Source organism: Prunus mume, unplaced genomic scaffold (assembly GCF_029339155.1).
Source record: "Prunus mume cultivar Tortuosa unplaced genomic scaffold, ASM2933915v1 scaffold17, whole genome shotgun sequence".
NCBI lineage: Eukaryota > Viridiplantae > Streptophyta > Magnoliopsida > Rosales > Rosaceae > Prunus > Prunus mume.
In genome coordinates this window covers 1-125,000 of record NW_028296563.1, presented here as the reverse complement: position 1 = coordinate 125,000, position 125,000 = coordinate 1, and the positions used below count along the sequence as shown (strand labels likewise).

General features: G+C 37.7%; 9 protein-coding genes, 1 long non-coding RNA gene, 2 other non-coding genes and 2 pseudogenes across 16 annotated transcripts; 10 read left to right on the top strand and 4 right to left on the bottom strand.

The window, feature by feature from the left end:
- The first annotated feature begins 3,638 nt into the window (after window positions 1-3,638).
- On the top strand, window positions 3,639-4,356 carry LOC148914378 (uncharacterized; annotated as a pseudogene).
- A 10,175-nt stretch (window positions 4,357-14,531) lies between these two features.
- On the bottom strand, window positions 14,532-26,314 carry LOC103322511 (lipase class 3 family protein). Of its 4 annotated transcripts, none has more exons than XM_008224437.3 (14): window positions 25,890-26,314; window positions 24,235-24,373; window positions 22,821-23,040; window positions 22,600-22,700; window positions 20,208-20,329; window positions 20,021-20,112; window positions 19,717-19,822; window positions 19,030-19,184; window positions 18,531-18,658; window positions 16,799-16,920; window positions 16,082-16,179; window positions 15,691-15,959; window positions 15,177-15,549; window positions 14,532-15,081 (listed from the first exon to the last, which is right to left on the bottom strand). In XM_008224437.3, the coding sequence occupies exons 1-14, from the start codon at window positions 26,172-26,174 to the stop codon at window positions 14,976-14,978; spliced, it is 2,316 nt and encodes a 771-aa protein (XP_008222659.2). In that variant the 5' UTR covers window positions 26,175-26,314; the 3' UTR covers window positions 14,532-14,975. The 4 variants fall into 4 exon arrangements, with proteins under 4 accessions (XP_008222659.2, XP_088899814.1, XP_016647281.2 ...); XM_089043688.1 differs by having other exon boundaries at window positions 15,703-15,959; XM_016791795.2 differs by having other exon boundaries at window positions 18,531-18,655.
- Window positions 26,315-51,877: 25,563 nt separating this feature from the next.
- On the top strand, window positions 51,878-52,745 carry LOC103322540 (uncharacterized). Its single transcript, XM_008224466.2, has 2 exons — window positions 51,878-52,035; window positions 52,133-52,745. Exons 1-2 carry the CDS (start codon window positions 51,878-51,880, stop codon window positions 52,743-52,745), a joined length of 771 nt encoding a protein of 256 aa, XP_008222688.2.
- A 644-nt stretch (window positions 52,746-53,389) lies between these two features.
- LOC148914377 (uncharacterized) lies at window positions 53,390-54,181 on the top strand. The gene has a single exon (XM_089043693.1). It carries the CDS (start codon window positions 53,390-53,392, stop codon window positions 54,179-54,181), a length of 792 nt encoding a protein of 263 aa, XP_088899819.1.
- Window positions 54,182-59,277: 5,096 nt separating this feature from the next.
- LOC148914376 (uncharacterized) lies at window positions 59,278-59,731 on the top strand. The gene is made up of 2 exons (XM_089043692.1): window positions 59,278-59,424; window positions 59,609-59,731. The coding sequence occupies exons 1-2, from the start codon at window positions 59,278-59,280 to the stop codon at window positions 59,729-59,731; spliced, it is 270 nt and encodes an 89-aa protein (XP_088899818.1).
- A 5,772-nt stretch (window positions 59,732-65,503) lies between these two features.
- LOC148914375 (uncharacterized) lies at window positions 65,504-66,148 on the top strand. The gene has a single exon (XM_089043691.1). The coding sequence runs from the start codon at window positions 65,504-65,506 to the stop codon at window positions 66,146-66,148; it is 645 nt and encodes a 214-aa protein (XP_088899817.1).
- Window positions 66,149-71,682: 5,534 nt separating this feature from the next.
- On the bottom strand, window positions 71,683-72,779 carry LOC103322510 (uncharacterized). The gene is made up of 2 exons (XM_008224436.2): window positions 72,350-72,779; window positions 71,683-72,140 (listed from the first exon to the last, which is right to left on the bottom strand). Exons 1-2 carry the CDS (start codon window positions 72,578-72,580, stop codon window positions 71,832-71,834), a joined length of 540 nt encoding a protein of 179 aa, XP_008222658.1. The 5' UTR covers window positions 72,581-72,779; the 3' UTR covers window positions 71,683-71,831.
- A 2,066-nt stretch (window positions 72,780-74,845) lies between these two features.
- On the bottom strand, window positions 74,846-80,762 carry LOC103322509 (Got1/Sft2-like vescicle transport protein family). 2 transcript variants are annotated; one of them, XM_008224434.3, is made up of 7 exons: window positions 80,623-80,762; window positions 80,442-80,516; window positions 80,259-80,350; window positions 80,089-80,169; window positions 78,489-78,586; window positions 76,846-76,920; window positions 74,846-75,219 (listed from the first exon to the last, which is right to left on the bottom strand). In XM_008224434.3, coding segments are annotated over exons 2-7 (375 nt in total). In that variant the 5' UTR covers window positions 80,470-80,516; window positions 80,623-80,762; the 3' UTR covers window positions 74,846-75,218. The 2 variants fall into 2 exon arrangements, 1 of the variants encoding a protein (XP_008222656.1); XR_016123077.1 differs by having other exon boundaries at window positions 75,155-75,219; window positions 78,529-78,586.
- Window positions 80,763-92,581: 11,819 nt separating this feature from the next.
- LOC148914374 (protein FAR1-RELATED SEQUENCE 1-like) lies at window positions 92,582-93,909 on the bottom strand. The gene is made up of 3 exons (XM_089043690.1): window positions 93,587-93,909; window positions 92,723-93,121; window positions 92,582-92,639 (listed from the first exon to the last, which is right to left on the bottom strand). Exons 1-3 carry the CDS (start codon window positions 93,907-93,909, stop codon window positions 92,582-92,584), a joined length of 780 nt encoding a protein of 259 aa, XP_088899816.1.
- A 4,049-nt stretch (window positions 93,910-97,958) lies between these two features.
- LOC148914373 (18S ribosomal RNA) lies at window positions 97,959-99,227 on the top strand (annotated as a pseudogene).
- Window positions 99,228-99,467: 240 nt separating this feature from the next.
- LOC148914372 (5.8S ribosomal RNA) lies at window positions 99,468-99,623 on the top strand. The gene has a single exon (XR_016123078.1). It is a non-coding gene; the product is annotated as a 5.8S ribosomal RNA (ribosomal RNA).
- Window positions 99,624-101,223: 1,600 nt separating this feature from the next.
- Window positions 101,224-101,379, top strand: LOC148914371 (5.8S ribosomal RNA). Its single transcript, XR_016123079.1, has one exon. It is a non-coding gene; the product is annotated as a 5.8S ribosomal RNA (ribosomal RNA).
- A 10,213-nt stretch (window positions 101,380-111,592) lies between these two features.
- LOC148914370 (uncharacterized) lies at window positions 111,593-115,657 on the top strand (the record flags this gene model as incomplete). The annotated part of the gene is given in 6 exon segments (XM_089043689.1): window positions 111,593-111,885; window positions 111,957-112,270; window positions 112,358-112,756; window positions 113,316-114,571; window positions 114,573-115,056; window positions 115,059-115,657. Coding segments are annotated over 6 exon segments (3,345 nt in total), but the record flags the coding sequence as incomplete, so codon positions are not given.
- Window positions 115,658-115,809: 152 nt separating this feature from the next.
- LOC148914369 (uncharacterized) lies at window positions 115,810-116,538 on the top strand. The gene is made up of 2 exons (XR_016123076.1): window positions 115,810-115,976; window positions 116,076-116,538. It is a non-coding gene; the product is annotated as an uncharacterized LOC148914369 (long non-coding RNA).
- The last annotated feature ends 8,462 nt before the right edge of the window (window positions 116,539-125,000 follow it).

The window sequence follows — 125,000 nt, the reverse complement described above, 5'->3', positions numbered from 1 at the left end:
GCTTTTCTGAAAGAAAGATCAACTCTTCTTTGTTCTCTGTTTGTTCTTGGTAAAGGGAAAGAACACAATCTGACGTGATGGTTAGCTTGCTTTTGAACAACTCCCTTGCTTTCCACTTATCTTTTGAGATTATAGCTTGCTTATCTCTTGGAAAGATCACCTACTCTGGTGCTGAATTATATAGAAATGGATTATGATCTTTTAGCTACAGAGTTTCAGAGAAGTCTTTCTGTAATAACATGCCTTCATTAATTCCCAATCAACTTCTCATGTGACTAGTTGAAATTGTTGACTTATCAAAGTCAGATAGTCACGTGGGTTTCTTTGTGATCCAAGGCTGAGTGCGTTAATTTTGCCCAAAGTGGTATTTTGACCATTTTTATGTCTTGGGCGGTAGAGAGCTGGCAGTTTTGATAAAACTGTTTTTGGGTTTCTTCATTTTTGGGTTGTTCTCTATCTTCATTTAATGATGCCAAGTCCAATTTTGAGTTTTGGGACTGTGGTCTGAGCAATTCGCATGTACTGGGCTTCCTTCCAATTTTTTGAGTCTTTTTGGTAAAAAATATGACTTGAGCTTGGGCTTTCTTGACTTTGGGCCCTCAATTCCAATTTTATTCCAAACTGCTTGGGTCCTGATTTGTCCTCGTCTTTTTGGGCCTCTAGCGCTGGCCTGGGCGAGCAAATTTTTGGCCCTAATTGTGAGGAGAATGTTGGTGGCTGTCAAAAATTTGACATGGGCTTTTTGATTTTGGACTGGGTGTGCCAAATTAGGCCCAAACAATGCCCCTTAAGTCTGAATCGTTTTGGAATGGTTTCGGACTTAAGGACTTAATTTGTGCCATTTTCTTCCGCTTAAACCACGTCTGCTTCGTGAACTAGAATTCGTGGGAATTTGGTCAGTTACTAGCTAGTTACTAGTTAGTCATTATCAGGACGTGGTTTGTCTTCTTCTTCCCACGATCTCGAGCCTTTTTAAGAAATTTAAATCCTCAGATTCTGTTCACTCAAAAATCTAACTCCTTCTGACCTTGATTTTTCTCAGATTTTCTCAGAGCTTTTACCCTTTCTTCGACCAAACCCTACATTCTTTTAGTTTGATTCCTTGTATTCTATCTCAAAACTTTGAAAATGTGTTCTCCAAAAAATCGTACTCAGACTTCCTCCTCTGTCCCTCCGGCCTATATTACAGGGGCAGGAGTGGACAATCATGCTATTAAGGTTTGGAGCAAGGAAAATGTCCTTCACCTTGTTTGAAAATACCCCAGTTCTAGGCCCTCATTGGTTTGGCCCTGTTCCTGCTGACCTCTATGTTTTGAGAGCTTTTGCCCTAGCTTCTCACACCAGGTCAACAAGAATCTAAGCCGCTTATTTCCCTCCAGTGAAGTGAGAAATAATGCAGTGAAATAGGCAGATTGGATTGACAGACTTCTTCCAAGATATGGAGCTCACTGGAATAGGGCTGGAATCTATAATGCCATTCTCCTGTCCAAGCAATCCATCAATAGGGATGAGAATATGCTCGCTGCTGCTTTGTGCTTTTGGAATTCTGCCAGCAATACGTTTGATTTTCTTGTAGGCCCTATGACTCCAACTCTGCTGGACATGGCGATTTTTGGGTTCAGACCCCATGGAAGACCTATGGATGCAGTTGGTGACTATCACTGAGGAAGAACCAAGAAAGACTGGCCAAGCCTTTCACTATTTCTCCAGCCACAATTAACTAGAACTACTCATTCTCTAATTACTTGAGGAAGTTTAGCGCTGAGAAGGACAAGGATCAGTAGCATATGTTATTCCTTCTATACTGGCTAAACCGATTTGTTTTCCCAAATCCTTCATCAGCGGCACTGCACAACCATATTGACGTCGGGCTTGGGCCTACAGTTTTGGCCTATTTATTCAAGAATCTACATACGCCACCGAGAATCCCTTGAACTGCGCTTTAGGTGCATTCGGATGTTCGGATCTGCTGCAAGTTTATTTTTAAGAGTTGAGATTTTTGGATATAGTTCTGCATGAAGACCATGTTCGCTCTTCCTCTGATGTCAACGAAGTGCCTGAATGTTCTTGGGCATTGCACCAACAGATCTGAAGCTCAATGGCAGGTGGTGATCAGAAGAACATATCCTTGGTTCTAGTCTGGATTCAGACTTTTTGAGAAAGAACCAAAGGAAGAAGTGGCCAAAATTGACTTCAGGAAGAAGTTCCTGAGTGTGACATTGCCAAGGGACCTGCCTTTTGGAGGTGGGAAGCATCCTAACTATCACTTAGGGGTAGATGTGTATCATCCGAACTTCTGCGCAAGACAACTTGGTTGCCCTTAGCTTATTCCACTTAAATCCTACAGAAGTTGCAATCGGGCCACTTTTTAGAGGGATTCGGATGATCTGGAAGTGGATAAGGATGCTAGATGTGCGGTGAACAAGATAAAAAATAGCGCAAATACTTTGTATCCATCCTGGGAACTAAATTCCTGCAGTTCTGCCGAGTTCAATGCTTGGTGGAAAGCCAGATTCCAAGGTTTTCTTGCCTCAAGTACTGCCCTAAAAGTGCTTTTTGATGGTTGGGATTCTGGGCTGTTCATGTAGGAGAGGAAACCCACAGATTCGTGGTGCAGACCATCAAAGATATCAATGCTCAAGTCATAGAAGGTAGATTCTTGATTCTGTCAGTGCTTTGCTCATTCTGCCTTTGTGATGATTTCTAATATTTTGTTATGTCTGCAAAAGATCCCTCTATGACAAAGAACATAGGTAGGCAATCTATCCAGGTTGGAGAAGTGATTGGTAAGCTTTCCATTATTTTGTTCCTTCTATTATTTTCTTGCTGGATTGACTCTGACTTGTTGTCTCGGTGCGATTACTGTCATTGTTGCGGAGACTTGGAGCTCCCATTTGGGGACGAAGAAGATCAGCGTGAAACATTGGCAGAACAACCAATGAGGCAACTCATTACGCTGCTATCGGTCGATACTTGGTAAATTTTGAGAGCTTGAGCTTTTTTGATTCTGTCTTATTCAATTTAGCTCATGCTGAAAGTCCTCTTTCCCTACAAAGTCTGCTTTGAAGAGCTAAGGGAAGCCCGGTGAAGGAGCAAGAAGAAGGATGTCCTTTAAAGAGAAGAATAAAGAGTTTGAAGAAGAGGTGAGCCTTTATTATTAGTGCATGAACTTTTGTTTCTGTTCTACTTCTAAATTTTGACTTGTTTGTTTGTAGGAGGAGATTCTGCTGAAGTGATTGCAGAGAGCATCGCTCAGCACGAAACAATAGGAGACCCTAATGGCGAATGACTATCTTAGAGTTGGCCCTTTCGAAGATGCAGAGGCGAACACTCCATTGCAGTTCTAGTATCGAGGAGCAGTGAGCAATGCATAAGAGTCTGTGGAATAGGCGAGAACTTCCTGTTGTAGTCCTAGAATCTACATTGGAGGTAGCTGCTATTCCTGGACTTGTGGTAATTTCATGTCCTTATTTTAACTCTGTCTTTCTAGGCGAAGTGCCCATAACTGCTCGAATTTTGGCAGTGGTGACCAGCCTTCTCAAGCCTCATATTGTGGCAGTGAATATTTTTGTGCCTTAGTCTTTCCTTTCTTTTCCTATTCTGACTTTGTCTAGAACTGACTTGAGTTTGTTTTGCAGATGCCCATTCATTCTCTCCCAGGTTCATCTACCACGACCTCCTTTGCTGATCCAGAGTTGGCAGAGTTTGAAACCATGGATTTGGATGCTTAGCTGGACAAGCATGAGAAGCTCAGCTCCACTCATGGTAAAGCTAAATCCAAGGCGGTGGATGAGGCGGTGGATAGTGTGAAAATCTGGCAATCTGCCAAGCTGGACCTGGATGATAGTGGTGAGACCTTTGACCAGCTGATGAAATATTTGGACATGCTGCATAGGGAGAACATGGCTCCCAGGCCTATCTTTGAGCTCAACTTGGGCCTAGCTAGGGATGTGCTCAATCTCTACAACCGCTATGACTATCTCAAGCCCTCCTTCAAAGCCTTTGAGTTCTGCAAGGCTACTCATAAAGCCAACTTGGTTGATTATGCAAAGCAGAAGGCAGTGGACCAGATGGTTGCGAGGCTACAAGGAAGCCAAGACTACTGGCGACAAGCTGGAGAAAGCAGATTGAAGAACTTCAAAAAATTTGGCTATGCTGAGGGAGAGGCAGAACAAACTTGGGGCTGGACTAGGTACCAAGACCAAGGCCACTTTCCTTGTGCAGAACATGGTTGTGGCTTCTAGGTCAGCATTGAAAATTGCATTGGCCTCTATTCATCAAGGGATGCTTGTCCAGCAAGAAATTTCTACCAAAAAGACCGGATTGCAAGAGACCCTTAGGAAACTAGGGCTTTAATTTTAATTTTCTGAATGCAATAAAACCTTAGTCATAATCAATGACTATATTTAATAAAAGTTATTTATTTTTGTGGAACTTTTTGCATTTTTGATTTTCTTTGCCTAAATAAAACAAAAGGAGGCAAATATATTAAAGCAAATTTAAATCGCAACTCTGAACAAGAATTTAAACAACTGTTCTATCTCTTTCTTCAATCCCAGGATTTGTTTGCACTGCCTGTGAATCCCACATAGTTGGATAGAACTTTTTCAACTATTTGCCATTGATTGGTGCTGCATGGATGTCTCCATCTCGATCCTGTGACCTGTATGCCCCGAGTCCAAGGATTTGCTTAATTATGAAAGGACCTTCCCATGTAGGTGACCACTTTCCATAACCAGCTATGTGTGTTCCAAGGAGCAGATCTGCTTTCAGACTATTTCTCCCTCTTCAATACTCTTGCTTTTAACTCTTTTGTTGTAGGCCCTTGATACAATATTTTCCTACTAAGAGTTTGTTGAGAGTGTCAATTTTGTTGGTATCCAAACCTTCTAGTTCTAGCAGCATTGCCTGAGAATAGTATTCTCCGATCAGATTGTGTTGTTGAGCAATCTCTATGATGGATTTTGCCTTATTTTTATCAATCTCTATGCCCCTTTGGTGGACCAAGAAACCTAAGAAATATCCTGCTTGAACTCCAAAAACACATTTCTTGGGATTCATTTTCAACTTATGTCATCTCGTTCTTAGGAATGCCCTTTTAAGATTTGATACATGATCTCATTCTTCTAGGGACTTAATCACCACATCATTTATATAAACTTCTAGAGAATGACCTATCATGTCATGGAAAACAGAATTCATTGCTCTTTGATAAGTGGCTCTTGCATTTCTCAAGCCAAAAGGCGTTACAGTGTATTCAAAAGCACCTATATGCCCTAGACACGTGAAGGTTGTCTTATGGACATCATATTCTGCCACCATAATCTGATTATATCCTGCATGGCCATCCATAAAAGATAGCATTTGATTATGAGGAGCTCCATCTACTAGCATATCTGCTATTGGCATAGGATATTCATCTTTGGGAGATGCCTCATTTAGATTTCTATAATCCACACAAATCCTAACTGCCCCTGTTTTTCTTTTCAGAACTGGCACAATATTGGCTAGCCAATTAGCATAACTGGTTGGTCTGATGAATCCTACCTTGACCAGTCTTTCTATTTCTTCCTTGACTTTTAGTTATGTTTCCATGAACATCCTTCTTCTGGCCTGTTTGACTGGAATGTAGCCCTTTTTGATTGGCAACTTGTGTTCTATCAATTTTCTGTCCAATCCAGGCATCTCATGATAATGCCAAGCAAAACAGTCCCTAAAATCAAGCAAAAGTGCAATGATTTCACTCTTGAGTGGTTCTTTCAACAATGCACTAACGAAAGTGGGTCTTGGATCTCTTATGTTCCTAAGTTTATCTCCTGTAATGGATCTTCTACTACTGGTAAAGAGTCATCTAGTGCTGTTGGTGCAAAATCTAGTACTTCCTCCTGTAAACTCTCTTCTTCCTCTTCAAGTGCTCTTATGGGTGAATTCTGCCATATTGATGACTGGATTCTACATAAAGAGCTTCATTTCTTCCCAATATATCAACAATCTTTTTGTAATGGATCGGATTGTTGTAGCTCAATTCTTTTCTTGTCGATTGAGACTAAACAGCAAAGTTCTGGAGGTTCAGAACAAAAGGTCTATTCCAGTCCTCTAGAGAACGGCTAGACATTTGTGCCTTTGCAATATTGTGTGCCCTTGAGTTCTTCTGGCTTGGGCAAACTTGTGGGGTGTCTCTATTGCCTTTTGTAGCAGCATCTCATCAAACAAAGCATTAGCCTTGGTTAGATCGAAAGAATAGACCTTGTTCTGTGTTGGTTTATTTGGAAAAAATCCTCATGTGAAATGTGGTGGCTTCTGATCCTTTGGCTGCTTTGTCAGAGCCTTGCAGCTGATGGGATGTTTCAACTTTGCCATTTCTGCCACTGCAACTTTCTTTCTTTTGAGCCTTTTGTGCCTTTTTCTGATTCTAGTTCAACTAGATGTACTGAAGAAGATGGGGTCTTGTAATATGTGTCTTTGGAAGAGTTTCTCTTTTGTTGTTCTTCCCTGAGCAGCTCCTCATATTTAGATGCTTTGTTTGCTAGTTCTGCCAGATCTCCAAATAGCATCCCATCAAATCTCTTCCTCAGAGAGATTTTAAGGGCGGTTTGAGCCATTTGAATGAAGTGTCTTTCTTCCATAGGGATTCGACATTTTATTTTGAGCTTTTTGAACCTGTTTATGAAGTCTTGAGCAGACTCATCTTCACTCTATTTGAGGGCAGCAAGATCACTGATGGTGAATTCTGGCTGGATTCTAAAATAGTAGTCATGGAAGACATTTTCCATCTGTTCCCAGGTTTGAATAGAATTGGCGAGTAAGCTAGTATACCAGGTGAAGGCTTGTCCAGAGAGAGAATTTCCAAAAAGCCTTAGTTTTAACAGAGGGTTATTTTCTATGGCTATGCACTAGACAAAGAATATGCCTATATGCTCAACTGAAGAAGCATGTGTGTCCTCTCTGTTGAACAAGGTGAAGTTTGGTACCTTAAAGCCCCGGGGTTAGGGGTATCGATCAATATAAGCCGGATATGGCCTTCTGTAGGTGGGCCTTTCTGCTCTTCTGGCCTTAGGTTCCATCATTTTTCTGATCATTCTCTGAAGTGCCCCCATGTCATTTAGAGCATTAACAGGATGGGGATTTTGTCCCTGTTCTGGTTGGTTTTGCTCAATCCTATGTTCCATTCTGTATAGTCTGGGCATAACTTCCTCCCTATGTTCTTCCTCTTCTTCGAAATCTGGATGATTCCTCCAGTTTCCCCCCAGTCTGTTCCTGTCATTGTTAGCAAAAGGGTTAATTCACCCTCTACCTCTCATACCTCTCATGCCTCTTGCTAGTAGGGGAAATGGATTGGGGTCCATCGTTCAGTCAGTAGGGCAACACGGTTGGTTGCTCGGCAGGAGTGTCAAAGGTGATCACTTGGGGCTATTGGTTGTGGAATAAGTAGAGGTTACAGCTGATTTTGAGGGACGTGAACTGGTGTAGAGCATTCTGGCTGAACTGGAGCCTCATGTTCTTGGATGGGAAGGGCTCCTCCCCTCATCGACATGGATTTCTCCACGTCCTGGTATTCTAGATATCTGTGCAATGAGAGGGTTCTCTTGGTATAGCCATGCCAGATCTGGTGGAGGTTTATAAAGGAGGTCTATTTGCTAGACCACAACATCTGGTGAATTCGGCAATAGCAGCATCACGGTCCTTCTTAAACTGCCTATTGACTTGCCATTGCATCATGGCTATCATGTTGTTTAGAGTATCCTGGCTCCTTTGTACTGTAGCCTCCTACTAGAACACAACCTTCATATCGGTTTAACCTTCTAGAACCAGGGCGTCTACTTATAGTGCGCCATGGGCTGATTACCTAGCATCACTTTCTTCTGACTCCATAGTGCAGTGTGGATTCCGGCTAGAACTTCCAATATTCATATACTTAGAAGACTCTTCTATGTATACTAAGAGGTCCCACTGGGCGTGCCAAATTGTTCACCTGTTTTATATTTGTTCTTGTGATGGTAGGGTAAAGTTCCTATTGCCTTGAAAACCGTTGACTAGTCAACAAGTCAATTTTATTTTGTGTGCAAGCGTGCCACTGCTAACAATGAAAATCCTAACAAACTTCTTAAAAATAGATAACTTGTGCCCCAAGTTACTGATTTTCAAACAAGCGATTGTGAATTTGAATGAAGAATATCTCTCAAGTAAGTTTTTTTCTTGCCTCAGATTGGTGAGGACTTCATAATTTTTCACATTATAAACTGGTAGTTCGGCCAAAATAAGTAATAAGAAAGTGGTATTTTAGTGAATCGCATTTCTGATTGCTCAAAAGGAAGACCAACTCTAAAAAGACAAAAAGAAGGTTGGACTTCTATTTTTGCCCGGATAGATGCTTCTTATCCGGGCTGGATAGGGTATGCTGTAATGGACTGGGCTATCAACACCTTCAATTATCAAGTTTCATCTGTAAATCGATGCCAACATTCGAGTTTGGCGAGCTTTAATCTATTTCAATCCTGGAAGGCTTTTTGAGCAGCGAGTGGGACCTCTTCAATCTGGAAGGCGAAGTGACCGTATTTGATTGTTATTGGTGGAACTGCATTGTAGTACTTGTTACCTTGATCAGGGCTCTCCCTAAATTTGTTGAGGTTTTCATATTTGTGAAACCCGAACTCTGCTTGACTTGGCTTACGTTGAACCAAATTTGTAAAGAAAGAAATATTGCTCTGTATGACTATTTCTTGAAACTGAACTGGAGTTAGAGATTTTGATTTGTAGCTGACTTGTTTCTTGTGGATCAATGAGCTAATGGTTGCTTCAATGTTTTGAAGGTTTTTGAGATCAAGTGATCATTTTGAGTTTATATTTTTGATTGATTTTTTGGTTGTCTTTAAATTTGTTCACATTCTCTCATATTTATAGGAAATGCTAGAGTGGGCTTTCTAATCTTTAAATAATGGGTACAGATTTTCTAAAAAGCAAGATCTTTCATTTTTAAATGTCAAAGAAAAACGAGAAGTTATTTGTTTATGGTAGAGAAGAACCATCAATAATCAGTTTTCATGGGGGTCTTTTCCTTGCTTTTCTGAAAGAAAGATCAACTCTTCTTTGTTCTCTGTTTGTTCTTGGTAAAGGGAAAGAATACAATCTGACGTGATGGTCAACTTGCTTTTGAACAACTCCCTTGCTTCCTACTTATGTTTTGAGATTATAGCTTGCTTATCTCTTGGAAATATCACATACTTTGGTGCACATTTATATAGAAAGAGATTATGATCTTTTAGCTGCAGAGTTTCAGTGAAGTCTTTCTGTAATAACCTGCCTTCATTAATTCCCAATCAACTTCTCTTGTGACTAGTTAAAATTTTTGACTTCTCAAAGTCAGATAGTCATGTGGGTTTCTTTGTGATCCAAGGCTGAGTGCGTTAATTTTGCCCAAAGTGGTATTTTGACCCCTTTTATGTCTTGGGTAGAGGGCTGGCATTTTGATAAAACTATTTTTGGGTTGTTCTCTATCTTCATTTAATCATGCCAAGTCCAATTTTGAGTTTTGGGACTATGGGCTGAGCAATTCGCATGTACTGCACTTCCTTCAAATTTTTTTGAGTCTTTTTGGTAAAAAATCTGACTTGGGCTTGGGCTTTCTTGACTTTGGGCCCTCGATTCCAATTTTAGTCCAAACTGATTGGGTCCTGATTTAGCCTCGTCTTTCTTGGCCTCTAGTGCTGGGCTGGGCGTTCAGATTTTTGGCCCTAATTATAAGGAGAATGCAGGTGGCTGTCAAAAATTTGACATGGGGTTTCTGGTTTTGGACTGGGTGTGCCAAATTAGGCCCATACAGCAACTATTCCATTTTCTTGTAGTTACCTAATAAAAATATCTAGCACGTCTTCCTCCTTCATCAAACATCCATAATATTCACCCCATGTCTAGCCTCACAATTTTGATCTTTTTCTCAATGTTATCTTTCTACTTCAATTTCAAATTTTGAACATTTCAAAAGCTTGAGAATTTTTTGCTATGAGATATAGATAACCAAAATGAGAATGGTCATCTATAAAAGTGATGAAATAGTGATTTCCATCAATTGTTTGATGAGGGAATGTCCACAAATGTTTGTATGGATGATTTCTAAAAGATCACAGTTGCACCTTTCTTTTTAGTCAAATGTTTAGTGATGGATGATTTCCTTTAACACATTCAATACAAATTTCATCATCACCGAAAGTCAGTAATGGCAAGATTTGTTCCTTAACAAGAATTTTCATTCATTCTTTTGAAATGTGCCCTAAACATCCATGCCATAACCTGGTGGATGTTCCTTCCCTTCTAATCCTTTTTCTCACTCGATTCAGCTATTAAAACTTCACCATCTATATTGTAATTAAGACAGTATAATCCACATCTATTGTCTTTGAATTATAAGATACAAAAACATCTTTATTGAATCCAAAATAAAACCAAGTCTTAATAATCTTGAAACATAAATTAAATTTCTCTTCATTTAGGGTATTGAAACAACATCATCCAACTCTAAAATAAATCCCGAATCCAACTTAAAATCAACTACTCCAATAATATTTAATGAAAACAACAAGTAGCTATCTAATCCTCCTTGTCACAACATGCTGCCATGAAAGTGTTATTCTCCTTAGCGGGGAACGGGTCAAGTACCACTATCTCCCTATTAGTGGTGGTATCAAAAATCTCAATAGGTGATTCAGGTTGGGGTGTAGGTTTCACAGACTGCACTAGGAGATTCTTGTATCGAAGTAGCTTCTTGATGTTTCGTCCTCTCCCATAAGTGCATACATCGAGCTTTACAATGATCTTGAGACTTTTGAGATTGTCCTTTGTAGCCATGTATATCCTTATGGGTCCTCTATAAGGTCGACGACGTCGCTGCGCCTTAACCATTTTTCTTTCCAGCTCATCTTCGTTCCTTTTCTTAATTAACTCCACTATATTTTTACTAGAATTCCATTCGTGATTAGTTAACATGAGTGGCTCCTATTAACTGCCAGATACTTTTCCTTTTCCCTAAGCTCTAGGAGTTGAACTACAAGATACATAAGCAAAATGACTAGCTTGAATTAAATATAATCATGGGTGAGATCATAAATGATCTCATTCATTCCGAAGAATAACTTCAAAATCAAACGTCCATGTTTTGAAGTTTGATGCAGTGAATATTTCAATTTGTGAGAAATTGATTAAGGGAGTGTTCAAAGCTGTAAGAATTTGCAAAAGAAAGCATAATTACTTTCCAAGGAACCGATTCTCAATTTGTTAAGAGAAAACAGTTTTTTCTTTTAACTTTATTCACAAAACAAACAAATAACATATGCAAGCTCCCTTAATTAAGTATCACATCTTTGTGGCAAGAAATTACTTATAGCTTACACAAATTACATGTTATCTTGTGCCATCATAAACAAACTATAGGATAGATTCTATTTGTTGAAGAAACTTATCAAGTAATTTAGGTATGATGCAATTTTGGTTATTTCTTCAGGGTTTGAGTATTTAGGTTTGGTTTTGTTATGAAAAATTTGTTGTTTCTTAGAACAAAGACAAACACCTATCGAGCTCAGAAAATAACCAAACAAACACAGTTCAAGAGAGAAAACCCTAAATTGCAATGACTAGTAATTTTTCCGTGAACAGTGTCTTAGGGGTTTTTGTAGTCCCGTTTTTTGAGGCAAAATACATTTTCAGTAGTGAATGACCCAATTAACACAATTCATCACTTTGCTGTGACATATGGGCATTTTTAGGGTTTCAAGGTCATTTGGTAGGTCAAAAACATATTTAATGTTTTGAAGATATGAAAAATCAAATTAAAACATGCTTTTCTAGATTCTTTAATATTCTTGATATTTAGAAGAAGAAAAAAACATGTTTAATCCGTCTTCAAATTTTAAATATAACCAAAAAGTCATCATGGCATAAACAGATAAGAAATCGTAATAGGCATGCTTGAGAAACGATTTCAGTGTGTGTGAATAACCATGTGCTCTAATATGAAATGTTAGATTTCTTTATATGCATGTTCATGATCTTTCACACAATCTGAAATACGTAAAGACATACCTGCACCATCTTTCTTGAGTACACGACCTCTGAACTCATTCAACCTCACTAGCAACAATCCAAGCAAGAACAGGAATGACTCAAGACTTCTACTCTCTCTCAGAATCTGTTTAAGCTCTTTCTTTATGATGAGATTAGGATTAGAGAATGTGTTTGATGAGAGCAGGGCTTTAAGCTTATATAGGCTAGGTCAAGTCGTCTCTACTCATCACTAAATACCGACTTGACTAATCTTTCAACCCCACCAAGCAATGGTTCACGCAAAAGGAAACAAAAAGGACCCCTTAATAGGCTTCAAAACTTTTCCTTATTCCACAAGGTTTTGGGCCACAAGGTATAACCTAATTTAAACTCTTATCAAAACTTGATATAACTTAGTATCTAGTGCACCGATCTAACTAGGAAACATAACATACAGTCGTTTGGATTCATGAAATTTTACTAAGCCATTTGGAGTAGGCGCAAACTGAAAAGATGGCGAGTGAGGAAGAGAGCGTCGTGAAGGAGCCATTGGACATGGCCACCAACAATTTCATACGAAGACAAGAGTTGAAAAAGAAACATGAGAATAAGAACATATGATGGCAATTGGCATATATAATCCTATCCCCCTCCCTAACACCCCCTTCTTCCTCGTCCCTTGCATTTCTCTAAAGCATGTATAGAAGTGAGAAAATTTTCATAATAAATCAATATTAGAGGTTTTGTTGTTGTTGTTGTTGTTGTTGTTGTTGTGTGGGAATGTTTGCCTTTGATCTAATTCGTTTTCTCGAGTGCTACTAAATTTTGTTACTGCACACATTATTTGTCCTAGAGAATTGCATGCTGAGTTTGAGTGTTCTTGGTAGCTTCACTTTTCAAAATAACATACCCATAAATCTTTGTTTAAAATTGTTGTTCTAGTTGGCAAAGAGATTGCAAAATCACCATTTTGCATTTTTGTTACAATAATTAATTAGTAATCATAGCCTTTCACATTCTTTTATGGTTAGTAAAATACGGAATGGGAAAAATACAAATAAAATAGGTGCTTGTTTAATTCTCCAAAATTTTGACAAATTACAACTGAAATGTTCGGCCACTATATAATATTTTAATATAATATATATAATATTTTAAATATATATTATTTTTAGAGTGCTGCTATTTCCACCCACTTGTCTTATTTTTCCACCCACCTTATCTTCCCACTCACCATATAAATTTGAAAAAAACATAATCCTATTTTTTCACCCACCATTATTCATAAAATATCCTTTATGGTGCATCCCACCATTGTTTTTGTAAATCATCCATAATCAATGTATGAATTTAAATACTGAACACGAGTTTGGGAGTTGTCTGTGTAGATAGAAACTGAGGAATTGAAACTAACTTCAAATTTGGGAAGAGTTAAAAACCATAAACATTGCATCACAAATCCAATGGCGGGTAACAAATTTGTTTTCTTGTATTTCAGTTTCTTTGTACTTTAGTTTTACATTTTTTTTTTTGGGTGTTAGTGCTCGCATGGTTTTCCTTTCTCGAAACCTAACTTTGTACTATCTATCTGTCCTCTTCGTTAATGAAAGCCTACTTTGATCAAAACAGAAAATCCAATAGGGATGAGTGGTTTCATTCGAAGAGAGGGATGGGAGAGAGAGAGAGAGGGAGATGGATTAGGGAAGAAGGTGAAGTCTGGGGATGATTTTTTATTTTTATGAAAAGCTGGAGATGAATTTTCAATTTTAAAGCTTTTCCCCTTGTTAAAGTTATTTTAAAAAATATTTACATTTTACATTTTACATTTAAGTTCATTATTTTTAACTTCATATTAAATATTTTTTTCCTAAGTCCTTAGAAGTCATTTTATAAAGGGGTAAATCTGTATTTAAAATTTTGAAGATAAGGTGGGTAAGGAAATAAGACAAGGGCGTGGAAATAACAGCACTCTATTTTTATTCAATAATATGTTATGTGTATAATACGTGAATTGTGTGTTATTGAAAATTTTGTATAAAACATGTGTATTAAACATGAAAAATACATACGTACGTGTACAATACGAGTATTGTACATTTACTTTTTTAAAAGCGTGTATTTACAGAAAACAAATGTATTATTGAAAAATACACACATATATATATATAATACGAGTAGCAAACGTGAAAATACTAAATTCATATATAATACGAGGACTACAGGCGATGTTACAAATTACAAATGACAAATGACAAAGTATGTGAGAGATATCTAACAAATGACAAAGCACACCCCTGCCTGCTTCAATCCCGTCCTGTTTTACGTACACTTTTAAAGACATGCTCCTGGCTTACACTGCAATTAAAATCACTCAAACAAGCCCATAATTGATGTTAGAGATTCTTTTTGGCACATTAAATAATGACAATGTAATAAAGTGCACTTGTTAGAAGATTGTAGACATATTCTATCATCACAAAAAGTAGCAAAACATATGCTGAGATGAAACAGTGCATTATCATTAATGTAACAAAACTGAAAATTCTGGGATCACATTTTATAAGCAGTACACCTCATGTGCCATTAAGCTGTTAAACTAGCAGCTTAATGACAAAGACCCAGGAAAGAACGAGTTTGTGCAGCCAAAGTCTAAATCAAGCTGCTTCGAACTGCAAAATATTTATCTGAAATCATATACCACCACAAGATTTTGAAGATGAAGCTAGAATTACACACATAAGAAATCTTAATGGATAACATGCTATTTTCCGAGTGCCATTGAGATGGGTCATGAACAGCCCAGTTCACATAGATAATTCTGATGACACGCAGCTTTGTGACAGTGGTCAAGCTATAGCCACGTTAGTTCCACCACAGAAAAAAGGGAGCATATATCGAAGTGTTCACACAGGAATCCATATGTGAATCTCAGCGCACATATATCACACACTCTCAGGTTGATTAGGAACAAGCTGGGAGCTTCGAACTTGCAAACTTTGGACCTGGGATCTTTGAGCTTGCAATAACTGTTTCATTGCATCGTGACATCTAAAAAAAAGAGTCAAACAAGAACATAAGACAACTTCTTGGCCAATTAGAAGTCAAAGAGGAAGAATAATAGAAGGGCAACTGTATTTTGATACCTCCAAGGAAGATGGTCGAGAAACATTGATGGTGACACAATAATATCTTTGAAGCTTTCTCTGTTTGCAATATAAGCCTTATGACATTGCGTCTTCTCTTGGACTGCGCTGCCTCTACACTGAAGCATATTGAAGCTTCTTGGTTGCGGTACTATATGAATCACAAGCCCTGGCAGATACATCTCTGGGGGATCCCTAGATGTCAAACTTTCCGATCTTGGGACACTTTCCATAAATTGAGACACAGGGTCATGATTTGAAATGACATCATTGGAAAAGGGGTTGGTGAATTCACCATGATCACTTTGAATAACTCTGTCCTCCATGTCAGCATCATCCCACGAGATTAAATCTTGATCCTCATCATTACACACTGCAATAGAAAAGGAATATCTGTGAAGATCCTTTGGCCACTGTGTCGCAACCCTCACACACCCATGATGATATGATAGTAGAAGTCATGATGGGCGTTTTCAGCAAACATTTAACTTCAGGAAACTAAAAAAGTGGCTACCTTTAATATTACCCTGATACTGGCTCTCATAGATGTGGTGGTTCAGTTTTTCATCTGTGATTGCCCTGGAAGTGATATCTGAAGCTGAATCCTTTACCTTGGTCCCATTTTGCTGGTACTTGCTTACATGGAGAAAATGGCGTGCAAGCCTTAGTATCATAGCCGTATCAGTTTCTGAATCTTGTGACATTGCTGTAATTGCAGCTGCTCGTAGCCGCATGATTGATCCAACTGATAGGCGTGAGGAGAATTCATTGTTGTATACAATGCTGAGGAGAGGTCAAGCACTTCAGATGTACATAGTAAAAAAGATAAAAATATGAAAACAAGTTACAGTTTTTGTTTTTCTTCTTTCTAAACTATCAGTAGCGTGAGTGACAAGCACAATTACCTTGTAACAAATTCAGAACATGCATTTGCTACAACCGAGTCCACACATGGAAGGGCCCCATATGTATAGACATGCAAATTTGGGTATCGGTAGTATAGCTACACACAAATATATAGAGAATAAAAATGAAGAAAGTACCTTCATCAAAATCAAAATGGATAAAATTGAAAATTAACAAGCAAAAAAAAATGATTGGTATAGATACTCTAATTCCATCAGCTTGTGTCTTTTTCTCAGTTTATGTGAGCTTCCATCAATCTTGAGGGAAAGGGGTCCTTGATCAAAATTAGGTGTAAATTTCCACATAACTTCAAGTGAGCAGGAGATTCCATTAAAAGAAGAATTTTCAGAAGGAATACAAGAATGGTAGATAATCTACAATCTACTCATAAGTTTTTATTAATTTTATACCCATTACATACTGATGCTCATATAGCAATCATGAACCAAGGCAAAAAATCCCAAGTTAATACAACTCAATAAAACCAAATTTCCTAGATGAGAGCTAGAAGTGCATAAAATATATTGATTACTAATTGCAAATTCTGTCTGCAAGTGAAATTCACAAGACAAACATGATTACATGCCAGCACTTGTACTTACAGCTTACGTACATGTATTTTCAAATCCTTCAACCACGAACTAGAAAGTATACCAAACAAAAAAAAAAAAAAAAAAAAAAACAATCACATTACTTTCAAGTAAGAAATTCCATACTCTGAGTCCAATCAATGCGGCAATCGCACCTCCTAGGGAATGCCCCACTATGCGAATGCTATACCCCTCACACTCGCATCCAACTCCCAGCAAAGAAGAAAGAAGGCCATTTGAACCAGATCCTGCAACTCCAACATTTTGGTGGTAAGTGAGTGTATCTTTTGCCCTAATTCAATTTACAGAAACTCCTGAACAATGAAGCACATATTCTTTGAACACTTAAGATATGGATATGTATTCGATTGTTCAAATAAGTATCAGTCCACTTTTAGGAAACTAACTTTCAGAGACGGCAAGGACATGTGACTGAGACTGTGGAAATGGGTTATTTTGTAAATGCTTTAAGAATACCGGAACTGTTTGTGATTTTTAGAATATAAAGGTCAATATGAAAAGAAAAGAAAAACACAAATAGAAGAAGAAGAGTTGGAAAGTAAAAGCTCTTCTTTACTTGCTGCAACAAATAGTAACTGAGGAGCTCGGATTTTTGTGGTTGCATCCCAGAGAAGAAGAGAAGGGCAGCAAAAAAAAAAAATGTATGTAAATATACACCAAGGATCAACTGTGGACATCTGCAAACTATGAAAACTGCAGCTGTCCAACATCCTATCTGCAGTCCAATGATCGGAATCATCTATGTTCTAGGTCATCTTTTATGGATCATTTCTGCAAAAGATCAGTCAAATAAAAAATCATGTAGCCATTTGATTGCCACCATCATCAATAATATTTTATCCCACAAAGCTGTATTTGTCTGCATACTATTGATGATCAAACAGTTTTTGACTAATTCTTTTGCATGGATAATCCTTTAGGACGGACCTAGATGGATGGTTTCAGTCATTGAACTGCAGTGGGACGTACCAGGATAGTGGAAATCCGCACTTGTCAAAGTCTAAGAATGTCCACTCTTGCACCTTCTTGAAATAAAAAATTTATAACATTTTACTTCATATCCAAGTTTGTGGAGAGTTATTGTATCATTGTATGCTACAGTGTCTTTATCATGTATCCTATATCCTGTATTGGGATTGGTGGAACATAGTTCCTAAAAAGTTCAAGGAGAAAGATTAAAATAAAACGTTAAATAGGTTTTATATAGGGTAAGTTCTCTTGTCAGACTTATCTTGCCAGACAAATGCTTATGTTTACAGACTGAATGTGGACCACAGATTCAAGAAAGAGTCTATCTAACCAATGGTCTAGAAAATTTATCTGTTTATATACATATGTGATAAATATATCTTTAAACTTTAGTTTTTTTTTGGCACACAAAAGATCCAATCTACATAACTAGTAACAATAAAAAATTCTAGTATGTCATAAGTGGGCCTAGATTTGAAACGCATTGTACTGCCAAATTTTGAAATGTCTGTAGTTTATGATAAAAGCTGATTAGAGATGAAATTGTTTAGAGGTTATTGTGGTCAAGTCTATCAGGAAACTTCTTATCCCACTGCTCCAGTTGATACTAATATCATTACTTTTTTTATTTTATCAAACATACAAGTAATTAATTTAAGACACAAATACATTATGCTGTAAGACAAAAGAATAAAGAACTCCAAGACAACATTCTTAAAGGGGTAAATTGATGTCAAATCAATAAAGGATAATAGAAGTTGGATGTGAGTATACCGAAACAGATTCCAAAGGAATCTGTTAGGATGGATCAGCATCACAGAGACCAACGAGTTTGAAGGAGAGAGACAACAAAAAGTCATCTATTTACCATCATCTCTAGGACTAACTTCAATTTGCATGAAGAGATCCCTTGCAGCCTCAACAATACCAGAGTGCCCATGGTGTGGGAAAGATGAAATCACGGATTGTCTCACTTCAGGATGAATATTAGGGCTACTGCAAACAAAACAAAAAATAAATGAAAATCTGAGTGCCAAATACAAATACAGTGCCTGTGGTGTGGGAAAAATGCAGTAAACACAAGTTAGTGGTATAAACGGACAAAACCAGAGGTCCACAAGCAGGGAAACGTTATTGCTTCATCAGTTTCATATACATCTTTTATTTTTCTCCTTTCTTTATTTATTCTTTTATTTATTTATTTTTCATCTACAGACATTTCACCACTGTAGTTTACAGTTTAAAGTCAATCATAAAGTTTTGAGACTCTAGTAAGGAGCAAATTATCAGACCACAAACATAAACATAACCACACAGATACAGATACAGATACAGAGAGAGAGAGAGAGAGAGAGAGGAAGACATACTTTATCAATCCATCCAAGTCTTCTACAGAAAGAGCACATTCCCTACATAAACTGTCTGTTATTAAATCTTCTGGGGTCTCAGTTCCCCGAACAGCAATCACCACAGATCTTAGATGATGCAGAACAAGAACAAAGTATGCAGCTTTACACTTTGCCTGAGACAGAAAATATATATAAAAGATTCTTAGATTATAAGCATGCTCTATCTCCCACAATCCTTCATTTGAAGTTCATAATGATGGAACATCCTTTGCATAGAACTCATAATTAATATTTTCTTTAGAAAAGACTAGGCATTTTATAATTTTGAACTATGTTTCCTTAGCATGTGATATTTTGTCTGTCAAGAGGCACATGGGGCCACATTGGTATGAAATGGTTGTTACTGCATAGGATTGGTTGGAACTTAAAAGAACCATAAAACTCACTGCATATGATGCATTTTAAAGGATTTGAAATAACTAGACATAATAAAAAAATATGTAGGTTTAAAACAATTCAATGTATAAGTGTATCAATCAAATAAAAACACAGACACACACACACAGACACACATAACACTAAAACAGATCCAATGGTTGAGCGCCCCATCCCTCAAATAACACTATTTGAGAGAACCCACAACTGAAGAGGACTGTTGGAGTGTTGTGAGGCATTAGAGTAAGCAATGCTATCAGGATAACTCACCTGGTTAACACGCCCTTTCCTAAGCACCTCGGGGGATAGTTTAACATATTTTAGAAAAGCTGCTGCATGACCTCGCAACCAATTATCACCATCAAGCACGGGTCGCCTACGAAGGAAGAGGAAAAATAATTACCAAATATGGCAGTAAATGTCTACAACATTGCAAAAACAAATATTTTTTTTTTTAAAAAAGAAAAGAAATTGTGATTAACTCAAGTTTAACAATGTCTATAATTATATCAGCCAAAAAATGCAGTATACATTATTACATGTGCATGAGTAAGATACCCGATGGATTAATGACCTGTTACGAGCCCATGGGGTCAAAATCCCTTGCCTATAGAGCCACACACACGGAAATAAGAAAGGATTTCTTCCAAAATCAAGCAATGGACCCTGTAGGATGCAGTGCTTATAAATATAAAAAGTGAATAATAAAGTAAAAAAAAGAAAAAGAAATGCGTACTTAAGAAAATACTTTGCCATAATACCGTGTAGGCAGCTTCTGCAAACTTATGAAAATCTGCAGCCTCCCTGATCTTTTCTTCAGGTGTCTCCATACACTCTTCAAAGGATTTTGGTGACTGCCCCTGGTTCCGCAAAAGGGCTAGACCTGGACAATATATAGTACACACAGTGTCATGCATGCAAAACAAGAGACATGAAGGATGAAACTGGGAACGAGTAACTTCGGGTATAAATCAACTATGGATGCATTAACAAGTGAAACTATGATGTAAATAAAGGTAATACTGATGATAACAACAGCCTGATGATAGAGTTATTGCAAGTCCTGGACAACCAAGTCTAACTACTTTATCTTCTACTAGGCTGATGAGATACCTACAAAAGCCACTAATGGTTCAACAAACATCTTACTGCTCTCCCAACTGTACTGTGTTAAAGCTGCAATTAAGCTGCAGAACACCAATGAAGCCAGAGACCTTAATTATACTATCAGATTAAAGAGCTGAGCAACTCCAAATATTATCTTTGGCTCCCTAAACACTACAAAAGAGAAATGCCAAAACTGAAAGTCCAATGGCTTGCTCTAAACTCTACTCTAATGGCTTGCTAGCTACTTTAACAGTTGTTGTGCAATGTAACTTTTTGCTGGATTATGGGTGTTGCACTATACATTGCACAACTTGATGCCAGTAGATAAACTCAATAGTATCAATGACTGGCTTGTCTTGTAGTCTAGATAGGGCCATACGCTCTTTTTTCATATATTGGTATCTTGACCTGCACAATGTTGTTGCTTGCACGGACATTAATAGTATAACTACAGAGGATTGCACCAATGTTTAACTTATAACATTTGCCTTAACCATTAAGTCTTCGACCATGAATACAGTCATTTGCCTCTTAACATGAATTAGATGTAATACAAATACAAGATATAGATAATACTCCAACATCGTTGCCAAATATGTCAAAAATTCTACATTTATTTACATAATTTATTTTCCACTGTCTTAAATAAAGGTCATATTTTTCATTATCTCCTCATTGGTGTGTACTGTGCAAATCCACAGGTGAAACAAATAGAAGAAATTTTGTGATGGAGAGGAAAGGTGGACTCATTGTGGGACATGATTAAATTCTTTGCTTCTCTCTGGGCTTCTTCATCTAAACGGTTTAAGGATGTTCCTTTTAGTTTAATTATTTTGGATTGATTTTATTTTTCTGGTCTAACAGTGTGAGTTTGATCTGTCCTTAGGCTGGTCTAGTGGTTCTTTGTTGTCCTTGTTTTCAGTTCCTGATGGACTTCTCTTCCACATTGCTTTGTAGTTTGTACTATATCTGTTTTTAATAAAGTTTATTGGCTCCAATTAAAAATCAGAACATGCATCATGCTTATGTTATCAACTGATCCCAGCTTAAGATCTGAACAAAGACCTGTCTTGTTTAACAATCCGCATAATGTATAATCTTTTACATCAAACTAAAAATTATGACCTATACACGTTTGGCTGTGTTGTTTGAGGCCTCTAGTAATGTAATACTTGTATGTAAAAACAAAACCCACAAGACTTTTAGTTCCAGGTCATTATCAAATTGCATTGGCTTAAAATGACAGAAACCAATTACTCTCTCCCTCCAGAGATCTGTCTTGTTTTTAACCCACAGGAAAAAATCCGAGGATAATGTATTTATGAGACAGGAAAATTATCATAATGTGAAAAGAAAACGCTTTACATTCTGGTAAGGTATCTTGATGTGAAAAAGTAAATTGTGTTGCATTAGGATAATGTATATGCTTCCCAAATACATTAATTATTTTTCTTCTGCACAATATTATATTCATCATTGGTCTTGTTTAATAGATATTTGGCAAATGTTCTCCAAAACTAGAAAACTTCATGTAAAACAGACAAGTAGCATGAAAATCACGGTACTTTTAACTTTGAGAAAATGTTAGTAGTTATTATACTTTATAGAAACAGGTAAACAAATATTTTTGTTAAATGTTTCTATAAAGTATAATAACTACTAAATGCATGAGGGACCCAATTCGAAGGTGAAAAATAATTGTGCTTAGTCTAATCTTATGGTTTCAGGACTTGGATTAAAGATTTCTAAAATTTCTCACGTTATAGTTCTGAAAATTCTCTTTTAATCTGTTCCACTGTTTGATTCTGTGCATTGAGTGGCATGTATATGGTAGCACATGGAAGCCACCAAAAATCAAGAAAACTCTAACTCAAAATTTAGCTAAATTAATATGAAATAAGCATTAGAATAATCCCTAGATTATACTCTCGCAGTGTGAACACTGGAGACACAAAATCACAAAATGTATGCATGCATAACTAGAAAATGTCAGGTACAAACAACTTAGTCATTCACAATATGAAACTTCACAAGTTCAGACAAAACCTGCCACGAGTTCCAGATGTCCTGTGCCGGCTGCACGATAGGCAACAAGATCACCTAGTAATCGAGCTACTGAGAAAACCTCATCTTCTTCCAATACACTCCTGGATAAATAAGATGAGACCAGAAAAATTAAAAAGTATAAATAGATATATATATAACGATATGCATGTCACTGTCCGTGTGTTCTGTATCCTGTACGTAAACCAAAATGCAGGACCTACAAGTATTTGACTCGCCCCATACAGCACAAGGCCTCACGAATGCCATGATCAAATACCTCCCGGTAATGAGCCTTCCATGCATCATCTTGGGTTGCATAAAATGATCTCCATTTTAAAATATCAGTTCCTGTAAAACACTGTAGCAATGCCGCAAAACACACCGTGATTACAAAAAATCCCATTAAATGTTTCTTCCACGGAATATTGCTCGAAGCCGTCCCTGCATTACAAGCATTGCCACACTTGTGATATTCCACATGAAATCAGATTCCTATCACTTTAACATTGCCCATATGGTAAAAGGTAAGAAGACTTTTATGACTTTGTGTATTTTCTAAGTTCATGCATTGTATACATCTTTCATCATACCATGCAAAGTAAAACACGAAAAGTTTAAAAATTAAGAACCCCATCTCTCATTTAACTTCTTTCGTCATCACTCCCATTGCTCGCATTGTCATAGCATTTAAAAAGATACAACTTCTAGTGCTGGTCAAGTGAAAGATTAGCAATTTTCTACATGGTTTCTTCATATATCTTGACTGTAACAATGGCATGTTGATGAAGTATCCTAAATTCAAAGATGCCACAACCAATACGCATTTAGAGTTTCAGATACCCATCGAGGAATATCTGTGTAGTGGGAGTATCAGCATCCAATACTCTGTACAAAAAACTTGTGAAGGTTTTTGAGGAACAGTGCTTTGATGTAACAGTGCTTTGAGGGGTAAGATTCATTATGTTCTCCCTAACTAGGTGTATTCTTATAAATTTATTTTATTTAATAAAATATCCTCATACTGTTGATGCTGACCAATAATATATGTGTTTTTCTCTACACCACAGCCAGCCACCCTTGTCATTACAGTTGCAACATACAGAAACTAATTCTATAGCCCTATATATTTTTACCCAAATCCATGATGCAAACAACCAATACATTTCTGTTTTATTTTCACTTTAAACTAATTTTTTTCCTCTCTTAAGCGTATAAACTCTGCAACAATGTATTAGGTCTGATTTAAAAAAACTAATGGTTTATGTCCAGATCAACACAACCAACCATTAGGAAAACAAGGTGATGTTTGCAAAAAATAAAAAAAGAGCTGAGGTCAAAGACAAATTACTGATTAGGGAGAAATCTGCTCAACACAGAAAAAGTGACCGCCTAGGAGCACATAGTTAAGGTGTATTCTCATTCTGTCAATAATAACTGTATACGAAATAAACTGCAGTATAATGTATGATTTTGTTTGGGCAAAAGGCACCACATCTTCCCAAGGCTTATGTTATACCAATTTATTATTCTTAATTTTTTGTGCATCTCCTTAAATTGGAAATCCTTGTCATTTGACAAAAATAAGTAAAGGGAATGTCTTAAACATGGATAAACAAAAGAAGGAACACACCTTACCTAAAATACAATGGTTTGTTGTTTCATTGTGAGACATAAAACTAGCCATATTGTATAGAAGGTAAGAAGCACCAGCAAATTGCAGAACTGTAATAACGGTAGCAAATCGAGTCCACCAAAGCCACTTTTTATACCTAACCTGTTCATTCAGAAAGTACTTTTCACTGTAAATACAAGCATTCTGATACAATATGTTTATTACAAATTTATTGAAAAAAAAAACCGCAGACATAGAGAGGGAAACAGTAAAATGCAATTCATATATTGGAGTACCACAATAAAAATATGATGGCACATACAATTCACTCCCAAGGAGGCAGAAGGTGATGTAAGTTTAACATCTTTGGAATGGACCCCAAAAAAGTTTCACTATTACAAATTCAACCCCCATAATTACTCAAATCATACATATAAAGCAGATTTGTTGTATTACAATTTATCTTTAGCTGGTTTGCAGCTCCATATTCAAATTTGCAAATTCTGAAATGCTAATATGCCTCCAGAAGAGGTTGTCAATATCATTGCATGTAAAGAGGATCCAGAAAAAGAAGGTTAAAAGCATACCCAAGTTGTTGAGACTTTTTAAATAGTTACGTGACAGCTCAATGTTCTCTCCTTCCCCTAGTCACTATTATTCACATCTTCAGTGACATGACAGGACCATCTTCTTTTTTCCTCTTCTGTTATAGGGGAGACACAAGGACAAGGTATGACTCAAACTCTAGCCTTGAGCTACAATCCCCCCACCAACACATTCTGATTTAATTGCCATTCTTTGACAAAGAGAAACCCATAAAAAGTGTACTTGAAGGCGTGTTCATTCATAAGAACTTGCTTGGACACAGTGATGTGAACACGAAGAACACTTCCTCCAACACAAATACTCATTATACAATAGAACTGACTTCAGCATTCACCTACCACCAATAAAGAGTTTTCTTTTCTTTTTAAGATAACCACCAGACAAATATGAATAGGAAGCTAAATTATTCTTGACATAATAATGCTTCATAGTCAATAGATTAAACATAAACAAGTGAAGAAAAAGTATAATAATCCGATATAGCACCCTTCCTAACTCACATCCCATCCAGTTTGTAAGATTTTCATAATGAAACCATCTGGTCCAAGAACCTTATTTCCATTAATTGCTACCAAAAACTCTTCCTCTTCATAAGTCTGTTGAGACACTCTCTATCCTCATTAGATAGAGAACAAGGAATAGGCATTTATATATGTAAAACCCTGCTATGCAGTGACTAACTTCGTCCCACCCATATTCGACAAAACTGAATACTCAGTTGATAAGGTGACTAGTTCTCTTTTGGAAAATAGCATGCCAAATGATATTGTATGTATCTATCCTCCTCCTTAAGTTTCTACGTCCTTGCAAAGAAGCTAAACATCGTAAATCCTTGCAAAAAAACTTCCGTACCCCATATCTTCAAAGTGAACAATCATTCTTAATCACTCAATAAACACCATATTTCTAATCATTCGCATGTGGCAAAGCATGTATCAAATCTCCGACTGTATACTATCCCTTCAAGAGTAATCAGCACAACATCTCAAAATCCTTAGTTTCATTTTCTCGGCAACCAAAAAAGAATAAATAAATCAAGCATTCAATCAAAGGGGAACAAATGGTGAAATACCCGTGTCTGGTGGCGGAAAGCAGTGTCAACGGCGGCAGGGCTAACCGCCGGGGAATGCTCAAGAATGGTCATGGCGGTGGCTTCTTGGGCGATGCCAGTGTTAACCATGATGCCAATTCTGACGGCTGCCATAAAAGAAACAACCATCAGAGGAATGAGGATGTGGCGATTACAGGAAGGAAGAGCCCAGAAGACAAAGAAGCAGCCGAGAACGAAAACCACGGCATTGGCAATGCCCAAGATTATGGCGGGCCATCTCAAGTTCTTGATATTTGAGACCCACATTGCCGCAATTCCTCTCTCTCTGTCTTTGATTAAAAATTGAGGCTCAGTGTGAGGCAACGTCAGTTTGTTTGTGTGTTTGGATGCCAAGAAATTGATTGTTGTTGAGCGTCTGAATTTCTGAACCGTTCGGAAGAAGGAATTGAAGTGCTCTATTTTTACCCATTTTGTTTCTTTACCTACGTTATCTTCCCACCCACTGTGTAAATTTGAAAAAACACCATTCAATCTTTCCAGCCGTTATTATTCTTAAAACACTCTTTAATAAACTCCCCAACTTATAGTCATTTACGAGTTCATACCCGATTTTGAAAACATTTATAAGACATACACAACTTCACGAAAACTTACAGATCTCCGTTAGCGAATTCAAGAAATCCAGCTACGCAAATGTGCTCCATTTTTTAATGAGGTGGACTTTCACGTGGACTAAAAATTAATTAAAAATTATATATTTTTCAAAACTAGTTTTAAATTATTAAAATTATTTTAAAATTGATTATAAAAAAAAAAAAACAAAACAAAAACAAAAAACAAAAAACCAACCCAGCCAACCATTACGACGACCTTGCCCACCCCTTCCCAACCCCTCTCCGTCACAACCCCAACCACCCTCATCGACTGCATCTTCCCATCCCAGATTCTCCCAGATCTGCTTCATATTAGATTGGGTTTTGAATTTTGACTGACCATCTCAACTCAAAAAGCAAGCATCATGCCCTGCTACTCATTCAACAACATAATCCAGATGACAAATTTATAGTTGTAAAATTATGACACATATTTATGAAAGAGATTGGTATTTCAATTTCAAAGTTCGACTCAGTAAAAATGCATACATCATCTGATAAATCGATTCATAAAAGATAGCGTTGGCCCTCATGGCGGCTTGGCCTGACTGCTAATGCAACACGTCTTCTACCCAGACGCCCACAACCACCATCTTCAACCTGCACCATCTTCCCACAACCACCATCTCCAACCTGTACCAACGCCACCCACCCCCTGGCATCTCTCTCTGGAACTTCTACCGTCGCCTGATGACCCACCAGCCGCCTCCCATCATCCCACCCGGCCAACCCCCATCCTCCCTTCCTCCGACTTAACCTTTCATCGATCCACCCCGAACCCACTGCCAATGTCGTTCTCTCTCTCTTTCTCTCTCTCTCCAATACAACCAAACTCCACCTCCCTTTGCTTTCCACGAGTTGCCGCTTCCATTTTTAATTTACCCAAGCTCAGTATGGATGAAATTTGGGCAGCAAATATTAAAAAAAATAAATAAATAAACTGGGCAGCAACATCACCTTTCAAGATGCCAAAATGGAGATTTCAGAATGAAAATTTCAAAACAAATGTCTAGTATTATCAAACCAAATAGCTCGAATTTGAAATTTTATTCAATCTAATGGCCTCGAATTCAAATTTCAATTCAAATTTCATTTTAAAGAAATATCAAATCTAAACATCCAACCACAGCCTTCCATCTCCAATGCCAGAATCAGATCTGGATTTTGTGTGCACTCAGAATCAGATCTGATTACTTTTGAGACATTAATGATGATGCAGGTCTCTATTGTGTACTTGGGATCACTTCCTCATGGAGTGTACTCTCCATTGTCTCACCACCACAGTATTCTACAGAGAGTTATCCAGGGAAGGTAGTCTATCCAAAGTTTTCCTTGCCGGCAGTTTTTGGGTCTCTAAAGTTGAAGGCTTTGGGCGGCGGGAGCGGCGAGAATCGAAAGCTATCGGCGTCGAGGCCGGCCATGAGCTCCCATGAGTTGATAACCTCCGAGGAGGATGAATGCGTTTGGGTGGTGGTTTGTGTGGCTAGGGGCTAGGAGGAAGGAGGAGAGAGAGAGAGAGAGAGAGAGAGAGAGAGAGAGAGAGAATCTGTATGAGGGTTGGGGGAAGATGGTGGGTGCGAGGTGGGCATATGCTGGAGAGAGAGAGAGAGAGAGAGAGAGAGAGAGAGAGAGAATCTGTATGAGGGTTGGGGGAAGATGGTGGGTGCGAGGTGGGCATATGCTGGAGAGGAGAGGAGAGTTCTGGGTTGGGGTGGGTCAAGAAGGAGGGAGAAGGAGAGAGAGAGAGTTGTTTAGGTTTTTATTTTTTTAAAACAAATATTTATTATCTTTTAAAAGTAGATAATTTTTTATTAATTTTTTGTCCACGTGGAAGTCCCATCATAAAAAAAAAAGGTCCTATTTTTGACACATCAGCATTTAACGGATTTTGAAGGATTCGCTAACGGAGAGGCGATCAGTAAGTTTTCGAAGTTGTGTATCCATAAATGTTCCCAAAATCGAATATGAACTCGTAAATGACCCTATAGGTTAGGGGGTTTACTGTAGTTTGTCCTTATTAATTCAAGTAAATTCTTTTTAAATTAAAAAGGTCTGCTAACCAGTAATGTCATTTAAATTTAATCCAATGGCTGAAAAGTTGACATGTCACAATTAGATATAAATAAATAAATAAATTGCCTTACACTGTACAATGAATTCGGATTATTTGTTCTTAGTTTTTTCAAATCTTTCTTCCAAGAGCTATGAAAACCATATTAAAAACTGAGAACAAATAGTATGAATCCGACTTTCAAAACAAATGGTCTAAATCTTTGTGTGTTTATAAACCACCAAAATCTCACTCTTTCTTGCACTTTAATTTCACAAACAATTGAACTTCTCACTATTTACGGGTGATTTATATTTCTTTTAAAACAATTTTGACGATACAAAAGAATATATCTCCAACAATGGATCTAGGGCTGGTATGAATGAGGAAAAATTGGGCAATTGAAGAAACTTTTATTCTTTAATCAAATGCCAATGGGATGAATTAATGCTAGGATATGACTCTCTCATTTTCACGAGTTATGAACATAACTTATGTTGAAAACAAATCAGATCTTGGAATAGAGGATGGTAGAGAAGTTGCAATAATATGAGATAGGAAATTTGAAGAATAGCCCATAGTTACAAGGTGTTGGCTGTTCTCAGTTTTTCTATAAGAAGCTCAAGGCTCTGACTAAAACAGAAAACAAAATTGAAGGCGCATGTACTTGGGAAGCGAGGAATTTGACGTTTGATATTTGTGCTTTGGATTTTTTTTACCTTTTTTAATTTTAAGGTTGAGACAATTGTTTTGGGTTTTAATCATTTTCTCCAAGTTCTTAGAAGTCTTTTCATAAATGGGTAAATTTATCTTTAAAATTTTGAAAATATGGTGGGTAGGAAAATAGGATAAGTGGGTGGAAATAGAAGCACTCATTGAAAATTACATAGAATCTAAAATGACGGAATTTGGATTTCCATAATTTCAATTTCAGGCAATTAAAGATTTCAGTATTTGGACTTATGTATGTTGAATTTTGTAAATGACACTACAGAAACTATTTTAGTGAAAATTATACTCGGGAACTTGATGCCCCAACTTCCACAATTTTTTCCACACATCATTAAATAAATTCTGTGTTTAAAACCAAAAGAAAATATCCCAGATATTTCAACTCGACATTGACTATAGGGGTCCAATTGTTCAAACCCTCTATATCGAATTTATTTCATCGTTTGGTTCCATTTTAGTCCTTGAACTTGTGCCCAATTCATATTTTAATCTTCTAAGTGTAAAAATTGCTCATGAAGTTCCTTAACTCCACTTTTATTAGCACAGTTGGTCTTGCGATCATAATATATTCAATTTTCCATCAAATTAAAGGCAAAATGGTTATTGTATGTATGGCTAGCAATGAGTCGTGTCATGTCGGGGTTGTGTCGTGTCGTGTCGGGATAATAAATGTGTAAAGAATGCTCAACGCAAACCCTACCTATTTAATAAACATGTGGTATTGGGTTCAGGTCGTCTTAAACATGTTATTAAATAGATTACTTGGTTAATAACCTATTTAATAAAAAGCGGTAGCAACTAATAAAACAACCTCAATATGTACAAAGAACCATAAACTTCAATGACCCTTGATTAATTAAAAATTTTATTTCACTTAAAAATAAATAAAAAAAGGTACTGCATCACTAAAAATTAAAATTAAAATTAAATTCAGAAAAACATATAAAAACAAGAACAACATCATCATGACACGCTTCTTGTTTTTACAACGGAAGATTTTAGTTTGGCCCTCTAGACCTCCTCTCTTGGGTTTTCACGCACCACTTTTTGGGGCTCATCACTTGAGCTTCTAAAGATCACCTTCTTCACTTTCTTAAAACTCATCTCGTGATCTCCTCGCTTGAGCTTCCCTGGGTTCTCCAAAGCCTCCAATTGCTCTTGCATGTCTTTAGAGTAAAATTTTACCATCTTCGATAGTTTTTTATTCTCTTCATGCAATATTTCAAGCTAGTGACGCGTCTCCTCCAACGTCTTTGCCCTCTCCCTTTTCAAGTTTAGGATAAAGCATTAACAATCTTCAACCAAATTTCGTTCTACTACCAATTGAGCTCTTAACACTTGTACTTCATGGGATTTCACAATTAGGCAATGCCACACACTTGTGACAGATGCCGCACTTTGCAAGCTCAATGTCATGGCATCGCTCACTACTCGGTTGTCATCCCTTGTTCCGAGACAGATGCCGCACTTTGCATGCTCAATGTCATGGCATCACTCACTACTCAGTTATCATCCCTTGTTCCCAGCACGCACACATCCCGAGACTTTCTATTTCTCGGCCCATCAATGGGCCTCATATTGATTCCTTACAGTCTATACCACAACCCACTCAAGCAAGCACCGGGTATTTGAGCGGCTTGGGCTTGCTTAGGCTTGTAGCGTGGTTGAGTGAGGAATAATAATTTCTTGCTTGATATGGCATGTTGCTTGGCGTGCTTCAATTTTATCGTCCTTGAAGAGGGACACGGTGCTTAGTTTAGCATGGGCTTGTATTTTATAATATTATTTCAATCCTTGGCATGGCATATTGCGTGGCATGCTTTTAATTATTATGCTTGACGGGATAATTAGCATGGATTTGTAAAGATAATGCATTTTATAATCTTAATCTCGATTCCTAGCATGACAGATTATTTATTTGGCATGGCGCGTGGAGTGTGACTCGTGCATGGCGGATTTTTGTGTGCTCCAAGTCGGGTTTTTTCTCAATAAGGTATTGCGTTGGGCCAAGAATTCATTTGGGCCAAGCCGTGGATTTTTTGGGCCTCAACATTAGCCCCCTTAATTATTAATGCCATGGGTAAGTGCTGGAATGGGTTGAATAATTAAATACAAATTTATAAATAAACCCAATTCTACACATGTATTTATAAAAAAACTTAAGCACTATTTAAACATAGAAACACACCCAAAATCAACCCCAAAGTCAACTTTTTGGGTGTGTTTATAAATGAGTTTTGAGTGTGTGTAATGATGAGTTTTGGGTGTGTTTATAAAGTGTTTTGGGTGTTGGGTTTTTTTATAATTTCAACCTCCATTTTGGGTGTTTTAGTGAAACTCCCATAATTAAACCCAACTCAAAAATCAAATTTATAAGCTCCAGCGGCCATTTGTGGTTTCCCAGATACCAACTTCTTCCTTTATTATTTCTTCCTTCTTCTCCTTCTTCTTTATGTGTACCTTGAGTAATCCTTTCCCCATCACCTTCATCTTATTTTTCCTTTTTCTTCCTCCAACGAATTCAGAATGAGAGAGAGAGAGAGAGAGAGAGAGAGAAAGCGTGAGATCGGGCAACAACCACCCGTTTTAGCTGCTAGAAGGGAGTTCGAGCCGAATCCAACTCCGTCATCTTCCTGTACGAAGAAATTCGCTCGCTGTTGCTGGAAAAGACTGTCTCTGTGCATAATTTTCTTGCAAATTCCCAATTCCTTCTTTCTTGGTGCATTTGAGGCTATCATTTGAAGGGATTAACAAGGTATGCCCTTTTTCTCATGCAATTTCTTGAATCTATTAAGGGATTTGTTGGGTTCCTCATACCCATGGGTTTTGCTCTTTGTTTTGGCCGCCAAGCATCCACTCCTTTTGACCCATCCTATTTTTTGTTGGAGTAATCGTTTAGCAAGGAAGAGTTTGCGTCAGATTTTGGGATTATTCCCCATTTTGATTTCTTTCTTTTTGCACGCCGCCAGAAAAGTGTGAACTTTGTGAGAATAAATCGTTGGTGTAGATTGCATCCTTTTCTTTTCTCCATTTTTCTTCCCCCTTTTTATCATGTGGTGGCCCTTTTTTGAGCTAGTGAAAAGGCTAAATTTTGCATGATGCTTTTTTTCTATGTAGGTGTATACGTCTCTGGCACGAGGGAAGGTGAGTGCTGGAAGCTTTGACGTTTTTACTGCTGGAACCCTCAAATCTTCCAGCCTTCTAACTTGTTTTTTTTTTGGGCTTCTGTTTTAGTCTTTCGGTAAGTGACTCTGCCAATTTGAGTATTTGAGGAATAAGGATAGACTGGTGTTTGACCTAGGCTTACTCCCTTGCGAACATATGCTTGATTAATTGTAGAGTTTGTTCTTGGCCGTGAGAAGTAGAAGTTGACAGGATGCATGTCTTGCAATGCTTGATTTTTGTTTTGAGAGAGAATTTGCTTGGCATGCTTATTGATTCACAAGATGAGAACTTTGTTTGTCCCAAACTTGGGTCATAAATTGCATATTTGCTTGAACTCCTTTTTTGATTGAACTATATGCATCACGAGCGTATGCTTGTAACCGCATGATTAATGCATAGGGTTAGAGGCTGTTGAAAGCTTGAGGAAAGCACCATTGGTTTTCTTTTTCAGAGCTTGGACATGGATAACTATTTATTTTTTGGATTTATAGGGATAGATATAAACATGTGCATGATGGGTCTGCAAGAATGCCATGTAACTCATAGGGATTTTTTTTGTTTTTGTGAAAAAGGTTACTAGGCGGTAAGTGGTGTCCAGTTTGTAGCACTTGCTTTGTAAAAGGGTCTGCTGGAATGATTGATTGAGCACGGAATGGGAACTTTGCTTGTCATAAGCTCGAGTAATAGATTGCATGATGCTTCAAATTTTTTTGTTTATGCATTTCGCTTGGCATAAAATAGCTTGCTTTGCTTGGCTTGTAAAGTTCATATGGCTTGCATGCTAGTGTGGAGATTTCTTGGCTTTAACACAGAGATGCTTTTCCCTTTTGCAGCATATTCTTTGTTGGCAATTCTTGCAGGAATTCACGTAATAAGTTATAATGACTTCTGTGATCAGTGGTGGCTTATTTCCCCATGCACGACGGGTTGAAGCATGGACGACTACCTTCATAGCTTAGAAACACTTGCCAAAACTTGATCTTAGGGACTAGGTAAGCTTTGGAGGCTACTCTCATTTCCAAGTGCTGTATAGAGAAAATGCATGTTTCCAGTGACTACTTGAATTTTTTTTTCAATACCCTTGCAGCATCAGTAAGGGCTGGCCAGAGTGGTTCGATCACGAGTTGACAGACCCAACTACCAAAGATGTTTTGCGGATGATTAAAGGTTGCAAAGGAAACATCGTTTTTTTTTTACCTTACAGCAGTGTGCTTGAAGGGCTTGAGCATGTGTCTTATTAGGATTTTGCGTGGACTTCTTGCTGAATACTTAGAAGAAGTTATAGCACACACTATTTTTAGAGCACGAGCTACTTGTAGCATGAAGATGTATGCATGATCCCCTTAAGCAAGAGTTGTTGTTAATGCGTTAAGCCTTCAGGAACACGAATTAGAGAGCCAGTGCCGTAAGCTACGAGACCTTCTCCTTGACAAATGAGCAACTGAGAATGGTGCTTGGTGCATGGTGGAAACATCGAAAAGATCATCTCATTGCGCTTCTTCTATTCTGTTTTAGTCATGCATCGTGACCTAGTTGAGGTACCCGATTCTCCTTCTTCGCACCGTAATATATATATATATATATTTCTTTTAATAGAAAGGGCATATCTTCCAGCACCATCCTTCTATAACACATGTCCTTACTTCGCCTTTCAGGTCGCATTTCTTCGTTGTGAGGGGCTAGCTGGCTGGGTGCGTAGTAGCTTTTCCTTGTGAAACCGCAGGATGTATTGATCTGCAGCATAGTTGGCTGCATTTGAGCTTGAGTTGTGCCCCTCTTTTTTTTGGAGAGCCTAAAACTTGTGTTGTTGGAAAGTTGAAACACAGCATTGTTGCATATTTTCTGTCAAAACTTTTGATGTTGAATGCTTGAGATATTAAGCTTCGGACTGTTTTGTACGCTTTGATTGGTTGGAAATATTGAAATGCATGAATTGTTGAGGTTGATTGCATTGAGATAATGATTTCCAGCTTGTTTTGTACACTTTGCTTGGTTGGAAATAATGAAATGCATGAATTGTTGAGGTTCATTGCATTGAGATAATGATTTCCAGCTTGTTTCGTACACTTTGCTTGGTTGGAAATATTGAAATGCACGAATTGTTGAGGTTTAGATTGCATTGAGATAATGATTTCCAGCTTGTTTTGTACACTTTGCTTGGTTGAAATGCATGAGTTGCTTGAGATTTTAACAGGTTGGGTTGTGGTAGGTGCAAGGTACATGATGCCAATTTTTTTTACAGGATCACAAAAGTGTTTACCCCATTGCCTCTGCATTTTTTTTTCTACTTCCACAAGGCCTTCCTTATGTGATCTGATTTTTCTTTCACAGCACCCCAACACATACACTCTCTTCAAATATTGCAAGGGCTGGGATGATTTTCCTTCATAGTATGACCTTCCCTTTTTTTTTTTTTTTAAGGTTGACAGCATCTCACAAGTCACAGAGGATACACTTCCTACTCCTCCTCTTGGGATGTCCAGCGTAGCTGCCGACACTGCGCCTGCGCCTTTTTCCTAAGCACATCGACACAACTATTGGCATCTTTCCACAGCTTCCAGCATGCTGCCTTCTACTTCTCCTTCCCTAAGCACATCCGACACAACTGCCAGCACCTCTCCACAGCTTTCAGCAAAGTCTGCCTCCTACTCCTCTTTTCCTAAGCACATCCGGCACAACTGCTGCACCTCTCCACACTTCCAGCAAAGTCTGCCTTCTACTCCTCCTTTCCTAGTCACATCCGACACAGCTGCCAAAGACCTCTCCACACTTCTAGCAGCTCCCCCTTCTTTTTCATTTCTCTTTTGGACACTCTAACAACCATGTCGTTATGACTTTGTAATATAGTGTTGAATCACTGGAGCTTGAATTGATTTCTGAATGCTTGAGGCATGTTGTAATCTGCATGTCTTATATATATATATATATATATATATTGCTTGGTTGGCACACCTTCTTGGCATGCCTAAAAAAAAGGCTAGACTAGTATGTGCATGGTTTTTGCCAAGGTTTTGTAAAATTCCCAGATGTCTTGCATATTCAAGTTGCTTATCAAGAGGGAACAGTTGTTCCAGCAGCTCAAGAATGCATGCCCCATATTATTTTGTTTAGGCATGCTGCTTGTTGATGGCCCCGGACCCCATCCAAGTGACTTTGCTTGGCATGTCTTACTGCTAAGTGGTGTGCTTTTGTAAAGAAAAGTTTGCTTGTCTATATATTTTATTTTTTAAGCATGATTTGCAAAAGAGAAGAAGATAAAAGCAAGGAAAGAATTCTAGAGGCCTTTTTCTTTCTCCAAAATACTCCATTCTCATTGCAAATATCATCTTACACCTTGGCATGCCATAATGGTGGTACATTCTACAAAAGTTGTGAAAGCATATGGTGAAAACACAAAAGGAGTTCATGTTTGAAATAAATTTGAAAAGCCAAAAACAAAAAGATAGGTGCAAAAGCAACTCAATAGTAAGGCTTTGAGCCATTTTGCATTGATAAATACCCCTATCAAATTAAGCCCCCAAGTATGACATGGCCAAGGAGTGTGCATGACTTGTAATAGCATGAAAGTTTGTGGCTTATGTTGGCATATATTTGGCATGTGTTGTACTAGGCTGCCATACTCTGTAGAAATATTTAACAAAGCCACAGCTGTTGCTCTACTTGCATGCGACTCATAACCCAACTAATCAAAGAGTGATTTGCGGCTCCTATAAGAGGTTACAACAACTATTTCTCGATAATCTTGTTGGCCAAATGAAGCCCCCAAGTGGCGCTCTTCCTCTTCACTTTTCCAAGCTTCCTGCCCATTTAGTTGAACTGAAATGCTTGTTTTCCTCACTGCTTCCAGTAGCCGAGAAAATTGGCTGATGCCAATATTCTCCAAATAAACTCTATAATCTGCCACAATATTACTGATGCAAATTTTGACAAGCGCCTCTTCATCTTTCTCATCATAGAAATCCAATGCTAGGTCCCGGAACGTGCGCACAAAGTCCACGGGATCCTAGCCATGTTTTTGACGAGTGTTGTTGAGTTGAGTGGTGGTAACCCTTACTTCATGCAGGAAATACCTTTTACAACACTTGGTTGCCAAATCTTCCCAAGAGTGAATAGAGCTTGGTGCCAATGTCGTGTACCATGTGTAAGCACGATCGGTAAGACTCTTTGAAAATTCTCGGAGACGGAGATTATGATCACCAGTGTGTGGTCCCAAAGCATCAAGGAAGCGGTTGACATGCTCCTTTGGGCTTCCTTTACTTTCGTCGAAAAGGACAAAGCTTGGTGCTTCATAGGCCTCAGGATATGGCTGCTGGAATAGGCATGATGGATACAGCGGCTGAGGGACATACTTCCAATCTTCCTGGTTTTGGATTAGTTTCTTTTCCAGCATGGCGATGACATCTTCATGGGTGACAAAAGATGGTCCCTTTTGTTTAGACCTCTTTCCGGCAGCAATGACTCTTGTGGAAGTCTCTCGTTTTCTTTGCTTCGCTTAGCAACTGAACTTTTCTGCTCCTTGATTGTGTTTGCCATCTCCCTATGGGTTTCCCATAGGTTTCCCCCATAGCATGGATGGCTACAACAAGGTTTGAGAGGGTAAAAGCTCCCTTACTTGCACGTTCCTCTTCTCTAGATGAGGCATTCTGCCTTGATTCCGAATCACCATGGCTTGGCCCATCTTGGGAAGTCATGTTGTTGCTTCTGGTCTTTTTCTTTGGAGGCATCGATGAAGATAATGGCATAATCCCTAGCAGAGTTGCCAATTTATGTAAGGGCTTTTTCTTCCGGTAGCTACAAATGGGCTGGGCTGCTGTTAGGGAAACCAAGAAATCGTCCCACTGTGTCGAGATCGAAAATTAAGCCCCAAAAATGCTTCGAAAGGGCAGTAGAGCCTTAGGAAGCATCTTGGTTATCTTCACCGACTAAAACAACAACAACTTACAAATAATTTATGCATGCTTACAGATAAAATTTTAAGCTTGGCATGAGAAGCATGTGGCATGAAAGAAAAATCAACATGAGTTTAGCACTAAGAGGAAATTTAGGCTTGCTTTGAGGAAAAAGGAAGTGTTAGGGTAAGAAAGGGGAAGTGTTGTGAGAGATTTGGCCAAGAAAGAAGGCATAGAGAGCATAGTTCTTCTGGCAGCTTGACAAATGCTCTGTCTACCAGAAGAGAAGAATGGAGAAAAAGGTGAATAGTGCACGAGGTTGCTGGGTTTTTGCAAGGAAGAGAGGAAGCTTGCTCTCCATATGCGAGTTGAATTTGTTAGGTAGGAGAAGCCTCAATTTATAGCCGCTAGAAACCACTAATTTTCAAGAAACCCTAATGGCTTCTACCCATTTTGGCTAAGCTTTTCTCTCATTTCTATCTCCTCCCATGGCTTTTCCCATTTTGATGAAATCTCTTCTATCTATTTGCACCAGATCAGAGTTTTTAAAGCTCAAGGCCCATTTTTCCCGCAGCTATCTCAATGGCAGACTTCCATTCCCAGCCATCTCTTTTATTGCTTTCTTCTCTTTTTTCCATGGCCAAGTCAGATGGGAAAAGAAGTTGGGATAAATATGTTGGTTCGAAGGGTGCTTCTGGCAGCTCGCAGGCTAATATCCATTGGTTCCTTGAATGTTTCTTGCTTGAAACTTGCTCCCACCATGTGCTGGAACCTCCAGCAGCTTTGTTCAATAAACCCTCTGACCCCCTGTTCGTGACTTCTATTTTTTCTAGCAAGGGTTGAGGTTTTTTGTGGCTTATTGTAGAGTTTTGCATGGGCCAAGGTGGTTCATTAAATAAGTGGGCTATTTTGTTAAACATTGGGCTTTTGAGTCAATAGGCTATTCAGGGCTATTTGGGCTATTTGGGTTATTTCTTTTCCCTCTTGTGCTCACCCACATGTTTGGGCATAAGAAATGGGCTTGGAGTCCCGAGGCTCCCAAGCAACCCGAGGCCTTCCATTTCTTGGCCTATCAATGGGCCTCATGTTGATTCCTTACCGTCCATACCACAACCCACTCAAGCAAGCCCCGAGTATTTGAGCGGCTTGGGCTCGCTTAGGCTTGTAGCATGGTTGAGTGAGGAATAATAATTCCTTGCTTGGCATGACATGTTGCTTGGCGCGCTTCAATTTTATCGTCCTTGAAAAGGGACACGGTGCTTAGTTTAGCATGGGCTTGTATTTTACAATATTATTTCAATCATTGGCATGGCGTATCGCTTGGCATGCTTTTAATTATTATGCTTGACGAGATAATTAGCATGGATTTGCAAAGATAATGCATTTCATAATCTTAATCTCGATTCCTAGCATGACGGATTATTTATTTGGCATGGCGCGTGGAGTGTGACTCGTGCATGGCAGATTTTTGTGTGCTCCAAGTCGGGTTTTTTCTCAATAAGGTATTGCGCTGGGCCAAGAATTCATTTGGGCCAAGTCGTGGATTTTGGGCCTCACAGGCGACACCTCTCAGGTTTATGATCTGAAATGACGAGTCTCCCGTATGCGACAAGCTAGCGGCTCCATTGAAACCTATTACAATACTCTCCAAAGCTTATAGAGAGAGATTGATTTTCATTGTCCAAATATGATGGAGTATGAAAGTGATATCAAGCGCTATATTGATATTCTGCAGGAAGATCGAGTTTACATAATTTTGGATGGCCTTGATGATCATCTTGATAAGGCCCGAAGTGATGTTCTTCACATGACTTCGTTCCCTGCAGTGGCCTGAGCTTATGCCTATGTCCTCTGTGAAGATGTTCTACAAGTTGTGATGATGGGTTCATCCGCACCCACTGGCGCTGGCTTAGCGACCAAGAGTGCTCCTCAATTAGGGCCCCTACTCGTGTCGAACAACCCCAAAATTCCTCTACTGTGGCCCACCTTTAGATCTAGTCATATGCTACTGCTATTGGTGCGCCACCTCCTAAAACCATCCCACATTCCCATTCCAAAGCTCTGACTGATGGAAGTGGTTGCACGCAACAAAAATAGGCCAACACTTGTTGAGGTTAGCCTATTTTATTTGACAAACCAACCCATTATCCTAGAAGGCCCATATAATTAAAATAAGAACTTGCAAAAGCCTCAGCACCTTGCTGAAAAAACAAAAGCCACAAAAGGAGCTTGGAAAACCACGTGCACAGGGCTGCTGGGAGGGAAGGAACAAGTTTTCAAGCAAAAATATCCAAGGAACCAAAAGATATGGGCCGCAGCTTGCTATGAAGGGAGCCACCCTTCGAACCAGCGTGTATACCCATTTCTTTCCTTCATCAGATCTGGCCATGAAAGAGGGAAGGAAAGAAAGGAAAGGGGATGGCTGAGAATTGGAGTTCTTTACTCTGGCAGCTACGGGAAAGGGCCTTGAGCTCCCCAAAAATCCCTGATTTTATGCAAATAGGCAGAGGAAATTTTACCAAGATGGGAAAAGTCAAGGGAGGAGAGAAGAAAGAAAGGAAAAGATTTGGCCAAATTGGATAGAAACCATTAGGGTTTCTTGGAAATGGATAGCTTCCAGCGGCTATAAAAGAGGTCTCTTTTAACCAACAAGCAACAACCACATCCAGAGAGCAAAGTTTCCTCTCTTACCTCCAAAACCCAGCAATTTCATGCTCAGTTAATCCCTCTTCTCCTTGTTTTTTCTCTTGGCAGATCATTCTGATATGTGAGAACCTCTGTCGAGCTGCCGAAAAAATGCTTAAGACACCCATTGCCTAGCCTCTCTCCTCTTCTCATCCAAAACCTCTGATAATCCTTTCCTTAGAACCCCTATTTTCATTTAAAAAAAACCACAGCTCTTACCCTTTGAGGCTAAACTCATGACAACTTTGTTTCCATGACACAAACCTCTCATGCCAAGCTAAGATTCTACATGTAAGCACTAAGAATTCATCTGTAAACAGCTGTTATTTTTGGGGCTTGATCTTCGAACTCAGACACAGAGGATAATTTCATCCATTTGCTCTTTACGGCAGCCTAGCCCATTTACAGCTGCAGGAAGAAAAAGCCCTTACATAAACTGGTGACTCTGCTAGGGATTAGACCATTATCTTCATCGATGCCTCCAAAGAGGAGGAGAAGCAATACCATGTCTTCCTGAGACGAGCTGGACCACGATGACTCGAAGTCAAGGCAAAATACCTCACATTGAAAAGAAGAACATGCAAGTGAGGGAGCTTTCACCCTCATAGAGCTTGTTGTAGCTATCCATACTATGGTGGAAACCCAGAGGGAGATGGTGGACACAATCAATGGGCTAAGAAGTTCAGTCTCCAAGCCAAGCGAAAAAAATGAAAGACCGCCCAAAGGAATCTGTTGCTGCCAGAAAGGGCAAATGGGCCACCTTTTGTCACCCAGGAAGATGTCATTGCCATGCTAGAGAAAGAGCAGAGTCAAAGCCAAGAGGATTGGAAGTATGTTCCTTAGCCATCGTATCCATCAAGCTTACTCCAGCAGCCGAATCCTAAAGGCTATGAGGCACCAAGCTTTGTTCTTTTCGACGGAAGGAAAGGAAGTCCGAAGAAGCATGTCAACCGTTTTATTGATGCTTTGGGACCACATGCTGGTGATTATAATCTCCGGCTTTGAGAGTTTTCAAAAAGCCTTGCCGATCGTGCTTATACATGGTACACGACATTAGCACCAGGCTCCGTTCGCTCTTAGGAAGATTTGGCAAGCAGGTTCTGTAAGAAGTATTTCTAGCATGAAGAAAGAGTTATCACCACTCAACTCAACAACACTCGTTAGAAGCATAGGGAGGATCTCGTGGACTTCGTGCGCAGGTTTCGGAACCTAGCCCTAGACTGTTATGACGAAAAGGATGAAGATGCACTTGTTGAAATTTGCATCAACAACATTATGGTAGATTACAGAGTCTATTTGGAGAACATTGGCATCAACCAATTTTCTCAACTGCTGGAAGCAGTGAGGAAAACAAGCATTTCAGTTAAACTAAATGGGCAAGAAGCTTGGAAGAGCGAAGAGGAAGAACACCACTTGGGGGCTTCATTTGGTCAGCGAGATTATCAAGAGGCAGCTGCCGTAACCTCTCATAAGAGCCACAAATCAATATCTGATTAGTTGGGTTATGAGCCACATGCAAGTAAAGCAGCAGCTGTGGCTCTGTTAAATATCGTTACAGAGCATGGCAGCCTAGTACAACACATGTCATATTCATGCCAACCTCAGCCACAAGCTTTCATGCTATTGCAAGTCATGCACACTCCTTGGCCCTTTCATACTTGGGGCCTTGATTTGATTGGAGTATTCATCAATGCAAAGTGGCTCAAAGCCTTACTACTGTTGAGTTGCTTTTGCACCTATCCTTTTGTTTTTGTCATTTCAAATTTATTTCAAAGATGAACTCCTTCCGTGTTTTCACCATATGCGTTCACAACTTTTGTAGAATGCACTACTATTATAGCATGCCAAGGTGTAAGATGATATTTGCAATGAGAATGGAGTATTTTGGAAAAAGAAAAAAACCTCTAGAATTCTTTCCTTACTTTTTACCTTCCTCTGTTTTGCAAAACATGTTCTTTGAAAAAAAAAATAGACAAGCAAACTTTTCTTTAAAAAGGTAAGCCTCTCAGCAGTAACTATACCAAGCAAAGCCACTTAGATAGGACCCCAAGCTGTTAACAAGCACCAAGCACAAGCAATATCATGTGTCAATCTTGAAAAGAAAAAAAAGGGAAGGTCATGCTATCAAGGAAAATCATTCAAGTCCCTGAAATATTTGAAGAAAGTGTAGGTGTTGGGGTGCTGTGAAAAGAAAAAAAAATCAGATCACATAAGGCTTTGTGGAGAAAAAAAAAACGTTGAGGCAATGGGGCAAACACTTTTGTGATCCCGTAAAAAAATTGGCAGCATGTGCCTTGCACCTACCACAACCCAACATGTTAAATCTCAAACAACTCATGCATTTCAACCAGGCAAAGTGTACATAACAAGTTGGAAATTATTATCTCAATGCATTGCAAACCTCAACAATTCATTCATTTCATTATTTCCAACCAAACAAAGCGTACAAAACAGGCCGAAGCTTAATATCTCAAGCATTCTACATCAATAGTTCTGACGAAAAGTATGCAACAATGCATGTTTCAAGTTTCCAACAAGCCCCAGACATTTGAGTGGCTTGGGCCCACTTAAGCTTGTAGTGTGACTAGGTGTAATAATAATGATTTTTCGCTTGGCATTGCATGTTGCTTCGCGTGCTTGAATTTTGTCGCCTTTAAAAAGGGATATGATGCTTGACGGGATAATTAGCATGGGCTTGTAAAGCCTTATTTCAACTCTTAGTGTGACATATTGCATATTTATTTGGCACGGCACGTAGGTCATGACTCGTGCGAGCGTGAATGACGAACTTTCACGTGCTTCAAATCGGGTCTTTTCTTTATAAGACATTGCGATGGGCCGGAAATTTATTCGGGCCCAATTGTGGATTTTTTGGGCCTCAACACACGCACTGTGGCAACCCCAAACGTACATGTGGCACCTGTTTTAAGTAGACCTAGCAATATTGTACATGACCCATTAACACGACACAAATTTGCACGAAAAATTTAGTATTCGGGTATGAGTTATTGTGTCGTGTTCTTATCATGTTGACCCGTTAGCCACCCTTTAAGCTAACGGGTCGTTTCGCTGCTCATTCGCAAATACACGGACCAACCCGTTAAGTTGGGGTAATTTTGTAATTTGCAATTCTAAAAAAAAATCCCTCCTAACCCTAGCATCTCTTCATTCTACGTTGGCTGAGTAGTCTAAGCGTCTCCTTCTCTCCTCTCTACATCTTTCTTTCCCTATCTCTCAAGTCCTCATCTTCTCATTCTTCTTGCGATCTCTCTTCTCTCTATCTTTGAAGATCTTCTCTTGCCAAATCCTCTCTCAAGGTATGAATGTTTTTCTTAATTTTTTTGGTAAATTTGTTTGACTTTTAGTTTGGAATTTCTCATAAAGCAATTGTTGAAAAAAAAAAAAACAAGATTGCTTAAGGGTAGACTTTTGTCCTTGTGAGAGAAGATCTGACTTCTTCACTTTTGGGTATCCATGCATGAGGGGCTAGCTGTCGAAAACATGGGATTTGAACCAAACAATCTCTATAAGATACCACATGTTAAAACATTTAATATTCAATTTCAACCTGGACCATTCAACTTATCATAATATATGATTATTCGGCATTGAGCATACACTGAGTCTGTTAGATTAAACTAAGGTCTATTTGATTGGTTTAAGATTAAACTAAGGTCTGTTAGATTATTTACAGGCCTTGAATATTGACATTGGTTTGTTTGTTTTTTTTTTTCAAAAGACCAAAAATTTGTCTTGGCTCTTTTATTTTTGCATTTTATTGATATTTCTGTGTGTTTGGACTTCTTATACTACCTGCTGTTGGTTCTCATATTAGTTGTGTTGGTTCTATTGTTGTGTGTAATACTATCTATATCTCTTTGTTTTTATTTTTGAAGAAGATGGATGTTACATAAAATAGCCCTACCAATGCCATTGCTATTGATATTAATGATGAGGAATCAGTAGACGTTTCAATGGGTATTGATGCAGCAAGTACTGAAAATACAGAAGAGAGAGTTAAGCCCTACAAAGAAAAAGGATAGAGCCAAAGTGGGTACGCGTAGAAGACTAAGATCTCCTGCTTGGGAATGATTTGATTTACTGCCCGTTGATGAAGATAACAAAAAGCGTGCTAAATCTAAACATTGTGGGATTGTATATGTGTGTGATAGTAGGTATGGGACGGGAAATTTGTTGAATCATGCTAAAAATTGCATTAAGAAGCCTCATGGTGATGTGAAGCAATTACTTATGTCATCTTCAGGATTGCGTTCCCCACAATTTGATTATGTGAAATTTCGTGACTTGTTAATAGAGGCGATCATCAAGCATAATTTTCCTTTTAGTTTTATTGAATATGTGGGAATTAGGGCTTTGTTTGCATATGTCTCTCCTGATATTAAGCTGCCATGTAGAAATACTGTTAAGGCATGTATGTTGAGGATGTTTAAACGTGAAAGAGAAAAGCTTCATAGTTTGTTAAGCTCAATTCAGGGAAGAATTTGTTTAACTTCAGATTTATGGACCTCTGTATGCACTGATGGGTGTCTTGCTCTTACTGCTCACTTTGTTGACCAGGATTAGAGATTGCACAAAAGAACTATAAATTTTTGTCATATGCCTCCTCCACATTCTGGTGTTGTATTATATGAAAAAATCAATGCATTAATGACTAAGTAGGGGATTGAGAAGAAGTTGTTTTCTATTACTTTGGATAATGCTTCTGCAAATACTTCTTTTGTTGAGATTTTGACAAATCAATTGAACTTTAGAGGTCTTTTGTTGATGAGTGGCAAGTTTTTTCATGTGCGTTGTTGTGCTCACATTTTAAACTTGATAGTCCAAGATGGACTTAAGGAAATTGATTCGTCAGTGATAAAGATTTGTGAGTGCATCAAATATATAAAGGGTTCTGAGAGGAGGAAACAAAAGTTCTATGAATGTGTTGCACAAGTGGGATAATGGGTAGTAAGAAAGAATTGAGACAAGATGTCCCCACTAGATGGAACTCAATTTATATCATGCTTGAGAGTGCACTTTTCTATCGTCGTGCTTTTATTAATTTAGGATTGATTGATTCCAATTTTAGTAGTTGTCCTTCTCCTCAAGAGTGGATTAAAGTGGAGAAGATTTCCAAGTTTTTGGGGTACTTTTATGATGTTACATGCTTATTTTCTGGGACAAAGTACCCCACATCAAATTTATTCCTCCCTAAGATGTTCATAATACAACACCAAATCAAGGCAGCCATGGAAGATAATGATGGTTTCATGAACAAGATGGGAACTAATATGAATATGAAGTTTGAGAAGTATTGGTCAAAGTGCAGTTTAATTCTTGCAATTGCAATTATTTTGTATCCTCGTTATAAGTTGCATTTTGTAGAGTGGGCTTATACCAATCTTCATGGTAAGGATTCTAAAGAGTTCAAGTATGTTAGAGACACATTGACATCTCTTTTTGATATGTACTCGGAAAGTTTATCTCATCTTGTTACTTCGAATTATGGAATGAATGAAACAGCTAGTCATACGGAAGATGGAGACACCATTTTTGAGGTAACCTAAACTTATTTTCTTTTTTATATTTATTGTTGCATATTTTATATTACAATGATGCATAATTCTAATATTTGCATGTTTCATTTTGATAATAGTTACAAAAATGGTCCAAGTACAAGTAGGAAAAATGAATTGCACAAGTATTTGGATGAGGAAAGACTAGATAGAAAGCAAGACATAGATGTTCTTTCTTGGTGGCAAATGGAGCATTTTCATTATCCAATATACTTTTAAATCTAGCTCATGATGTGTTAACAATTCCTATTTCTACGATTGCATCGGAATCTGCTTTTAGTATTGGTGGTAGAGTACTAGATCAATACCGTAGTTCATTATTGCTTGAAATTGTTCAAGTTTTGTTGTGTGCTTGAGATTGGCTTTTTGGTAAATGAGGTAAATTTTATATAACTTAAAACAAGTGTTTTATTTTCTGTTTTTTTTTCATTATGTGAATATTCTGTAACTTTTGGGTTTTCAATGCTTAGCTATGGAAGAAGAGAGTGCTACTGTGGAAAGTCTTATTGAAGATCTCTTCAAACTTACTTCTCAAGATACTAGATCAGGACAAAGCTCCAATAGTATTTCTCTTGAAGATTGATGAGAGGTATTGATGAGTAATTGATATTTTATCAATGTAATATTTCTCAATAATTGTATACTTTTCTCATAGTTGTGTATCAATTTTTTTTTCTAGGAAAATTGCAATTGGTGAAATGTTGAAGTTTGGATCATCTTCATGGAATTTTTTTTTTATGTGGATCTTCATGGATGTTACTTCATATTTGTTTTGCCTTTTCCTTTTGTTATCATGGATCATGTTCAAGGACGTTGAATTTTGAATTAAATTCAAGAATTTTAGCTTTTGTTGGAATGATATTGATTTTTTTGGGCATGTACTGTTTGCATTTAAAATTTGTTCAAAAATATAGGTTTTTTAAATTTTTATTAAAAAAAATTATTTTCTTAACAGGTGAAACGGTCGTGTAGTGTGATTCGCGAATTGTAGCGGGTCGTGTTCGTGTTTGATAAGCTACCGATGTCATCACGCTCATACCTAGCAAACTTATGTCACTTTGAATGTCACCTTTCTGGAATCAGAGATGTTCTTCTATGACCCAGCATCCAATTCTACACCTCAAGGGGCGATACGAAGTGAAGAGCCCAATTGGAGCAACATCCAATCTCTGCACGAAGATTTATCTTAGCCAAGAAATAATAACAATCAATTGTCTCGAGTCTGGCACGCACAAATATTCTCTGCCAAACAACGATCAATCACCTAACCCCTGTGAAGCTGTTTTTGATTCAAGTCATACTCCTATAGACAACTTAGAATAACAAGATGAAGACCCCTCTCTCACTCAATAGTACCAGCGGACCAATCTCCTGAGAATATTTTTGAGGTAATTACTCCTACTAAACTTGTGCATTTAGAGGATAAATCTATTGGATATCAATTACCTTTCAGGCAAAATCGTGGGAAGCCACCAAATCGTTATTCACCTAATATTGGCAAGACATCCAAGTATCCAATTGCGAATCATGTATCCACTAAGAAGCTATCTGAACCACTCAAGGCTTTTGTGTGTCAGTTGTCTACTATCCATATTCCAACCAAGGTTTCTGAAGCATTGAAAGGTCCTAAGTGGGTCTAAGCTATAAAAGAGGATATGAAAGCTCTTGAGAAAAATCAGATTTGGACATTGGAGACTATACCACGAGGAAAAAAGACTGTAAGATGTAGATGGGTGTTTACTATAAAACATAATGCAGATGGATCTATCGAGCGATACAAGGCAAGACTTGTGGCAAAAAGGTACACATAGACCATGGTATAGATTATGAAGAAACCTTTGCTCCAGTTGCAAAGTTGAACACCATCAGAGTCTTATGATCTTGCAGCTAATTTGGATTGGCCACTACACTAGTTTGATGTAAAGAATGCTATTCTACATGGTGAACTCATGGAGGAGGTGTACATGGACATTCCTCCTACATATAATACTACTCATACTAGAACAAAAAACATTATATGGATTGAAACAGTCACCACAAGCATGGTTTAGACGGTTCACCATGGCAATGAAGAACAATGGTTTTAAACAGAGCAACTCAAATCATACACTGTTCTTGAAACATCAGAAAGGGAAGGTAACAACGTTAATAATCTATGTTGATGATATGATTATTACTGGGAATGATAAACAGGAAATATCACAACTACAAAACTATTTGGCTACTGTGTTTGAAATGAAGGATCTAGGTGGACTCAAGTATTTCTTGGGAATTGAGGTGGCTCGATCGTAGTAAGGCATATTTCTCTCTCAAATGAAATATGTCTTGGACCTGTTGACAGACACAGGAATGTTAGATTGCAAACTTGCGGACACTCCTATTGTTCAGAATCATCATCTTGGAGAATATCCAGATCAAGTTCCAACTAACAAAGAAAGATACCAAAGGTTAGTGGGAAGATTGATCTATTTGTCACATACTCGACTAGACATTGCTTATGCGGTGAGCTTTGTCAGTCAATTTATGTATTCTCCAAATGAAGACCACATGAATGCAGTTCTTCAGATACTTAGATATTTGAAGTCTACACCTAGAAAAAGACTTATGTTCTCAAAGCATGGTCATCTGAATATTGATGGTTATTCAGATGCAAATTGGGCAGGTAGTGTAACAAATAGAAAATCTACATCGGGTTACTTCACATTCGTGGGAGATAATTTGGTGACATAGAAGAGCAAGAAACAGAATGTAGTAGCTTTATCTAGTGCAGAAGCCGAGTTCAGAGGCATGACTAAAGGGATTTGTGAACTTATTTGGTTAAGAAAGTTGCTTACTGAACTTAGGTATAAACCTTCATCCACAATGAATCTCTATTGTGACAACAAGACTGCTATAGTTATTGCACATAATCCGGTTCAGCATGTCGTACTAAACATGTTGAGGTAGATCGGCACTTCATCAAATAGAAGCTTAAGGCTAAAGTGTTTCAGTTTTCTTTTGTGAAATTTGAGGATCAATTGGTGGATATTTTGACAAAGGTGATTTCCAATAAAGCATTCCACAATTCACTGGATCAGTTGGGCATTTGCAACATCTATGCACTAACGTGAGGGGGAGTGTTAGCGTGACTTGTGGACTATTGACGTACTTTCTTTACACATCAAGAATTCCTATTATAATTGTAATAGATTTACTTTAATTCCTGATTCCTACTGTAAATAGATTTAGGAATTTATTATTTACTTGCCCATTCAGGTTTCGTTGTATTATAAATATAACCTCCTACAAGGAGAAGAATACATAGAAAATTTCCACAAACAAATATTCTCTCATAGTTGTCATATTTTAGCAGTAATAAGACGTTTACTGTAACCGGCCCTCATGAGGAAGCAAAGTAGGACATTCACACTGGTGAAGCCCATTGCCCCATGTCTGAGTTGGCGGAGCTAGGTTTAGATTGAGATAAAATGGGAAGGAAGACGCCATTTTATTTCTAAGTTTGAGGAGATAGGTTTAGATCAAGAGAAATGGGAAGGAAGAAAATTGGCGAGCAAGGTTGTTTTTTTTTTTTTTTTTCTTTTTTCTAAGTTGTGATTTTGTGTTTTCCCTCGTTTCCTTTTATGGACGAAGCAAAGTATGACATGACTTTTTTGAACAAACACGTTCAGCAAAGTCTCCATGACTTTCCATGACAGCTATCACCAGTAATTTTTGAGAGATTGGCGGATTTGCAAGGATTTATCTCCATCATTATCTTGGAGCTGTCACTTGGGATTTGCAGGGCCGCTTGGGGTTTATGCGAGTATTAATAACAAAATATTACCCAAAAAAAATCATAATTTAAAAAACGGACATGTATCACTTGATGGTGTAGCAAAATAAATAAATAAATAAAAATCTTCTTCTTTAAAAAACAGCTTGTATAAACATTATAAATATCAAATGGTGTAGCATATAATCAAAAAGTTGTCTGTAGCATGGTGGATAAGGTGTTGGAGGGGAATGAAAGTGGCAGGGGTTTGAAACCCCTTGTGGTTGCGCTGAAGTCTCCATTTCCTCTTTCCATGCGGGTTTCGAGTCGTGTAACGGGGTATATCGGAAATTGCCACCCCTAATTGTATGTTGTTTTCGGAGCAATAGTCCATAAATTTATACCCAATTTACATCTTGGTCCTCCAATTTGAATATTGGCTACTTCACTTCTTATACCATGGGTCCCACCACCACCAACGAAGAATAAATCAAATATCTCAATCCCCAACAATGCAGCCACTCTCCCTCCTCCCTTATCCCCAAACTTCATCCATAGATCCTTTGTTTTGTTCTGAAATAGGAGGGGAGGCTGGCTTGGGTTCGGTGGGTGGGGTAGTTCACTTGTTGCTTATTATTGAACCGAAATCACAATTAGACCTTGGAGGAGGAATTAGGGTACAATTTATCGGGGATTTCAACAACTTTGGTAGGGAAGTTGGTGGAAGTAAAACCTACATAAAATGATTGTTTTTCTCGTATATTTGATGGAAAATGTAATAAATTATGATGATTGGACCAATGGTGCGAGAGAAAGTGAAGCTAAGGATTACGGACCAACATTCGAGTTGGAGAACCAAAATGCAAATAAGTTATAAGTTCAAGGATAATTGCTCCAAAAACTATAGGGTCTAAACTTTAAATGACTATTGCGCCCAATGTAATGGAAGACCAATGGTGCTTACAAAAGTGGAATTGAGGGACTACATCAGTCATTTCTAAAGTTCAAGGACAAAATACGAATCGGGCATAAGTACAAGGACTATTGCTCCTAAACACTAATAAAAGTATAATATTGGATCACATCAAACAAAATCACAATTAATTTGCTTGGTTCGATTCAATTTGGCTTATTTATACACCTTATTATTTGCAATAAATTATTTGTGATACAAATTCTCAATATTTGGCCTTTTTTTTTATATATTGGTTACAATTTACTATTATGTTTCATCTCTTGAATTGATATCAAAATGACAGTTTTTTCCTCAACACTTAACACTTTTAATTGGTTTTCACGTTTCATTATTATGTTTCTCATACATTGATGTCAAAATTAGATCATTAGAGCATCTCCAATCATGGAGTGTATATGGAGATGTAAATTTACATTTCTTGTTGGTCGGAATGCTCTCCAGTGTGCAATTTTTTAGGGATGTAAAATACTCATATGGCTGGCAAATGCAAATAAAAATGTAAGTAAACAGTATATAGTGGAAACCGACTTCATTCATGTTATAATTCTAGATGGTTAGTAACAATGCAATGGGAATGACTTCTTCCCGTCTCAATTCTTAAGTTCTCCGATTTCTTAATTCCCTCATTCCAAATAAGTGTAAACATGTCAATATGAAGAAGAAAAAAAAAACTGAAAAAAAATTTCTCTTAGCTTCACTTTTCAATTGAGAGGAAGCAACTTATGATCAAGTAGTCTAGAGAGGAAGGAGATGCTCAATCCATATTTCATGTACCACATATCATGTACATAATGTATTTTCAATTTTGCTTGTGGCCATTTTAATAGTCAATTTATTTTTTCTATATTGGAATTTGTAATGAAATATTTATAACCAAGACAAGAATAGGATCTAGGTCCCATTGAATCATGCTATATTTTCTAGTTAAGTGTCACCTTTTCATTTTTTTTATTTTTTATTAGATAATTCTGAAAAGGGGCATGCTGTTAATCAAGTCAGAATCTTTTCTTTTAGAGTAAATTGCAGTACGCCCCCTTCGAAATAGGACCCCAATCAAACTGAACTCCCCAAACTTAGAATTCAATTTAACACATAAATTGTTTAAAATAGCCAATTTAGCCATTGCCATTAATTTTTCGTTAACTATAAGAGTAAACTAGTATTTTTGGAGTAAAATAAATAAAAATATATCAAACAAAAATAAAATAGATAATAAATAATAACAAATATAGTATAACATTTAAAATATAAATAAATAAAACATTCTCCATCTCTCACTCACTCACTCTCTCCCCCTCCTCTCTCTCTCTAGAATCAAAGATGCGAAGATCATCTCTCGAACTTTCTCCGTTTTCTCTAGGCTCTCTAGGGTTCTTTGCGGTTTCTTAGGAGAGTGGGTAAGCAAGTGGGTGGGTGTGATTATAGGGCTTTAGCCGGCATTCATGCACTGGCCTAAAGTGGGGAAAGGGTGTACGACATTGTTGCTGTTATTGCAGTGGGGGTGGAAGCTCTTAATCTCTACCTTTTTTATTATGGAGGATATTGTATCACAGTTCTTTTCCCGTTTCGTGCTCACGGGGGTTGAGCAACGAGAGGTCATTTTGGATTCTAGCTTTAATCAAGAGATAAAGTCATCGAAGTTCATTCTTGTGGGCAAGCTTCTTAATGATAGATATTTCAATAAGGAAGCGTTAAAACACACTGTTCAATCTACGAAAGCCTAAGGCTCATACTACGATAGTAGAGCTCAATTGTGATTGGTTCTTATTTGCCTTCAACATATGCAGGGCGAGGGCTATGATTTTGCAAGGAGGACCCTGGCTCTTCAATGGTTACCTGTTAGCTCTGACAAAGGCAAACCCTCTCATTACTAACCCATCCTTGATTCCAATATCCACTCAGGAATTCTGGATTCAGGTTAAGGGGCTTCCATTAGCTTATATAACTAGTCATTCCTCACCTATCATCGGACGAGAGCTTGGAGGCTATGTTGTCATGGATCAGAGTAAAAAAAGTGATTGCTTTGGAAATTTTCTTAGGATTCAAGCAGTGGTGGATATCACCAAACCCCTCCAGAGTCGCATATCTTTGCATTTAGATGTCATTCTGTTGGAGGTTGCAATTCGGCATGAAAAACTTCCTATTACTTGTTATCGGTGTGGAGTTATTAGCCATACTGAGTTGTCATGTCATGATGGACCAAGTCCAGGGACCGATGATTTAGTGAAACCATACGGAAAGTGGTTTCAACTTGATGTCTTTAGTGCCGATTATAGAAGGCCCCCCGATTGGCGTTTCGAACTTCCCTCAAGCAACGGTTGGTCCATGCTCCACCGGAAATGGATATGGCGATGGACGACCAAGATGGAAACGACGCTGATATCGACAACTTGCTTTTGAGGCGTGGGTCCACTCGGACGCTTTCGGTACCAATGAGGGACTGTCCCAATCCCACCGAATATATTTTTGGAGGAAACCAAGGTTCCTGCTCCTCTACTGTTGTCCCAAATTTAAATATTGCCCATGATGATGTGAACCATGTGCAGCGTGCAGACCCTATAACAGACACATTCTCTGTGCTAGTTGAGCGTACTGAAAGTAACCTTGCTCTCCCACCAACAGTTCCCAACGAGGCAATCAATTTATCCTCCAACATGAATTGTCAAGTCCCACTGCGCAGTGACTTGCAAGCTGATAGGTGTTGACCGATCTAAACCTTTCGGATTAAGCCACATTATTGAACACAACTCTATGCGCATGAGCGACTTGAAGGGGAAAAGCCCAAATTGGAACATGAGGCATAGCAAACTACGTGATTTGCATGGAAATTTCAACAAATTTGGAAAACGTGTTATTTTGGTATTCATGATGTGGCCGCTTTGCCATCTGCTAAATGACATTGCAGCTCATCCCTTTCTTCGTCTTTGTTAAAGTAGGGAACAACGGAGGTTCACAAGTCCCAACCCCTCTAAATACTATGAATTTGTTGAGCTGGAACTGTCAAGGGCTTGGGCCCTTGGACAATATATGCACTAAGATCCTTAATGCGTATTGAAGATCCTAAAATTGTGTTTCTAAGTGAAACACACGGCTCCTTGACTTCCACGGAAGATATTCGTCGTAAATTGGGTTTTTGGCAATGTATTGTTGTTGATAGTGTGGGTGCTTATAGTGGCCTTTGTCTGTTGTGGATGGAGGAAGTTACAATTCATGCTCGCTCTTTTAGTCGTAATCATTTTAATGTTGATGCGGAGATCCTGGGTTTAATGGGAAAGTGGAGATTGACTGGCTTTTATGGTTGGCCGGTAACCTCTGATCGATATAAATCTTGGGATTTTCTTGAAAAGTTTGGGCAAGGTAATTCACTCATGTGGGTATGCCTTTGGGATTTTAATGAGATCATTTGGGGGCATGAGAAAGTGGGGGGCAATCCCAGGGGTGTGAAGAGACAGATGATGGGTTTTCGTCATGCTGTGGATGTGTGTGGCCTTAAAGACTTGGGCTTTTCAAGTCCTAAATTTACTTGTTGGCGTACTTGGCCAGCTGAGATTCCCATTCGTCTTGACTGTGTGCTAGCTACTAATGTGTGGTGGGAGTGTTTCCATGGCTCTAGAGTGGTTAACCTTAACCCCTCTAAATCTGACCACATTCCCATTCGTTTGTCCATTTTTTGTGGCATGACAAACCACAAGAGGAAGAACCGTAGATTCGTCTTTGAGGAGCTCTGGGCTGGGCATGAGGAATGTCGAGGTGTTATCCGTGAGCGTTGGAATGATGTTAGCTCCAGTGTGGCCTCAATTCAGGTCTGCAATAAAGTACGGAGGCACTCGGCTTAAGCTCTTGCAGTGGAGTCGCCAAACTTTTGGCTCCCTCTCTCGTGATATTACTGAGGCCAGGAAAAACCTTGGTGAGCTCTTAAATGCTCCATGCTCCTAACTTGTGGTTGACTTGCGTAGGCACTTGACGGCCTTTCTAGATTCCTTGATGGCTAAAGGTGAAATTGTGTGGCGTCAGAGGTCAAGAGCAATTTGGTTGAAGTCAGGTGATCAAAACTTAAATTTATTTCATAATCAGGCCAATAATTATAGAAGAAAAAAAATAGGATTGCGGGGTTGTTTGAAGGAAATGGTACTTGGAGTCAACTGATGATGGTATTGATAAGACCGTGGTTAATTATTTCCAAAATCTATTTCGTTCCATGAGGACATATTGGATTCGGTGCATGGTAGAGTAACCACTGAGATGAACCAGTCCCTTCTTTTCAAGTTCTCGGCTGAAGAAGTTAAGTTTGCTCTATTTCAAATGTACCCTTCACAAGCCCCTAGCCCAAATGGCATGTCCTCTTTTTTTTAAGAAATATTGGGATGTGGTGGGGGAGGACGTGGTGGCGGCTGTCTTGGACTTCTCGCACTCTGGTACTTTATGCAAGAAGTTAAACTTCACTTATGTGGCCCTCATTCCAAAAGCCAAGGCTCCTAAACTTATGACTCAACTTAGACCTATAAGTTTGTGTAACATCATCAACAAGATTGGGGCCAAAGTTTTGGAAAACAGACTGAAGATAATATTAAGGGATATTATTAGTCCATCCCAAAGTGCTTTTGTTCCTAGGAGATCGATTTATGATAATTCTATTCTAGCCTTCGAAATCATGCACTTTATGCATAGGAAAATAAAAGGGAGAAAGGGTGTTATGACCCTCAAACTAGACATGAGCAAAGTGTACGATCAGGTGGAATGGAGTTTTGTTAAGAATGTCATGGATGCCATGGACTTTGAAGATAAGTGCAATTAATAATGATGTGTGTCTCTTCTGTCTCTTATTCTTTTTTGGTTAATGGTGCACCCATCAGGTATGTTCTTCCTCATTTATCCTCTTACCTTTTCTTATTATGTGCTAAAATTTTATATGGCTTGATTACACAAGCCGAGAACCATGGTCTTATCCACAGAGTTTCCATATGTAGGGGCACACCCTCGGTTAGCCATTTACTTTCATTGACGAAAGTTGTCACTTCATGACGACTTCCTATATAGAGTGTCAATCCCTTCGTGATATCTTTAACAAATATGAAACTGCCTCATGCCAAAGGATCAACCTGGAAAAGAGTTGTGTATCTTTTAGCATGAACGTGGGGATTAAGGAGCAGCACCTCCTCATGGGTATTCTCAAAGTGCAGTGGGTGGAAAAGCACGATAAGTATTTGGGTTTGCCCACCTTTGTGGGAAGATCCAAAACAGTATGTTTTAACCCAATCAAGGAGATGATTTGGGGGAAGTTTTAGGGATGGAAAGAGAAGATGATAAGTTTTGCTGGAAAAGAGGTGCTTCTGAAGGTGGGGGCTCAGGCTGTCCTTATTTACTTAATGACTTTCTTTTTACTGCCTAAGGAGCTATGTGATGAAATTCAACAAGTTATGGCCTAATATTGGTTGGGGGAACAAGGGGACCAAATGAGGATCCATTGGAGGAGCTAGAACCATTTGTGTAAGCCTAAAAATGAAGGTGGTTTAGGCTTCAAACACCTATATGCATTTAACTTGGCCTTATTGGCCAAGCAATTTTGGAGATTACATTCTAATCCTAACTCTTAAATGTATCAAGTTTTCAAGGCTAGATGTTTCAAGAAATGCTCCATTTTGGAGGCCCCGAAAGGCTCTGCCCCCACTTTTGTTTGGAGAAGCTTATGTGATGCTAGAGTAGTGTTGGAGCTTCGCTCTTACTGGCAAATTGGCAATGACCTTTTTGTGAAAATTTGGGGGGATAACTGCATTCCGAATCTAAACAAGTTCCAAATTCTTTCTAAGCCTATGCATGGTTATAAGGAGTCTACTGTTGGGGATCTGATTGATCATGTGACGATTCAATGGCGTGAAAGCATCCTTACTAGCTGGTTCTCTGTTGAGAAAGCCAAGTGTATTCGCAGGATTCCTTTGAGTCATAGTAGGCCCACTAATAGATTAATTTGGCACTTCGAGAAGATTGATTTATCCTGTCTTAGCAGTGCCTATGAGGAGATCCGTCAACTCTTGTTGGATTATAATGGTTTGGGCACGTCTGGTAGTGAGAGCTTCAATGGGTTTCCCTCTACAGTATGAAAGAAGCTCTGGAATATTCATGTTAAGCCTAGAGTGCAATTGTTTGGTTGGTGGACTTTCATTGACATCTTGCCTACCAGAGAAAAATTGTCCTAGAAAGGGATGTCGCGTGATGTCATTAGGTGCCTTTTCTACAATCATCCAGATGAGTCTCTCTCCTGCAATTTCTTATTATGTCCTTTTGCAACAAGGATTTGGCCTACCTATCCGGTGGGTTCTACTATTAGAGACTCTACCTCTATGAGTCTGAAACATTGGTTATTTTTTATTTTTACTGAGTTGTCAGCTTTATGTATCTAGCAAATTCTGATGCTCCTCTGGGGTATTTGGAAGGAAAGAAATGCTAGGCTATGGAATGATTCACATCGGAATCCTGAGGAGGTAATCTCCAATACCATGCGCATTTTACATGAATTTCATGATGAGCACCAACTTGTCTCTTGTGTTCTTTCAAAGGGGGAAGCCAGGTGGCATTTGCCTCCTCTAGGTGCGATTAAGATTAATTTTGATGGGACTATTAGTAAGCAATCCACAGTGGGGGGTGGGGGTGGGTCCTAAGAGATGACACAAGAGCTTTTATGTTTGGGGCCTATCACATCACTTGCTATTGTTGTGTCGATTTAGCTGCATCAAAATCGTTTTAGCTGCATTATCAACTTGTGATACTCGCAAGTGCACGAGCCATTGGGTATTATAGCATATGTGAGTGTAAGGTCGATCCCACGACGATTGATGATAGATTGATTCAATTCGATTCCCTGCACAAAACCGAAATGGAAACATAGTTTAAAGATGATTGCGAAGAGTACACTAGGGAGCAATCCAATTCTAAGTCTCAAGCAATCAAGTTAACAAGTTCAATTCAAGTAAAAAGATTGATTCTTTCTAATATATAATTTAGCCATAGTGTCTGGTCTAAACCTTGCATTCCTAATTCCCTAATTAGATTCTTTTTGTCGAACCTAAATTAAACATTAGAAATCCATTAAGAATAGGAGAACGTTTTAAACAACCAAGCATGTATCTAATCCTTGTTGTTGAATGTCCATACATACTCTTCATATTCAAAGTTCAATTTGGATTAAGGCATATGGTGTCTACTCTTATTCCATCCAAGATAGCAAACATACAAGATAGCAAACATACAAGTTTAAATGGTGATCAAACATTCAAACAAGCGTATCAACTGATAAGCATAATGAATAAAAACAATAACTAAAATTGAAACTTGGAAACCAATCAAACTTCAAAAACTTAAAATCATCATGTTCATAACAATAACAGAAAATTACAAGGTGTTTATTAAATAGAAAGACAAAGTAAAGCTAAGGAAATACAAGAAGAAAATAAAAGGCAAAGGGAGGAGAAGAAGATATGGACATCATGCAAGAGATGGAAAAGCTTCATCTCCATGGCTACCAGGAGGCCAAAGCCTCCTAGCTGTTGCCTTCTCTCTTCTTTCCTTTTGTGACTCTCAACTCTCCCTCTTTTTGTGTACAATGTGATGAAATATGAATGAATGATGAATCTCAGCTCTTTGGAGACTATATATTTATAGGGTTAAGGGAAGTAGGAATTCTGGTTTGGATATTGAGTTCACCAACCACACTTACTTCACCTAACACACAATTGCATTTAAAATTAGTTCACTAACAACACCCTCTTCATCTTCTTTATTTCTTGTGGCTGCTGGAAAACTCCACTTGAATTAGCTTACCTAACTTCCCCACCATCAAAAATCACCTCATGCTTAGGTCAGAATGACCAAGCAACAATTAGCTCATCATCAGGTCAGAATGACCATCACCTTCATGGGCTCTCGAATTGAGCTTTACTTAAGCAAATAACGACTTTGAGCACTCTATCTTAAAGCTCAAAATGTCATCTTTCCAACGACATATCATGTGGGCCAATCCAAGGTCGGATGAAGATGTTAAGGCCGAAACGCATTTCTAACTCAGTCTCCAGTTTTGCACGTTTTTCTGCCTTTTTCTATCCAAAGCCACCATTGCTACCTAAAGCTCAATGAACTGAATGACAAATACAAAAGAGATTAAAAGTACAAGTTTAAATAAAAAAATATCACCAAATCCATATGTTAAAAGAGTAGAAAATGATATACAATTATGCACTGATCACTTGCTCAGGCACAAATCCTGGCGCTTAGTGATGCATTGCGTTGGGCTCTAACCCTCCTCCAGGAGCCATGGTTATTGAGGGGAACACAAGGGATTTGATCCTGGCAGTTATGCACCTTGACATAAACCATTCTAATGTGGGTTTTCTAGTTGAAGACTGTAGGCTTCTCCCTTCTCAATTAGCTTTTCGTTCCTTAAGTTTGGTTTCAAGTGGTGCCAATTATGTGGCCCAACGTTTTTGTTCCTTTGCTTTGTCCTTATTTGAAGATGATGTGCAGTTTGGGGTCCCCCCCAATATCATCTGTGATCTCCCTTCTGTCATTTTTTGTTAAGACCCAATCTCATTTGGGCCTAATACTCTTTACAGCCCACTTACTATCACCTTAGTATCACCTAGCTAATTCCACAGATTAAACTTTATCCTTTCCGTATTTTTAGGAGTTTTGTTAGAACCTTTGCTAGATCATAGCCAGCTTGCCACAATCAGAAATTGTATAAACTCTCTTTCTCTTTTGCTTGAGAGGTATGAATTAAATTAATTGAATTTCCTTTTCTCATTTTCTTTGATGATGCTGACAAGTTTGGGATTCCATTCACTATTACTTAGCCATGTCCACGGGATTACCCATTCATTATTACCCAGCATCTTCAATGACGCCGACAAGTTCGGGATTCCATTTTTCTCATCATTCGAACATGAAACCCATGAAACTGGATCTTCCCCAATTTTATGGCAAAGACCACTATGGTTGGTTAGCAATGGTAGAACGCTTTCTAGAATATCATGAGGTGGATGAACCCAGGAAGGTCATGGTGGCAGCTATGCACTTGGGTGGTGATGCAGTGCTTTAGATGAAATGGTATGAGGCTAGGTATTCTCGTGAGTCATGGACCATTTTCTTTGAAATGCTCTTACAGCGATTTGGGCCAGGCGAGGCTTTGAACATTAATGTGGCCCTATCACGTATTAGACAAGTAGGTTCTGTCCGGGAGTATGTAACCCAATTTATCAAGCTATCATGTTAAGCTATGGGTTGGATTGATGAGTTACTTCCTGGGGGTATTTGTAGGAGGCCTGAATGAAGATATTCAAGATGACATCCTCGCGCTGGAGCCCAAGACACTAGCACGGGCCATGGAATTAGCCTAGATCTTTGAAAACAAACAACTTAGGAGAAGACCTTCTTCCCTGGCACCATTGGTCATAAATAAACCACTGTTCACACCCATGGGCACTACTCCAAAAGCTCATATAGAGACACTCCAAGCGGGACCTCCAGTCAATCGAATGACACAATCCGAACTCCAAGAAAGCAGGCGAAGAGATCTATGCTCTTATTGCGATGATCCTTATGTGCTGGGCCACATATGCAAACAGTCGTAGATTCTGATGATTGAAACAGAGGGGGAAGATAGATGAAAGGGTTCAAGAAGATAGAAGGGCAACAATGAAGGAAGCGCTTGATTGCACCGATGACGTTCTAATGCAGCTCCACGCCATTGTTGACAAGCGATAAAGCAAGGATCGGGCTGTGAAATTAATGGGACAAATCCATGGGGTCCCTATATTGGTATTTATTGATTATGGCACTGATTGAAGTTCTATTAATCCCAAAATTGTGGAACAATTAAGTCAGCATATTGAGAAGCAATCTATCGAAAAGTGGTAGTAGCCTCTGGAAAACCTCTGAGCACCAAGGGTGTGATTCGCTAGGTTACAGTGCAAATGTAGGGGTACCAATTTCAACATGACTATTGGCTTCTTACTGTAGCTAGGTGTGATTTGGTTTTAGGAATGGATTGTTTGGAAACATTGGGATTGGTTGGATGGAGTTTCCAGCATAAACCTATGGAATTCACCATGGATGGGGTTAATCATAGAATCGTGGGAGCTACTGGCTCACTCCAATGGGTAGCCCAAGTATGTCTTCTTATGGGGGAGTTAGCTCAAGATGGCTGGCACTAAAAAAATAACTCTGCGACACCTTTGCCACAACCTCTACAACAGTTGATCAACTTCTATATGGAATTGTTTGCCCGAACCCACGAGTCTTACTCCCACAAGAAGTGTTGATCATCAAATCACTCTAATGGCTAGCACCCCAGTAGTTACTGTCAAACCATATCGGTATGCCCACGGCCAAAATAAAAAATAGAGGCTCAAGTTCGGGACATGTTGAAGGTAGGATTGATTCGCCCTAGTACCTAGCCCTTTTTCATCCCCAGCACTATTAGTCAAAAAAACCAAAAGGCAACTACAGATTTTGTATAGACTACAGAGCTCTAAATCAAGTGACCATTAAGGACAAGTTTCCCATTCCGGTGATTGACGAACTGCTGGATGAGTTACATGGGGCTGCCTACTTCACCAAACTTGACCTTCGATCAGGCTACCATCAAATTCGAATGAAGGATGACGACATCCTCAAAACGGCGTTTCGTACCTATGAGGGACATTATGAGTTTCTAGTGATGCCGTTTGGTCTCACAAATGCCCCTTCTACCTCTCAAACACTGATGAATTCTGTTTTTGGGGCTTCCTTATGAAAATTTGTTTTGGTATTCTTTGACAACATCCTTGTTTACAGCCGCACTCTTTCAGACCACGTTGCTCATCTAGAATTGTTTTTTGAGGTGCTTCGGGTTAATCATTTAAAGGTGAAGCTATCCAAGTGTTCATTTGGCTAAGTTTCGGTTGACTACTTGGGACACACCATTTCTGCAGTAGGGGTTGGGGTTGATCACAAAAAAATCCAGTGCATTGAATCATGGCCAAAACCAACAACAGTCAAGGGGCTACAAGGCTTTTCTCTGTTTGGTAGGTTATGACCGCAAGCTTGTGAAGGGATTCGATCTTATTTCCAAGCCCTTGATTAATATGCTGCGAACAGATGGGTTTGAGTGGATACCACTTGCAGAACAAGCTTTTCTAAATCTCAAGAAGGCATCGACAGCAACCCCGTTCTTGAACTGCCAGATTTCGACAAGGATTTTGTCATTGAATGTGATGCTTCTGATGGTGGAATTGGATCTATTCTTTCACAGGATTGTCATCCCATTGCGTACCTCAGCAAGACTTTATTCGACAAGCACAAGACCTTGTTTGTCTATGACAAAGATATGATGGCACTTGTATATGTCGTTGAGCATTGGCACCCTTATCTCTTGGGTTGGAAGTAGGGGTGGGCATCTCATCCGAATTATCCGTGTACCGACCTACCGTACCGACGGTTTGGTTTGGTTTGGTTAAATAATTATTTTTTAATTTTAATTATTCCGATCTGATCCATATTGAAACATTTGGTTTGGTTAACGGTTAACAATATCCCTAATCCAATGGAAACTCGTACCGATCCGATATTTATAATTATTTTATTATTTAAATACTAATATATGTATATGTTTATTAGTGGCTAGATATTAAGTTATTATAGACTGCGAAACACTGAAACACTACCTACATTAACCCTAACATTAACTTTCCATCTTTTCGTTTATCCAACCGCCCCTAACCCCCAAACATCTTAACTTTCTCTTCTCTCTGTTAGCTTAGCTGCCAACCATCGCTCTCATCTCTCTGAGCAGGTATGTTGACTCATCATTTTGTAAGACGCCTCATTTCACACTAATTTCGGCAGCAACATAAGAAAAAATCTGATCGTTTAAATTTTTTGATCACAGGGTGTTTTGCACTGATTTCGGTGGCAACCATTCACAGGATATTTTGCATAAGAACTCTTATCATTTCACACTGATTTCTACAGCAACCATCGCTCTCTTATCTTCTGCAATCTCTCCACAAGGTATTTTGCTTTTTAAATTTTTTTTTTCTTAGCCCAGCAGAAAAAAAAAATTTGAGAAAACGAAAAGGAGATGAGAAGTTGCTGAGGACCTGTAACTTTTCGTCTTTCTTTTTTGGTACAGAACTGGCAAATACAGCACAATTAAAGATATATGAATTGGAATAGATGTTGACTCTTCAAATGTGCACACGGAATCTTAGTATTTAAATATTGCAAGAAATGAATCATTTAGCTTTAATATTTAGTTTCAATTGCAGAGAGCTATATGTAATATCACTCAAGTCTTTTTGTTTAATTTAATTGATTTGTGTTTCAATTGCAAAAACCTTCATTTCATCTACTAGTCCTATGTCAAACGCAAGTTCAACTCCTACACCAACCTCTGCACAAACTGTGGATATTTCAAGAAATGCCAATCTCCCACTTCCACCACTGAATAACTTAAAAAGAAAAGTTGCAGCTCGGTCTAATGTGTGGGAACATTTTGATAAGTTAAAGAAGGAAGAAGGTACAAATGATGATGAACCTAGGTGCATATGTAAGTATTGTAAGCAAGATTATGGATGTGACTCCCGTAATGGTACTTCTTCCTTATGGTATCATTTAAAGACTAAATGTAGGACATCTGCACTTAGAGATGTCAAAAGTCAAAAACTCTTATAGTTTGTCAAGGAGGATAAGGGTAGTATAGTGAGTTGGTCCTTTAGTAAGGAGAGATCTAGACTTGCATGTGCCCAGATGATTATTCGTGATGAGCTTCCATTTAGCCATGTAGAGAATGTGGGGTTTAGAGATTTAATGCAAGAAGTCCAACCAAAGTTTGATCCCCATCTCATAGGACAATTGCTAGAGATGTGTGGAATCTTTTGCAATTAGAGAAGGGTAAACTCAAGAGTATGTTAAGTCACCCATCACGTAAAGTGTCTATTGCCACTGACACATGGACATCTCTTCAAAAGATAAATTATATGGTTGTCACGGCTCACTTTATTGATGTTGATTGGCACTTGCACAAGAGGATTATAAGGTTTTGTGTCATTCCAAACCATAAGGGTGAAATTATTGGAAAGCTTTTGGATTATTGCTTGAATGATTGAGGTATAGAAAAAGTGTTTACTATTATTGTTGATAATGCTACTCCTAATGATAAAATGATAAGTTATATGAAGGGTAGGTTGACCAAGAGCAAGACACTTATGTTTGGTGATGATTGTTTGCATGTGCGATGTTATGCACATATTCTGAATTTAATTGTGTTTGAAGGGATGAAAGAATTGGATAACTCCATTATGGCTATTACTAATTCAGTGAGGTACATCCACTCTTCACCCGCAAGGTTGGAGAGTTGGAGAAGATGTGTTGCTTTTGAGAAACTTGATATCAAAGGGCTTGTGCCCTTAGATGTGTGTACAAGATGAAATTCCACCTATTTATTGTTGGAAGGGGCATTGAAGTATCAAAAAGCTTTTGAAAGGATGTTAAAAGATGATGGAGATCCACACTTTGTGGGTTATTTTATGGACGATGATGTTGAGAAGAAGAAAAAAAGAGTAGGGCCTCATACCTCAAATGATTGGGATTGTGCTAGAGTCTTGATCAAGTTCTTAAAGTTGTACTACGAAGCCGCTTTGAAATTTAGTGGGTCAAAGGTAATGACTTCTCACCAAGCTTTCCATCAAATGTGTGCTATTTTTTTTCAATTGCAAAAGTGTTGTAGCAGTGAGGATTCTCTCATGAAAAGCATAGCAACATCAATGAAAAGAAAGTTTGACAAGTATTAGGGGAAGGTTGAGGACATTAACAAATTGTTGCTTATTGCAATTGTTCTTGATCCACAATACAAAATGGAGTATCTCTTATTTAGACTTTCCGATATAGAATCCAATCCCTCCAAGGTTAATGAGTTACACAAAGGAGTCAAGGAATTTTTAATCCACATGTATAATGTGTATAAAGTAGCTGACAAAGAATGCCCAAAGTTATAATAGTAGCAATTTGGAGAGAATTGGGGATACGATTATGGTAAATGATGAAGATGATGTTGAAGCAGAAAGATTGTCTAAATTTATGAAGTTGAGACAAGTGATGGATGTTGTTGAGATAAGAAATGAAGTGGATAAGTATTTGTTAGAGCCACCTGAAAATCTTAGAAATCCCAACTTTGACTTGTTGGCTTGGTGGCAAGAAAATAGTCCAAGGTTTCCAGTTATATCCCAAATGGCTAAGGATGTATTTCGCATTCCAATATCTACCGCGGCTTCAGAATCTGCCTTTAGTTTGGGTGGTAGAATTGTAGATCCTTTTTGTGCTTCTTTGACTCCAAGAATGGTGGAGGCCTTGGTTTGCACAAGTGATTGGTTGAAAGCCGAGGAGTTCTCCTTGTACAAGGATCCCACTAAGGAGGAACTTGTGTTCTATGATGCTTTGGAGAAAACTGAGACTAGTAAGTAATTTTAATTTTTTATATTTCTTTTGGTTTTCAATTGCATTCATATGACATATGTTTATTTTCTCACTTTCATAATTTGTTTAATGATGTAGAGGTATATTCTAGTTCTCAAATGAAAGAAAAAGTGGTTGCCAGTCCATCTTGAGTACATATTCAATGATATAGTGATTAATAACCTTCCTTTATCTCAAATAACATGCCCATGTACTTGATATTTATTCTTAACTTTGTTTCTCTTTGGCTCCAGTACACAAATCAGCCTCTATGCTGCAATTTTTGGTTCTTTGAAACGTTTAAACTAATTTCTTATTGTTTTGTAACGTTATTTGCTATTTTATTATGTAGTTTTAATGTTCGTTTGTAACTTTAAAACTAAGTTATTTGATTTTGTATTTCACGAGGATAATTTGGTGTATTTGTTCAAGAACTTATGTCATGTGAAATTATTATAAATTGTATTTTTATTAGTATATTTTTATTACGGTACTACCGGCCTACCGATCCGTTCCGAACCGAATGTTAAGTTAATCGATCCGAAGTCTACCGAAGTTTTTGGTTTGGTTAACGGAAGAGAAATGTTCTACCGAAGTCTTTGGTTTAGTTCACGGAAGAGCACTCTACCATTCCAAACCGATCCTTGCCTAGGCCTAGTTGGAAGTTTAAAATTTTGATGGATCACCAGACCATCAAGTATTTCTTGGAACAGCAAATCACTACCCCTACTCAGGACAAATGGCTACTTAAACTACTAGGTTACAACTATGAAATTGCATACCGCGTGGGTGTGAATAATGCTGGACCTGATAGTTTCTCAAGAAAACATGAGTTACTGGCTTTAATGGGGTTAACTACTCCTATTTTTGACTATATCCCTCAAATTGCAAAGGCATGTCTCCAAGATCCTCCTACCCAGCAGCTCATTCAAACAGTACATACCAATCCAAATTCTCTTCCGAACTACACTTGGACTCATGACAAGCTATATTATAAGCACCGATGGTTTGTGCCTTGTACTGCTACTTGGAGGGACAAGATCTTGGCAGAATTCCACAACACACCAACTGTAGGGCATTCCGGCTATTTGTGCACGTATAAACGCATCATGCGTACTTTTCTTTGGTCGGAGCTCAAAGCCAAGGTCAAGAGATTCGCCGTTGCTGCAATACTTGTGAACGCAACAAGTATGAATCAATTCACCCACCCAGTTATTACAGCCCCTACTGATTCCCAAAACCATATGGCAAGATGTCGCCATGAACTTCGTGGAAGGATTACCTTCAAGCCATGGGAAGAACTGCATTTTGGTTATGGTTGATCGATTGTCGAAATATGGCCATTTTGTAGCCCTCAAATACCTTTACACAGCCGCTCAGGTGGCTCAACTCTTTATCAAGGAGATTTTTCATCTTCACGGTCTATTTTTCATCTTCACGTTCTACCTCGCACCATAGTGAGTGACCTTGATCCTACATTCCTGAGCCAGTTTTGGATAGCCTTCTTTCACTCACAGGGGACCAAGCTTTGCCACAACTCTGCATATCATCCCCAGTCCGATGGTGACAAGCTCATATTTATATATATTTTACATCAAATTCACTTGTCTTTACTTAGTTAGTTCCTTATATTTTTGAGCTATTTGCTTTGTTTTTGTGTTTTGTAGGATCTGTCAAGCAAAGAAAAGAAACATAGCACAAGTGGGATTTTAAGTCACAAATTCGTCAAAACTGCCTGTGCAGATGAGCTGACTTTGGAAGCAAGTTGCGAACAGCTCAGAATGAATTAGAGAACGTGCCATATATGCTTGGAAAGCTCTCTGGAGCATTTCGTGGATTGTTGACATGTTCATAATTTCACATGATTTTATATCCTTTTTACTTAGTTTTGTGAATTAATTTGGACTAAAGATGCTGAGTTTAGTTATTTCCTGTTTTTCAGCTTATGAGCTACATAATGAATAAATTCACCAAATATTCATCGTAATAGAGTTCGACATGATTCCAATTGGAGATGGGAGACAGCATCTTGAAGTTTATCCATGAATATTTTCATAATTTTTGATGACTGCTAAGGTGCCCATTTTTAATTAGACAATTCAGCATAAATCAATTCCTGGAGAATACTAAGTCAGCAGGGGTATTTTGGCCACAACTCACTCATACGACATCGGATGATATATGTCTGAAAAGAAGACATACAAAGCTTTCCAAAGAGTGGTCGTAAGCAATTTTTGGAGGTCAGAAAGGTGTCCAAATCACATTCTCAATGAGGATCACGTGCAGTTTCCTGGAGGTTTTAGGAAACTTAGTTTTAATTACCTTTTCTAGTTAGGAACTGTCTTGGAAATCAAGTCTTTGTGTAAGGCCACTTGTTTAGGCCCATTCTAACTAGGTTTTAGGTTCTTTTAAGGGGGAGGTCATGGGGGCTCAAGATATACACCAGAAATTTTAGACTTCAACCGTGGAGCAAGGAAGAGCCACCATGCCTCTAAACTCTAAGGGGTTTTCTTATCTCTTTCTCTATGTTTTATTTTTGCTTTGTTACCATGATTATGAGTAACTAATTTTCTTTTACTAAGACACAATGTAACCCTTTTCTAATGATTCAAAGTTTAGTTATGTCATGCTATTAGATTTTCCAAGTTGTTGGAATTTAATCACTGTGCTTATTTTCTGAACTAATGATCTTGATGCTTAGTGTGGGAACCAATTAAATCAAAACCCTAGGTCAAATAATTCCTTCCATTTGGGGATTATTTGACCTAATTGGGAATTACTCAACCTATTTGGGAGTTACTCAATTTAATTGGGGGTTACCCAATTAAATTGATAAAACCTAATTAAATTGAGATTTGATTTGATTCCTACCACAATTAGGGATTTGACTTACCCTAATAAATCAAATCCCTAATTAATCAAATCAATGCCAAATCGGCGAGGAATAATTCCTTACCAACTACAGAATTATTCCTCTGAAACCCTAGCCTCCGAGACCACTATAAAAAGATGGCCACACATAAGGGTGAAGGTGCATTTAAATTCCTACTGAAACTCTGCAGAAATCATTTCTCCAAAACCCTAGCCAGCATATTCTTTCTCTCTCTGACACACGGCTTCGGCCACCCGGTTTTCCCTGAAATACCCTACCTAACTTAGGCATCGGAGGGCATTTGGCCAACACCCCCCGGGTGTGGTCCTTTTACTCCGATCTCTTTTGCAGGGAGAAAGAGAAGCGGAGAAGACGAAGGAATCTTTGACGAATATTCTAGTGGGACGAAATTTGCTCCCACACTTAGCTACCATCTAGGTTTTTTGTTAAGTAATTTGATGCATGTTAGGGTATACGCCATGCCTAATATGAGTTTTGCTTCTTGTGATTAAATTCATGAATGTGCCTAAGGTAAACGCCATACTCTTGGGGGTTTGTGTGATTGTGTGAAGTTCTCATTGAACCTAAGGTCTTTTTATATGTTTATATTTATGCCTCATGCCAAGGATAAATTGCATGTAAGAAGAAGTGGTTAATTGCTGTGAAAAGAGTTAGTCATAATTTTGGAGAACTAATCATCAACATAACTTGGGAATTTTGATAGTATGCATGCTAAGGTTTGGATAAGAGGAATTGTGGTGAAATTGTTTTCTTGGTAAGCTTCTTTAAAATCTTTCACAAACTTATTTAGTTCACGTTTTTCTTCGTTATCTTGTCTTTTAATTTTCTTGTTTTCAACGTTCTTTTAAAGAAATTCTTTCAAACCCAACTTTCCAAACTCCTCTATTAAGTTTTAGTTGAGTCATTAGTTTTAAGTTTATTAATTAGGGTGTCTTGAGTAATTTAGGATTTAAATTAGTTTATAATTCACAACAACTTGAGAATTTATTCAGTCTTTGTGGGAACGACCTTGTACTTGCCTTGGCTATATTGCATTAACTTTGTGCGCTTGCAAGTTTATTTCTTGAATTTAACTATCTAATTTTCAGGTAGTAAAATTATACATCAATTGTTCATATCATTTTTCTAGAAGCAGTAATGGCTGTTTTAACACTGAAAGGTTCACAAGAGGCTGAGCAGTTTGTAACTACAATGAAAGCAATAAACCTAACAGCCAAAACGGATGCAGCCAAGAACAAGCCCGCGGAAACCTATTCAAATATCTAAGGAAATGGAATTAAAGATGGGGATTAGATGGGAGTAATTGGCTTAAAGACCACCCAAAGAGTTACAATTGTTTTACCATTTTCTCTCACTTATTGTCATCAATAAATAGCTATTAGTGGGGGAAGTTTGTGGAGAGAGCGATCTTTGGAGAAAGAAACAGAGAGGCAAGGCAGGAACGTTGGAGGAAGGAGGAAATCTTGGCATTCTCTTCTTTCGGTTTTACCTTCCCAAACTCATGTCTTTCTTTTGGTTTAATTTAAGAATAATGTGTAACTAAATTTTTAGTAGTTAGGGGCTGTTCTGAAGCCCCTGATATGATTGCAAATGTGTTATGGCATTTCATTTCAATTTCTTTCATGAAAGGATGAAAATTGATTCACTACTTGTCTCGTTGATGAATTCTTTATGTGTTTTCTACAGATGCGTACTTAGTAAGCATATTTAGGATTCTAATGCTATGAATATGTGCATGCCTGCCCTTGTTGAATGAGGACCTACATATGTTCTAGAGTAGTATTTGTTAATTGCGATTAACATGTGAATCAATTTCTAGGATAAGTAAGACAACGCCAGTACTTACGATGCCTTGTGATGACTCGAACTCTTTTCGTTCTTAATGATTTCTACTTGTTAAATCTTTGAACACGCCATTCTAGATTGCATGCTAGGGACTAAGTTAAGTTGAAAACGTCATTCTCTTAACATACTAAATAAGAAAGAGTAATAGGTTGAGTTCTAACATTGAGCCAACTTGAGCATCTTCATCTGGAAATAAAAGGAATCTGATTGAAACATAACATGTTTGCCTGACTATTTGGTGGTCGATAGCACTTCCCCTAACTCATTTTCTTAATTATGAAATATAATCTGTTCTTATAATTCAAAATATGTTGTCCTGTTGTTGTCCGATCTAATTTATATAGCAAATCAACTCTAAAAATCCCAAAAATTTGTGTGAGTGTAGCTCTGGATAATATTTTTTTTTTTTCAGTGGCTGATCAGTAGGGACAGCAGCCCAGTTTTCATGACATTTCAAGTGGTTAGATAAGACAATCTTCTGTGGGAAAGACCCTTATTTTTATATGCTACAATTGACAAATCTTAGTGTTAATAAGGAAAATCAATAGAATATTTGTGTGCTACTTTGTGGTGTGCTTTTAATCCTATCAGATGGCCAAACTAAGGTCTTGAACCGTACCTTTGGGCATTATTTGCCTTGTTTTGCAGGGGATAAACCCACTAGCTGGTCCACATGGCTCCCATGAGCCGAATGGTGGTATAATACTACCTACCATTCTGCCATTCAAATGACCCCTCATGAAGCCGTCTATGGGAAACCACCTCCAACTATTCAGTCTTATATTCTCGGCACTTCCGCAGTTGACTCCGTGGATACTACACTCTAGGACAGGGAGACCATTCTTCGTCAACTTCGTCTCAACCTACAAGTAGATCAAGAACGGATAAAACATTTTGCCAATAGGCACCGTACTGAAAGGGAGTTTCAGCCTAGCGACTGGGTTTTTCTCTGCTCACAGTCGTATCGTCAGGCAACCATCCATAATCCCCAACATCCCAAACTGTCACCCAGATATTATGGTCCATTTCAGGTGCTTTCTCGGGTGGATTCGGTATCTTACAAATTACAGCTGCCTGGCAACTCCAAACTCCATAATGTGTTCCATGTCTGTTTGCTCAAAAAGAAGGTAGGTGCCCATGTCACTTCATCTCCCACACTACCTCCTCTATCCGCTGGGGTAGTTGCCTGGGTGCCAACCAAGGTGTTGAACAGTGGAATTTTGCAGCACCAGAACAAACCGGTTACTCTCTGGCTCATTCAATGGGAGAGCCTTCCTGAAGAGGAAGCAACCTGGGAAGATGCTTTAGTTCTCCAGCAGCATTTCCCCTTTTTTCAACCTTAAGGTCATAGCTGTACTTAAGTGGGTGGGAATGTTAAGGCTTGGGCCTCATACTCTTTACAGCCCACTTACTATCGCCTTATTATTGCCTTAGTATCACCTAGCTAATTTCACCGAATAACAACTTTGTCCTTTCCGCATTTGTAAGAGTTTTGTTAGAACCTTTGCTAAATTATAGCCAACTAGCCATGATCAGGAATTGTATAAACTCTCTTTCTCTTTTACTTGAGAGGTATGAATGAAATTAATTGAATTTCCTTTTCTCATTTTCTTTGTTTTTCTGCAAGTTTTCCTTTTCCAGATCTAAGGTTCTACCATTTTTTGCTTCGTTTCTTATTGAATTATTTCACCGCTTACCTTTAAAAAAAAATGCGGTGGCCATTCTTCTTCTCCCATGTAATTTTAATTCCTCCTAATCTAGGGTTTAACAAATTGCTCATCAGTTTTCGATTTCAATTATTCCCCTTCATCTTCCATTAGTCCTTCAATAATTTATTTTTAAAAAATAAAATAGTAAGTCATGTACCAAGCATGTAACTTTTCAAACGGAATAGTGGATGAATTTGAAAAAGTTGACGGTAAGAGCTAAATTGACTATTTATATAAGTTCATGTACTAAATTGACTGAAAAGTTAGTTCAGGGAGTTAAGTTCGATTAGGGTCATAGTTCAAGGGTAAAATCATTGATAACCCTTTCCTTAATTAAGTGCAGCTTAAACTAAAACCCATAATGTTCTACCTCCCAAACTAAGACTAGGATCAACCAAAAAAAACAAAATTACACAACATCTTTGCATGCGTAGATTATAATTTATAATTAACCAGTCTCTGAATACAACATTAATGAAAACCAAACATATGCATGAGCATAACTCGAGAGGTTGATTTTATAGCTTCTAGTGCCTTTATGGCAGCTCAATTTTGTATTTAAGATGAATTATAATTTGGTTGGATGGAAGTTGGAAGTGAGTGGACATATTTGCAGTTGGGGCAAGAAGGAGAAGACTTGGAGAGAATGACAAGGAGATGGCAATTGAAACAAGCCAAAGCCACCATGTTACTTTGTTGCTCCTCATTCTTGGCCTCTTCGATTGTCTTAAGGCTTGGGCTGGATCGCTGATCAGAACTTGAACCTGAGATGGTTGAGATGTTCAGCTCAAGGTTCACTGCCTGGTCCATAGGCCAGTTCCAACTCTTCCTTGAGGTCTTTCTGTTTAGGTAGTACATTTTTCCTGACTGACAATTGATTATAATTTTTAAGACAACTAATATTTCATAAAATTTGTATGTACTTAATCGAAAACATAAGAATATCATAACTGAACATATCATCGAGTAATTATAGAATGGTACGATCACGTAGTATAACTTGTTCATATGTTATAAATTATAATATAAATAATATATATATAGAGAGAGAAAGAGAGAGAGAGAGAGAGAGAGACCTCAAGATCAAGACACTGCTCCCAATCTAATGGTAGGGGGTCTTTAAGTTGAAGATCAACACTTGTTTGGAAAGATGCTTCAGTCTTCAAGAGTTGGTGATCCTGGAAAAGCTTCCTCTTCCTAGAAGTGTTGCTTTCAGCTGATTCCAATGGATTATTAGAACCACTAATGCTTTTCTTAAACACCAGCTGTGCCTGTGTTGGAGCTAAAGAGAGCTCTGGAAGTTCCATACTTAGCTTGGATTCTTCTTTTCTTTGAGCTATCCTTCAGGAAGTGAGGTGATAGAAAAGCTAAATAATAAAAAGAAAAAGAGAAGAAGAAGAGAAACCAAATTGAGGAAACTTTGAATGCAAAAGAGAAAGTATGGTGTAGGTAGGGCATCCAAAATTATCCTCTTAACTTTTTGGACTGCAGAGGTCATGCATAGGGTGCTTGTCTACTTAAGAGTGTTCTTAAATTGGCTTACATTAATAGGAGGAGGGCAGGCCAGGCATTTAAGATGGCAAGTAGATATCACTTTAATGCCTCAAAATCCAACTCTCCCTGGCAGCATTTAAGACCAGTCTAGACATATACCACCTCACTATCCAACTCTAAGCTAATATTTTCGTTTTTTCTTGCCTGCTAAACTCTTGGCCAGCTTTAATTTAACCCATTCATGTCCTTTAATAAACAAAAGGGCGTCAAATCCTCTTTCAATTGGGTATGCAAACAATTCTCGAGAGGTTAATTGTAGCAACAGTCTTTGGACTAACATACTTGAAAAGAAAGTTTAGAATTATAGGATTCAATAAATGAAACTAAGAACTAAAGTGAAACCCGGATAATAGTTCAAAAGTTATTTCTACACTTAACCCAAAAGTTTCTTTTTCATTTTTTGAATCTTCTCCAAAAACTATTTTCATTTTTCATGAGAAGCCTAGTTATTTTGAAGTTCTCTAAAATTAAATTGTACAATTTTGTACAATGTAACTTGGCTAAAACGATTTGATAGTTTGACCCATGTACAATTCTGTACAATGTAACTTGGGTAAAGCGACTTGAATGTTTGACCAACAAACTATCGCCTATTATGGATGGTGCGTGAACTGAACAATGGCATACTTACGTGTGTAAGACGCTAATAGTCTGACACGCAACCATTGCATGGCGTGACCTTGCACCATGTCAAGACGGTAAACGAGACAGGGCGTGGTCGGCTTTCGAATAAGCCAAGAATTTTGGCCCTGTGACAGTGTCGACGAAGCAAGCAATAATATACTTATGGATGCTTTCACCTTCTGCTTAAACCCAACATAAAAAATGGAAGAATTACGTACGGTCGTTGGGTGCAAAGGTGAAGGGGGCGAGGACAAGGGAGATCAATTTTGTTAGGGTAAACTGCCAAATACCTCTTTGAACTATCACACTAGTTGAAATCTACACTATGAATTGATTTTTCAGCCAATTTAGTATTTATACTAAATTTTATCGCCAATTTACCCCCACCGTTAGTTTTTAGCAATTTCTATTCAAATCTCTGTTAAAAAAGTCACATGCCAAGCACATGATTCACTATTAAATTGAAAATTAATTTTTTAACCTCTCTCTTATTCTCTCTCTCTCTGTCTCTCTACACAATTCCAATAAAAGCTACTGGAGACCAGCAAAAATTATAATTTTTTTCTCTGCTTCACCAAAGAGCTCGAATGAGAGAATAATCTGGGGGGGAGGGGATTTTGAATTACAAACCCAAATCACCAAGATCTTGTGACCATGGCCTAAATTACAAACCCAAATCCCAAATTTCTCATTCTAGGTTTCAATCAATTTTCATAATTTTCTTCAATCTTGATTCTTGAAGTGCAAATCTCACTTTTTACAACAAAAAACAAAGCTCTGAAATTGGTCCTCTGCCTGAAAGAAACTAAAAAAATAAACCTTTTTTTTCACTTAATTAAGTTAGATCTGATCCCTGGCTAAAGATCTCAAAAAAAGGCCAAGCCTTTTGGTTCGTTGTTTAATCTTTGCTTCTCCACTCTGTCGTTCCTCTCTATGAAGGCAACATTGTTGCTTGTAAAGAAATATGCGAGACCTCTTTCTCTCTTTACCCCTCCCCGGCCCCAATCTCCTTTATCCCCGTCATTTGGGAAGTTCTCGGCCACCCGACTCAATGGAGTTGTGCTTCTCTTTTTGGGGCTCGCGATTGGCTACTTGGCGTTTAGTTGTGAGGACGATGACGTGGCCAGCGACGGAATACATGGACTGAATGAGAGATTTTTCAGTGGTTGTCTCGGTTTGGTATTGTTGGGGTAGGGTAGGCTGAGGCCTAGGAGGAAGAAACGAGGAGAGGGGAGAGAAAAGAAGAGACAAGGGGATAGAGAGAGGGTTCACAGAGGGTTCGCAGAGTAATCTGGGTTGCAGGGAATGGTGTTTTTAACAGAAATTTAGATGGAAATTGCCAAAAACTAACGGTGGGGGATAAATTGGCAATAAAATTTAGTATGAGTGTTAAATTGACTGAAAAATTAATTCATAGTGTAGATTTCAACTAGCATGATAGTTAGGGGGGTAATTGGCATTTTACCCATTTTGTTATAGAAAATTTAATATACAAACAATAAAATGAACAGAAAAATTTTCTTGGTTAGGCCTCAAAGGTAGTGTGGATCATATAGGAAGCCAATTTGTAGTCTCTCTTTCTCTTTTTGGCTAGTCTGATGCTGAAATCTCCGACACATAAGAAGCCAATTGGTACATCTCCTTCAGCTTCTGATAGAATCACGAAGCCATATGATACCACAAAAATGAGACATGAGATATTTCAAAAGCAGACACCAGGTATCAATGGGGTGCTCAACCGAAGCCCGTCCTGAAGGAGATCAAGAATCTGCAAGTCATACGAAAAGAATATATTTAAGTTCATGGCCATTCCAAACAAAATATAAATTATTTCTTTTTCTATGGACTTTGCAAAAAGGAACCGTGGCAATATTTGTTAAAATTGGTAACTGCTGCAATCTAGGGCATGAACCTCACACATCCAGCATATATGCTGCAAACCATAAACATTTCTTACTTATTTCCATGGGTTTCTTTCTCAAGAGGTCCCAAACAGTGGTGTTTTTCATCAATAGGTCTGAACTTTCTCACATTTTTAGCTAGCGCTGATAAAATTTCCAAAGCCGAGTGATCGGCCTGGCCAGCCAATCTGCCTGTATCTTTCTTTTTCAATTGTTTTTCGTCAACTTTTTTAATGCCCTAAATCCTAATGTGCCTACTAAATCCTAACTCAGTAAGAATGCATCAATGTCACTCAATTAAATAGCTTCCATTTCATTTTCAGATTCCATTTTGGGGCTTAGGGTTTAGGATTTAGTCTTACGATTTAAGAAAGCCCGAACTCCTCCAGACCTAAACCTGTATATCTTATACAGACCTAAACCCCGATAACTCCCTAAGAAACTATAATTTATAAAATTCAAAAAATCATTCATTTCCTAAAAGAATTAAAATTCTTAAAAGTCGTAAAAAGTCATGAATCAGCTGCTCAGCCTCACATGGTTCAGCGCTTGGGACAGCCAACTAAAGGTCAGTTTTGTCCAAATTTATGAATCAACAGGGATTTTTTGGAACCTGTCATTAATTTACTGTATTTTAAGTAAAAAGTAAATCTTAAAATATATTAAAAAGTAAATCTTCCGAAAACAATATATTCCCTTAGAAAACAGATACCATAGCTTTTGTAACAAGTAAACATTGAGGACTTACATCCTCTACCCATTTGCAACTATACCAGACTATACCTGATTATTAATCTTGTCCATCCAAAAACTGTGCAGAGAGATTTCATTTTAACAATCATGGCTGCCAAATTTGTTCATCATAAACAGTACATGTGATGTGACTAGTGAGAATAGACTGAATAGTCAGGTACAGTTTGGTATGGTTTCGAGGGGTAGAGGATCCTGATCCAAACTTTTTAACCTTTACAATCATCTCATCTATAAATTCTTAAAAGTAGTTCTTTAAAGCTTTCACAAATTAGTGAAATTAGGAAGCAACAGCATTGGGACCAATAAATTATGTATACACCCTACTCTACCTGCTGCTTTCTTTCATACCAATTCCGATATTAATTTTACCACAAAACGTTTTCTACAACAACACAAAGAGTAGCATATTTTACTGTAAACATCTTTCAAAAAAGTTGTGGCATGTGTTTAGTGTGCACGTGTATTCTTTACGATAAAAAAAGGTGGCAGACATGACTGTTAAATTGGAATCTCTCTGCATAACAACAAGAAAAATGGAAAAGAAACAAAAAATTCAGAGAACGATAAATTTGTGAGTAAACTAAGTCTCAGCTGTCCTGTCACCAAGTGAAGTTAAATTCAATTACTTTAAACTAACAATTGAACTATGGGTTCGATGTCAGCAGACCATCCTGTGAAAATCAAACGGCTTTGAAGCATAGAACATCTTAAACAATAAAACAACATAAAGTTCAACTCACCAGAAAAGAAACCTTATGATCCATCCCAACATTGGAACTTCATAGAGGAACGCCTTCACAGATGGCCAAAAACGACTACAAGAAAACAAGAAAAAGTCAATGCAACAAAACTGACAGAAAAAAATAAAGGGATGTAGTCAACTCAAATTTCTGTATATACTTGCAGAGTTCAGTGTTAAAGTGGTTGACTACTGTCAACTTCACATATGTTTAATGACTTGCAGAATACATGGAGTTGAGCAAGACACCTCTACACAACTATAATATGGACTATGGAGTATGAGAAAGTCAGACAAATTTCGTGTATAGATTTATAGGGATTTTTCTGGTGGAAGTAAGGTCTATATGGTTCATAAAACACATCATGTATTCATGTGACTAAATTCCATATTCAAAATTAGTAATCACTGCATAATTTAGTATATATGGAAAACCAAAAATCCAAAAAAAACAATAATACAAACAAACAAATACACATTTGTTGTTAAAAAAATTAAATACCAATTAGGAAAAACAAGCACATAGCTTCCAGAAGGGATATAATATTTCTCAGTAAAAATGTCTTCGAACTCTATACTCCATTTGACTGTACCAGTATTCCCAAATTGCATAGCTTATGATACATTGATGCTTTGATTTCCAGAATAAAATCTTCCTTACATTCTCCATAATAAACAAGATATAGGGGGAAAACAACCACTTAAAACTGAGTTCCATTATACAAATGCCTTGTATATTTGTTTACACTGAGATTGGTTGAAACGCTTCTAACCTAAGATATACAAACTGAACACGCAAGCAGGACAGGAAAAATTACAGCACCAACTATCCGTGCAAACTAGAAGCTCAACCTCTAACATAATCTTAAGTTAACACCTTTGTCAACAACTTATTATTAGGTTTGGGAATAAGTTGTTATGACGCTACAGTTAATGAAGATCTCCTAACTACTTAAATGCATAAATCAAAGTTGACTTATCTCCAAACAACTCCATCATGGCATATTCAAATTTCAGCAAGTTAGTTGTTTGGGCCAAAAACAATTCTTACTGAACATCATTGTGCCACTCTGTCACACGGAATTTATGGGTCTGTACACTGTAATAGCAGAATGAAAAGTTATAGTGTTATTATTTTCATTTCTTCATTCCAAAAAATCCCCACCTGTACATATGATTATTCTGGAACCCATTAAAACTTGAAAGGAATCCCCCCCCAAAAAAAAAAAAAATCACTGTGACAATGCAAATCAAAGATATGGACTTGTATTTCTGTGTGTACAAGCCTATGAGTAAGTGAGAGAGAGAAGGTCTGAAAGGTCGACCTCCAACGGTTGAGAACCTTTTAAGTCTGTACTTATAACCCCACCTCCAAAATCTACAACTCTATCCTTTAATAAACTCCTAATAATCACATGATTATTTGACTAGCTCTGGCTATCTAGAGTTGACCAAAAAAAAAAGCTCTGGCTATCTAAAAATTTTTGCTACTACAAGATTCCTATAAAGTCTTTCAAACTCACTTCGGAACACCTAGATTTAGAAGTGAACTAACTTCAATCCACACCCACGACAATCTAAATTGACTACAGATTGAAACTATATTATTCAGTGCAGCGCACAATGTTGAGAGCAGAAACTAACCCAAACAGAACAAGACAACCATATATTTCCAAGATTATACCAACTATTGGCCACCGAACAAAAAGGAAAAATAGACCAAGAAGAAAAGATGCAGAACCCTGCAGAAGAAAAAGAAAATCAACATTAGATCTATCTCATACCAGATAACTTAAATTTATACAACACAAAATGTAGATATCCTGGTTCTTTCATATTAAAAAATGGATAACCAGTTATTATTCAAAGCCTATCAATGCCTTAGTTTGAAAATACTTTTCAACAAATCTTATAAACAGATGAAAGGATAAATATTCAGACAAACTGAATTGTCACAACTCAATTCACCTGACAGAAGGGTATGTTGGACAGTCAAACATGACACTGAGAACTGACAAACTGCAGCACAATGAATTTTTAACATACCACAAGTGAAGAAGGTATCTCAAGAATATTAGACACCACAAGTTGTGATCCATGCTCAGGTAGATCCACTGGTATCAAGTTCTAAATCCCTCATTTAGAATTGGCCTTAGCTACCTTATATTTAGGCATTAGCTCGATAGGTTGTTGTCTGTATATTTTAGAATATGTTTTGAGGTTGTTTGCTTTTGAAAACATGTCAAATCAAAATTTCTGCAAAATATGTTTCTGTAGAATTTTAACTGGTCAAGGTACCTATTCAACTGGTTGAGATTTTCTCAACGATATTTTATGGTACTTGAAAATTTCAATTTCTGACAGAATCGCAAGGGCCGATTGATCGACCATTAGGAGGCCAGTCAATCAGCCCTGTTTTTTTCTATGAATTCCTTGTTTTGTTTTACCAGAATTGTCCAGAGAGTTGGCCTGTCAATTTCTCCTTTTGGACTGGATTACATTTTAAAGTCTTTTTTGGTTACAACTTTCCACACCTCCCTTATTTGATTTTCTGAATGCATGTCTAGGGATTAGGAAACTAGGGTTTCTTACAAATATATGTTTTTAGAAATCTGTAAAAGCTTTTGCAACCTTGAGCCTCTTTGTGTTTCTTAGACTTTACTTTGAGGTTCCATTTTCTATGTTGTGCCTTTCATTAATTTCAGTTGTGAGTGCGCACGTTCATGCTCTAGAAAGGGGTCGCTGGTGTCTTGGGGTAGGGTTTAGTGGGGTTTAGGATACCTAGGGACAGTAAGCCCCCAAAAACGGAATCTACAAATGAAATGGAAAGCAAACTAATTGAGTGACATTGTAGTTCTTACTCAGATACATTGGTGGGTTAAGTATGGTTTAGGAAGTTTAGGGGTTTAGAAGTTAAGATATTCCCACTAAGTTACAATTTTGTTTGTGTCATTGTTTGTCACTAGGTTGTGGACCGCCAGCTAAATGCAAAAAAAGAGCGTAGGCTAAAACTAAGTTCTTTTTTGTACCTATTGCGAAAGAGAACGCCCAACAAAGAATTTACTGTTGATTTTTGCATCAGTAAAGAAAAACCATGGATCCTTCACTGGTGCTGATACTCTAGTATCATCCTTGTGCTTTCATACTAGCATAACCACACTACTAAACTAAACCAGTTACGGAAAAAATAGAACATAAAAATAAACATCCTAACAAATGGTTCAGTCTAACGGAAGCCAAGTACCTTTATGTTTGCTTTGCTAGTGATGAGATTCCATGTCGAACGGAAGCCAAGTAAAAGGGCCACTCCAGTCAACCAAAATATCTGTGTTGGAGATACAAAATAAAAGAAAATGAAACGCCGGTCCTATACATAAAGTCAAAGAAAGATTACAAATTAAGGAAAACTCTTACATTCCCTAGAGCAAGCAAACCTCTGTCAAAGAAAAGCAGTACACCGAGAAATGTGAAAAATAGACCAAACCCAAGGAGACCCAACCCAATCTCTGCAAAGTTAGAGCAAAAACGTTATGAGCCACATATCATTTCTTTGATGCATAATGTGAAATAACAAAAACAAACAAAAGCGCTGCTTACTTTTTTGTTCGGTTAATTCATAAGCCATCTTAGCAATTCTAATTCCAATTGATGGTAACGAGCGAAAAGCAGAAACTGCAATATGTGGAGAATATCAAACCCAATGAAATGCTCAGTTGGAATAACTACAAAATTAAAAGAAACCCAAATGGAAATGAGAGAGAGAGAGAGAGAGAGAGACCTGTAGAAGGGCATCAGCAACGGTGATTTGGAGAGGAAAGCTCAATGCTTTGTTTTTTTCCTCACCAATGCAAAGCTTAAAAGTTTGCTAAAGAGTGGTTTTGACTCTTTTTTTTATTCCGGGTACCTTTATACCCACTTACCCAATTTTAAGAACCACCCAGAACCAACCTGTCAGTGTTAGCCCACTTGTGTGAATGATGATGATCTAGCTAGTCCACCCCAAACTGAGTGATGTGATTCAGTTCAATCCAAATTAATCGGTTTTCGGTAGGGTGGGCATCAATCTGGCAGAATTGATTAAATTGGCTGATCCAAATTGTAATTACCGGTTTGGATTAGTTTTGATTAAGAAAAAGTTAAACGATTAACCGGACTGTATATAGTTTAGTTTAATATGGTTTTGAGGTTTTATACACCGACCTAAACCAAACGGGACCATTTATGTATATATTTATTTGTTTATATTTTATTTTACATGTGTAATACTTTAATTAGGTAATAACTATATATGGATATTTGAATTGAGCTACATTAGTTATTGAGATTTGAGGTTTTATGACATGTTGAGCTTTAGAATGGTTTCGTACTCTAGAAAATGATTCAAGTATGGAGCAAGTTGTGAAATTGTTGATTGTAATTAGGTTAACAATGTTGAAAAAAATACAAAAAGAAGGAAAACTGGGCTTAGGCTCAAATTGAACGAAACCGTCTTAAAATTGGTTTGGTTTGGTTCAGTTTCTTCGTGACTTTTGTCAAAACTGAATCGAACCAAATTGTTATATTGTAATTGGTTCCTTTGCGATTTTGAAGTGAAACCAATCTAATCCAGATCGTGTCACACCTAGTTTTTGGTGACTTTCATAAATTGGATTGAATTTCTAATTTCAAACTCCAACATTTTAGGTGGAATGACATATTTTCTCATCAAAATACAATCTAGTTGGCTTACCGGTCTAACAACTCCACCCAAAGTTCTCTTTACTTAATTTAGGACGTGTATCCAATCCATACTTATAAAGACTTTTTTTAAGTGAGTGATTTTCATAAAGTTGACAAATTCTTAAATCTTTTACCCTCCTTTTGGATGAGGGAAAAAAAATCTAAATTTAGTTAAAAGTTAGGAATTTAAGATGAGAAATTGACAATTCCCTTGTTTGACAACTTAAGCGTGAAATTTGTAAAAGGACGCGCAGAAAAAATCATGGAAATTGGGGCATCAGATTTCCGAGTTTACTTTCCACCAAAATAGGCGTCATTTCACAATTTCCATAGTGCAGGAATTCATATTTTCAAGTGTTCCAAAACTTACAATAAAACTTAGGAAAAGCAGCACCAAACTTATGAAAAAGCAGTGCCAAAAGTTATGATAACACTCCTCTATAAAATTTGCCTTCTCCCAAATCTAAAAGTTGCAAACCAGATAAGGAAGGAGAGAGTTCTTCTTGAGTTATACGTCTTTCTGCATTAAATCTGAAGGTTGGTCTTCAAGCCTTTCTCTCCTTTAATTTACGTTTTTTTTTCTATTTTAGGGTTACCATGCTTTCTGAATGGCTAGCACAATTGGGTGTTTCTGACTAAATTTATGAATATATAATAGTATCCACAATGGGCTCCTAAACCACCTCCTTAGACAAGTTTTAGGAAGGAATTGGAAAAATACAACTCCAACCACGCTCCTTATCCACCTCCTAAAATAGGAGACCTCTAGGAGCTCCTAAATCTCAGGAGAGAGAAATGACTCCTAGTGGCTCCCTATAATTTAGTGTTACTTTGTTTTATGCATATTTTAAACTTTTAATTAATGCTAACTATTTTGTTATATTATTTTGTATAGAGATGGACCGATTATATTGAATTAAAAATAATTATAGTATTTATGACTCCCTAAACTAAGGAGTATGATTGGAGTTCAAATTTTATAGAGAGCTCCTAAAATAGCTTTTGTGTGTTTTTAGCTAAATTTGAACTAAAAAATAAGGAGCATGATTGTAGATACTCTTACGAATGAGTTTTGTGATCTTTGCGGCACCATAGTTGGATTTTGGGAAGTTTTAACAAAATTACTCTATGCGTATGAATATTGGCGTGTGGTATGTGTTTTTATGCAACTCTGTATTTGTTTTTTTAGCTTTATTGCTTTGTGTTTATTGACGTTTTTGTCTTCTTTGTTTGCTATATGGAATATGGCTTTGCCTAAAAAGAACTCAAAGCATGTGCTTGGCTCATAGAAAATGACAAAACAATTTTAGATGTTGAAGACACTCCCAATTGAGAGAGAGAGAAAAAAGAGTATGTTGATTATGTTTATTGCACGTGGGGAATGATTAGATTTGCTAATATACTCTGTTCTTTTTAGTCCGATAATATGCTCTATTTTTATTTTTTTTCAATAAGTTGACTTATATAGTTCATCAAACAATATGTTATTTTCTACTTTAAGGAATACCTTTTATGTTGGCTATCAATTGTTTTTTTTTTCTTTTGATACAAATGTCAATTATGAGTTAGAAATCAATTTTTTGAAATATTTGATTTCTGTCATATACAATTTACCTGAGCTATCCAAACAATAAAATTTATAGTTTCTATCATTTACAAAATTCTACATATATAAATCAAAACACTGAAATTTTCAATTGCCATAAATTGAAATGATGGAAATCTAAATTTTTTCATTTTAGAATTCTATGTAATTTGCAATTCCTTCATCCAAACGAAGGGTCATAGAGTTGATGAAAGTCACAAGTAAATTAGCAAGAATTTTGCTATTAATAATTAGCCTTAAAAGTATGCAAAAGTCATTCATTTAAATACTATTTAAAAGTCATTAACTTTTTGGATACCACCAAACTTTTAAATACTTTTAACTACTTTTAGTCACAATTGAACACCACTGAACTTTTAAATACTATTTGAAAGTCACAGTTGAAAACCTCTAAACATTTTAAGAGCACTTCCACCAGTTAGCCCCTTGCCATGGCAAGGAGTCCTAAGCGGGTACTATTCACGTGAATAGTGCCTGCCTAGAAAAAAATTGTGTTTTCAGCAATGCAAGGCTTGCCATGGCAAATACTATTCATTTTTTTGTTTTTTTCACAACTTTGTTTACTTAAACAATTAATTTGGATAATATTTTCGGATAAGATTTTTGGGTTCCTATGTGTCAATACTATTCATATCGGATCAGATTTTCGGTTTCAAATTTCAGATAAATTTCAAATTTCAGATACATTTCAAAATTCAAATTCCAGATAAATTTCAAATTTCAAATTTCATGTGAATTTCAAATTTCAGATAAGATTTTCACCCTCTAAAATTGCGCCACGTGTCATCTCTATCTGCCTAAATTTTTCTATAAATGCAGAGGCTTAGCTCATACCTCTCACACCATATCTTCTCTACATCTTCATTTCTCATATTTTAGATTTCATTCTCTATTCTCAATGTCAGACGACATGGTAAGAGGTTTTAGAGAGGCAAGAGCGAGAAAGGCGAGCAAGAATGCGTAGAAGAGCTGCAAGCAAAAGGCGCAGAGAGAACTAGATGAGCAACTTGGTGTGGCCATTGCTTTGCTGGAGGAAGAAAACCAGAGCCGCCGTGGTTCACGAGAAGGTCGGGCACCGAATGTGGACAGACATAGACATTCTCGGGGTAAGAATCTTATGGAAGATTATTTTATCCCACAATCTCTGTACTCTGATGTTCATTTTCGAGCAAGATATAGAATGCAACCCCATCTTTTCAATAAAGTCATGCATGATATTTGCAATTATGATGACTACTTTGTTCAAAAGAAAAATTGTGCTGGAGATTTGGGCTGCTTCAGAGCAAAAGCTCACGACTATAATCTGAATGTTGGCGTATGAGTCATCTGCTGATCAGGTGGATGAGATTGCCCGGATGGGAAGTCCACTATTTTGGAGAGCTTAGTGCGATTTTGTGATCAGATGGAAAATCATGTACACGGGACTACCTCCAGACCTCGCCAGGACATGCAACGGCTTCTACAAAAAGCGAATCTCGTGGATTTCTGGAATGATTGGTAGCATTGACTGCATGCACTGGCAATGGAAAAATTGTCCATCTGCTTGGCAAGGGGATTATGGGAATCGGAAAGGGCAAAAAGCATCATCCTCGAAGCAGTTGCTGGTTTTGATACATGGGTTTGGCACGCCTTCTTTGGAGTTGCCGGCTCTCAAAATGATTTGAACGTCCTGGGTCAATCCCCGGTGTTCAATGATGTTTTGAGAGGTGAAGGCCCAACTATTACATATCAAATTAATAATACCGTCTACCAGAACGGGTATTATCTAGCTGATGGTATCTACCCGAGATGGACAACATTTGTGAAAACAATTCCACATCCCCGATCCCACAAGGAAAATTTTTTTGCTGCCTATCAAGAGGGGTACAGAAAAGATGTGGAGAGATGCTTTGGTATCCTTCAAGCCCGATGGGCAATTATCAGGGGAGCGGCACGTCTATTTGATGAGGAGGTGCTTAGGAGTATAATGATGACTTGTATCATCCTCCACAATATGATTGTGGAAGATGAGTATGATTACGATGCTGCTGAAAATGAGTATGAACCAGATCCAATGAACACCGCCTTAACACGAATTTATGAAAAACCTATGGGGCCAAATGGAGAACCAGATTGCAACATGATCCATTAGTTAGAGACGATAGTTTCATGCATCGGATGATTGAGCGCTACACGGAGATGCAATCGTCATATATTCATGAACACCGTCAAATGGACTTGATGGAGCATTTGTGGGCGGTGAAAGGCAATGAAGGACAATAAAGTAAAGTGAAGATGTGTTTTTAATGTATTATGTTTATGTTGTATTTTTAGTTATGCTTTGTTGTTTTTTTATGCTTTAGTTGTGGTTTGTTTATTTGTTATGCTTTGATTGTGGTTTGTTTATTTTTTATGCTTTGGTTGTGGGTTGCTTTTTATGTATGGAATGTTTTGAATAAAAAGGAATGTTGTTGAATATTTTCTTCATTCACTAAAAGAAAATGAATACAACTCATAAAATAAAATACATGAATTACAACTACTTTTTTAAACAAAACAAAAAATACAATGAAATGAAAGGCAAGCAAACTAACTTAATGGTACAATGAAATGAAAGGCAAAGCAAACTAACTTAATGGTTTTGATCATTTAACCAATCCGTGTTGCTAGGTCCATCGTCACGAAAAATTCTTCGTCTCATAACATCCCTTCGTTCTAACTTCCAATATTGTTTTGTTTCGGGGGACATATGGGTTGTATCCATAGCCATGGTTTCCCGATCATTTTTTTCAATCTTTCCTTGGCGTACATACTCCCTTTCTTTTGCATATTCTACTTCCATTGCTCTATCGTGCTCTTGTTGTTTCATATCCATTTCAATTCTCATGGCTTGCATCTTTGAAAAGCTCCTCCAAATATTTAGATGTATTCTTGGTAGAATTACTCACTCTCTTCGCCTTCGCCGCCTTCCTCCCAATAGGCCTCGGCTCTTTTTCGATAGGTGAGTCTTGACTCATCGGGGAATCCATAGGTGAATCCGATGTCGGTGTCTCATGGAGTGGCATCTCGTTCAACACTATCGTTGGACCCGTTAGAATAATTTGGAATCTCTTACAATTCTTCACCACCTCCCAACATAGGCTATGGTTGAAACTTTTTTTCCCTTGCCCAGTAGCACCAAAAAACATTTGTGCTTGCATAATCTATATATAAAAAATTAAAAATAAAAAATAAAATGTAAGGCAATAAACTTTATAAAATATTGGCAATGCAACAAGTATAACAAAAAATTAATGGAAACACAAGAAACTTTAAAACATATTGGCAATGCAACAAGTATAACAAAAAAATAATGGAAACACAAGAAACTTTAAAAAATATTGGCAATGCAACAAGTATAAAAATAAAAATAAAAAAAGGAAATACAAGAAACTAAAAAAAATATTAGCAATGCAACAAGTATTAAAAAAATTAATGGAAACGCAAGAAACTTTAACCATTTATTAGAAATGCAAAACAAAATATAAATATTGCAAGAAACATTCATATTAATATTGGAAATACAAGAAATATTAACATAATATATAAATTGCAAGAAACATTTAAATAAAATATAATATGACATAGAAATTAATAAAGAAAAAAATTACAAATAATTTACCTCACTGCTAAGGTTTTGCCGCTTCTATGGTTGTTCATCGCTTTTGTCAAGGCATCTCTCCACTTTCCCAACTCTTTATTAAGAATTTTCCACCTACTAGATAATGCTTGATCCGTACGGGTCGAACCAATTACCCTTTCACAAAATTCTGATGAATTTTTTTCCACATATGACAGAATTTGATCTCATTGCCCGTTACGGGACAATGACTAACTTGGAGCCAAGCCTCACACAAGCTAATATCTTCCGTCATGCTCCATGCTCCTCCACCGGTTTCACTAGAAGAACCCATAACTTGAAAGAGAAAAAAACAACTTGAAAGAGAGAAAAAACAACTTGAAAGTGAAAAAAATTTGACTACAAAGTGAAAAATAGTAGAATGAGAAGAAAATGTATGAAGAGTTGGTGTTAAAAGTGAAGAGTATTGGTTGGTATTTATAGAAAAAAAATTCAGTATTTTTTAAATTTTTTCCGATTTTTTTCTTTTTTTTTTGCCAAAATTGCTGCCGTTGGATTCTTTGGAAAAAACCAATCGGCGCCCAGGAGCTTCCATGTGTCATAGAGCCGTTGGGGTTCTGTTTCGATTTTTTATTCGCGAAAAAATGGCTGCCGTTGGATAAGTGTAAGCGGTCGGATGGCCCGAGATCGACGCGTGTAATCCTACCGTTAGGCGAGCCGTAGCGCGTCAAATTTTTAAACCGGTAGCGTGTATTGCGCGCGCAAAAAATTTAAGCAGTCTTGGCGTCAGCTCAGCCCGAGCTGGAGCTCGGGCCAGCCTTCCCCTCGGGCTTGCCCAGTTCGTGGGCTCCACTTTGTTTGCCTGGCAGAATATTGTTGCTGGAAACTTGTTTTTGGGTTTGCCCCCTCCCCCAACCCCCTTGGGCCCTCTGGTGGCAATGCTCTAAGTCTTTAAAAGTTAGAATTGGATACACCCTTAATTTCTAAACTAATTTTACCAAAATGTCGTAACTTTTCTACTCAAAATTTTGGCCAGTCACATTTCCCTCGTTCAACATGTAAATTCAATCAAACAATTGATGGTCAATCAAGGAACCTCCTCATGACCTAGGTTTTTTCACTATTTTGGAGTCAAGGCTGATGTGATCAACCAAGTGATGTAGATTGGGTGAAAATTAAGATTGATGAAGAATCATAAATGAAACAAGAACGGGCGTGGAAAAAGTAAGAACTAGACTACGTTTGTGTTGTGTCAAGGGTCATTTTTCTCTTCCACAACTTGATATTTACAGGGGCTTTGATGTCTTGATTGCATCAATTGCCTTGATTCACCCAAAATGCATTCAATCATTTGACTCATGCTTATGGTTTAATATGAATAATAATGTTGATTTTATCTACATTCCATCTTAAGATTTCCCACAATAGCTTTGTATGACCATCATATTGGCATGATCTCCTCTTATTTGTGGATTGTGACATATGTAGAAATCATTATACTAATTCTTTCTCCTCATTTTCAGCCTTTGCTGAACTTGAGCATTTCTCCATAGATACTCTCTTGACAATAGCTTCTTAAAACATTCAGCCATATTTACACCTTTGACCACCTTTAGGCATTCCACTGCTTTTACGTATCCCAACCCTTTTAGTCATTCGACTGCTTTTAGTCATTCTGCCTTTTTTTCAATTTCGAGCTTCTAGCCATTCTTATTGATTTAGAGCCGCTCGAGCATAGCCTAGGCCCAAATGGTGATCCATTTGTCAGATTTGGGGCCTAACTGGGCCATATTTCAACTAGGCTCAAACAAAGGTAGCACATGTCCATCACTTAACCCCATTTTTATGAATAATATATCAATTTTCATTTCTCATAGCCCTTTCTCCCATAAGCTTATTATTTTACAAGATCTTACCCGGTCACCTGAATATATTACATGCTTCTCTACCATCACCTAAATGTATTTAAGTTTAAAGTTTGATATATTTAAAGCCCCCCAAAAAAAAAGTTCTCTCTTAGCCCACAACCTCCATCCACAGAGAGAGAGAGAGAGATAGAGAGAGCGTGAAAAAGGAAGAAGGATAAAAGGTTTAAAAGGTGCTACGGTATTTCACATGGCCATTCTTGAGATTTTGAGGATCCTGTGCGAAACTTAAATTGGAGCCTCACATAATCTAATACGAAAATACTATAAATAAAAAATTGTCATAACTTAATGTCATAAAACAACATTTTCATCGATATCAACATTTAGAACAAGCTGCACATAAGAAACAACTGCAAAAATGCCAGCGGTTGTTGAAGTTATTATGGGGCTAATGGGAACTTTGTTTTTCCTTGCCTCTAATGCGGATAAATACGCAAAGCTAGGCGCCTGCTTATGTTGGATTGTGCATGTTGGAAGTCTTTGTTACCCTCATATGTTCCTATTTCTTTTTCCTCTTGCTTTCTTCGTTCTCCAATTTACTTATATGTCGTCTCTTCGTTGGCTTTATTGTTTTTACGTTCTCTTTTCATTTTTATGTTTTCAAGCTCTATTTTCAAAGTTTACATTTTTCGTATATGCTTGATTTGCTTTTCTTACAAACAAACTTATGTAGTAAGGCTAAAGTGAATTACAAACAAAATTCAAGGGAACATGACTGTGGATATTGTTTGGTGTGGTATGACTGCAGAAACAAGTTACTGATATTAAATTTTGTCTAAATCAATTCATACAGTTGATGACTTTCATTTAGTGTAATTTACCAAAAAACTTGCAAAGGCAACAAAAAGTACAAAAGTTATCTCATATTCATAGAGAATTGGAAGTGATCTACATTTACATGGGAATGGGAGAGAGATAAGACAAACAAACGCCAACCCACTAACCACCACCATTGCTTTCTTCCTTTACCTTCTTAGTCCAATGGAAGAACTTTTTTTAGGAAGTATTGCAACAAACGAGATATTTCGTAACTGACCTGACATAAGAAGATCTGGTACCTAACTCTAATAAGTATCATTCTTATTGGAAATTTCCACTTAACCACACACCGCCTAGCCTAACATATATATAACCCAAAAGAAATTTAGGAGACTCAATCCTAAACCAAAGACCAGACACCACCGCTCCAACTTACCAACCACCACCAACTAGCCTATATATATATATATATAATCCCCTTCAGTTAAGGGATTCCTCAAATAGTGTTATTTGAAGGATGGGGTGCTCAACCATTGGATCTGTTTTAATGAGCTTGTGCAGCTGAGATTGATTCAAACCTTTTAACCTGTTTCCTTTCTAATTACCCGCTAGAAACCTTGCGTACACTGGGAAACCAAAAGGCGCCCTCAAGCACGCTTGAAGCAGAAACCAAGTTGAAGAGAAAAATCTAGAGACACGAAGCAAGAGATTCAAACATCCAAGTTGAAATCGCGAGATTTCTGTGCAAAATAGGTATGGGTATTCCTAGATGTGGTTGTTTCAAAATTTGAGCCATGGGTTATTGATTTGGGGGTTCTGTTTCAATATTGATTTGGGGGGTGATAAGTTTTGAAAAGGAGGATCCTCCATCGCAAGACTTCTGTGCAAAATAGGTATGGGTAAGTCTCTACTCCTAACTTATTTGAAAACAAAAAAAAAAAACAAAAAACAAAAGAATTTGATTCGTCTCTGCTTCTATGAATTTTATCATTATAGGAATATTTCTTACGTTTCTATTGATTAAGAATTCTAGAATAAATGTTGTTAACAAACTTTGTGAAGATGTAGAATTGTATAGGAAGGTTGTGAAGTCAGCTGTTAGCCTTGTTGCTTCTAGTTTAATGATGTGGCTCTGATAATGTGTGAATTTTTAGTTTGTACCCTTTGCTGTGTATTTTTGCTTGGTCTAGTTATTTGTTTCCATATTTTATATACAATCACGACTTCAATTGAAGTCTTATGCTTAATTTAGTATGAAGTTTTGTTGAAAGTATGAAGTTTTTTCTTGGACAGTATGAAGTTTTTTGGTTGGAAGAATTTTTGTTAGGTTCAGTAACTTGTTTCTTTTTCTTTAGTAAAGGTGAATATAATGGGATGCTAGTTTGCATTTTTTGTTGTCAAGAAAAAAAATTCAGGGTTCATATTCACAACATCTTGCTTATAGAAGTATGAGGTTCGCTTTTACAAGTCTATGGTTTTTTCCTTCTTTAAATGTATCGATTGCGGACCTTGTGTTGTTGTTTAATTTCATGGTGTGAATCTAAGAAACCTAGACGACCAAGGGCATGGCTAGCAAGGTGTCTGCAACAATACAAGATGTGTGTGTTCTTTTTTTGCCAAATTCGGATATTGTTCCTTCCACTACAAGGAAGTGTTTAGGTTTTTTTTCATCAGGTACAGGTAAAACAAAACTCAATTTTCAAGTGTCAATAAATTGTTCGTACTTATCTGTTCAAATATTTCTAGACTAATATGAAGAGGTTGAGTTTTTCCTATCATTGTCAATGGGTTAGTTTCGTGAGAACCCGAAGAAGAATATTAGACTTTGAAGAACACATACATCAACAACAAAAAAGAAATGCAATTGCTGTTATTGGTAGAAAAAAAAATCCAGCTAATGAGCTATTCATTTGGTTTCTTTATTGTTCTAACCAAAAAACTTCATACTTCCAACGAAACTTCATACTAAATTAAGCACAAGACTTCAATTGAAGTCACAGTTGTATACAAAATATGGAAACAAATAATCAGACCAAGCAAAAATACGCAGCAAAGGGTACAAGTATGTCAGTACAACTCTACAGGAAGCTAGCTGCAGGAAGCTTGATTGGGCAAACATAGTCTTTTCTTCAAGTATGTCAGTGCAACTCTACAACCTAAGAAATATGTGGAATCACTGGAGATTGAAACATCATCCAAAAAACTCATCATCCTGACAAGACAAAGTAAATGAAAAAAGAAATAAAAATTTATCGTTCTCAACTATGTTGCATGGACACGGGTACAGGGACACGGGAACGCGACACAGGGACACGGCGACACGGAAAATCTCAAAAAATTAGGACATGGGTACAGCTAGGACACGGCAATTAAAATAATAATTTATTCTCAATACTTCAATGTCACATAATTCCATAAAACAAAACAAATAACTCATGTTCATCATCCATACATAATAATTAATAGACCACAAAATAAAACATAAATGATCTAACTCTGAATCTTCTTCAAGCATCTATGTCTTCATTGTTATTGTTATTATTTGTTGTGTTTCTCTTAAAAAAAACAGAAGAAAGAATTGTCATATCACCACCAAGTCCAACTCTTCTACTGCTGTGGAGGGAGATAAGAAAAGAAAATAGAGAACATAAATAAATGCATTTGAAAATAGAGAAAAAAAATATTGCAAAGAGAGTTACCTTGTGCAAAACCAGGAGAAGGGGAGGAGAAGAGCTGTGATAGACGAAATAAACTTTGGCGGCAGAAAAAGTGAGATTTAGGTATAAAAAAGTATTTTCCCACTTTTAGCCCCTATTTTTAAAAATATTTCAAATCAGTCCACCAAAAGTTTCAAAAATCACGTTTAGACCCCAGATTTTATTTTGAAAATTTCAAACTGGTCCCTGCCGTGTCTTGACTGTGTCGGAGCCGTGTCTTGACCGTGTCCAATACGTGTCGGGGGCGTGTCGGAGCCGTGTCGGCGTGTCCGACACTTCGACACTCCAGCAGTTTGGAGTGTCCGTGCAACATAGGTTCTCAATAACAAGCAAGTTATATAGGTGGAAGAGCTATTATCCATGTCATCAACAAAATACTCCATATAAGTTCTGTGTATAACTATAATTATCTATGACGAAGAACTATTATCCATGCCATTAAAAGCATCTTTGTCAACAATTGAAGATCTATCATGGTCAAACATAAAGTTAACATGAGGTTAATACATAATAATAAGAAAGGAAAAATACAAATAAGTTTGCATTCTTACGATTTTTGAAGCATAGGACAGTTCCTTCTGTCGAGTGTTTGTCCATATTTTCCAAACCCATTACAACGCCGACCTTTGTAGTTTTCTCTCGCCAACTCCTTTCTACCCTTAAGTCTTTTCCCACTTCCTTTTTCTTTAACAAGATCTGGTTCATTTAAACTAGTTTCAAAAGCAATACTTCTCCTTGCATAAGGTAATACTTTTTCGGCACCATGAAGCAATGGCATAATCCTCTCAATCAATGAATCCAATGCTTCACAAAAGATCTGACTAGCCTCATCACTTAAGATGACTTTATCAATCACATGTGAATATCGTTGGAATAATGCACTGTGCTTTCCTATTAAGGAGTTGTCAATAGATATCTCAACACCATTATTTTCTACCACAAGATCAAATCTAGCAGATCAAGTCCATCTCTTCAAAATATATTGATCTGGCAATTCATGAAGTTGACGTATTTTGTGCAAATATGCCAAAGTATGGCTGCATTGGATTCCCAAACTCTCAAACATATGACAGCTACATGATGCAAAATCTGTATATTTGTCATAAACAATCAGCCGGTTTCTTTTTTTCCTTTTGTCATCCATATGTACAACTTTATATGTGCAGTGAGTGGCATTCTCCTCTGTAAGCTCAACATTGTTGCAATAACTCTCCCACAACTGATCTTGAAATTTATAGAAGTAAGTATGTGTGTATATATTAGCCATTTGTCTATCCATCATTATAGGGTACTTAGTTTTTGCCTTCTCATTGATATCAGTGTGATCTGCCATCAATTCCAAGTGTCGTTGGTGTAAAAGTCCTCTATTAAATTGAACCATAAAGTCCACCAAGGAATTATTTTTTGATACATACCTCTTGAAAAATGCATGCCCACTTTCTGCTCGCTGACTACTAGACATTCCACATGAGAAAACGTGGTTCACATAAGTTGGCATCCATTTAGATCGAATATTAAATATTGGTTGCAACCATGTATCTTCATTTAACCCACTGTTCTCAACAATACTCTTCCATCTCAAGTCAAACTCATCTCTACTCTCAGAATCACAAACATGTTCTCTAAATTGTTGATAGAGAAGAATACACTCGGGCTTGTCAGAGAATTTATTCAAAATATGCCAGCTACAATACCTGTGAAATGTGTTTGGAAGAGCTTCTAAAATGGCTTTTGTCATTGCGGGATCTTGACAAACACACACTTTGTTTCTCATACCGTGTGGCAGAGAGGAGAGAGGACCATTTTCTCATAAGAGAGGGCGAGAGAGAGTATCAACCAAAATAAGTAAATTTTCTGTGGGCAATAATTTGGAAAGGAGAGGATTTGGAGGCCAAGCAAATTGCAAAGTTACTGTCCTTCACTCTCACTCTCACACACGTTGTTTCTCACAAAGAGAGAGAGAGAGAGAGAGAGAGAGAGAGAGAGAGAGAGCAAAAGGAATCATGATAATACCAACTTTTACATATATATATATTTATAAATACCATTTACATGTTATTATTTATCTTTTGCAATATGGATATATGATATATATGTATTATACACACACACACAGAGCAAAAGTGATATATTCCTTATTGGCAGTTACTCACAGTAAAGTATTAATGAACCACACATAAATATCAATTAAATTACCAACCCACACTATTCGTCACTTGGCCAATTCTCTCTCTCACTCACAGAGACAGTCTGTGACTGTGAATGGGAGTGAGGGAGGGGGTATCATAATAATTTTCCCACATCACGTAGTATGATTTTCAACAACATCACAAATCCGCTCCCACTTTAAATTCTAAACCCATTAAATAAAATAAAAACGAATTAAATTTACAAACTTTGTAACACTAACAACAGGCCGTTACTTCCTCCTCCCACGTTCCCTCCCTTTCCTCTCTTTCTAATTTCCATTTCCCATTACTCTGCCTCTTCTCTGTTTTTTGCTTCCTTTATTCTCTATGTCAAACTCTACTGCTGATCATCACAACTCATGCACTAGGCCAGGTGAAGGAGAAGTGGCAAGAAAAATGCTTCAGATATTGAAAGTAACCTGCTTGCTCACAAGTCAAGAGAGGATCTCCATTAAAAAATCCACCTATGATATTTATTGATAAAGAAAAGTAAGCAACATCTGTATTGAGTTCCTGGGATACAATCGCTAGAAATTTGGCAATCCTCCCTCAGTGGATTATATTATCGAACAGCGCTATATACTGAGTGACTTCTGGGCCCTCAGTGTCACCACATGGCATACAAAAAAATTCACTCATTTTATGCTCTCCTTCAGCAAACCCAGCCCACATGAAAATGGAAAAGAACAGAAGCTGGGTTTAGGGTTAAGAGACGCACCGAATTTTTCGAAGTAGAAGGGTTGAACGCAATTGTGTTGGATCAGAATTAGAAGAGAGTTCTTGACTTGTTGAGGGGTCAGTCATATTTCGTTTTCCTTTTCTTTCTTCATTCTCCTATTTTCTTATATGTTGCCTCTTCGTTCGCTTTTTTGTTTTTGCGTTGTCTTTTCTTTTTTATATTTTCAAGCTCCATTTTGTTTTCAAAAGAAAAAAAAAATCTTTGTTTTGGGTCTAGCTACAGCCTCTGACCACATCACCTTATAAATTTTAGAACAACTCACACCCTAAGAAACACTCACAGATATGTCAGCGTTTGTAGGTGCTGTTATGGGGCTAACGGGAACTTTATTTTCCCTCGCCTCTAATGCGGATGAATATGCAAAGCTAGGCACTCTATGTGTGTTGGAAATCTTTGTTAGTCTCATATGTTTTTATTTCTTTTTCCTCTTCTTTCTTCATTCTCCTATTTTCTTATATGTTGCCTCTTCGTTCGCTTTCTTGTTTCTGCGTTATCTTTTCTTTTTTATATTTTCAAGCTCCGTTTTGTTTTCATAAAAAATAAAATAAAAAATCTTTGTTTGGGTCTAGCTACGGCCTTTGACCACATCACCTTATATATTTTAGAACAACTCGTACCCTAAGAAACACTCACAGATATGTCAGCGGTTGTGGGTGTTGTTATGGGGCTAAGGGGAACTTTGTTTTCCCTCGCCTCTAATGCTAATAAATATGCAAAGCCAGGCACTCTATATGTGTTGGAAATCTTTGTTAGTCTCATATGTTTTTATTTATTTTTCCTCTTCTTTCTTCGTTCTCCTATTTTCTTATATGATGTCTCTTCATTTGCTTCTTTTTTTTTTTTTTTTTTTTTGCATTGTCTTTTCTTTTTTGTTTTGTTTTTAGAAGAAAAAAAAAATTTGTTTTGGGTCTAGCTACGGCCTTTGACCACATCACGTTATATATTTTAGAACAACTACAAGAAACACTCGCAGAGATGCCGGCGGATGTGGGTGTTGTTATGGGGCTAACGGGAACTTCGTTTTCTCTTGCCACTAATGCGGATAAATATACAAAGCCAGGTGCTCTACGTGTATTGGAAATCTATGTTAGTCTCATATGTTTTTATTTCTTTTTCCTATTCTTTCTTTGTTCTCTTATTTTCATATATGTTGCCTCTTTGTTGGCTTTTTTTGTTTTTACGATGTCTTTTCTTTTTTATGTTTTCAAGCTTTCAGAAGAAGAAAAAAAAAATCTTTGTTTTGTCTAGCTAGTGCCTCTGACCACATCACCTTATATATTTTAAAACAATTGCCGCAGCTGTGGGTGTTATTATGGGGTTAACAGGAATTTTGTTTTCCCTCGCCTCTAATGCGGATAAATATGTAAAGCCAGGCCCTCTACCTATGTTGGGAATCTTTGTTAAGCTCATATCTTCTTATTTCTTTTTTCTCCCCTTTCTTCGTTCTCCTATTTTCTTATATGTTGTCTCCTCGTTGGCTTTTTTGTTTTTGCATTTTCTTTTCTTTTTTATGTTTTCAAACTCTGTTTTCCAAAGAAAAAAAATCTTTTTTTTGCGTCTAGCTATGGCCTCTAACCAAATCACATTATATATTTTAGAACAACCCACACCCCAAGAAATACCCGCAGAGATGCCGACGGCTATGGGCATTATTATAAGGCTAACGGGAACTTTGTTTTCTCTTGCCTCTAATGCGGATAAATATGCAAAGCCAGATGCTTTACGTTTACTGGATTGTGCATGTCGGAAATCTTTGTTAAGCATATAAGTTCCTCTCTTTTTTTCCCTCTTCTTTCTTTGTTCTCCTATTTTTTATATGTTATCTCTTCATTTGTTTTTGTGTTGTCTTTTCTTTATTATGTTTTCAAGCTCTGTTTTAAAAAATAAAAAATAAAAATAAAAAACTTCGTTTTGGGTCTAGGTATGGCCTCTGATCACATCACGTTATATATTTTAGAACAACCCACACCTCAAGAAACGCCAACAGAAATGTCGGTGGCGGTGGGCGTTATTCCTCACCTCTGATGCAGATAAATACGCAAAGCCAGACACTCTTCGTGTGTTGGATTATGCGTGTTGGAAGTCTTTGTTATGCTAATATGTTCTTCTTTCTTTTTCCTCTTCTTTTTTCGTTCTTCTACTTCTTATGTGTCGTCGGCTTTTTTTATTTATTATTATGATTTTTGTGTTGTCTTTTCCCTTTTATGTTTTCAAAAAAAATAATAAATTTGGATTTAACTATGGCCTCATACCACATCTCATTATATATTTTAAAACAACCCACACCCCAAGAAACACCCAGAGAAATGTCGAAGACTGTTGGCGTTATTATGGGGCTAATAGGAACTTTGTTTTCCCTTGCCTCTAATGCGGATAAATACGCAAAGCTAAGCGCTCTACGTGTGTTGGATTGTGCGTGTTGGAATCTTTGTTATGCTCACATGTTCCTATTTCAAACCACTTTTTATATATTTTAACTCCCGAAATACTGTATTTGTTTATAGTGGTAATTGTTTTGATGAGTAGGATAGCTTTTAAGTATTTTACTTGGGTTAGCTTTAAATTTACATATTGGGTTTTCCTAGGCATTGTTTTGCATGTAGGATCACGGAGTTCTTTGGAACACATTTTCAAATAATTTCCTCAAAATGAAAAAGAACTATTTTTTTGTCTTCAGAGTAGTGGATGAGTGGTAAGTCGGAGTGTCATCGGTAAAGTTTAATTTTGGTGTCGTAATTTTGGTGTGCACGACTATTTTTAGGAACTCAAATCAATACCAGGGACATTGAAAGTGTGAAACTCTTTCGAGTTGCAAACCCACAAGATTTAAAGAACTTTTTGAAAAACTTCACCCAAATGACACTTTTTGATCCATGGCAAGTGCTCAACCCTAATCCGCAACTATCCCACATACCGCCGCACCAGAATGGGTGAATGATGTGCTTGAGGTGGTTGAGCTATGATTAGAATTGTTTAGGCATTGCTTGTGTGTGCACGGTCCGTCTGTGATGTGCACCGGTCAGCTCGTCCTTTCTACTGGCTATACATTCATGAACTTAATTGATCGGGTCGTGCCTTCGGTGCTGTTACTTTGAAGAAATTAGAGTTCTCAAAGCAAGCATATGCTCTGGATACATTAGCATGTGATAACATCATAGAATTTTAGTCTTATTATATTGGTCTTTGGGATCGGAGTAATGATTAACAAGGAAAGTAGGAGACATTCGTATTCCATAGTGAGAGGTGAAATTCTTGGATTTATGAAAGATGAACAACTACAGAAGCATTTACCAAGTATGTTTTCATTAATCAAGAACAAAAGTTAGGGGCTTAAAGATGATTAGATAACATCCTAGTCTCAACCATAAAAGACGTTGACCATGGATCGGCGGAAGTTACTTTTAGAACTCTGCTGGCACCTGATGAGAAATCAAAGTTTTTGGGTTTCGGGGGTAGTATGGTCGCAAGGCTAAAACTTAAAGGAATTGACGAAAGGGCACCACTATGAGTGAAGTCTGCTGCTTAATTTGACTTAACATGAGGAAACTAACAAAGTCAAGATATAGTAAGGATTAACAGACTGAGAGCTCTTTCTTTCTTCTATAGGTGGTGATGCATGGTCGTTCTTAGTTGGTGGAGCGATTTGTCTAGTTAACCTTAGTCTGCTAACTAGCTATAAGGAGGATCCCTCCGCGGTTAGCTTCTTAGAGGGACTATGGTCACCTAGGCTAAGGAATTTTTAGGCAATAATAGGTCTGTGATGCCCTTAGATGTTCTGAGCCACACACGTGTTGCACTGATGTATTCAACGAGTCTATTGCCTTGGCCGACATGCCAGATTAATCTTTGAAATTTCATCGTGATGGGAATAGATCATTGCAATTGTTGGTCTTCAACAAGAAATTCCCAGTAAGCGCAAGTCATCTACTAGCATTGACTATGTCCTTATCCTTTGTACACACCGCTTGTCGCTCCTACCGATTGAATGGTCTATTAAAGTGTTCAGATCACGACGACGTAAGTTGTTTGCTACCAGCCATGTCACGAGAAGTCCAATGAACCATATCATTTTTAAGAAGGAGAAGTCGTAACAAGGTTTCCATATGTGAACATGCAAAATGATCATTGTCGAAACCTGCCTAGCAGAACGACCAGAGAACTAGTTTCAAAACGGGGGATAAGGGATCTTATGGCTCGATATCCCTTTATGTTGGGAGGGTTGCATTGCGTCTACGCAACTAACCCTTTCGAGCGTACAAATGAATATCAGCGTGAACTACACCAAGAAACTTGAATGAGAGAGCGTTTCCCTATTGTCCCAAAAATGGTCTGCGCGAGTGGTTTCATCATCTTCAAACATGTCAAAATAACTCTCGACAATGGATATCTTGATGCTCACATGGATGAAGAACATAGCGAAATGTGATACTTGGTGTTAAGTGCAGAATCTCATGAACCATCGAGTCTTTGAAAGCAAGTTACGCCCAAAGCCATTAAGCCAAGGGCACATCTTCCTAGACGTCACACGCCATTGCCTTCTACCACTCCCTCGAGATTGTAGGATGGCCTCATGTGCGCTTCGTCAAGCACTTGTCATAAATACCAAGTCCTCAGCAACGCATGATAGGACAATCAGTGGTTGTGAAACCTTGGTTGTCTGTTGTGTGCAGTCGTCGCACATCGAAGGCTCGAAGAAATCCTTGGCTCTGACTAAGCTTTCAACGTAACCCCAGGACAGGGGGCTTACCTGCTGAATTTAAGCATATCAATAAGCAGAGGAAAAAAAACTTACAAGGATTCCTTAGAAATGGTCTGCGAATTAGGCATAGTCTAGCTTTAGAATTAGGCTCACATGGCATCCGAATTGTAGTCTAGAGAAGCGTCCTCAGCGGCGGACCATATCCAAGTCCATTGGAATGTGGCGCCGGAGAGGGTAAGAGCTCTGTTGTACATGGACCCTGTCGCACCACGAGGCACTATTGGTGATTGAGTTGTATAGGAATGCAGCCCCAGTAAAGCGATAAATTATGTCCAATGCTAAATACGGGCGAGAAACCGATAGTAATGACTTTGAAATGAGAGTCAAAGAGTGCTTGAAATTGTCGAAAGGGAAGCATATGGGGACTGGCGATGTGCCCCAATCGGATATGAAACAGTCCCAAGCCGGTCCGCCAATCGACTCAAGGTATTGACCGATGCGAATTGCAGCGAAGGCCAAAGCTCGGACTGTTGATATGCTCGTAGAGGTGCCGTCGACGTGATTGTGGTAGAAATAAAGTCAATATGTTATTTAACTAACTACGAAAGCACTCATATACGTAGATGACTAATGTGTACATAAACAACTCACGAAAGAAAAACTTTTAAAATAACTATCTCCACAATTTTTCCTTTTCTTGTCACAAAAATTACTATATTATGGTAAATTATAAATTAATACTTTAAGAGCGGTGGGGCTGAGTTGTGTTCATGGCCTAATTCCTTTGCTGAAATATTCGTAACTTCTCCCAAAATTAGACAAAAGACAAACAAAAAAAGCAACAAAAAAGAAATGTTGCTAGAGTATGAGGAAAAAGAATTGTTTTACACTCTCTTTTGGGCCATTTTAGTCTAAAAAATTTCTATATGTGATGGGAATAGATCATTGCAATTGTTGGTCTTCAACAAGAAATTCCTAGTAAGCGCAAGTCATCTACTAGCATTGACTATGTCCTTGTTCTTTATACACACCGCTTGTCGTTCCTACCGATTGAAGTGTTCGGATCACGACGACGTAAGTTGTTTGCTACCAGCCATGTCACAAGAAGTCCAATGAACCATATCATTTTTCAGAAGGAGAAGTCATAACAAGGTTTCCATATGTGAACATGCGAAAGGATCATTGTCAAAACCTGCCTAGCTGAACGACCAGAGAACTAGTTTCAAAGCGGGGGATAAGGGATCTTATGGCTCGATGTCCCTTTATGTCGGGAGGGTTGCATTGCGTCTACGCAACTGACCCTTTCGGGCGTACAAATGAACATCGGTGCGAACTGCACCAAGAAACTTGAATGTGAGAGCACTTCCCTATTGTCCCAAAAATGGTGTGCGCGGGTGGCGTCATCATCTTCAAATATGTCAAAATAACTCTCGACAATGAATATCTTGATGCTCACATGGATGAAGAACGTAGCGAAACGTGATACTTGGTGTTAAGTGCAGAATTCCATGAACCATCGAGTCTTTGAAAGCAAGTTGCGCCCAAAGCCATTAAGCCAAGGGCACGTCTTCCTAGACATCACACGCCATTACCCTCTACCACTCCCTCGAGGTTGCAGGATGGCCTCATGTGCACTCCGCCAAGCACTTGTCATAAATACCAAGTCCTCGGCAACATATGACAGGACAATCGGTGGTTGTGAAACCTTGGTTGCCTGTCGTGTGCAGTCGTCGCACATCGAAGGCTCGAAGAAATCCTTGGCTCTGACTAAGCTTTCAACGTAACTCCAGGTCAGGGGGGTTACCCGCTGAATTTAAGCATATCAATAAGCAGAGGAAAAGAAACTTACAAGGATTCCTTACAAATGGCGTGCGAATTAGGCATAGTCTAGCTTTAGAATTGAGCTCACATGGCATCCAAATTGTAGTCTAGAGAAGAGTCCTCAGCGGTGAACCATATCCAAGTCCATTGGAATGTGGCGCCGGAGAGGGTAAGAGCTCTGTTGTACCCGGACCCTGTCACATCACGAGGCACTGTCGTTGAGTTGAGTTGTTTAGGAATGCAGCCCCAATTGAGCGATAAATTATGTCCAAGGCTAAATACGGGCGAGAAACCAATAGTAAACAAGTAATGTGAGGCAAAGAATAAAACGACTTTGAAAAGAGAGTCAAAAAGTGCTTGAAATTGTTGAGAGGGAAGCATATGGGGGCTGGCGATGTGCCCCAATCGGATATGAAACAGTCACAAGCCGGTCCCCCAATCGACTCAAGGTATTGACCGATGCGGACTGCGGCGGAGGAAAAAGCTTGGACTGTTGATATGCTTGTAGAGACGCCGTCAATGTGATTGTGGCAGAAATAAAGTCAATCTGTTATTTAACTAACTACGAAAGCACTCATATGTGTAGATGACTAATGTGTACATAAACAACTCACGAAAGAAAAACTTTTAAAATAACTATCTCCACAATTTTTTCCTTTTCTTGTCACAAAAATTACTATATTATGATAAATTATAAATTAATACTTTAAGAGCGGTGGGGCTGAGTTGTGTTCATGGCCTAATTCCTTTCCTGAAATATTCGTAACTTCTCCCAAAATTAGACAAAAGACAAACAAAAAAAGCAACAAAAAAGAAATGTTGCTAGAAGTCTTGGATTTTTTTTTCTCCAGCATCGACCGTATGAGGAAAAAGAATTGTTTTACACTCTCTTTTGGGCCATTTTAGTCTAAAAAATTTCTACAATTGCATTGCATATAATCTAAAATATTATGAATTAATTTTGAAAAAAAAAAAGGACAAAAGGTCTAAGAGACAACCAACAATTAATCTAACATGCAGATAGCAGAAAGTTTGTAATATATGATAATGGTCCACTATAATCCATGACATATTGTTGCTTGTGTTGATTACAAAAGTAAGACAGATACCTGCTCTGGTAGTTGAAGTCAATGTCTAAAGAAGATTGCTTGCGGAGATTAGGAAGTCCATAAGAGCAAGCTATATATTCTACTGTTCTAAATTAGACTAGTTTAATATTGTTCTCAATTTGGTCCAAAGAACATCACGTGCGTTTATGGTGGTGGAAGAAAATTAGTTGTCATAGAAGAATTCAGATGCGTTGGAAAGAAATTTCTTAGAAGATGCAAAACAGCTCATGATGTTTGCTAGGGATAGAGACTGGATGTACTACGAAAACATTATAGTCATGTGTACTGTGTACCACACATAGGGGAAAACATAATCAATGAGGATATTGAAGCTGTTATGCTATTTACCTAAACACACCCTAAACATGTCGATATTCCGTGTAATTTAATTAACCATTTGCCAAACTGGTATGGGGGTTTTCTCGGAAGGTCACGATATTAGTATGTATCATCTAATTATAATTATAATTATATATATATATATATATAATCGATGATTCTGGATAAAACTGAAATGAGATGTCAACATGTCTCTGATCTAAACTATTTTTTTCCCAACACTAGCCACGGAGGGCATGAATTTTTGTTTTTTCCTTGGATTGGTACCTCAAAATAGGTGTCGGTGGATCGAATAGTTGCTGAAGAGTTTAAAAATATCATATTAGAAACTTAACAAAACAAAATATAATAATAAGTGAATGATTTTACTACTAATAGCACCGATATCAATATTTAATAGATTACACAAGCATATTAGTTAGTGATTACATTTTCAATATAGGTGACACTTAACAAATGAGAACGGTCTTTATTTTATTTTATTTAATCAATTGAGATAGGGAGAGGGGGGCTGCAGCCTGCAGGTACACTCACAATAATCATTAAAAGGAATCAGATAATTTGAATTTTATTTGACTGAAAAATGCTTTAACAAATAAATAATAATGACAAAATGTCCATTTCCCACCATTATTGTTTATATATTTGAATCGCCCTATCTGTATAGAAGAAGGTTTACCAGATCTAACCTAATAACAAAAATCATATGCACGTCCATTAATTTTGCGACTGGATACATTTTATTTTATTTTTGCTAAGGGAAGAGTTTTCTTTTTCTTTTTCTTTTTTCGTTACACTAATATTTTCAATATTAAATGAGCATGTGATTCTTTAATTAATGTCGTGACAAAGATGAACAATATATTAATCTGTTGTAATTATTAAAGTGATCATCAATTATACTTTTACGATGAAACAACATCAATCATTTGTGCATATAAAATATTTTTTATTTGTCTTTGTTTTGTCGGAGGGTAGGTTACTTAATTAACTTGACAATCAATCTCTATATGTGTAGAGATACTTGCTTAACCTTCTTGGTCTTCCATCTCTTGTAATTTTTTTTTTTTTTGGGTGCTATAGTTATGACACAACTTCTACGGCAACCAGCATCCCATCTAAAGATTGTGTTTATACCATAATCGATCGAGCATATTTAGCCTCAAATGGACTAGCACCAAGGCAGACACGCCTTCTCTACTGCCGAAAGAAGACACTCTTTCAAGGTGCCAAACACCTGCCAAAGCTCCCGACTGCCGAAGCTCTCAACTGTCGAACCTAATCTCCAAGACACATGTCACCACCATAGCTGCTTGCACAAAGTCCCACATCGAAACTTTGTGGGGAACAGTACCCAAGTAAAAAGGATAACTACTTTCTCACTTTTACTGTTACTCTGCCAAAATTACTACTCTTAACTAACTTAAGCATCGAAGAGCCTTCGGCCGGCACCACACCAGTATTCGAAGCTTAATGACTGCTTCTCCCACTTTGTCTTCTGTAGGTTCTTTCCTTGCTGAAAGGCCTCATATTTTCCCCTACTGAAGACTCATCATATTTCTCTAAGTTGGCCATCTCCGAAAAATAGCATCAATAGATTGTTTGATAGAATTTCTGACAAGGCCACGGGTGAGTTGATCTGCTCCACAGGACTCATTTTCCAAGCCTAACAAAGACAAAACTAGTCCGTATGAATCATAGATCATATATATAGCATACAGTGTCCGGATAAGCATCTTCCAACAAATAGAAAACCTTTGCAGTACTTTTACCTCCTTAGCCTTAGTGCTCATGATGATTATCTTTATAACACCGCAACTGTTTCCTCTTCGATAAAGAATTTTATTTATTTATTTATCAGGGTACAATTGTAAAAATCTGGTGCGGTAGTTTCTTTTCCGACTATCACGTAATTAATATGCTGTAAGGAGATGGAGGAACATAGCTTTGGTGAAGGGAAAGAAAAGGAGAGCACATGTAGCAAGCAATCTTTTTGTTTGATTGGATGTTTAGGTGAGAAAGTAAAAAAGGAAACCAATAACCTTTCTGTTTTGTTTTTTGAAACAGAAACCAATAATTTGGTGACATATTATTTTAGGTGGAATGAAAGGGGATGAACAAATATCACTTCGTAGTAAATCGTTTTCCTTCATTAAAAAAAAACCACTTTTTTTTTTTAAACACAAGCGATAATGAGGAATGAAGGATTCGAACTCAGATATAAAAATAACTACTATTAATTACTTGAATTAAAAACCCCTCGCATTATATTTATTTTGCTTCACAAGAGTACTATTATTTTACTAAAAAAACCAAAACACAAATCTATCAAATTAAATGAGCATCAAATCTGTCTTAGTAAGCACCCGACCTGTTACATTACACTGACATATCCACGGACCCAGTTCGAGCTGCAAAATTAATTAAAAATATTTCCACATGTAGGCATATAGGTGACATGCGATCGATATAATCCTTTATTATTCTTCTTCTCTTTTCTTTTGCCCGCCCTGCCAATCAAAGGGTGGAGTTGACTTAATTAAGGGCTTAGGATCCATCCATGCAGATTGATCCATAAGATATCGATCGGGCTTAACCCCACTAAATTTTGTTCATTCAACATTCATGGATATTTGAAAATAATATCTTATATATATCTTGATCTTAAGATAATATTATGCATGCAGTGCAGGCCAAGCCATAAATTATGCTCATTCAACATTCATGGATATTTGAACATAATATCTTATATATATCTTGATCTTAAGAAAATTGAACTCATTCAGTAACATAACATCTTAATTACAAATTCTTGAATTCTCTAAAAATAAAAGCTAGGTGATAAATGGAGGAGAATGTAAATTAGAATTAGGAAAGGAGGAAGGCTCGTTATAAGAATATGGTAGTGTTAAGTTAATGAAATTAATGCCAATGGGGTCTAGTCCAGAAAGGGTCTTGACTTGCAGACTAGTGATCTTAGGTTCGAATTCCTATAACATCTTGATAGGGTGTGTAAGATATCTCCTCTCTCTCTTGTAGTTTATCGCTTGTATTAGAAGAAAAAAAATCATGAAGTTAATTGGTGGGAAGGGTAGATCCGATTTGATGTCCTCTTCTAAGGGTTCATTATATATTTTAAACATACAAGAGCTCACGATTGATAGACATAATTTGGCTTTATTCAAAGCTTCACTATTGTTCATGTGAGGCGTATGAAAGGGTTCGATTTGATCTTAATGATAAGACGCCAGCACTCAAATGTTAAACAGGATTAATTAAAATTTTAAACTATATATAATGACTTTTAGAAATGCAAACTTGATCGGATTAACGTTAAGAAAGGGGCAGGTCTCATCAGAAAATAGTTATATATTAATATTCCTCACACCGATGGCCCAACGAAATGAAAATTATTGTGATGGAGACCTATTATCAAATTTCAAAGTTTATCAGAAGATTCAACTTGGGAATTTTCTTAGAGTATTAATTATATATGCTGAGAAGTATGAACCTTCCTTGGAAAAGCCTATCTAACAAACTTTTTTTAGGAATGGTGTTACTGCCACTTCATTATGCTCACCCTAGTCCTCCTTTATTATATCTTTAATCTTGCATAAAATTTCAATTCACTATAAAAGACAACACCTAAAACCAAAAGAGATAAGCTTTGAACCTTTGCCATGGCCATAGCTTGGGCATGGTTAATTTGGCTACCATTTACACGTACACCAGAAGGTCAGTTGTTGTCAATCGTCTTAAATGACCACTCTTCCTTGTTGGTTGTTGGCAGCGGACGGAGACATGTACGGGCTTGACATGACTCTGGCCATTGCAAATTTTTTCACACACTTTGATATTGTTATGTTATATGCATGCAACTCATGAATTTTACTCTCTTTTCTTGCTTGTTGTGGTTATTATACTATTTTTTGGTCCTTTTGTCATTCTTAGTGTTTTAGCATCTAAGTTTTATTATGTACTTTAAACATTATAATATTTTCTATTAGAACTTTAAGTTTTTCCCTCGCCTCCCCAAACTATAAATTTTAGCTCCGCCCTTGGTTATTGGGATGCTAGCCAGGTAAAGTATCACTGTCGATGACATTATCGATTTAAAAATGAAAAAAAAAGGTGTGTTGAAATGTTTAAGGGTGGATGAATTGAGATAAATCTTTTGTTTTATGTAGTTTTTTTTTTACTCAAGGTTTAAAAAAAATACTTATCCCCAAACTATAAATTTTAGCTCCGCCCTTGGTTATTGAGATGCTAGTCCGGTAAAGTACTAGACGGTCATAATGACGGTTATCGCCAATAATATTTAAAACGAAATAGAAAAAAGTATGTTGAAATGTTTACGGGTGTATGAATTGTGAAAAATCTTTTTGTTTTATATAATTTTTTTTTACTCAAGGTTAAAAAAAAAAATACTTATCCCCATACTCAAGTCTCCCCTTCTTCTTTTGTCCTCCATTATTCCAAAAGAAGGATAGTTTTACAAGAGCCTGACCTCTTTTTGCAATCCTCCAAATGTATCTTATTCATTATCCGTTTGGGTTGGTCAAAATCTTGTGGGGATCTATAATAATAAACTACATGAAAAGTGTTTAGCTTCGAAAAATAGTTAATTAAGAGGAAAATAGGGGCATCAAGCTTCGAAACGAATATTGGCTACGTATTTCTGCTTGCGTGTTCATGAACTACAGTGTGAAGGCGTCTTAAGAAGCAGCACGTGCTTTTTCATGTTTGGACAGATCACCCATGAAATCAAATATTTAAATATTATTATTTCTTTCAATTTATGAACAAGAAGGAAAAAAATATATGAACAGAGGATATAATTAAAATTTCTTAAATTGTTTTTGTTTGATTGATTGGAATAAATTATAAATTAAGGTTGCTTCAACCACAATCCACCAAATTAATTAATTTCAGTTTAATTTGGTGGCCCTTTTCAATTCGACAAGCAACAACACAACAGTACTTGGTAGAGAGAGAGAGAGAGAGGACCACAATTTGTAGGGTTTGGAGTTTCACTTAACGTTAAGTTGCTGGTTCAAATCCGTTAGGTTGGATTTGTTTTAAAGTACTTCTCTTTTTTATTGAAAATGACGATAATATACTAAAAATACACACATTATACGGATGTTAAGACTCGAACCCAAAACATTTTTCTAAGAAAGTAATTACTCAGAACTCAGGACCTTCTCTTTTTTATTTTTATCTAAAGAAAATTCGACATAAAACAAAAACTTATTAAATTATCGTTAACAATTTGCTAATTACAAAAATAATCAACGAAAAGGACTTGAATTTTTTTTTTCCTTGATTATTATATTGCAATTGGCCAAGTGTCGTTATTGTGCCAGGTGTAGTTTTTTATTGGATAAAGATTCTAAAGGCAATAGAAGCTTTTGAAATTGAAGCGGCAGATTATGGTAATTGGATTATCAAGAAAAACTTTCTTGATTGCTACATGTGCTCCTTCGTCAATTTGTAAATTAAAAATAGAAACTTGTTAAGCATGTTAATGCCTGTAGTGTTACTATTTCCTTCTACTATAATGAAAGTTCTATGCGTTTTTCATAAAGAAATTGTTTATGTTGTTGGACCGTCAGCTGTGAATATAAACTACTAACTACATAGATTTTTGTTTAGGTGAATAGTAATTTTGGGACAACAAACATACTAAATTCTTAGAATTAGAGGCGGAGCTAAAAAACAATTTTTGGATGTGCCGAAAGTGTGAATAACTTAATTTTTGGGTTTTGCAAATTGTTTCATAAACGAATCACATATTGGTTGGAGGGGCCACGACCATTCTAGGCCTACATGTGTCACCTCCAGTGTTTAGAATTAAACAAATATATATCAAGTATATGCTAAGAGAATACTACCTTATACAAATAGATACATAGTTATATGTTTATGGGTCCACTCATGAATTAGAAAAAAACCTACAAACTTTTTACACATTTTTAACCATCAAATGAATCGTCGTTGCAACGGTTGAAGATACAATTGTATAACAATACAGTTGTGTTAATTCCATAACTAACAGAGCTAGCTGTGAATTTAAATCATCTAGTATAGTAATAGTATAACCAACTATGAAGCACATGAAACCATTAGTATATGTTGGTTTCTGCCAATAATATACAATCTGTGCCTCCATACCTAAACTGATTTGGGAAACAAGAGCAGGTGGATGCATGATGTAGTCCTTTAAAGATCTTGGCATAATTAGCTACTCAAAATTGGTAACTCTTTCTTTATATTTACCTCTCATTTACTCTATGATTTCAACATCATAACCAGTTGGTCCGTTTGGTAGGGGCTCTCCTTTTTCCTTGTGGTCTTAATATTCCATTTCCAAACAATCACAATGAGAGCAATCAAAAGAAGGGTTGCTATTTTATTTATTAATTTCCTTTGCCTCAACAACTCACACCAATCTTCAACATTTGTTCTATTTAGACTTTTTTAGAGTTGTTTCATCACGCACGGCATTTAATAGTCAAAAAGAGTGAAGGGACAGGTTTTAAACTTTTGCAAAATTTTCTTGATGCTCATAGTAACACTCAATTTATAACCCTAATTGTAGTTTTTAACCACAGGTATTTATAGTTATAGTGAACTGATTGGGGGCAATGTACCAACAAAAGTGACATAGTACTAGTTCTTCATTTTATATCATGCAAAAGACGTGGAATATTCTAGTTATAGTAAATTAATTCGGGGCAATTGCTCTAAATCACTATACGAGTGAGTCTTTTATGCTGATTCAAAGACTTTGCTTATTTTATGTTTTATCTTTTGAAATATACTTGAAAAGCTTGACTTGTAAGCAAAAAATAAAAATAAAATTGTTGGATTTTAGTATGTTTCTTCTACCATGTGCACTTGGGTATGTTTCTAACCACTATTTTTAATTACCCACCGCCCCCCAAAAAATGATCCACTGTGGTCATAGACCATATAGTTATGGTGGAATTTGATGGATGTTTGGATATTAAATTGTTTAATTCCCATTTTGCCTGTGATTTGATCTCTAACCTATAGTCCATTATTGGATTATATAGGTATTACAGAAAGGTAAAGTCAGCCAAACCCCTAGTGGCCATTTGGGAAAAAAGAAAAAGAAAAAGAAAAAGAAAAAGAGAAAGGAAAATTTTCAAGAAATCCTATGTGTTCATCAAAGAAAAGTCCTTTATGGGTGGTCCAGTAAAACATAGCTAGGTCATTTTCATGCCAGTAGGGGGCATCTATTTTCATGTTCGAAGGAAGCATGAATTATTATTTCTTGCACGAAAAAATTCATCTAAAAATTCACAATAATTCTCTTTGTATGCATAGCCTTTTTTTCTTTTTCTTTTTTTCTTTTACACTCTTGTTTGTAGCTTATTTCACCTACAAAAGCTGCAAAGCCCACTCGATTGAAATTCACATGCTGTTGCCTGTTGGCATAATTGTAAAAAATGAAATGCATTTTTTTATATACAAGCAATCTAATCTAAATTAAATTCCGAGAACGGGAATTCGAATTTGAGTACAGAATCATATGCATTTTAAAATAATAATAAAAATTACCAAATTCTCAAGTCTTCTTACCTAAGGGGGGCTGCCATGAACTTGCAATATTCTTTTTGTTTTGCTTTTGTTCTTTGCTTTTAACTTGCCACCAACTTGGTTAGGTTCTTCATTATTGGCCTTTTTGATTTACTTTAGCTTTTGATCTCTTTTGCTCAGACAAGTTCATAATTAATTAGAGTAATATATATATAAAAAGAACAAAGAATTTGAAAAAAAAAGAGAAAAACTGACATGCATGCATGTGATATGGAAGCTTCACATGGCATTTACTGGCAACAATTGGATGGCTCAAATCAGATCTCACCTTTCCTGATTTTAAAAACTTTCAGAAAGGTTGACTAAAATACCAAATACATTGATGATTTAGTGAGGATTTGATCCAACGGCTGCAATAGGTGCCACTCAGGACCAGTCTCACGTCATCAATTCATCATTGATCGGGTTTCAAACCTAGTGTCCACATAAACTTCGCTTTCTTCTTCCTATTTTTTTCTCCTTCTTTTGTTTTTTTGGTTTCAAAATTCATAGACAAGAGAAGGAGCCCAAGAGGTGGAATTATTAAAAAGTGACATGACTGTATTAATATTTTAGCATTATCAACCAAAATTGATTAAACAAAATCGAACAACTGGAATTAAATAGGTAAGGCCAGCTAGAGGGTCGACCCCATTGGATGTATTAATCTAAGAGAGTCCATTAGAACTAGTCCTTTTTGACAGCTCTCTCTCAACGACTCACTGTCACTATAAAACTCACCATATCATGCATGTACCAAATCATCACCTCCCCCAAAAAAGCCAGAAAAGCCATCCAAGGCTCCTCTAGCCTTGAGCAAATTCTCTCTCTTCATCCCCAATTTTCCAGAGAAAATTTGTGAAATTTTGAGACGTTGAGCCGAGCTGCCGAGTAGCTCTCTAGCAAAACCCATGACGACAATGGGTGGCGGCTCCTCTTGGGGCCGTCTTTGGCCTCAAATGGCAGTGGCATTAGCAGCTATACTAGTTGTGGTTTCAAGCAATGTGGGTTCAGTAGAAGCAAATGCTTATCCCTACTCTTCACCCCCACCACCACCATATGTTTATAGCTCACCACCACCTCCTGTTCACTCTCCACCACCGCCATACGTCTACATGTCTCCACCACCACCGTCACAGTCACCACCGCCGCCTTATTTGTACAAGTCACCACCGCCACCATCACCATCCCCACCACCGACTTATGAGTACAAGTCACCCCCACCGCCTTCTCCTTCACCACCACCACCTTATGTGTACAAGTCTCCACCTCCTCCACCAAAAGAACTACCTCCGTACCACTACAAGTCTCCGCCACCACCTTCTCCTTCACCGCCTCCACCTTACCACTATACATCTCCTCCACCTCCTTCACCCTCACCACCACCACCATACTACTACAAGTCCCCACCACCACAGAACACCACCACTACTACAAATCCCCACCACCTCCTTCTCCCACCTCCTCCCCATACTACTACAAATCCCCACCACCACCATCACCTAAACCACCAACCCCATACTACTACAAATCCCCACCACCACCATCACCTAAGCCGCCAACCCCATACTACTACAAATCCCCACCACCACCATCACCTAAGCCACCCCATACTACTACAAATCCCACCACCACCATCACCTAAGCCACCCCCATACTACTACAAATCCCACCACCACCATCACCTAAGCCACCCCCATACTACTACAAATCCCCACCACCACCATCACCTAAGCCACCCCCATACTACTACAAATCCCCACCACCACCATCACCTAAGCCACCAACCCCATACTACTACAAATCCCCACCACCACCATCACCTAAACCACCAACTCCATACTACTACAAGTCTCCGCCACCGCCTTCTCCATCTCCACCACCGCCTTACTACTACAAATCTCCACCACCACCCAAGGCTCTTCCACCTCCATACTACTACACTTCTCCTCCACCACCTACTCCTTACCATCCCTACCCACATCACCACCCATTCGTGACGAAGGTTGTCGGAAAGGTCTACTGCTACAGATGCTACGACTGGGGTTATCCGGTGAAGTCCCACGACAAGAAGCACCTCAAAGGTACATATTTCTTTAAAATTAATTTTCTCCGCATATTTTGTAATTATTATTAGCTTTAGTGTCTAGCTAGAACTGTGCTTGTTTGTTTTATCAATCTTGGTCCTTTTTCCTCATTTGAAAGAAAGAGATGTTTTTCAAATCAGCTACCTGGTCCCAACGTGTAATGATTAAATTCACATGGTTGGTGCTTTAGTTTTGCGTTGCATATGCATTAAGAGATATAAAAATTAATTTACATTATTTTTGCTTATAGTTTTCAAACTAATCTTGCGTTTTTTTATTAATTTTTATTAATTAAATATATAGCAATAAGAACAACTTGGAGTTTTCGTTATCCAACAGATGAGTCCTCCAAGGTCCACATGGTCCTTTTCAAGTAGGGATTTGGTATTGAAATCCAGCACATTCATACAATAAAACAAAATCATTGGTTAATTAACTTCTCCATTAGGATATAGTTTTTTGGTTTGTCTTAAAGCGACTGTCCTTGTAAAGAGAAAGTTCCAATAAATAGCAACATGATTGGTTGATTAATTATTATTTTGATTATGGACCACAGGTGCTGTTGTTGAGGTCACTTGCTGGGCTGGCAAGAAGGAAACCAAGGCATATGGCAAAACTAAGATCAATGGCAAATTCAGTATCGCCGTCCCTGACTTTGATTATGGCAAATATGGAGCTAAGGCTTGCAAGGCCAAGCTCCACGCAGCACCCAAGGGCTCACCATGCAACATCCCAACTATGCTACACTGGGGCAACAAGGGTGCCAAACTCAAAGTGAAGTCCAAGACTGACGATGAAGTTGTGCTCTCGGCTAAGCCATTTGCTTATGCACCAAAGACTCCTTACAAGGAGTGTGAAAAGAGCAAGCCACATTATCCTCCTCCTTATGTTTACAAGTCACCGCCTCCGCCTACGCCTACTTATGTGTATAAGTCACCGCCTCCACCGCCACCCAAGTACTACTACAAGTCGCCGCCACCACCCGCTTACTACTACAAGTCACCACCGCCTCCGGCATATGTTTACAAGTCACCACCACCACCATCACCTAAGCCACCCCCATACTACTACAAGTCTCCTCCTCCACCATCACCTAAGCCACCAACTCCATACTACTACAAGTCCCCACCACCACCATCACCTAAACCCCCAACCCCATACTACTATAAATCACCACCACCACCACCCCCATCACCTAAACCACCAACTCCATACTACTACAAGTCTCCTCCTCCACCATCACCTAAGCCAGAACCCCCATACTACTACAAGTCTCCTCCTCCGCCATCACCTAAGCCACAACCTCCATACTACTACAAGTCTCCTCCACCACCATCCCCTAAGCCACAACCTCCATACTATTACAAGAGTCCTCCTCCACCATCACCCAAACCACCCACTCCATATTACTACAAGTCTCCTCCACCACCATCTCCCAAACCACCCACTCCATACTACTACAAGTCTCCCCCACCACCTTCACCTAAGCCACAACCTCCATACTACTACAAGTCTCCTCCACCACCATCACCCAAACCACCAACTCCATACTACTACAAGTCTCCTCCTCCACCATCACCTAAGCCAGAACCCCCATACTACTACAAGTCTCCTCCTCCGCCATCACCTAAGCCACAACCCCCATACTACTACAAGTCTCCTCCACCTCCACCATCACCTAAGCCAGAACCCCCATACTACTACAAGTCTCCTCCTCCGCCATCACCTAAGCCACAACCTCCATACTACTACAAGTCTCCTCCACCACCATCACCTAAGCCACAACCTCCATACTACTACAAGTCCACCACCATCACCCAAACCACCAACTCCATACTACTACAAGTCTCCTCCTCCACCATCACCTAAGCCAGAACCCCCATACTACTACAAGTCTCCTCCACCTCCACCATCACCTAAGCCACCTCCATACTACTACAAGTCTCCTCTCACCTCCTCCATACTATTACAAGATCTCCATAAACCACCCACTCCATACTACTACAAGTCTCCCCCACCACCATCACCTAAGCCAGAACCCCCATACTACTACAAGTCTCCTCCTCCACCATCCCCCAAACCACCCACTCCATACTATTACAAGTCTCCCCCACCACCATCACCTAAACCAGAACCCCCATACTATTACAAGTCTCCTCCACCACCTTCACCCAAACCACAACCTCCATACTTGTACAAGTCTCCCCCACCACCATCACCTAAGCCAGAACCCCCATACTACTACAAGTCTCCTCCTCCACCATCCCCCAAACCACCCACTCCATACTATTACAAGTCTCCCCACCACCATCACCTAAACCAGAACCCCCATACTATTACAAGTCTCCTCCACCACCTTCACCTAAACCACAACCTCCATACTTGTACAAGTCTCCCCCACCACCATCTCCCTCTCCTCCACCACCATACTACTACAAGTCCCCACCACCACCATCACCTTCTCCTCCACCTCCATACTACTACAAGTCTCCTCCCCCACCATCACCCAAACCACCAACCCCATACTATTACCAGTCTCCTCCACCACCTTCACCTTCTCCCCCACCTCCATATTATTACAAGTCACCTCCACCACCTTCACCCAAACCACAACCTCCATACTTGTACAAGTCTCCCCCACCACCATCTCCCTCTCCTCCACCACCATACTACTACAAGTCCCCACCACCACCATCACCTTCTCCTCCACCTCCATACTACTACAAGTCTCCTCCCCCACCATCACCCAAACCACCAACCCCATACTATTACCAATCTCCTCCACCACCTTCACCTTCTCCCCCACCTCCATATTACTACAAGTCACCTCCACCACCTTCACCCAAACCACAACCTCCATACTACCTCCCCCACCACCATCTCCCTCTCCTCCTCTACCATCTACAAGTCCCCCCACCCCCCCACTCTCCTCCTCCCTCCATATCCCCACCACCATACTATCTCTCCACCAGACATACTCTCCTCCCCCTACCACTCACCCTCCCCACCACCCACCATCTCCTCCACCACCAAATACATCTCCCACCACCCCCACACACCTCCATACAAATACAACTCCCCACCACCACCATCTCCCGCTCCTCCTCCCCCTTACATCTACGAGTCCCCTCCACCTCCTGTGAAGTCACCACCACCGCCGGTTTACATTTATGCATCTCCCCCACCTCCAATTCACTATTAAGCATAGACCGTTCATGTAAGTGAAAACCTTCATTGTCTCTTGCTATCATTTACATTTGCAATTATCATCAAACCATTTTAGTTTTGGGTTATTAATTTCCAATTGCAATTGCAGGTTTTAATTTAAACAGTGGAATAAAGGAAGGCTCCCAAAGTGGGAAATTGAGGCATCAAGCTTCCAATCCAAGTCCATTCAATAAGGGTCTGGCAGAAACTTCAATGATCTACAACATCTGCAATTCAGACCAGTGTGTTTCTACTTTGTTGGTGGCCATCTTGCACATGATTTTACTATATTCTTCAAGTTGGGAACCAAGCAAGATTAAATGGGAAGGTGGGCAATATTGGAGGGTTGAATTTATCAGCAGGGTCTTGGAATTAGCTTGGTTGTCACAGTTTCATTTTTCAGTATTCCCACTTGGGGTCTCTTAATTTGTGATTGTATAGTGAGTGCTTTGGCCGTTTAATTGTTTGATTGGCTTCTATTTATTGCGTGGAGAATATCATGTTTCTTGGCCCTTCCTGTGCTCTAGGCACTGATGAGTAATTTAGCAATAAAGAAAGACATTCACGTTCAATTTGTTGCTCTTGCCTCGAGTAATTGTTATTATCATACACTAACCTTCAAAAATTAACCTAACAATCATCCTGAGGTTCTATTTTCCATTTTCCTCGTCAAAAACAAAAGAAAAACACAAACCTAACCTCCTAATTGAGAAAAAAAAAAAAAAAAAAAAAAGACACGTTACACATAACATTTGCTGATCAATCACCATGAACACACTTCTGCAGTGGCAAAAAACAGAGGATCTAAAGTTCTAAAACCAGAAGATTTGCAGAGCCAAAGAAGAAGACATAGTGGCTTGTCAGCCTTTTTGCTTAGTGCCTCATGCTTCTTGTCGTCTCTGCTAACGGGAATTTGACTCCAAATATATGACATGATGAGAATGGTACGTATATTATTGGGTACCAGGCAGGCAGCCTGCCATGTTAGAAAGTGGCTGCAGATCAATGAACCTTATGAGAGTCAGTGGGATTGTGGGATCCACACGACCTGTCGTCTACTTCGAAGCAGCCTTGCAAACTACCATATTCCAAAATCCAGTCACTTGGCCTGACGGGATTAATAAAAGATTAAGTATATATTAAGCTGAAAATATATAACAAATAAAATAAAAACAAGACAAAAACAAAACAAGTATTATTGAGAATATTGTTGGAGCCCTATCATGAAATGTTGTTATGTAGTTTGATTACAGAACCAAAATAAATGTTATCTAGTTTTGATTACTATTTATTTATTCATTATAATTGGTGAGTGAGAGAAAATCCAGTAAAGATATAGAAATAAAAATAAGTATTAATTTTTACAAAATCATATTACAGAAGAGGAGAATTCGAACTCGGAAATAAAAGCACGGATACACTATTCTACGAATTGGTACAACTCACCTTTACTTAATATTTAAAGCATTTGATAAGCACTAAGTAAGAAGGATATAAATAAATACAAATATAGAAAATACAATGGAACCTGTGTAAGCTTCTTCTTCTACAGGAGCAGGTGAATTAAAATGAATAGTTACAGCTGGAAAGTCCTGATCACCACCTGACAAGCCCATAAGTCAAATGTTTGGGTTGGCCCACGTTGAGATTTATCTGATTGTCTTTGGTTTGCTTTTCCCTCGTCTCGCAATGGCAAATGGCTTACGTACTTATGGTTGGTGTTGAAAGTTACGACTCAGGCAGCTTTGCTCAACTTTTGCATCTTTCATGGGTCAAAATGTGCCTCTGAATGTTCTGGTCCATTTTCATGGTGTGCTGATATAATCCAACCTCACAGGCTACTTACTTTGTCTCTTATGACGAACATCATGCCACTATTATTATTCTTCTGGCCTAATTGGATACAAAAGCTGTTGAATAGAGATTCAGACCAAAAAAAAGAGATTGAGATATGGAGAACAACACAATTTGAATAGTTTCCTTAAAGTGGCCCCACTCAATTGAGTTTAGTAACGAACTCTTGGCTAATCACTTTTAGTTTCAACAAAATATTGAGTATTTTGAGTATTTTGAGGAGCCTTATCTAAGACAACTTTCTCAATTTCTATGTTTATTCTTGCAAAAAACTTTAATTGCTCCGGTTAGATAAGTCAATGGATTAATTGCTAGATACCGAATACCCTCTATTGTGGTTGTAAGTCTCAACTGATTGTCCATCACTTGTTGCTTTAATTGCTTATCTACCTATTTTTTTAATATGAAGAGATGGATTTTTTTAGATACTTTACTTTTGCATAGCAAGATGATGTGTGAATTAGATCATGTGCTAGAAGGCATTGAACTAGATGATGACTCATCATTCTTTTTCTTAAAAAGGACAATAAATTCTTTGGTGTATTGGGGTTTCAATTGTGATCCGATATAATAAAAGAAAACTTATAAATAATATGTAGAATGACCTTTAATTAAACATACTAAAAACAAAATCAAACATCTCAGCACATATGAGAAATTAAATCATAAGTAATAGCAAAAGAGTAAAAAATGAAGTATTAAAAATAAGAGACAAAGAAAAAGTTCTGACTTGTGTAAGTGCTCCTCCTGGTTCTCTCCTTTATGTAGCAATCTCGAGTGTGAGAACTGTAAACAAATAAAAAAATTTGTTATCAACGACAGCAATCTCGAGTGTGAACCTTTTATGTTGCCTAGTTAGCTCTCCTCTCCTCTCCTCTCCTCTCCTCCAATGATGGCGAGCACACAAGGAAGAAGAGGACAAATTCGTAGGGAGAATCATATGTGGTGGATCATGGCTGGCTAGAGTATAAGAAGGGTTTTCTTGTTCTATTTTTGGTAGGGGTGTACAAGATCTAATCCAATACGCTCAAACCGATCGATCCAATCCAATCCAATTTTAATCGGTTTCGATGATTGGGTGGATTGGATTGGATTCGTAATTTTCAAAACTAACATAATTGGATCAGATGATAGATTTGTTTATGAGAATCCAATCCAATCCAATCCAATCTAATTAGGTTTATACTTAGTTTGCTCTTATAGGTATTTGTACTTGAAAATGTTATGAATATTTTAAGTTATTTAATGGAGTTATGTTTAATGTATTCTATAATCAAAATAATTTTTTCTAGTATTTCATTGTTATTTTACATTTACGTCTATTAATATGTTTGATTAGATTAAACTAAGGATTAATGTTTAATATTTCATTATTATTTTTTCCATTATCAAAACCAATCATCCAGTCTAATCCAATCCAATATCAATTGGATTAGATTGGATTTAAACATCTAATATGATTGGATTGGATTGAAAAAATTACAATCTAATCTATATTAGACTAGATATGAATTGACTAAATTATATTAGTTTTGAACTGATATATATACACCCTTACTTTTTGGGCTGGTTAGATTATATAGGCTGCTGGGCCTTTTTTATTTTTTGGGAAAACTTTGGGCCAGGCAGCAGCCCGTCCTGCCTCCATGTACCCCCGCCACTTGGGAAATTGTGTGATTATTATAGAGGAGAAGAAAGAGTAGGAAACTGTTTAAAACTAGTTTTTGACATATACTTCATGTTAGCAATATGAAGTATATATAGAGAGCAAGATGGTTTGCCTTTGGTATCCATTCAATTTGTCTGAAAGTGTTGAGCGCCACTTACTCAAATGACAACCAAAAAATTATGTTTGTTGCAAGTTCAATGAATTTAATCAAGGTAGTACGCTTTATTGCAAGCAGGTCCATAACTCAATAATAAGAACATCATTGATCTTAGGTTCGAACTCCAATGTTACTTGCCTCTCGTCCTTTTTCCAAACTTAATTTTGACAACAACAAAAATCACGGTAGTACTATTAAAAGTTTAACCAATTGGCCAAAAGACATATTGGTTTGTCTACCATTTCAACCAAAAGGCATATTGGTTGTTCAAAGACTTAACCAAAGTCATTTGCTGTAAACAAGGGTTAATCATTTTATTAGTTTCTGAAACTTAGACCTGATTAGCATTTGAGACTCTCAATTTCCAAAATCGTTCCCGTGGTCCTTCAACTTCAGTTTTTTAGGAACAAATGATCCTGCCGTTGTAGGGGCTTTTTCATTTTGGTAGCTACAATGGGTTGGGTTGCCGTAATGGGCAAATGTGTGAAATTACCCTTATGTATGAGTTCAAGAATCAGATCCCAAGAATGCTTCAAAAGGATAGTGAAAGCCTTAGGAAGCAACCTGGTTATCTTCACCAACAAAAACAACAGCCGCTTACAGATAGATTCTTAACTTGGCATGAGAAGTTTGTGGCATGGAGAGCAAAGTAGTCATGAGTTTAGCACTAAAGAGAGAGAGAGAGAGAGAGAGAGAGAGAGAGAGAGAGAGAGAGAGAGAGAGCTATGAGTTCCTATGAGAAATAGGGGTTTCAAAGTAGAGGAGAAGGAATTTTAAGAGGGTTCGTTGAAGAGAGAGAGGTAAGGGAAGAACAATAGGTGTGTTGAGTATTTTCCGGCAGCTTGACGAAAGCTTTGTCAAGCTCTGGAATGACTTATCAAAAGATAAAATGGGAAGAGATGGAGGAATAGGGCTCGAAATTAAGGTTTCAGGGATGAGAAATGATGCTTGCTCCCTGGATGTGTTTTTGTTTGATGGATAAGAGATGGACCCTTTTCATAGCCGCTGGAAGCTCCTCATTTCTCTCAAATTTTGCAAAGTCTCCCATTTTATTTCTCTTCTCTCCCATTGACTCATCCCATTTTATGAAATCTTCCTCTATCCAAACACACAAAGTCAAGATATTTGGGAGCTCTAAGGCTTTCCTGCAGCTGCTTCAGTAATGAACTCCCATTTTCGGCTACCTCCTCACCTTCTTTCCTTCCCTCTTCCATGGCAAGAGCTAGTGGGAAAAAGAAATAGGTAAGGGTGTTGGTTTGAAGGGTGCCTCTTCTCCTAACAACATGTGCGCGCAAATACCCCTTGATTCTTTGAGTGTTCTACCTTGATGTTTGTTTTGCCCATGTGCTAGAGCCTCCCAACAGCTTACATACATGGACATTTTTGGATTTTATCATGGCCCTTCTAGCTAAATGCTGGAGGTTGCAGATATTTTCCTTAGTTGCTTGGACCTTTCTAAGGTGATGGGTTAACCTATTAAGGGAATGTGCTAATTTCCTAGAGTATTGGACTATTTTTCCTAAAGTATTGTGCTATTTTTCCTAGAGTATCAGGCTTTTATCTCTCCTTTATGCTTATGCACATATTTGGGCTCAAGAAATGGGCTTAAGTTTTGGGGCTCCCAATCATCCTAAAACTTTCATTTCTCGGCTCATCAATGGATCTCATGAAAGCTCGCTACCATCCATACCACAACCCACTCAGCAAGGCCCAGACATTTGAGTGGCTTGGCCCATTTAAGCTTGTAGTATGGCTAAGTGTAAAAATAATAATTTTTCGTGTGAGCATTGCATGTCGACTGACGTGTGCTTGAATTTTATCTTATTTGAAAAGGGACATAATGTTTGACGGGATAATTAGCATGAGCTTGTAGAGCCAGTGGCTTTTATAGGCTCATTTCAATTCTTAGCATGATGGATTGCATATTTATTTGGCATGGCACGTGGTTGTGGCTCGTGTAAGTGTGCATGACGAATTTCGCATGCTCCAAACCGGGTCTTTTCTTAATAAAGTGTCGCATTGGGCTGAGAATTTATTTGGCCCAACCCTGGATTTTTGGGCCTTAATAGTCTTCAATTTTGTTAACTTTTTGTTAAATGCAGGGGCAAACTAATATTTTTGTATTAAATTGATTAAAATATGAATAAAAATTAAAAAACTGAAATATTAAAATTAAACTCTCTCTATCCCTCTCTATCCCGATTTCTACTCCCCCCAAACTTTTTTTTTTTTGGTTTTTTTATTTGATTTTCTTTTATTGTTATTTTAAAGATATGATTTTTTATTCATTTTTTTGTTTTAATATAAAAATACCATTTTACCCCTGCATTTAACAAAAAGTTAACAAAATTGACGGCATGACCATTTGTTCTAACGAAAGTGAAGTTAAAGGACTAAGGGAAAGATTTTGGAAATTTGGGGACTTAAATACAAATCGGGTTTAAGTTTAGGGACTAATAAAATGATTATATAATCTGGTATATATATATATTATTTATTATTGAAATCTTACTATTAGGAAGGAGTAAGGTGGCATTTAGCAGCGCTTAATTTTTTTTTAAAAGCAGCTTTAATAAAAAAATTTCATAGGTTGGGTGTTTGGTAAACATCAAGAATCCTGCTTTTTTTAAAAATCACGGTCAATGATCGCTATTTTTTCGAAGCAGTCTCTACCTATCTTTTAAAAGCTGCTTCAAAAAACATTTAACCGATTGTTTTAATGAACTTTTAACTTTCCCACAATACCCTCACTTATTTTACAAATTGACAGTCCTTTGCCCATTTTTTCTTCTCCATTATGCGAACTCCATTTCCTTCTCTACTCTCTAACGCTGCTGGAACTCTCATTGTGGACATCAAAAAATTAATTGCTAAAAAGGTTGCCCACTCATTAGTAACTTAGGGGGGTGTATTCAATTAAGATTTTAAAAAGAGTTTAAAAGTTTGGGTGTATTCAATTTAGATTTCAATTGATATTAAAAAAATACATTGAAATCTAGATATTCAATTATGACTTTTTAAGGGTCAAACAAAATTTAGGTGTATTCAAAAAGTAATTTATTTTGAATGAATTAATAAATTGCCTGATTTCGTTAGAAAATAAAGTGGTAAGTATAAATACAAAAGGTCTTGACAAATCTTACGTGAACCCTAGAAATTTTGAACTTGCTCTACGCTTTCCAATCCTTGAACGTGTGTGCTTGTCAAGTGGAGGTAAAAAATCTCTTCTCTTTTTCTACGCTCTAGTGCTTGAATAATTGCTGTTGCTATACATCATCATATATCCAAGCAATGGTTGTTACTTGTATTCGATGCACATCATGTATGAATAGTTGAATAGTTATTGTTGCTGTCATATATCCAAGCAATTGCTGTTTCTACTTCTCCTTCTTTTTTCTTTTTTTTTGGTTGCTGTTTTTTTTTTCTGTACTTTTTCTACATCATCCTTTTTTGTTGTTGCTGTTCATCAAATGTCGATAGCCTTCTTCATCTACAATCATCCCTTCTTTTTTTTTTTTTTTGCGTTTCCCTTCTTTATCGCTGTTCTATATATATATATATATATATATATATATTTAGGTCCATGCCAAAACAAAAAGGAAAAAAATTATCTTCATATATATATTTTTTCTTATGAACTAATTAAAGATTGCATGTATTATCTAGTAACATTATTAATGGAGATGGAAGAAGTAGATGAAGTACTATGGAATGAAAAAATCGAGGAAGAAAAAGAAGAAGAGGAAATGGACGATGATGAATTAGAGAAACATGATTATGAAACCATTAAGATATTGTTGATGGCAATAGAAGCAATAGCTCAAGTGCTCAATGCTTTAATGGCTCTCATACATGATGGTCATATTGAACGTTTGTTAGCTCGACGCCCAATTTCTACAATTGGGTACAATTACATAAAAAAGAAAAAAGAAAAAATATATATTTTAGAACTCTAATCAACTCTTTTAAAATCTACGATAAAACTCTAACAAACAGCATCAAAATCAATCTAGGAATTCAATCAAACTCAATGTGGAGTTGATAGAAATCAATTGAACTACATTGAACTCAACAAACTTTATAACTCCATTTAACTCTTTTAAAATATTAATTGAATACACCCCCCTTAATTATAATTATGATTTTTCGGTGTTCTACTTCTCAAACTTTCTGCATCTAGGGTTTTCTCTATCAAATTGGGGGTTTCTCTACTTCTCAAACTTTCTGCATCTAGGGTTGTCTCTGTCAAATTTGATCATTCTCTATATGCCTCAATGTAATTTCAAGGCATTGATAGGGTGTAGATTTCGTCCATGTTCTGATTGGGCGTGGTCAATCCTATGCTCCATTCTGTATGGCCAGGCAGAACTTCCTCCCTGTGTTCTTCCTCTTCTTCAAGATCCTGGATGATTCTTCCAATTTGACCCTGGGCAGTCTATTCCTGTCATTGTTGGCAAAGGGGTTGATTCCCCCTCTGCCTCTTCTGCCTCTTGCATGTGGAGGGAATGGATTGGAATCCATCCTTCTGGGTTTGTAGGGCAACATAGCTGGTGCTTCAGGCAGAAATGCCAAGGGTTGATCACGAGGGCCGCATGTTGTGGAATAGGTGGAGATTCTAGCTGATTCTAGGGAACCTAAAGTGCAGGCCTTCTGGTCGGATCGAACCTCATGCTCCTGGACGGGAGGGGCTCCTCCCATCTGTCCATCTTGGATCTCTCCATGCCCCGGTATTCCAGCTATTTGTGCAACAAGAGGGTTCTCCTGATATGGCCATGCCAATCCTAGTGGAGGACCGTGAGGGAGGTTTAGTTGTTGGGCTACAACATCTGGGTTTGGAATCCTGGCTATAGCAGCCTCTCGGTCCTTCTTGAACTGCCTGTTGACTAGCCATTGCATCATGGTTGTCATGTTGTTCAGAGTGTCCTGACTCTTTTCGTGTTGTGGCCTCCTATTGGAACACAGCTTCCTGTATTTGATTCAACCTCTTGGAGCCAGACTGAACGTCTGCTCTCGATCTTGCCGTGGGCTAATTGTCTAGCATTACTTTCTTCTGACTCCACCATTCTTGGAGAGCTGCTTGATCTATTTCCATTGCGCAAGCGTGGGTTCTGGCTAGAACTTCTAATATTCATATAATTTAGAAGATTTTTCTAGGAGTATGTATACTGAGAAGTCCCACTGGGCATACCAAATTGTTCACTCGTTTTGTGATTGCTCTTGTGATGGAAGGGTAAAGTTCCCCATTGCCTTGAAAACCATTGACTGGTTGACAAGTCAACTTTCTATAGTGTGTGAGCGTGCTACTGCTAGCAATAAAAATCCTACCAGACTTCTTAAAAATAGATAACTTGTGC

What these genes read in the sequence shown, in the direction of transcription:
- LOC103322509 (XM_008224434.3), bottom strand. Translation starts at nt 80,469, where the DNA reads ATGGCTTATGAATTAACCGAACAAAAAA. An exon ending in TGAATTAACCGAACAAAAAA is followed by an intron (nt 80,351 to 80,441) that starts GTAAGCAGCGCT and finishes CTAACTTTGCAG; the next exon opens with AGATTGGGTTGGGTCTCCTT. An exon ending in GTTTGCTTGCTCTAGGGAAT is followed by an intron (nt 80,170 to 80,258) that starts GTAAGAGTTTTC and finishes TCTCCAACACAG; the next exon opens with ATATTTTGGTTGACTGGAGT.
- LOC103322540 (XM_008224466.2), top strand. Translation starts at nt 51,878, where the DNA reads ATGGAGGATATTGTATCACAGTTCTTTTCCCGTTTCGTGCTCACGGGG. An exon ending in AGATATTTCAATAAGGAAGC is followed by an intron (nt 52,036 to 52,132) that starts GTTAAAACACAC and finishes CAACATATGCAG; the next exon opens with GGCGAGGGCTATGATTTTGC.
- LOC148914377 (XM_089043693.1), top strand. Translation starts at nt 53,390, where the DNA reads ATGCGTATTGAAGATCCTAAAATTGTGTTTCTAAGTGAAACACACGGC.
- LOC148914374 (XM_089043690.1), bottom strand. Translation starts at nt 93,909, where the DNA reads ATGACAAAAGCCATTTTAGAAGCTCTTCCAAACACATTTCACAGGTAT. An exon ending in GGGCATGCATTTTTCAAGAG is followed by an intron (nt 93,122 to 93,586) that starts GTATGTATCAAA and finishes TTGATCTGCTAG; the next exon opens with ATTTGATCTTGTGGTAGAAA. An exon ending in TGTCCTATGCTTCAAAAATC is followed by an intron (nt 92,640 to 92,722) that starts GTAAGAATGCAA and finishes TGACCATGATAG; the next exon opens with ATCTTCAATTGTTGACAAAG.
- LOC148914376 (XM_089043692.1), top strand. Translation starts at nt 59,278, where the DNA reads ATGAAACCCATGAAACTGGATCTTCCCCAATTTTATGGCAAAGACCAC. An exon ending in TGCACTTGGGTGGTGATGCA is followed by an intron (nt 59,425 to 59,608) that starts GTGCTTTAGATG and finishes TATCATGTTAAG; the next exon opens with CTATGGGTTGGATTGATGAG.
- LOC148914375 (XM_089043691.1), top strand. Translation starts at nt 65,504, where the DNA reads ATGGATCACCAGACCATCAAGTATTTCTTGGAACAGCAAATCACTACC.
- LOC103322511 (XM_008224437.3), bottom strand. Translation starts at nt 26,174, where the DNA reads ATGTGGGTCTCAAATATCAAGAACTTGAGATGGCCCGCCATAATCTTG. An exon ending in CTTTCCGCCACCAGACACGG is followed by an intron (nt 24,374 to 25,889) that starts GTATTTCACCAT and finishes CTGAATGAACAG; the next exon opens with GTTAGGTATAAAAAGTGGCT. An exon ending in GACTTGGATGGATTGATAAA is followed by an intron (nt 18,659 to 19,029) that starts GTATGTCTTCCT and finishes TTTTGTTTGCAG; the next exon opens with TAGCCCTAATATTCATCCTG.
- LOC103322510 (XM_008224436.2), bottom strand. Translation starts at nt 72,580, where the DNA reads ATGGAACTTCCAGAGCTCTCTTTAGCTCCAACACAGGCACAGCTGGTG. An exon ending in AGCAGTGTCTTGATCTTGAG is followed by an intron (nt 72,141 to 72,349) that starts GTCTCTCTCTCT and finishes ATCAATTGTCAG; the next exon opens with TCAGGAAAAATGTACTACCT.